Genomic DNA, 144,179 nt, shown 5'->3' with positions numbered 1-144,179 from the left:
ATAGGGAAAAATGGCTGCAAAGACACATATCAAACTCAAGTGCATTCTCTACAACTAATATATATTACTTTTAAATTAAATTAGTGGACTAAATCAATGAAGTGCAAACCAATTGAGTTTAAAATCCTTATTTGATCAGCTAAACTGAATATGCTGTGGAAGTAAAAGAAAAATAAAAGTTTGTTTTAATTGTATTTCTAAATTTGTTCATATCAAAAAGAAAAAGAACTAAATAAAATAATCTGATAGTGAATTTGCACCTAATGGAACTAACTTTATTTCATTTAATCTTCATAATATGTTATGATAGGCATTATTACTCTCATTTTACATTTAAGAGGGTCGGAATTGTTAAAGCAAACAAATCTTATTAGCAGATGTACACAGGAGTAGTAAGTGGTAGACTGAAATTCAACTTGGGGTTATTTTATATTACTTACTCTATGTTTATATTAGTTTGTTTCCAGGTGATCTTATTCAACTGTGTTATTAGCTTTTCCAAGTAAACATAGTCTGGTTTAAGTAGGATAACATTTTTCCTGCTGTTTTTAAAGTTATTGATTTAACTGAAACAGTTCCACTGAATGAGGCAATAAAATTCCAATAGCAGCAAGCATTTTTACATATTTTTCCTGAAACTCTCCTTGTATTTCTGCTATCAAGATAAATATTTTATTTAACTTACATTGTTCACTTGAGTATTCCAGTAAAATTTATTCTTTCTGGACAGTTCTCTTCCATTTTCTTGCATTCTTGTCTGAGACTTCTGAACCACTACCCACTAAAATTGATGAAAATATTGTCTAAATGCTGATAAATAACACTCATATCATTATTTTCAGCTGTGAATTTTCTTCTGAATTAGAAGCTTATATATACAATGGAATGTCCTTCAAGTAAATAAAATCTAGTATAGTCAGAATATAACACATTATCTCTCATAACTCTCCTAAACAGTTAGGTCCATCAGCCAAATGTATCAAGATAATGCAGATGAATCTAGAATGGAGTTATTGGCAGGGGTATAAATAATGCCTGAGCAGCTTCAGCCCTGGACAGTGACATACATGTAAAAAAAAAAAAAAAAAAAAAAAACTTCTGTAATGTGGGTTTGGATGCATAGAATTTTTTCTATCTTTTTTATATCATTATGAAATTTTAAGGTTTATAGCATAATAATTTGATTTAAGTACATCATGAAAGGTTTACCACAACAACTTTAGTGAACATCCATAATCTCATATAGGTATAACATTAAGTAAATAGAAAATAATGTATTTTTCTTTGTGATGAGAACTATTATTTATTCTGTTAACAACTTTAAGTGTATAACATATAGCAATGTTAATTCTATTTCTCATCCCTAGTATTATTTCTCTTATAACTGGAAGTTTGTATATTTTGACTGCCTTCATCCAATTCTCCCTCTCCTGCTTTCCTATCTTTGATAACCACAAATCTGATCTATTTTTCTATAAGTTTGTTTCTTTCTTTGTTTTTGAAGTATAATTGACCTGCAACACTATGTTAATTCCTGGTACACAACATAATTTTTAATTTTGGGGAGGAAATAATTAGGTTTATTTATTTTTTTAATGGAGGTACTGGGGATTGAATCCAGGACCTCACAATTGCTAAGCAAGCTTGTTACCACTGAGCTACACCATCCTACCCATTGCATGATTCAATATTTCTATACATTTCAAAATGAGCACAATAATCTGTCTAATTACCATCTGTCACCATACAAAGATATTGGAAACCTAGAATTTGAATTGTCCAACTATACCGGGTATATTTTGAATGTGTATCACACAAACAAAATAATCAGAATACTACTGCTAATAATAATAAATGATTAAGTGAGTAATTTGCACTTCTAAAGTTTTACAGGAAAGCCGGTATTTTATGCTTAGAAAGCCATTAAATGGAATAGAGATAAGAAATGGGCAATTTACATAGGATGAAATCCCTATATTATTGTCTAAAAAATCTTACTTTTAATCAGATCACTTTATTTCCCAAAATATATTTTATATGAAAAATATAATGAGACATTTATAAATATATACATTTTTTCTATATGCATATAAAATAATTTTTATTCAATTCAGAGCTACCACTTTCAAGAGATTAAAAATAAAGTACTAAGTATCATTTTACATGCTCATATTTAATATTGTTTTGTTTAAATTGCACTTTGAAAATTACTTACCACAGTATAAAATCTTATATCTAATCTAAAATCTCATCAAGTGAAAACTACTATTACACCAATATGATAAACTAGTACAATAATCTGATTTTTTAGAAAAGGTGGGAATCAACTTACAGCTACAAAAAACAACTCTACACCTTCCTTTAAGACCCACAAAGTCAAAATATCATGCTGTGTTTATCTAAAGCATTTCTGTCCTTAGGTTATAGGATTCTCTATAGTGATTTCATTACAATACTTTCTTCCTCATATTATCTGTAAGAATTTCAGGTCTTTATAACACATCATATAATTCAAATAATTATATCATGGAACTTGCTTTAATGGCTAATCAAGAGTTTCAAACAATATAAATGTACAAGTGATTATGGAAGAATAAAGTATTAAGAAAAAACAGTCTTGGAAATTAACTGAAAACAACTTTAATCTCTATTATTCTCTATTTTCCTTATTTTGGATAGACTCTCTTGCAAAATAAGCCTCTCTATGGAAAGAAGAATGCCTTTGAGTATTAATGCTGCAACATAGCATTGGGCATACCATCAATACTTAATTAAATGTAAACTGGTAGTGAAGCAATCTAGTAAAATGTAAGTCAAAATCCACTTTTTTAACAGTTATGAGACTACTCAATATATTTTTAAACATTTTTTATTGAGTTATAGTCATTTTAGAATGTTGTGTCAAAGTCCAGTGTAGAGCAAAATTTTTCAGTAATACATGAACATATATACATATTCATTGTCACATTTGTTTTGCTGTGAGCTACCATAAGATCTTGTATATATTTCCCTGTGCTATACAGTATAATCTTGTTTTCTATTCTACATTTTGAAATACCAGTCTGTCCCTTCCCACCCCTACTCCGTTGGCAACCACAAGATTGTATTCTGAGTCTGTTTCTATTTTGTATTTATGATTTGTTTTTTCAGATTCTATGTATGAGCGATCTCATATGGTACTTTTCTTTCTCTTTCTGGTTTACTTCACTTAGAATGACATTCTCCAGCAATATCCATGTTGCTGCAAATAACATTATGTTGTCAGTTTTTATGGCTGAATAGGATTCCATTGTATAAATATACCACCTCTTCTTTATCCAGTCATCTGTTGACAGACATTTAGGCTGTTTCTATGTCTTGGCTATTGTAAATATAGCTGCTATGTATACTGTGGTGCAGGTGTCTTTTTGAAGTATGGTTCTTTCTGGATCATATATTTATTTTCATATTCTTTTTTACCATGTTACTACAAGATATTGAATATAATTCCCTGTTTTATACAGTGTGAACTTGTTTTTCTATTTTTTATATATATATTAGTATCTGCAAATATCAAACTCTCAATTTATTCCTTCCTACCCCCTTCCCTCTCTGGTAACCATAAGTTTTTTTTTTTCTATGTTTGTGAGTCTGTTTCTTTTTCTGTCCTTTAAATAAGTTCATTTGTGTGTGGTTTTGCTTTTTGTAAGATTACACATGTAAGTGATACCATACTGTATTTTTCTTTCTCTTTCTGGCTTACTTCACTTAGAATGGCAATCTCCAGGTCCATCTATGTTGCTGCAAATAGCATTACTTTATTATTTTTTATGGTTGAACAACACTCCATTATATAAATATGTCACACCTTCTTTATCCAGTCAGCTGTCAATGGATATTTATGATGTTCTTATGTCTTAGTTATTGTAAATAATGCTGCTGTGAACATTGGGGTGCATGCATTTTTTGAATTAAGGTTTCCTCTGGATATATGCCCAGAAGTGGGATTGTTGGATTATATGGTAAGTCTAGTTTTAGTTTGTTGACCAATCTTCATACTGCTTTCCATAACAGCTGCACAAAACTCCATTTTCACCAAGAGTGTGGGAGGGTTCCTTTATATCCACACCCTCTCCAGCATTTACTGTTCGTGGACTTTTGAATAAGGGCCATTCTGACTGATATGAAATGATAGCTCATTGTAGTTTTGATTTGCATTTCTCTGATAATTAGCAATATTGATCATTTTTTATGTGCCTATTGGTCATTTGTATGTTTCCACTGAAGAATTGCTTATTAGTTCTTCTTCCAGTTTTGCAGCGGGTTGTTTGGGTTTTTTATTATTAAACTGAATGAACTCTCTATATATCCTGGACATTAAACCCCTGTCATTTTTTCAAGTATTTTCTCCCATTCTGTAGATTGCCATTTTGTTTTGCTTATGGCCTCCTTTGCTGTCAAAATCTTATGCTTAATTAGGTCACAATTGCTTATCTTTGCTCTCATTTCTATTGCCTGCATAGACTGCCTTAGGAGAACATCACTAAGATTTATCTCAGAGAATGTTTTGCCTGTTTTCCTTTGGGATGTTTATACTGTCCTGTCTTATGTTTAAGTCTCTAAGCCATTTTGAGTTTATTTTTGTAAATGATGTGAGACAGTGTTCTAAATTCATTGATTTACATGCTGCTGTCCATACTTAAGTGGGAGAGAATTATATTTATTGTAGACACAATTTCTTTGTACAAATTGAGGACCCAGTGAAATATAGGGTTCAGAGAAGGAAGTTCAGGGATTGGTGGTTTTTCAGAGAGGAGTGTCAGTTAATGCCAACTGTTTTTGTTCAGATGTGACTGCGGATTGGCTCGCAGTGAGATTTTAACTGATCCACTCACATTCAAAATTGTGTGTCTATCACTGAAAAGTTAACTTTAGAAGTTCTTTTGTTCAAAGCACCCACTAATTAAAATACATTAAACAAAGTTTAATTAAAACAAAATATTAAGCTTACTAGTTACATAACTACAAAATAATCAGTCTTTTCCTTGGAGTATGGGATTTTAAAAAAAATATTTAATGTGACTTAACAAAATGTACTTAGTTAATGTGTACAACTTGACAATTTAGGGGAAAAGTATATACCATGAAGCCACCTCTACCATCAAAGCCAGGAGTTGTATACATAAATAATTACAAGTTTTTATATGTCAAAAAATAAGGTTTAATATGAGAATTTAAAAAATAAATTCTAATAATAAAATAAAAGATGAGGAGACTGAGGCTTAGTGGCTTAGAAGGCCACTGGACACAGAGGTTCTCTGAGGTCATTAACTAGAAAGTGACAGAACCAAGATTCACACCCAGTCCCCTCCAGCTTCATGTGTAAAGTTTACTAGATGTCACCTGAGTCTCAGAATTATGCCCAGCACATGCTGGGAGATTGATATGCCCAGATGAACAAGACACAGTTCCTGGCTTCCTGTAGCTTATGCTGGACTGGACTTGTTGTCCAATGATGTTCAGACTCCTCCTACTCCAAATGGGGGAAATTCTAAAATTTAGGCTATTGCAATATTGTAGACTCATGAAAAGGATCATTTATATGATAATGCTCTCCTCTTGAATGCTGAGTCAGAGAGAGCACATGCCATGAAGAAAAGTGAGATTGGGTATTTCAAATGACTCTGTCACTGTTTTTGTTTGCTTGTTTGTTTTAAGAAGAAGGAAGTGTCTACAATCTTTGCAAAAGAAACTCACTTAACCTTGCAATCTGGAAGTTTTCCCGTCCATTCCTTTGAAGTACACTTAGTCCACATTAGCATTATATAGAAAGTAGGAAGCACTAGACCTACAAGTTTATCAAAGAAATAAGTACATGAACAAACCTGGTTAAGTTTCTCTTACTGAAAGAAGAGTGTCAATAAAATTCCTTACAGGGAGCTTTCTAAAAAGATCTTTTGAATGCTATGGTAAATTTTTTGTTCTATGCAGTTTGAAAATTCTTTGCTTCTATTCACAGTTAAGTAACTGTATTGTGGAAAGACAGAAAGAAGGCTATAGAAATACTTGTGTTCCTGTCTGATAAATAATACCTTAGCTGCTTCTGCAACTTGAAGTAAGTATCATATACTGAAAGAACACTCTGCAACAGATTTTTCATCTAGCTTGTAGAAAACACACATATTTACTCTATGGAAGAGAAGACCTGTGCCTTATGTGCAGCTTTCACTGTTATCCACATTGAGAGCACAGATCTTAGTGCATCTTTAAAGAACGTCTTAGAAATAGTGGATGTACACATCTCTGAAACATTTCAGTTGGTGCTCCAAATTTTGGGAACAAATTCCATATCCCAAAGAGCTCTCTATAAATTTTCTCTTATCCACATTGTGTAAAATACATACTATGACACTATGGGAAAGAAGACTTTCCAGACAGTATAAAAAGGATATACTCATATTCTCCTTTAGAACATAGTGCTTAGAGCAGCTTCACATACCACTGGAAACAGCAGAATTACAGCTCTCTTAACTTACCCACTAGGTATATTCCATTTCAATTATATCTTCCACTCAATGAAAGAACACAGTGCAGATATTTCTATCACTTAGCATGAACCAATCCTCTACATTCCTTATAAGAGAAACCTATTTAACCTTGCTATCTTAAATGCTCCCCTTTGATTTGCCTGAAGTACACTTATTTTCCATCAAAATCATATATGGAGTATAAAATTCTAGACAACATTTTATTTTAAAAAATAGTACTTAATTAAAACCTGGTTAAAATTTGCTTTAACTGAAAGAACAGTGCCTATAAAAGTACTTACAGGTAAATCTGTGTAAAGGTATTTTGAACAAAATGGGAAACTCTTAGTTCTGTGCAGGTTAAAAGCCCTTCATTTCTATTTTCATTTAGGTTACAGTATTTCAGGAAGACATAGGTAGCCAATAGAAACACTAGTGTTCCAAGTATGAATAATAATAGCGCAACTGCTTCTTTCACTTGGAAAAAGTGTCATATCCTGAAAAAACTGCACATCAAAGTACATTCATCTAGCTGGTAGAAATCACTTACATTTACTTTATGGGAAACAAGTCCTTCCATGCCTTCTGAGTACCTTTATCTGACATTTACCTTGAGAACATAGAACTTATTGCACTTTTAAAAGAAATCTTAGAAACAATAGGTGTACAGGTCTCTGAAACATTTCTGTAGGTGCTCCAAATTGAGGATATAAGTTTCATATTGTGAAAGAACAATCAGTATAAAGTTTCTTACATCCAGCTTGTGTAAAACAAATACATTGACACTATGGGAAAGAAACCTTTCCAGATAGTCTGAAAGACTCTGACTCACACTCACCTATAAAATATAGAGCTTAGTGCAGCTCCAAGCACTTCTGGAAAAAAAGCAGAATCACAGGTCTCTTAAATTATGCACTACATATGTAACATTCATATTATATATTCCACTCAGTGAAAAGAACATAGGACATAGTATTCCTTTTGGAATTAATAGTAGGAAACGGTTTCACCATGCTAACTCAAAGACTTCACCTTTATTCTCTTGAAAGACACATAGTTTACCCCGGCATCCTACAGAAAATAAGAAATGCTAGTCTTCAAAGTTTATGAAATTAATCAGTACACAAATCAAAGACAAATAATAATTTCCTGTATTGACAGAATAGTGCCAATAAGATATTTTACAGATTGCACTGTGAAAAGTTCTGCTGAACACTATGGAAAATTCTTCCACCACTGAGTTGAAAAGGTTTTTCTTCTATTCTCAGTTGGGTAACACTATTGAGGAAAAAAATCAAAAGAAGCCCTTTGAACCAATGATATTACAAGTCTGATAAACACTACCTGCTTCTGTCACTTGAAAGTATGTTTCATATAATGAAAAAAACCTGTGCATCAGACATATTTTATCTAACTTATAGAAACATACAGTTACTGTATGGAAAACAAGTACTTCATGCCTTTGACAGACTTTCACTGACATTCAGCTTGAAAACATTGTTTATTGCAAGTTTAAGTAAAACTTAGAAAAGTGCATTTGAATATCTCTGAAGCAGTTTAATATGTGCTCCAAATTTTTAAGGCAAGTTCTATATCCTGAAAGGAAACCCTGTATAAAGTTTCTTTGTCCAAACTTGTGTAAAACACAAACATGAAGACTATGGGGAAAAAGACTCCCCAGACAGTCTGAAATGATGGGACTCATATTTGCCTTTAGAAAATTGAGCTTAGCACAGCTTAAGCACCTCTGGAAATAATACAATTATGCAACAGTAACCACCTATAGAATACAGAGAAATTACGGCAGCTTTTAGCACCTTTACAAAGAGCAGAATTACACTTCTCTTAAGCTGTACACTACACATATTACAATTCTAGGTCCCCTTCCACTCAAAGAAAGGACACTGTGCATAGGATTTCTTTCCCATAGAATGAAGCAATCTTCTATATTCCTTAAGGAAGAAACATCTCTTACCTTCCCTTTGAAGGATACTCCCTCCATTCTTCAAAAACACACTTGGTTCATTTCAACATTATAGAGGGATAGGAAACACTAGAGTTATAAGTTTACAAATGAACTCAGTACATGAATCAAAGCTGATGAACATTTTCTTGCATTGAAAGAAGAGTGCCAATAAAACTTCTTACTAGTAGATTTGGGAAAAGATCTTCTCAATAGTATGGGGAACTCTTCTTTATATGCAAGTGGGAAGGGCTTTGCTTCTATGCTTGGACAGCTAACTCTCTTGATGAAAGATGCAAAAAAAAAAAAAAGAAAAAAGGAACTCTACTATTCAAGTAGACTTGACACTTCTAAACAATACTGTATCTGCTTCTGCCTATCAAGAAAGAAAACCTGGAGGAAAGTTTCCTATCAGGAAAGAAGATTGTACATCAGATGTCTTTCATCTAGCTTGTAGAAAACACATACATTCACTCTAGGGGAAACCAATCCTTCCATAACTTCTGAGAAGTATTCATTGATATTTACCTTGAAAGCAAAGAGCTCAATTCCACTTTTGAGAAAAACTTGGGAAGAGGGGGTGCTGTGCATGTATCTGAAACATTACAGTAGGTGCCCCAAATTTGGGGGACAGTGTTTTTCTATCCTGAAAGAAAACTATGTATAAAGTTTCTAGCTTGTGGGATATACAATCATCAGCACTAAGGGAAAGAAGCCTTTGCAGATAGCCTGAAAACCTCTGACTTGTACACACTTTTAGAACTTAAGGCTGAGTGTGGTTTCAAGTACCCTTAGAAAGTGAAGCATGACTCTTCTTTAAACCCATGCCCTCTGTCTATTGCATTTTGAGAACATTTGGCTTTCAGTGAAAGAACACAGTGCATGAGATTTCTTCTCATAAAATAAAGCAGTCTGTTACATTTCCTGGAGGAGAAATCCCTTTTACCTTGCCTTCTGCAAGGCTCCCACTCTTTCTGCCTTAAATAAATGCAGATTTTAACAATATCATATAAGGAGTAAGAACCTCTAGACTTAAAATCATACAAAAGAAATCAGTACCTGAGTCAAACCTGGGGAAAATTTATTTGCAATGAAAGAACAGTTCTAATATAATTTCTTAAGGATGATTTTGCAGGAAGATCTGAACCTAATGGGTGACACTTTGTTCTATGTGGATTCCAATGGGGTTTTTTCTAGTCTCAGTTTGGGAAATGTAGTCAGAGAAGCCTCAAGAAGCCTAAAGAAACACGAGTATTCCAAGTCTGATTAAAGAAAATACATCCCATACTAGCTTTTTCCACTTGGAATAACATTCATATAATGAAAGAACACTGTGCTCAAATTTCTTTCCTCTGGCTTGTGGAAAACACATACATTTCTGCTATGGGAAACACATACTTCTTTGCCTTCAAAGCAACTTTCATGGCTATCCGCCATGATTGAGAGTGCAGAGATAAATTCAATTTTGAAGTAAACTTGAGAATGAGAAGATGTGCAGAGCTCTAAAACATCCAATTTATCATCTACTGAATGTATGTACAGGATCCACACCATGAAAAAGCAAACACTCTCCATAAAATTTCTTTCACTAAACTTGTGTAAAACACATACATTGACACAATGGGAAACACTCTGAAATACTCTGACTAGTATTGGCATATAGAGCAAAGGTTAGGGTAGCTTTTATTACCCCTGGGAAAAGCAGAATTTATGTTCTTTTAAGATATCCACAACACTAATTGCTTTTCTAGGCCTTCTTGTACTCAAAGAGCGAGCATAGTGCATATAATTTCTTTCTCATAGCATGAAGCAATCCTCCACATCCCTAATGGGTGAAACCTCTCTATCTTTCCTTCTGATGGGAGTTTCCTCCATTCATCTGAAGCATGCTTAGTTCACATCAACATCATAGAGGGAACAGAAAATGCAAGAATTACAAGTTTGGGAATGAACTCAGTACCTGAATCATACCTGGTGAACATTTTCTTGCAGTGAATGAACAGTGCCAATAAAACCTTTTACCAGTAGCTTTAGGAAAAGATCTCAACATTATGAGAAATTCTTCATGTGAGTGGGAAAGGCCTTTGTCTCTATGCTCAGACAGCTAAATCTCTTGAGGAAAGACAAAAAGAATCTGAGGAAACTCTATTGTTCCAAGACTAAACATTACCTTATTTATTTCTACCACTTGGGTGTATGTACAGGGTCCATACCATGAAAAAACAAACACTTTCTTATCAAAAAAAAAAAATACTCTGCATTGAATGTCTTTCATCTAGTTCATAGAAAACACATGCATTCACTCTAAGGAAAACTCATCAATACATGCCTTCTAAGTGGTTTTCACTGATATTAGTCTTGAGAATTCAGAACTCAGTGCTGCCTTTGAGAAAATTTGGGAAAGAGGGGACTGTGTATTTTTCTGATACATTTCAGTAGATGTTCCAAATTTGGGGGTAAAAGTCCCTATCCTAAAAGAACACTCTTTATAAAGTTTCTTTCATTTAACTTGTGGAATACACAAGTATTGGCACTAAGGGAAAGAAGCCCTTGCAGATAGTCTGAAAACCTTCAGAACTTAAGGCTAAGCTCATCTGCAATTACCCCTAAGAATCTTAGCATTTCTCATTTCTGAACCTATGCACCCTGTTTATTATATTTCAAGGACATTTGTCTTTCAGTGAAAGACCAAAGTGCATGGGATTTCCTCTCATAGGATGAGGAAGTGTACTACATTCCTTAGTGGGGAAAACTCCTCTACATTGTTTTCTACAAGGCTCCCATTCTTTCTGTCTGAAGCAACCATAGTTCTCCACAATATCTTAGAGGGAATTGGAAATGCTAGAGTAACAAATTTAGGAATGTAGTCAGTACCTGAATGAAACCTGGTGAAAAAGTTTTTGTATTGAAAAAAGAGTGCCAAGAAAATTTCTGCCAGTAGCTTTGGGAAAAGATATTCTCAACACACAATTATAAACTACATTTTTTGTGGATGGGAAATTCTTTTTATTCTATGCTGAAACAATTAAGTCTCCTGAGGAAAGATACAAAGAAACCAATAAAATTCTACTGTTCCAAGTCTCCTAAATACTTCCAGGACTGCTTCTGCCAATTGGAGTTAAATTTCTCATCAGGAGATTACACTGTTCATCAACTCTTTGACATAGAGGGCACAGCCATGATGGTGGAGTAGAAGGACACCTTCTCCCACAAGTACACCAAGACTGACATCCACAGACCCACACAGCCAATCAGAGCACCTGCTGAACTTTGACAGAACATTGCCTTCTTCAAAAGACAAAATAGACCATGAATTTGGTAGGAAAAAAGGAAAAAAGAAGGAAGAAAAAGCAAAATAGTGCAGGACTGGTCCTGTGGGAGGAAGCAGCAAAGGAGGAATAGCATTCAATTGTTGGGTTTCCCCCTCTACAACAGAGAGGTCAGAAGGACTAATGGGGAATCTCTGAGGCTCAGATCTGTATGGAATAGCCCTTGACCAACAGAACTAAGATAAATGGGCATAAAGGGTCTCCATGACCCCAAGCCCCAGAGGAAAACTGACAGGTGGGGGATGGGATAGGCTGCCCAAGACAGGCAGAGGACTCAGGCTGGCTGTACAGAGGCAACCTCGGAGGACTGTACTGTACTGTGTGCCATTACTGGAAGGGAATATGGAGCTGAACAACCTGGGCCCCATAAAATATGAAAAAAAAAAGCAAAACAACACTGCTGATGTGCACTGGGGTGAGGGTTGTCACAAACTTTGTCTCCAATGACCCATGGAACCATTACTGGCACATTCTCCAGAGGAGAGGCATTGCTCAGCCACAGCCACCATATCCTCAGGTGCTTATTGCCCAGGTAGGGCTGGGATTGGAAACTGAATTTGTACCTAGTGGCTTAGAAACCTCATAGAAAAGACTGAGACTTGTTTACAGTCCCTGGCAAATAAGATCATTCTGTCCCAGTGCCTCCGTGAACTTGCCCCTCTAAGACAAATGAACAAGGAGCAAAGTTCTGGTACAGAGCAGGGTGGACTGCTGTTCTGTCAGTAACTCTGAGCCTGCCTGTGGAGCACAGACCTGTGGTGGAACAGGGAGATACATGGAGCAGGGGAGCAACCTAACAGTATACATGTACAGAAATGCGATGTCTGGACCACAGTGTGGGGAGGGGTGACAACTTACTTGCCAACCAGCACCAGGAGCAGCACAGACCAGGGGTGCAACTGGAGGGCTTCTGGAACCAGAGAGCTGAGTTCATGCAGGAGGGTGAAGGCAGGAACAGTGACAACTACAAAACAAAAAGGAAGTCCCATTCAATAACAAGGGCAGGCTCTGACTATCAGGTCAATGGCCACACCCCAACCAAAGGGATAACAGGCAAAAGACATGGAAGTAAGACTTGGCAACCACCCATAATTAAGAAGGAGATCTTGACAAAATCATTAAGAGTGCAGGTCTCCACAGGAACACATTCACTTTTTTTTCTGTTCTATTTTCTTTTAGTTTTAAAATTTTTACCCTTTAAATTTCTTTATGTTTCTATTTTTAATCCCTTAAATTTTCCTTTTAAAATACGTTTATTATTATTATTCTTAAATTTGCTTCAATTTCATTTTTATTTCTTTTTGTTTTGTTCTTCCATTAATGATTATATTCATTTTCAGTTTTTTTCTGCTTTAAAGGTTTTTAAAATACCTCTAAACTCAATTTTTATTTTCCTTCAATTTGTTCTTCTGTTATTGATTATACTGTTTTCAAACCTTTTTTTGTTTTTCTCAATTTCTTTTTTTAAATTTATTTCCACACATCCGCTATAGATAAATGAATAAATAAACTCCTAAAGGACCACAGTAGATAACTAATTCTCCCTAAGCCATACTGCCAGAAAGATACAAGCAAAATGAAGAAGATGAGGAACAATTCCCAATGGAAAAACAAGAGAAATCCCCTGAAAGAATGACCAATGAAATAGACACTGATAGCCTACTAGATCATTATTTCAAAAAAGCAGTTATTAAAGTATAGAAGGAACTAAAAGAGATTGTGTTTAGAGACAGATAATATGTCAGAAAAGAAACTGAAACTACAAAGAGGAGTCAATTAAAATTGGAAAACTCATTTACTGAGATGAGAGCTGAGCTAAGGCAGTAAAATGTAGGCTAGATAATGCAGAGGAATGAATAAGTGACTTAGAATACAGGATAACAGAAATCACCCAATAATAACAGCTGAGAGGAAAGCACATAAAAAAACAATTAAAACAATATAAAGGACCTATGGGATAATATAAAGCATGCCAACCTATGCATAATAGTGGTCCCAGAAGGTAAGGAAAGAGCAAAGGGGATTAAAAAGGTTTTTGAAGAAATTATGACTGACAATTTCCCAAACCTAAAGAAGGAATCAGAGATCCAAGTATAAGAAGCACAGAGGGTCCCAAACAGGAATAATCCAAACAGATCCACACCAAAACATATTATAATGAGGATGGTTGGGGTGAATGATAAAGAAATTATTGTAAAAGCAGCAAGAGAAGGACAAAGAGTGAGTTACAAGAGAACCCACATAAGGCTTTCAGCTGATTTCTCTACACAGATACCACAGGTTAGAACGTAGTGGCAAGATACATTCAAATTCTGGAATGAAAAAAAGATGCAACCTGGGATAATTTATCCAGCAAGGCTATCCTTTAGAATAAAAGAAGAGATAAAAATCTTCAGAGACAAGCAGAAACTAAAATAATTTAAGAACAGTAAACCTATGCTAAAAGAAATATTGAAAGGTCTACTCTAAACAGAAAAGAAGCAGGATGCTATAAAAAGGAGAAAATTGTAACTGGAAAACCATTAACTACCATGAATTACAAAAGAATAAACATGAAATTGTAAAAGAAGACATCTAATTCATTAAGAGTGGGAGAAGGGAGCAAGTAATTTTTTTTCTTTTTGAAATTTTTGTTCTGTATAGAATGGGTTTGAGCTTATATTACTATCTCTTTAAAACAAATAGTTATAGTAATGGGTTAATATATGTGTAAAAGAAGGTAACCACAATCCATACACTTACAATACATTCACAAAAACTAAAACAAAATTCAAGAAAATACAAAGGAAAATTATCAAACCACAAAAGGTAAAAGAAAGGAACAAAGAGAAAAGACCAAATCATCTACAAAATTAAACTCAAAATGGCAATAAACACACATCTATCATAAATTACTGTAAATGTCATTTGACTAAATGCTCCAGTCAAAAGAAATAGAGTGGTAGAATGGAAAATAAACAAGAACGTCCAAATGTTGTATACAAGAGACCCACTTTACAGAGAAGGACACACATGGATTGAAAGTAAGTGGAATGAAAAAGATATTCCATGCAAACAGAAATGACAAGAAAGCAGAAGTAGCAAACCTGATTTCAGACAAAATAGACTTTAAAATAAAGGTCACAAAGAAAGATTAAAAAATGACATTTAATAATGATTAAAGGAGTAATACAAGATGAGGATATTATACTCAATAACATATATACACCCAATATAGGAACAGCTAAACACATAAAGAAAATAATAACAGATATAAAGGGTGAAATTGATGGAAATACAATCATTGTAGGAGACTTTAACACCCCATTAATATCACTGCACAGATCTTCCAGACAGAAAATAAATAAGGCAACACAGAAATAAAATGATACAATTACTAGACTTGGTTGATATTTTCAGAACATTACATCCTTCCAAAATGGAATATATATTATTTTCAAGTCCACATGGAACATTTTCTATGATTGATCATATACTTGGCACAAAAGAAGCCTCAAAAATTTTAATAAAATAGAAATTATTTCAAGTATTTTTTATCACAATACCATGAAACCACAAATAAACTACAGAAAAACAAAGAGAAAAAATGACAGCAAGTTTATTAAACAATATGCTACTTAAAAATCAGTGATGAAATCAAAGATGAAATTAAAAAATACTTTGAGATAAATGACATTGAAAACGCAACCACACATAATGTATGGGATGTAGCAAAGGCAGTACTAAAAGGGAAGTTTACAGCAATACAGGCCTTCCTCAAAAATTAAAAACAATTCCAAATAAATAATTTAAACTACCAGGTAAAAGAATTAAAAAATTTAAACTACCAGATAAAGAATTAAAAAAAGAAGAGCAAAATAACCCAAAAGTCTTCAGAAAGAAAGAAATAATAAAGATTGAGGAGGAAAGGAATAAAATAGAGATTTAAAAAAAATAGAAAAAAATCAATTAAATCTAAAGCTGGTTTTTTGGAAGAGTAAACAAAATTGACAAACCTCTGGCCAAGGTCATGAAAGAGAGAAAAGAGAACACAAATGAACAAAATAAGAAAGGAAAATGGAGAAATTACCAACAATACCACAGAAATACCACAGAAATACAAACTATCATATGAGAATACTATGAACAACTATATGGAAACAGAAAGGATAACCTAGAAGAAATGGACAACTTTCTGGAAACATACAGTCCACCAAGACTGACTCAATAAGAAAATGACCACTTGAAGAAACAAATCACTAGAAATGAAATTGAATTAGCAATAAAAAACCTCCCTAAAAATGAAAGTGCAGAATCAGATGGCTTCACTGGGGAATTCTACCAAACACAAAGAAGAACTCATACTGATCCTTCTTGAACTCTGCCGGAAGATTGAAACAGAGGGAATACTCCCAAACTGATTTTATGAAGCTACCATGATCCTGACACCAAAATGAGACAAAGACACTACCAAAAAAAAAAAAAAAAAAAAAATTAGAGGCCAATATCACTGATGAAAATAGATGCAAAAATTCTCAATGAAATATTAGCAAACAGAATCCAGCAAAATATCAAAAAGATCATGCAGCTTGATCAAGTTGGATTCATCAAAGGGACACAAGGATGGTTCAACATATGCAAATTAATCAATGTAATACATTACATCAACAAGAGAAATGACATAAGCCACATGATCATCTCAATAGATGCAGAAAAAGCATTTGATAAAATTCAACACCCATTTATGATGAAAACTCTTATCAGAAGGTATAGAGGAAACATATCTCAACATAATAAAAGTGATTTATGAAAAATCTACAGACAGCATAGTACTAAATGCTGAAAAACTGAATCTTCCCACTAAAATCTGGGACAAGACAATGTTGCCAACTCTCACCACTCCTAATTCAACATAGTCTTGGAAGTCCTAGCCACAGCAATCAGGCAAGTGAGAGAAACAAAAGGGGCCCAAATTGGAAAAGAAGAGGTAAAATTGTTAATTGATGCAGATGACATAAAACTATATACATATAAAACCCTAAAAGTTCCACAAAAACTCTACTAGAACTAATAAAAGAATTCAGCAAGTTAGCAGGTTAAAAGATTAACATACAAAACCAGTTGCATTTCTTTATGCTAATGATGAATTAACAGGAAAAGAAAGTAAAGAAACAATCCCTTTTAAAATAGCACCCAAAGTAATAAAATACTTAGGAATAAATCTAAACAAGGAGGTGAAAGATTTATACATGGGGGGCTATAAAACATTGATTAAAGAAATTAAAGAAGACTTAGAAAAATGGAAAGATATCCCATGATCCTGGAATGGAAGAATCAATGTTGTTTAAATGCTCATACTGCCCAAGGCAATCTACAGATTGAATACAATTGCTATCAAATTACGCCGGACATATTTCACAGAACTGGAAAAAATCACAATAAAATTTATATGGAATCACAAAATATCCATAATTGCCAAAGCATTACTGAAGAAAAAGAAAGAGGCTGGAGGAATAACCCTCCTAAGCTTCAGACAATACTACAGAGTTACTGTTATTAAAACAACATGGTATTGGTACAAAAATAGACATATGGATCAATGGAACAGAATAGAGAGCCCAAAAATAGACCCACAAACTTTTGGTCAATTAATCTTTAACAAAGTTGGCAAGAATATATAATGGAATAAAGATAATCTCTTCAGCATATGGTGTTTGGAATACTGGACAACAGCATGTAAATCAATGAAGCTAGAACACTCCCTTACACCATAAACAAAAGTAAACTTTAACTGGATCATAGACTTCAACATAAGACAAAAATACAATAAAACTCCTAGAAGAAAACATAGGGAAAACAATATCTCACATACATCTCAGCAATGTTCTCCTATGGCAGACTACCCAAGCAACAGAAATCAAAGCAAAAGTAAACAAATGGGACTTAGTTAAACTCACAAGCATTTTCACAGCAAAGGAAATCATAAGTAAAACAAAACAACAACCTAAGGAACGGGAGAAAATATTTGCAAAACATGAAACTGACAAAGGCTTGATCCCCAGAATATATAAAAAAGCTCATAGGACTTAAAATGAAAAACAAAACAAAACAAACAGTAAAACCAATCCAAACATGGGCAGAAGAACTAAACAAGCAATTTTCCAATGAAGGCATATGAATGTCCAATAGGCACATGAAAAAATGTTCAATATTACCAATTATCAGAGAAATTCAAATCAAAACTACAATTAGGTATCACCTCACACCATTCAGAATGACTATCATTCAAGTGTCCACATATGATAAATGCTAGAGAGGGTGTGGAGAAAAGGGAACCCTCCTAAACTGTTGGTGGGAATGCAGTTTGGTGCAACCACCATGGAAAACAGTATGGAGATTCCTCAAAAGACTAAAAATGGACTTACCATATGGCCCAGTAATCCCACTTTTGGGCATATATCCAGAAGGAACTCTAATTCAAAAAAGACACCTACACCCCAATGTTCATAGCAGCACCATTTAGAATAACCAAGACATGGAAAGAGCCTAAATGTCCATCAACAGGTGACTGGATAAAGAAGCTGTGGTATATTTATAGAATGGAATACTATTCAGCCATAAAAAGACAACATAATGCCATTTGCAGCAACATGGATGTCCCTGTAGTATGTCATTCTAAGTGAAGTAAGACAGAAAAACAAAAAGAAAAAAATACCATGTTATACCACTCACTTATGGAAACTAAAAAAAATAAATAAATAAAAAAAAATAAAGACAAATGAACTTAAATATAAAACATAAATAGACTCACAGACATAGAATGTAAAGTTGTGGTTTCAAAGGTAGGAATCAAAAGATTGAGAGTTTGAGATTTGTAGATACTGACAGGTCTATATAGAATAGATAAACAAGTCTATATGGTAAAGCCCAGGGAAATATATACAAGATCTTGTGGTAGCTCATGGGGAAAAATATGAAAATAAATATATACATATATTCATGTATGACTGAAAAATTGTGCTGTACATCAGAAATTGACATGACATTGTAAACTAACTATAATTCAATAAAATTAAAGAAAAATCTTTGCCATAGAGAACACATAAATTCACTTTAGGGAAAATGTGTCTTTCCATGCCTTCTGAGCAGTTTACACAGATATTATTCCTTACAGTATAAAGATCAGTGCATTTTTAAGTAAACCTTGGAATGGGAACAATGTGAAAGTTTCTGATACATTTTAGTAGTGCTACAAATTTTGGTGACGAAGTCTCCATCCTGAAAGAACACTTTGTGTAAACTTTCTTTCATCTAGCCTAGCTTATGTAATACACATGCATTGATACTAAAGGAAAGAAGCCTTTCCTGATACTCTGAAAGGCACTGACTTGTAAACACCTTCAGTGATTAAGCCCAAGCTCACCTGCAAGTACCTTCTAAGAAGATCAGCATTTCTCCTCTCTGAACCTAAGCACTCTGTATATCACATTTTAAGAACATTTGCCTCTCAGTGAAAAAGCACAGTGCATGGAATTTCTTTTCATAACATGAAGCAGCTACATTCTTTAGAAGAAAATTCTCTATGTTTCCTTCTGTAACATTCCCACTCTTTCTGTGTGAAACAAGCATAGTTCCCCTTAACAACTATTTAAAGGAATAGGAAATGCTAGGCTTATTAACATAGGAATGATATTAGTACCTGAATCAAATATGGGGAAAATATTCTTAAATTGAAAGAATAGTTAGATAAGTGGGGACAGCAGTAAGATAAGTGGGGACAGCAGTAAGATAGTTTGAAGAGAGGGAGAATTGTCTGGAAGATGGTGGTATGCCCACCTTCAGCATGAAGGGATTTTACTTCCTCTAAATGAGTGCCAGCAAGAAACCAGTTAGAGCCTAACAGCTGCAACTGTTTGCTAGTGACAAGGACCTAACCAGTCATGATCCAATGCTCATTATAATATAATTAGTATTGTGATTTACACCCCTCCCATGGGTTTTCTGGTGTATCATGGGTAAGGACATGTGTAAAAGGGACAAGATCCATCAATTCATCAAGAGACCAGCTTTAAGAGAAGGCGCAAGAAAAGACCATTGCTATTCATCCTTGGATCAGCCCACCTCCCATTCTTGCAGGTGTACTTTTCCTTTACAGACAAATCCTTTAAAATCTTTCATGACACAATGCTTAATCTTCCATTTGAATTCATATCTTTCTGATATGACAAGAACAGGGGTCTTTTCCCTTCTCCTTTTGGGGTAACAGTCTCAAAACAATTTCTTAAAGGTATCTTTGTGGAATGATCTGAACAGTATGGGAAACTCCATGTTCTATCTGGGTTGGAGAGAGCTTTTACTATTCTCAGTTCAGGAAATGTAGTGAGGGTAGACTCAAGTAGCCTAGAGAAACACTAGTGTTCCAAATCTGATTATAGAAAATAAATATTAAGCCATCTTTGGCCACTTGTAATAAGTTTCATACAGTGAAAGAACACTGTGCTCATATATTTTTTTCTGGATTGTAGAAAACATGTACATTTACTTTAGGGGAAAGCCATCCTTCCTTGCTTTCTGAGTGGTTTGCATTGATATTTGCCTTAAGAACACAGATTCAGTGCAAAAAAAAAAAAATAGAAAGTTAAAATGTCAATAAAACTATGCAAAAATTTTTTTTAGATTCAACTGAATTGATGCTATGAAACTGACAGTGTTTATTTTTTAATTTAAAATTGCAATGTTCTTGATTTTTTGCAGGTTGTGATATGCAACAGAGCAGCCTGGGTACAATTGAAATTTATTAAGTGCATTATAAATAAGAAAGATTATTAAGAGTGGTTTTTGAATCAATTGTTATGGTTGTCAACTGTAAAATATAATTGTGATTTAGTGTTTATCAGTAATTCTAATTTAATTTTACATTTAGAGAAAATGTGTTAAAGGATTTCACATTTAAGAAGAAATATCAATGGCTGTCATTTACATTAATTTTGTGAAAATATTCATGAAAATATAGAAGTTAAATTATAATTATATTGGGGGGGCGGACAAGATGGTGGAGTAGAAGGAAACTTTTAACTCACCCTCTCCCACAAAAGTACCAAGAGAGACATCTACAGACCTACTCATTCACTCAGAACACCTGCTGAACTTTGACAGAAAATCACCTTCTTCAAAAGACAAAATTTGTCACAAATATGGTAGAAGGAGAAAAAAAGAAGAAAAAGGAAACTAGTGTGGGGCCAACCCAATGGGGAAGGAGTGGCAAAGGAGGAATAATGCTCTTATGCTGGGACTCCCTCTCTCCAATGGAGAGGTCAGCGGGTTTGGAGGGGGAACCTCCAAGGCTCTGATCTGTGTAGAGCAGCCCTTTACTGACAGAACTAAATGAAAAGGGCAAAAAGTGACCATGGAACCCCCAGCCCTAGATGCAAACTGCTGCAGGTGAGATGGGACAGGCTGCCCAAGCTGGGTGGAAGACTGAGACTGGCTGCACAGAGGCAACCTCAGAGGACTGGAGTGTGCTATGTTCCATGCCTGGAAGTGTATACAGAACATAAAAGCCCAGGTCCAAGCATAAAATAATAATAATATAAAAAGAAAGCAACATTGCTGGTGTACACTGGGAGGTGGGGTTCCAAAGCCTTTGTCTCCACAGACCTGCAGGGCCATTGCTTGTGTGATCTTGGGAGAAGAGAGGTTGGGGCTTTGCTACAGCCATCATGTTCACTGGTGCACAGCTCCCAGGCAGAGAAGGGGTTAAAATCTGAATCCATACCTAGGGGCTCTGCAACCTCTAGGCAGGACTGAGATTTGTTTACAGCCCCAGGCAGTGGGAATGCCCTGCTCTATGGGTGTCTTTGTGGGATTGCACCCATAAGACAAACAATAAGGGGCAGAATTCTGGCACACAGCAGGGGGTGAGGGCTGGTGCTGCCCTTTTCTGCAAGCCCACCTACAGTGGGAGCAGCACTGACCCAGTGGCACAATTTATGGGCCTCTGGAATAAGCGAGCAGAGTTCATGCAGCAGGGCAAGTGCAGAAGTAGCATTTGGTGCTGGAAGCTACACTGTTCTGGTGGTGATACCTGCAGGCCTCTTAAACAAATGAGTAGAATTTGCACAGCAGGGCGAGAGCAGAAGCAGCATTTGGTGCTGGGAAAGGTGTTGATCCAATAGTGTGCCACAATCCACGTGTGCAACCCAGAGATCAACATAACTACACTGGTAGCCCTGAGGGCAGAGAAACTGGAAGACACCAGAGTAGCACACTGAGATTCCCACAGCTAAAGCAGGGACAGGGGAAGAATCAACAATGAGTACTTAAAACACTTCAACCCTGCCTACTACACAGCACAGCTCAGAAGTGGGTTTTGAAGCCACCATTCCAACATAAGCAGAATAGACCCGGCTCCTGTCAGGAATCTAGCAACCACAGAACAAAAAGAGGCTTTGTTCAACAGCCAGGGCAGGCTTGTCTCTGGTCACCACAACACTGGCCACACCCTAAATCAAATGGATAAGAGCCAATAATAAGAAAATTAATACATGTATATTCATGTATGACTGAATAACTGCACTGTAAACTGTGCTGTAAAGAATTGACACAACATTGTAAACTGACTATATTTCAATATTTTGTTTAACTTAGAAATAAAAGGATAAGAGCCAACAAAAATGGAAGAAAGTCTTGGCAACCATCCATACTAATAACATACCTCACAACAAAATCATTTGTGGCACACAATCTACACAGGAATGCATTCTTTCTCTCTTTTTTAGTATTATTTTAATTTTATTTTTATGTCATTTTATTTTTGTCATGTTATTTTTATGTTTTTTTGGAATTTTTCTTTTAAAAATTTTTAATTTTTTTTTTAATTTTAAAAAAATTAAAAACTTTTGTTTTTATTTTATTTTATTTTATTTTGGTTCTTTTTTTTAATTAATAAATTTGTCTTTTATTTGCTTTGTTTTGTTTTTTTGTGTGTTATTTCCACAAACTCTTAAAAAAGAAAAACCTTCAAGACACAGTAGATAACTGATACTCCATAATTCATAGTGCCAGAAGGATATAAGTAAAATTAAGAAGCAGAGAAATCCTCTGAAAGAACGAGTAATGAAATAGATCTCAATAGTCTACTAGATCTCATTGCTTCAAAAAGGGAGTGATCAAAGAATTGAAGGAACTAAAAATTATGAATAGAGACAGATAATACTTTAAAAAGGAAATAAAACTAAAAAGAGGAGTTAATTAAAAATACTAAACTCAATGACAAATATAAGGCTGTCAAAAGATGACTAGACATGCAGAGGAACGAGTAAGCTTCTTAGAAAACAGGATAACAGAAGTCACCAAATCAGAACAGCAGACAGAAAAGCAAATGAAAACCAATAAAGGAAATATAAGAGATCTATGGGATAATGTAAAGTGTGCCAAATTATGCATAATAGGGGTCCCATAAGGAGAAAAAAGAGCAAATGCAATTGAAAAGGTATTTAAAGAAATCATGAATAAAAATTATCCAAACATAAGAGGGAATAAGATCCAAAAACGGGAAGCACAGAGGGCCCCAAACGAAAAGAACCCAAATATACCTACAGTAAGACATATCATAGTCAAGATGACCAATGTTAAATATAAAGAAATGATTCTAAAGGCAGCTAGAGAAAAACAAAGTGTTAATTACTTACAAGGGAAACCCTTTAAGGCTTTCAGCTGATGTCTCTACACAAAAGCTGCATGCTAGAAAAGAGTGGCAAGATATATTTAAAATCCTGAATGAGAAATAGCTACATGAAATCTGGGATACTTTATCCAACAAGGTTATCCTTTAGAATAGAAGGAGAGATAAAGTATTTCACAGACAAGCAAAAACTAAAAGAATTCAGCAATACTAAACCTATGCTAAAAGAAATATTGAAAAGTCTACTCTAAATAGAGAAGAAGTAGGATGCTAAAGAAAAGAGAAAACTATATTGGAAAGGCAATAACTACAATAAGCTGCAACAGAATAAGCATGAAGTTGTGGAAGAGAATGTCAAAATCATTAAAGGTGGGAGAGTGGAGCAAGAAAATAGATTTTTTTTTTCTTTTTCCATTATTTTTAGGATTTGTTGGAGCTTAAATGACCGTTTATAGCAAACAGAATAACAATCAGTTAATATACCTGAAAAACAGGATAGCCACATGTCAAAAGCATACAGTGGAGTCATACACACACACACACACACAAAGAAATCAAGATAATGCAAAATAAAATTTTCAAATCACACAAACAAAAAAGAAAAAAGGGACAAAGAATAAATGCCAAATCAATGGGAAAACTTAAGTTCAAAATGGCAATAAACACATCTATCAATAATTATTGTAAATATCAATTAACAAACTGTTCCAATCAAAATACACAGAGTGGCAGACCGGCTAATAAAACAAGAACCTACAGTGTGCTGCCTAAAAGAGACCCACATTAGGGAGAAAGATACACATAGATTGAAATTGAGAGAATGGAAAAATATATTTCATGCAAATGGAAATGACAAGAAAGCAAGACTAGCAATACTGATTTCAGACACAATAGATTTTTTTTAAAAAAGCCATAAAGAAAGATAAAGAAGGACACTATATAATGATTAAAGGGGCAGTATAATATGAGGAAATTACACTCATTAACATATATATGCCCAATATAGGAGCACCTAAATACATAAAGCAAATGCTAACAGATATAAAAGGAGAAACTGATGGGTACTGAATCATAGTAGGAGATTTTAACACCCCATTAACATCACTAGACAGTTCTTTCAGTTAAAAACTCAATAAGGCAACAGAGAAACTAAATGACACAACAGAATCATTTTACTTGGTTGATATTTTTAGAACACTACATTACCCAAATAGAGAATATACAAGTGTGCATGGAACATTCTGTAGGATAGATCATGTACTTGGACACAAAAGAAGCCTCAATGAATTTAAAAGGGAATATTTATTTTAAGCATTTCTTTTGACCACAATACCATGAAAACAGAAGTCAATCAAAGAAAAACAAAGGAGGAAAAAATGACAGCATGAAGATTAAACTTATTGCTACTAAAAAAAAAAAAAAAACAACGGGTTAATTATGAAATCAAAATTGAAATTAAAAAAAAAATACTTTGAGACAAACAACAATGAAAACACAACAACAAAATATCTATGAGATGATGCAAAAACAGTCCTAAGAGGGAAGTTTATAGCAATACAGATCTTTCTCAAAAAATAAAAATAAAAATAAAATCTCAAATAAATGAACTAAATACCACCTAAAATACTTTGGAAAAGAAGAGCAAACAAAACCAAAAGTCAGCAAAAGGAAGGAAATAATAAAGATCAGGGAGGAAATAAATTAAATAGAGATAAAACAAACAATAGAAAAAAAATCAAATGAAGAGCTGGTATTTTGAAAGAGTAAACAAAATTGATAAACCTCTGCCAGGCTTAACAAAAAGAAAAGAGAATACAAATAAACAAAATGAGAAAGGAAAATGGAGAAATACAACCAATACAAGAGACATGCAAAATATCATTAAGAGAATACTATGAACAACTATATGGAAACAAATTAGACAATCTAGAAGAAATGGACAAGTTTCTGGAAACATACAGTCCACCAAGACTGAATCAAGAAAAAAATAGACCACTTGAACAGATCAGTCATTAGAAATGAAATAGAATCAGCAGCAAAAACCTCCCTGCCAACAACAGTCCAGGACCAGATGGCTTCACTGGGGAATTCTACCAATAATACAAAAAAGAATCAATACCAGTCCCTTTGAATCTGTTCCAAAAGAATGAGAAGGAGGGAGTACTCTGAAACTCATTCTATGAAACCCCACTATCTTGATACCAAAGCCAAAGACACTACCAAAAAGAAAAGAACAGGTCAATATCACTGATGAACACAGATGCAAAAATCCTAAATAAAATATTAGCAAACAGAATCCAACAACACATCAAAAAGATCACACACCATGATCAAGTTAGATTCATCCCAGGGACACAAGGATGATTCAACATTCACAAATCAATGAATGTGATACACCACATACACAAAAGAAAGGATAAAAATCATGTAATCATCTCAATAGATGCAGAAAAAGCATTTGATAAAATTCAACACAAATTTATGATGAAAACTCTTACCAAAGTGAGTAAAAAGGGAACATATCTCAACATAATAAAAGCTATTTTTGACAAACTTACAACCAGCGTAGTACTTAAATGTGAAAAGCTGAAAGCCTTCCCACTAAAATCTGGAGCAAGACAAGGATGACCACTCTCACCACTTCTATTCAACATAGTATTGGAAGTCCTAAACACACCAATCAGGCAAGAAACAGAAATAAAATAAATCCATATTGGAAGAGAAGAGGTAAAATTGTTACTATATGCAGACAACATGATACTATATACAGAAATTCCTAAAATCTTCATGCAAAAACTACTAGAACTAATAAAAGAATTCAGTAAGGTATCAGGATACAAGATTAACATACAAAAATCAGTTGCATTTATTTATGCTAACAATGAATTAACAGGAAAAGAAAGTAAAGAAAGAATCCCTTTTAAAACTGCATCCAAAACAATCAAATACTTAAGAATAAATGTGACCAAGATGGTGAAAGACTCATATATGGAGAACTAAAAACACTAATTAAGAAATTTAAAGAAATGGAAAGATGTCCTATGCTCTTGTGTTGGAAGAATCAATATCATTACAATGACCATACTGCCTAAGGTTTTTTACACATTTACTATGATCCCTATCAAATTACCCAGGATATTTCTTACAGAACTAGAAGAAACAATTTTAAAATATATATACATTCACAAAAGACCCAAAATTACCAAAGCAATATTGAAGAAAAGAAATCTAAAGGAATAACCCTCCCATACTTCAGACAATTCTACAGAGCTACTGTAATCAAAACAGCATGGTACTGTTACAAAAACAGACATATGGATCAACAGAACAGAATAGAGGACCCAAAAATAAATTCACAGACCTATGGTCAATTAATTTTTGACAAAGGTGGCAAGAACATGTAATGGAGAAAAGAGAGACTCTTTAGCAAATGATGTTGTGAAAACTGGATAGCAGCATGAAAACCAATGAAGTTAGAATACTTCCTCACATCATACAAAAAAATAAACTCAAAATGGCTTAAAGACTTAAATATAAGACAAGACATTATAAACCTCCTGGAGGAAAACAGACAAAACATTCTCTGACATAAATATTAGCAATGCTATCCTAGGATAATCTACTTAGGCAATAGAAATAAGAGTAAAAATAAACAAATGAGACCTAATTAAACTTGGAAGTTTGCACAGTAAAGAAGACCATAAACCAAACCAAACAACAACCTACAGAATGGGAGAAAGTATTTGCAAATTATAGAATTGACAAAGGCTTATTTTCTAGCATATATAAAGAGCTCACACAAATTAATAACAAAAAAAACTAACAACCCCATCCAAAAATGAACACAGGATCTAAACAAGCAATTCTTCAATGAAGACATACAAATGGCCAATAGGCACATGAAAAAATGTTCAATATCACTAATTATCAGAGAAATGCAAATAAAACCTAAAATGAGTTATCCCCTCACACCAGTAAGAATGGCCATCACTCAAATGTCCACAAATGATAAATGCTGGAGAGGGTCTGGAGAGAAGGGAACTCTCCTACACTACTGCCAGGAATTTAGTTTGGTGCAGTCATCATGGAAAACAGTATGGAGATTCTTCAAAATACTAAAAATAGACAACATATTATCCAGCAATCCCACTTTTGGATATATATCCAGAGGGAACTCTAATTCAAAAATCTACATGCACCCCAATGTTCATAGTTGCACTGTATATAATATCCAAGACATAGAAACAACTTAAGTGTCCATTAACAGATGACTGGGTAAAAAGTTGTGATACATTTATGCGATGGAATACTACTCAGCCATAAAAAGGAATAAAATAATGCCATTTGCAGCAACATACATGTAGCTACAGTTCTTCATTCTAAGTAAAGTAAGCCAGAAAGAGAAAGAAAAATACCTGTAATCTGGCCTTGAGATGAGTTAAGGCCGTGGGACACAATGTTTGTAGTATGCAGTAAATAATTTTTGTACTCATGTGTCAGTTATATAAGATTTAGAACAAAGAAAATAGAAGTACACATGTGCTAGAGATATTCTGTAAGCCTAATGAACAAAGAAACTCACATTATTCATGTGCTGGCAGAGAACAGATGAAAAGCAGGACAGGCATCATAGGCACACACTTCCCTGTGGCAATAAAGTGTTGTTAACTCCGTGGTGTCTCCTGCTAAAGTCTGTCTGGCTGTATGGCTACTCCTCATGCATTTTTTCATTTGGGCCACTCACCTTCTAGAACTCACATCAGTCTCCCTCAGCTGACACTTGGTGTTGTGAGCAGGATGAGGTGAGTGCCCCCTCTGAACACCTTGCCCCTGATGGGGATGCTCTGATGGAAGCAAAGTGGCCCCCTACCTCTCTATGGTACCCGGTGGTAGCCTATTTGCTATATGGCCTCAGCCTGAGGATTGGGACACAGTGCTGCCCCGGCCAGATGACGTCCGGAGCTGCATTGGAGCTGTTAGAAAATAATGTCCCACTAGCACACTGAAAGGCAGCCAGGAGGGTGGCCTGGATGTTCTTATCTGTTTTATGGCATGCTAGCCAAGACATGAGAGATTTACAGATGCAAGTGAAGGAGTTGTAGTGTAGAGAAGAGGAGCTCAACCAGAGACCCAGAATTCAGAAAGGTGTTCACATGGTCCTAGCTCCACCGCCTCTGAGAGCAACTATGCCTGCGTAGCTCCAGGCCAACCATCTCCTAGAGCGGCAAACCTGGCCTCTAGCCCAATTTCACTGCATCTATGGCCCATGGTGAGGCAATAGGTGGAACTAGAGAAGCCCATGGCTCAGAGGGGAACTCCTTCGGGACCACAGCAAGTGACATGTGAGTAAATGGACCACGTATTTGGACTTAGCACAAGTTGTATGAGAAAAGGGCATTCACTGGATGATGTTTTCTTTGAATTTCCATAGTCCAGATGATAAGCTACTCACAGCTCTAATGAAAGATTTGATTTTGGCTAATGGCCCAATGGGAATATTTGGGACTATGGCAGCGCTACTAGCACCTAATGTAGACCACCTCATACATGAAGTAACTGAAGCTCTAGCTCATCTGGGGGACATAGAAATGCACTGAAAGGGGGTGCGTACTGCCAAGACTCAAGGTGAGTCCAAGACCCCCTCCTCCCATGCAGTGACTCAGAAAGGGAAGTTCACACAGAGGAGGAATAATGGGAATGCTCCAATTTTAGGAAGGCCCCAAAAACTAGATTGCCAGCAGATATGGTGTGATTTACTGGCAACTGGCTTGGACAGTGTAAAATTAGATGGCCATCCACTGGAGGTGCTGATGGTCTTATGGAAAAAATTATGGTCTGAGCAACAAGATACTCCATTGCCAACCTCCCAGGCCTGAGAGGTGGCCTTTGCTGATTTCTTCCCAGACTAGGAGGAAGGCCAAGGCATTTGGGACATGGGGCACCCTGACGACTGGAGGCCACATGTTGAACTGATTATCCACTGGTCCCTGATGAATCAACAGCGAGTACTGGCACTAGTAGACACAGGAGCTGAAATTACATTGGTGCATGGAAATCCGGAGCATTTTTGGGGACCATGGGTTGATATAGAATGATATGGAAACAAGCAAATATGTGTTAAATGAGTCACTCTGATTCTGGGCATTGGCCTTCTGCTCCCTGCTGCATATGAAGTGCATATATTCCCAGTAGCTGAGTATATTCTGGGAATAGACATTTTGCAAAGATTACAAATACAGATGACTCAAGGGGAATTTTGCCTGAGAGTTAGTGTGGTGAAAACAGTTATATGGGTAATCCTCATCATACACCTTTGATTTTGCCACAGGCCACACGAGTGGTGAATATCTGGCAATATCAGTTTCCCAGAGGCCATGAGGAAATAGGACAGACTATTCTGAAGCTTGAAAAACCCAGTATAATTTGGGCTACGCATAGCCTATATAACTCTCCAGTGTGGCCAGTGTGGAAGCCAGATGGCTCCTGGAGGATGACAGTGGACTGTCGGGAACTGACCAAAGTCACTCCCCCTATGCACACAGTTGTGCCAAATATAACAGACTTGATGGACCAGCTGTCCCATGAACTGGGTACTTGTGACTGTGTGGTTGACCTGGCTGATGCATTCTTCTCTATAGATATAGCCCCTGAGAGCCAAGAGTAGTTTGCCTTCACCTGGGAAGACAGACAATGGACATTTGTTGTGTTGCCACAGGGATATCTGCACAGCTCCACACTGTGCCATGGCCTGGTGGCCCAGGACCTGGCTCCATGGAGCAAACCAGATACTGTTCATTTGTTCCATTATATACATGACATAATGCTAACCTCTCATTCTCTCAGATTTGGAAACCAGTGCCACAGCACTATGAGAAGCTCTGGTGGGCTGGGGGTGGGCTGTGAATGAGGGCAAAGTGCAAGGACCTGGATATTCTGTCAAATTGTTGGGTGTTGTCTGGTCAGATAAGACAAAAGTGCTGCCTGAAGCAGTAATAGACAAAATCCAGACATATTCCTGCACTGAAACAGTTAAACAATTACAGACTTACTTAGGTCTTCTGGGATACTGGTATTTATTCCTCAATTTGCCCAAATAGCCAAAACCCTGTATAAACTGATTAAAAGTGGAGAAGTCTGGAATTGGTCTGATGAGACTGGATGTGCAGTTGTTGAAACTAAGAGGGTGGTGGCCCAAGTGCAAGCACTGAGCACTATAAATCCAGACCTCCCTTTCTGGTTAGCAGTCCATGTGGACAATGATGGATATGATTAGGGCTTATGGCAAAAACATGGGCAATAGAAAGTTCCCATAGGATTCTGGTCTCAGTTGTGGAAAGGGGCTGAATATCATTATTCTTTAATTAAGAAACAATTGCTAGCAACTTATGCATCCTTGATTGCCACTGAACCCCTGACAGGGAGGCAAGAGGTCCAAGTGGAGACCACATACCCTATTGTAGGATAGGTACAGACATGGGCAAATCAACTCCAATCAGGAACTGCCCAAACCCCAACTATGACGAAGTGGGGTGCTTATTTGGAACAGAGAGCCCAGTACACCATTAGCCCCTTGGCTGCAGAGTTGCAGCAGGTGTTAGGGACTGTGAGATTTGCTGCACCTTCCATACAGACACTCCCACAAGGGGTGGCCCCTGTGCCCAATCCCTTTCATGAAGGGAAAGGGCGACCCCCAGGAACTGCTTGGTATACAGATGGATCTTGTAAGGGCAGTCCACCAACTTGGGTTGCAGTAGCACTGCACCCTGCCATTGGAGCCTTCTTGTATGAGACAGGAGACCAGTCCAGCCAATGCGCTGAGTTATGGGCAGTATGGATGGTGTTGATGAATGAACCTAGCCCCTTGCAGATTTGCACAGATAGTTGGGCCGTGTATGGACGTCTCACAATGTGGATACCCCTATGGGACCTGCAAGACTGGGTGATTGGGAGCCAGCCTCTATGGGGACAACAGATGTGGAAACAGTTATGGGATAAAGACCAAGAAAGTCAGTATACTGTTTACTATGTACTAGGGCACTGCCCAGCCTTGGCACTGGGCAATGATGCTGCTAGCCCAAATTTGTCCTGTACAGGCCATGATCCCAGGACCTGACATAAGTCCCTAGCTCCATAAGAAACTTGGTCATGTAGGCTCATACATAATGAGGCAGGTAGCATACAGATGGGGCCTGCACCTGGGCCACAGTGAAACCAAAGATGCCATGAGGCAGTGCCCATGTTGTGCTAAGCACTACCCACACCAGTGGTGATGGCCCCAACAGATGGGGAAGATTGTACAGGGAATTCAGTCATTGCAGGTATGGCAAATAGATTAGGTAGGTCTCTTTGCTCCTAGTACAGGCTTGTTGTGCCTGCTGACACAGGTAGACACCGCTACTGGCCTAGGTTTTGCTTACCATGTGCCCTGAGCTATACAAGATGCTACTGTTAGAGCATTGGAAGTTTTATGGGCCTTTTATGGGACTACCTTAGAAATACAAAGTGACAGAGGGACACCTTTTACTGCCAACTGTGCAATGGCGTGTTAAAGGACAAACTGAGGGCTTTCAAACCACAAGGGTGAGGCTGGAACAGTGACTTGCCACAGGCAGTACGTCTTTTGAATGAACAACCTCGCCATACAGGTATGAGCCCACTGGAAAAGTTATTACAAGGGACCATTTGGAGACTCAGAGTTGGGCCCATGCAGGATGCCCGCGATGTCTCAATAGTGGGGCACATGTTAATATCACGTGCCCCAACGGTGTTGAATTTGGGACAACAGGACATCTGGACATGAAAGAATCAGGTCCAGACTGAAAGCCCCTGGCTAGCCCTTTTGGAACCATGGGGCGATGGGCTAAATAAAGCTCTGCAGGTAACCCCATGAGTGGGAGAATGGCCCTTTGACGCACAGTTTACCCTAGGGAAAACAGGAGTGTCCTTATTTAAAGGAGCAGAAGCGTTATGGCTTTGGGCAATTCCACTGATAGCTTCTGAAGCACTCCCAGAGTGTAATCAAACTAGTGTGAGCAGATTGGTGTGGTACCACCATCCAGGGCGAAGAGCCCTTCCTGCCCCTGTCCTCTCACAGGATGAGAAAGTGGTTTGCATCCTCCAAGAAGGGAGGGATTTGCCAATAATGATGTCTACCTCTGCTCTGTCCTTCCATCCAGGGTAACAGCAAATACCATGTTCTCCTGGGCACACACATTTGCATGAGTCCACAATGTCTCTCACTGTTGGGTCTGTACTGAACTTCCCATAGACGCAGGAGATGGACTGCTGTGTCACCTCAATCCTGCATCCAGAGCTAATTGGAGCACCTTGGTTTGATGGAATGCCAACAGGACAGCGAGATCGCCCTCGGACTTGCAGTGGCAGAATATTGAAGATATACTCCGACATGAGCAGGGCAATGCCCCCCCCCCCAGTTGGAAGGAATGTATGGAATGGGTGTGGATGGATGAATAGTGTTCATGTAAAAGTGAGAAATTTTAGCCCTCTCTGTATTGAGCAGCGGTTTGAACATGAGGCTCCAAACTGCATAGTGGGGTAACTCCCAAAAGAGCTATGTGCCAAAATTACTTATAATGTAAGTGCCTCCACCTGGTTGGATGGACAACCTTTAATTGGCACAAAACCCACCAATTTCTTGCCACCAGGTTACCTGTGGGTATGTGGAACCCACAGATGGTCTATCTCCCGACTAAATGGACAGGATGCTGTACTTGGGGTAGCGCTTATTTGCCTGGACATATCCGGCCCACTTTAACAGAGTGCCCCACAAACTGGTACCCACTGCACACCCAGTGGCACCGGGGGAAGCATGCAGCTTGGTGGTTTTATCCCATGGCCCTGTTCCTGCCTGGTGCTGGGACCATCAGTGTTGAATTGAAGGTAGAAGATTTGGCTCAGCACATATCAACTGTACTTAATGTTACTAGAAGAGCTATAGAGGAATTGTTGAGAGAATTGATGAGATTACTCAGATGTGAAAGGTGGTCTTACAAAATAGAATGGCATTAGATATTCTCACTGCAAGCCAGGGTGGCACATGTGCTATGTTATATACTGAATGTTGTATCTATATACCAGATCACCAGAAGGAAGTAGCTAAGCCATTGCATGAAATAGATCAGGAATTGGATAACATATATCATGTAACTCAAGACCCCCTTAAGAATTGGTGATCATCCTTGACTTCCTCCTGGAGATTGAGCCTAACTGTCCTGGCTATTGTAGCTGCTTGTGTATTGGTAGGATGATGTACTCTGTATTGTTGTTGTGGTCTTTGGACACAATACTCCACCTGTGGGCCAAGGTCCCCATGACCTAGAGGGTGGAATGCGAGCTGGCCTTGAGATGAGTTAAGGCCATGGGACACAAGGCCATGATCAGAGCATGTTTGTAGGATGCAGTAAATAATTGCTGTACTCATGCGTCAGTTATATAAGATTTAGAACAAAGGAAATAGAAGTACATATGTGCTAGAGATATTTTGTAAGCCTAATGAACAAAGAAACTCACATTGTGGGTGTGTTGACAGAGAACAGATAAAAAGCAGGACAGGTGCATCATAGGCGCACACCTCCCTGTAGCAATAAAGTGTTGTTAACCCCATGGTGTCTCCTGTTGAAGTCTGTCTGGCAATATAGCAACTCCTCATGTATTGCTTCATTTGGGCCACTCACCTCCTAGAACCCCACATCAGCCTCCTTCAGCTGACAATACCATATGATATCATTCATGTGTGGAATTTAAAAAAAAGAAAGCAAAAAGAGAACACTAGTGAACTTGTCTACAAAACAGAAGTCAACTCATAGAGTAAACAATCTATGGTTTCCAGGGAAGGGGGTAGAAAGGGATAAATTTTGGAATTAGGGATTTACAAACCACTCTATATGAAAATTGATTAATTTTTTATTTCTATATATCACAAGGAGCTATGTTCTATATCTTGTAATAACCTATAATGTAAAATAATATTAAAACAATATAATAATTTATATGCATGCCTGGGACATTAGGGTGTATATCAGAAACTGTATTTGAAACTGAAGTTGACTGTACTTCTGTAAAAAATAAAATAAATAGTAAGTAAAAACCCTGAAAAATAAATTACAATTATGCCATTAAGGATAATTCCATCTTCAGAGGTCTTTGAAAATAAATGCACCCAGAGACTTACTATGAGATTTTTGAGTACAAGAAAAGTGGTGTATTATTTATTGCTGTATTCTAGAACCTATAGAGTTTCTGGAACACTATAGTCATTCGATAAATATTTCAGAGTTTGTTTATAAGTATATCTCATATCTGTGAAAGAAAATATTTATTAATACTACCCAAATTAAACTTGCTATAAAACTGTGAATACATGTTTTACTATTGGATGAATGAATAAGTAATGTTTTAAAAAGCACATGAAAGGCAAATTAATTTAATATTTGAAATTGATATTATTAAAATTTTGTGAAATCTTTGTCCTCTTCATTTTGTTTGTTTCCACATATATAAAATGCTGTTAATTCACCTTAAGAGAAAGTTGTGCATTACAAGGTTAAATCAAAACCTGCTATCTAATGTTATAAATCCATCATCTAAAGAATTTATATTTGTAAATGCAGATGAGTGAAATTCACTGTACTAATTTTGAACTTCAGACATCTGATTATTGAATTATAGACTACATAGTGTTCATCTTCATACTGTCACTATAATCCAGCTTAAGTGGATGACAATCTATTTTAAAAATTCTTTAGAGAAACACATCCTTGTTATCCACACCTCAAATAAAAACCTATGAAAATATTTGAATAAACAAGAAACTCTCCTGTTTTTTTTATCATTGTCCCCATCTTCTCTGCTTGAAGGGTGCCGGTGAGAAGCATTATCCTTCATAACCACTTTGATGCATGACCAATTTTATTCTTAGCTATTGATAACAAACAATAGAGCTTTAACCTTTCTTTGAATAAAATATTTCTAATTGTGACTGATTTTCTTCTTTGTAATGAAGCTTATTTTCCTCTTTATTTGTGTGTGTGTGTGCGTTTAGGTAGTATTCATGGGCAAATTTCAGACTTCTGAATCTCTTGACAGTTTTGTTGAATTGTAAGAATATTGAGAGTTGACCTTAGTCCAACTCAATTTGGGAAATTTACATGGCATGTATTAAAATTTATTAAGTAAACAGGAAGAGAATCAAATTAACTGTTTCTAATAGACCCAAACAGTTTTTATAGTTTATCTGACAAAGTTAAAAGTCTATTTCATTAATACTGATCATTAGGCTGTGTCTTGACATTATCCAAAGCAAGACTCTTCATTTTAAATCCCAGGAAGCAGTCACATTACCATCAGTGATAATTGCCATCATTAAAACAATACCTTAGAAAAACATTAATTTGGAGGCCCTTGCAGTTCTTTCATAGATAGTGCTACATAATGAATAGTTGTTAATTTTACTTTAACAGGAACACCCAAAAATAAATAAAACACTGGAGAGCCTCCCATTGGGAAATACCTCACTAAACACCACAGAATTCCACACAAAGTACTTTTAGTGCACATATAAATATAAACGCAGCAATTTCTACTTGTTTTTTTATTTGTCATTTTCCCAACTTTTTTATTAAAATATTGTCAGTTTACATTGTTGTGTTAATTTATGTTGTACAGCATAGTAGTTCAGTCATATATTATACATATATGTATATTTTCATTTTCTTTTTCATAATACATTACTACAGGGTATTGAATATAGTTCCCTGTGTGATACAGTATAAACATATTTATCTATTTTATATACAGTAATTAGTATCTGCAAATCTGAAACTCCCAATTTATTCCTTCCTACCCTCTTACCCCACCCCCCAGTAGGGATAAGTTTATTTACTATGTGAGTCTGTTTCTGTTTTGTAAGTATACTTGTCCTTTTTTTTTTTTCATATATAAGTGATATCATATGATTTTTTTTCTTTCTTTTCCTGACTTACATCACTTAGAATGAAAATCTCCAGGCCCATCCATGTTGCCACAGACAGCAATATTTTATTCTTTTTTATGGTCAAGTAGTATTCTGTTGTATAAACATAGCACTTCTTTATCCAGTGATCTGTCAAGAGACATTTAGTTAATTTTCATGTCTTGGTTATTATAAATGTTGCTGCTATGAACATTGGGGTGCATGTATCTTTTTGAATTAAAGTTCACTCTGAATATATTCTCAGGAGTAAGATTCCTGGATCACAAGGCAAATCTATTTTTTTTAGTTTTTGAGACACCTCCATACTGTTTTCCATAATGGTTGCAACAAACTGCATTCCCACAAACAGTGTAGGAGGGTTTCCTTTCCTCCACACTCTCTCCAGCATTTATCATTAGTGGACATTTTAATGATGGTCATTTGTGTTTTAATAAAGAACAAAGAAGTTATAATTATATTATATTTTGAGTTGGGATAGGGACTTCATCATCAACTGTTTTGTTTTAAATTATAGTAATACTCCTTTACCAGGGATATAGTGAGATAAATATGTATATCTCACCTGGTAAACTTGAAGTTACTGGCTAATTAGTTTTAAAATATTGATGTAGCTGTGTGAGAATGGTGGTGATAAAATTATAGTAAGTTTGTAGGTTTAAAACATCTTCAATATGCTTAATATTTGCACGAAATATTCCCTTAGATCAGTAATTGTCTCTCTTGGCTGCCCTTTAGTATCACTTGGGAACTTTTAAAAACCCTGATACTCTGGATAAAGCTCAGCCCAATTAAATCATATCTCTAGGAGAGGAACCCAGGCATTTGTTTATTTCACACAGCATTCTGTACACAAGGATGAAAAGCACTGAGGAAATTCTGAATACACAATGAGCTTTCAAGCTATCTTGGAAATTTTCTCAACAAAAAACCAAAAATGAGTTAAGTCAAAACATGAATTTTATTATTTAAGAGTAATAAAATTGTTTCTATTTAAGCAAACACTTGTTATTTGAATTATCATCACAACTCACCGCTAATTTTAAAGAAATATAACCATTTCTCTCGTTTTTATGTATGCTTTTCCATTAAAGTTGAATGCCAATTAATTTTGTTTCATGTATCCCTTAATTCAGGAAAATGGTCAGTTTATTGGTATAGAAATATATTTGACTACTTTTCCTCAACATATAGGGCATACTGGAGATTTATATATGTATATATCACTATATGACATATTAAATCATATCATAGACTTTATATATCAACATATCATTATTTTCCAGTGAGGGGAAAATTATAGTTTTATTAAAATGTAAGAAATGTCAGTTTAGAGGCTTACCCAAAGAACCATCATGATAAACTAATTTTTGGGGGGACATATAAATATATTTTGAGAGAAGATAATGATATTTACTCCACGGTGTATTATCTCAGTAAATAATTTTATTTAATATTATTTAAGATTCTCTTATTTTTACTTTCATATAAAGTAACTGAGGCTAAATATTATCTTGTCCAATATTTCACATTTATTAAATGTCCAGGTTAGAATTTGAGCTAAGATTTTTCTAATGTAAAAGACTGGGTTATTTTTTTTTAAATTCTTTATTGATTTATAATTATTTTACAATGTTGGTCAAATTCCAATGTAGAGCACAATTTTTCAATTATACATGAACATATATATATTCATTGTCACATTCCATTCTCTGTGAGCTACCATAAGATCTTGTATCTATTTCTATGTACTATAAAGTATAATCTTGTTTTTCTATTCTACAATTTTGAAATCCCAGTCTATCTCTTCCCACCCCTACTCCCTTGGCAACCACAAGTCTGTATTCAGTCTCTATGAGTCTACTTCTGTTCTGTATTTATGCTTTGTTTGTTTGTTTGTTTATTTATTTTTTAGATCCCACAAATGAGCAATCTCATATGGTATTTTTTTTCTCTGTCTGGCTTACTTCACTTAGAATGACATTAACCACGAGCATCCATGTTGCTGCAAATGGCATTGTGTTGTCAGTTTTTATGACTGAGTAGTATTCCATTATATAAATATATCACATCTTCTTTATCCAGTTATCTGTTGATGGACATTTAGGCTGTTTCCATGTCTTGGCTATTGTAAATAAAGCTGCTATGAACATTGGGGTGCAGGTGTCATCCTGAAGTAGGGTTCCTTCTGGATATAAGCCCAGGAGCAGGATTCCTGGGTCGTATGGTAAATTTATTCCTAGTCTTTTGAGGAATCTCCATACTGTTTTCCACAGTGGCTGCACCAAACTGCATTACAACCAGCAGTGTAGGAGGGGTCCCTTTTCTCCATAGCCTCTCCAGCATTTGTTATTTGTGGATTTTTGAATGATGGCCATTCTGACTGGTGTGAGGTGATACCTCATTGTAGTTTTGATTTGCATATCTCTGATAATTAGTGATATTCAGCATTTTTTCATGTGTCTATTGATCATTTGTATGTCTTCCTTGGAGAATTGTTTGTTTAGGTCTTCTGCTCATTTTTGGATTGGGTTGTTCATTTTCTTCTTATTGAGTCATATGAGCTGCCTATTTATTCTGGAGTTCAAGCCTTTGTTGGTTTCCTTTGCAAAATTTTTTCCCATTCTGTAGGTTGTCTTTTTGTTTTCCTTATGGTTTCCTTTGCTGTGTAGAAGCTTGTAAGTTTCATTAGGTCCCATTTGATTATTCTTGCTTTTATTTCTTTTAGGAGAAAATTTTTGAGATGTATGTCAGATACTTTTTTGCCTATATTTTCTTCTAGCAGGTTTATTGTATCTTTTATGATTAAGTCTTTGATACACTTTGAGTTTATTTTTGTGTATGGTGTAAGGGAGTGTTCTAGCTTCATTGATTTACATGCTGCTGTCCAGGTTCCCCAACACCATTTGCTGAAGAGACTGTCTTTATTCTATTGTACATTCTTGCCTCCTTTGTTGAAGATGAGTTGACCAAAAGATTGTGGGTTCATTTCTGGGTTCTCTATTCTGTTCCATTGGTCTATATGTCTGTTTTTGTACCAATACCATGCTGTCTTGATGACTGTAGCTCTGTAGTATTGTCTGAAGTCTGGGAGAGTTATTCTTCCAACCTTTCTTTCTCTTCAGTAATTCATTGGCAATCCTAGTTCTTTGATGGTTCCATATAAATTTTATTATGATTTGTTCTAGTTCTGTGAAATATGTCCTGGGTAATTTGATAGGGATTGCATTAAATCTGTAGATTGCCTTGGGCAGTGTGACCATTTTAACAATATCAATTCTTCCAATCCAAGAGCATGGGATATCTTTCCATTTTTTAAAGTCTTCTTTAATTTCCTTCATCAAAGATTTATAGTTTTCTGTGTATAATTCTTTCACTTCCTTGGTTAGATTTATTCCTAGGTAATTTATTACTTTGGGTACTATTTTAAAGGGGATTGTTTCTTTACCTTCTTTTTCTGTTGATTCCTCATTAGTGTAAAGAAATGCAACTGATTTTTGAACGTTAATCTTGTAACCTGATACCTTGCTGAATTCTTCAATCTGCCCTACTAGTTTTTGTGTGCACCTTTAAGGGTTTAATATATAGAGTAACATGTCGTCAGCATATAGTGACACTTTTACCTCTTCTTTTCCAACTTGCATCCCTTTTATTTCTCTCTCTTGCCTGCTTGCTGTGGCTAGGACTTCCAGGACTATGTTGAATAGGGGTGGTGATAGTGGGCATCCTTGTCTTGTCCCAGATTTTAGTGGGAAACTTTGAGTTTTCCACCATTGAGTGCTATGCTGGCTGTAGGTTTGTCATATATAGCTTTTACTATATTGAGATATGTTCCCTCTATACCCACTTTGGTAAGAGTTTTTGTCATAAATGGGGGTAGAGTTTTATCAAATGCTTTTTCTGCATCTATTGAGATGATCATATGGTTTTTGTCCTTTCTCTGGTTGATGTGATATGTTACATTGATTGATTTGTGTATGTTGAAACACTCTTGTGTCCCTGGGATGAACCCTGCTTTGTCATGATGTATAATCACTTTTATGAGTTGTTGTATTCTATTTGCTAATATTTTGGTGAGGATTTTGGCATCTATGTTCCTCAATGTTATTGGTCTATAATTCCTTTTTTTGGTAGTGTGTTTGCCTGGTTTTGGTATCAGGCTGATGGTGGCTTCATAGAATGTGTTTGGGAGTATTACCTCCTTTTCAATCGTCTGGAGGAGTTTGAGGACTGGTATGAGTTCTTCTTTGTATGTTTGGTAGAATTCCCCAGTGAAGCCATCCGGTCCTGGAAGTTTGTTATTGCTATTTCAATTTCATTTCTAGTGATCGGTTTGTTCAAGTGGTCAGTTTCTTCTTGATTCAGTCTTGGTGGACTTTATGTTTCCCCAAACTGTCCATCTCTTCTAGGTTGTCCAGTTTGGTTCCATATAGTTTTTCATAATATTCTCATATGATATTCTGTATTTCTATTTTATTTGTTGTAATTTCTCCATTATCCTATCTTATTTTGTAATTTGTGCTCTCTCTTTTTTCTTCTTTGTGAGTTTGGCCAGAGGTTTGTCGATTTTATTTACTTAAAAAAAAAAAACAACAGATTTTGGTTTTGTTGTTTCTTTCTGTGATCCTTTTAACCTGTATTTTATTTATTTCCTCCCTAAACTTTATAATTTCCTTCCTTCTGCTTCCTTTTGGGGATTTTTGTTCTACTTTTTCTAATTCATTCAGCTGGCTGGTTAAATTGTATATTTGAGATTGTTCTTCGTTTTTGAGGAAGGCCTGTATCGCTATAAACTTCCCTCTTAGTACTGCCTTTGCTGTGTCTCATAGATTTTGAGTGGTTGTGCTTTCATTGTCATTTGTCTCAAGGTATTTTTTTTTTTAATTTCAGCTTTGATTTCCTCATTGACCCATTTTTTTAATAACATATTGTTTAATCTCCATACTTTCCTTTTGTTCTCCTTTGTTTCTCTGTTGTTGATTTCTAGTTTCATGACATTGTGGTCAGTATAGATGCTTCAGATAATTTCTATCTTCTTAAAATTGTTGAGATTTCTTTTGTGCCCAAGTATATGATCAATCCTGGAAAATGTTCCATGTGCACTTGAAAAGAATGTATATCCTATTTTGGGGGGAGTAATGGTCTGAAAATATCCACCAAATCTAATTTTTCTATTGAATCATTTCATTTCTTTGTTGCCTTATTTATTTTCTGTCTGGAAGATCTGTCTAGTGATGTTAATGCAGTGTTAAAATCTCCAACTATGATTGTATTCCCATCAGTATCCCCCTTTATTTCTGTTAGGAATTGTTCTATGTACTTAGGTGCTCCTCTATTGGGTGCATATATATTAACATGTGTAATATCTTCATATTGTATCACTCCTTTAATCATTATAAAATGTCCTTCTTTGTCTTTCTTTGTGGCCTTTGCTTTAAAGTCTATTTTGTCTGAAATTATATCTGCAACACCTGCTTTTCTGGCTTTTCCATTTGCATGGAATATCCTTTTCCATCCTTTCACTCTCAATCTATATGTTTCCTTCTCTCTAAATTGGGTCTGTTTTATGCAGCATATTGAAGGTTCTTGCTTTATTATCCAGTCTGCCACTCTATGTCTTTTGACTGTAGCATTTAGTCCATTAACATTTACAGTAATTAATGATAGATGTGTGTTGATTGCCATTTTGAACTTCTCTTTGCAGTTGATTTGGCATAGTCTCTTTGTTCCTTTCTTCTTCCTTTTGTGGTTTGGTAATTTTCCTTTTTGTTACCACGGATTTTATTTAGTTTTTGTGACTCCCTTGTAAGTTTTTGGCTTGTAGTTACCCTTTTTCATAGATCTATTAGCCCATTACTGTAACTGTTTTTATTAAGTTGATAGTAACATGATCTAAAACACATCCTACCGAGAGCAAAAAATTTAAAAAAGAATGAAAAAAGAAATTCTATATTTCCCTGCCTCCCTCTCCCACTCTCAATGATTTGTATGTCTTCTTTTATAATTCCGTGTTTATTTGATTTGTAATTCATGAGTTATCACCTTTCCAGTTGTGAGTTTCTCATTTCTGTAGCATCCTGCTGCTTTTCTATTTAGAATAGACCTTTCATATTTTTTTAACATGGGTTTAGTGTTGCTATACTTCTGCAGCTTTTTCTTATCTGTGAAATTCTTTATGTCTCCTTCTATCCTAAAAGATAGTTTTGCTGAATAAAGTATCCTATGCTGCATGTTTTTTTATTCAGGACTTTGAGTATATCTTGCCACTCCCTTCTGGCCTGTAGTGCTTGTGTAGAGAAATCAGCTGAGAGCTTTATGGGGGTTCCCTTGTAAATTACTCTTTGCTTTTCTCTTGCTGCTTTTAGAATCATTTCTTTATCCTTGACGCTGGCCATCTTAATTATAATATGTCTTTGTGTGGGTCTATTTGCTTTCTTCCTATTTGGGACCCTCTGAGCCTCCTGTACATTGATGTCTGATTCCTTCTTTAAGCTTGGGAAGTTTTCAGTCATGATTTCTTCAAAAACCTTTTCAATCCCCTTTGATCTTTCTTCGACTTCTGGAACCCCTATTATGTGAAGATTGGCATGCTTTATATTATCTCATAGGTCCCTTATGCTATTTTCATTATTTTTTATTTGTTTCTCTTGTAGCTCTTCCGATTGGGTGCTTTCTATTGTCCTGTCTTCTAGGTCACTAATTCGTTCCTCTGCATTATCTAGTCGGCTTTGCACAGCTTTTAGATCATTCCTCATCTCAGTCAACTAGCTTACCCATTCTACTTGGTTCTTCAATTTCATTTTTGACATGTTTTATATCTCTAAACACTATCTCTTTTAGTTCCTTCAGCAATTTGATCACTCCTTTTTTGAAATCTTGATCTAGTAGGCTATCGATGTCTATTTCATTGATCATTCTTTCAGGGGATTTATTTTGTTCTTTTAGTTGGGAATGGTTTCTCTGCTTCTTCATCTTGCTCATACCTCTCTGGCACTTGGTTTATGGAGTATCAGTTATTTATTGTGGTACCTAAGGAGTTTATCTATCTAATGACTATGTAGGAATAAGACTTCAGAAAAAAAGAATAAAAAAGAGAGAGAGAGAAAGAATTTTAAAAGAAGGGAGAAAAAAGTTTTGAAACCAGTGTATAATAGAAGATCGAGTTGAAGCAGAATAGCAATCGTTTTGAGACATCCTTTCAAAACCTTTAAAAAAAGGAAAAAAGATTTATTTGAAACCTGTGTCTAATCAATAAGAGGACATCAATCCCCAAGAGAAATAAAAATGAAATAAGAAGTAAAACTTAAGTGGGTAATAGAAAATAGAACAGGTAAAAACAGATTTAAAAAAAAGGGGAGGGGGTCGGTGTTCTCCTGGAGACTGTGTGCTTTTAATGTTAAATCTTTCAGTTTTTGTCCTGTTTTGGAAGCTCAGCTTGCTGTTTATAGAGGCCCTCCATTGGCCCCCTCATCTGTGCTGCTCCCAGCGCCTGTCGGCAAGCAGATCGTGCCTCTTTCCAACACTGGGTCAAGTGCAGCTCTCCTTTGTTGTGGGCAGGCAGGCCACTGCCCCTCCCAATGCCACAGTCAGGTGTTGCAGACTGGCCAGGTAGGAGGGCGGGTCACACCCCCTGCCAGCACCACAGTCAGGGGCTGCGTTCCTGCCCGCAAGGCCAGTGGCTGCCCGCCCTCTCCAGGTGCTGGTCACTCTGCTGCTCTCTGCCGCTGCATGCTCTGCCTCGGGTTGGTGCTCCACAGGCAGGATCGGGGAAGTCCGAGGAACAGCCTTGTCCCTGCTCTGGGCCAGAATCCAGCTCCTTGTTTGTCTTGGTGGAGCAAGTTCTCTGAGGGACCAGGATGGAAGGATCTTATCTGCCTCAGGCTGTAGACAAGTCTACGTCTGACCTTTGAGGCTGCTAAGCCATTAGGTGTGGATGCAGGCTTTGCCCATGCCCCCACCTGGATGCTAAGCACCATAGGAATGGCGGCTGTGCCTGAGCCCCACCTCTCCTCCCCCAGAAACTTTCCTTGGGTTTTCAGAGATGGGGAGTATGCACCCTTCCCCCAGGGCACATTAACTGTGTTTAATGGAGGGCTCAGGTTGTTCTGCCCTTTGCACCCACAGCCACAGCGCACAGCCCCCTGCAGTCCCCCAGGGCTGCCTCAGTGCAGCCGCCCCCATCTTCTGCCCTGCTTGGGCAGCCTGGCCTGGCCCAGACTGCTGGCCCATGTCTCAGGCTGGGTGTCGCAGGTACCCTCTGTGCCCGTTTAACTTAGTTCTGTCAGTCAAGGACTGACCTGTACAGATCTGAGCCTCAGAGGCTCATCCTCTGTCCCGCTGGCCTCTCAATTGGAGAGGGGAGACCCAGCAAATGAGCTCCTGTCCTCCTTTGCCACTCCCTCCCCGTGGTACCTGTCCGTCTCTGCTTTGCCTTTTCTTCTTTCTTTTTTCCTTTTCTCCTGCCAGATTTTTGGCATTTCTATCTTTTGAAGAGGACGATGTTCTGTTGGAGTTCTGCAGGTGCTCTGGTTGGCTGACTGGGTCTGTGCATGTGAGTCTTGGTGCATTTGTGGGAGAGGGTGGGCTACAAGTGTTCTTCTACTCCGCCATCTTCTCTCTTCCTCCTAGGGTTGTTTTTTAGGTTAGATTTATATTGGTTAAAATCCTTTAAGATAACTTCAGTTTTTCTCTAATGTTCCTTTTATTTAATACATCATTACATAAATTTGAGAAAAAAATATATTTACTTAAATATACCCCATTTGTTTATAATTCTTATTAAAATTCCCACTGACATTTGCATTTCATTTAAGCTTTTCAAGCATACTTCCTTCTATTTCTTATTCAGAAGACATTCTTCTTTTTAAAATTCCACAGTCTCCCTTGGCCACTAAATGTATTATACATGTTTTATGCAAATAATAAATTTAATGTTTTAATATAAATATTTTTAACAATTGAGATAAGTACTTTTATTAGTATACGTGTGTCTTTTGAACATTTTAGAAGTGGTTTTATGGTAATCTTTTCTGTGAAAATCTATTAAACCAAAGAATTTCTTTTACCTAGACAATATCTTCTATAGTTTTGGTTTATGAAAAGATCAATAAAGCCAATGTTATTGTAATTTAATTTATAAAACACATAGTAGTAGAAATTTTATTATTTTATAGCTTAAATGTAACATGTAATATATCGCACAATTAACACATACAATTAGATAGTATGCTGTGCATAGTGATGGGAAAGACTAATTTCATTATTCTCAATGTTTTTGCAGCTGTCTAATCAAATGATTTAGAATTAGAGAATTAACTAAATTCATAAAAGAATTAGTTGTATATCTCATCAATTGATTATAGCAGAAGGTTTTAACAACAATAAAATATATATCATTTTAAATATGCAATATGATATCTATTACTCTTTGATAAAACTATTATAGCTATGAACTATAACAAAAAATTTAATATGGTCATAATAAAATAATATATTTTTGGTTAATCTGAAGCCCTTTCAATGTTTAGTTATCTCTATTTTGGACATTGTATAAAAATAAACAAATAGTATTCAAATACAAAAGAAAACAGCAACTTTTAAAGCACAAGCGAAAAAATATTTGATATTGGAAATTTTCCTAGTCACTAGTTTATTTTGAATGTAAAAATAATACTACTTAAATACATTTATAATCTGTTATCTCATTAATAATAATAATAATAATAATAATAATAATAATAATAATAATAATAATGTAGTCTTATTCCATCCATATTGTTAGAAATCTCTAAGAACAAATAAATTATAGTTATACTCTACTAAAACATAGTCCAACATGCTACATGGACAGCTTTACACAAGTAAAAAAGTAACAGATGACAGTTGAAAGGTACTATAACAGTTAGACATTTCATTGACAGTAAATAGTTGAGAAAGGAAGTTGTGCATAGCTTCTCACCCACTACATGGTTTCCAGAGTGGTCATTACTAATTTTCTGGGAAATGGAAATAAAAATCAATAAAATATCATCTCTCACTTATGGGAATACCTATTATCAAAAAAGACAAGGAACAATAACTACAGGCTAAGATAAGGTGAAAAGGGAACGCTTGTACACTGTGGTGGGAATGGAAATTGGTACCCTCATTATCAAACAAAAGTATGGAGTTTCCTTAAAAAAATTAAAATGTTTCAATCTTATATTCCAGTAATCTTATTCCTGGGTATACTTCAAAAGAAAATGAAATAATGATCATGAAGAGATATTTGCACCTGCATATTTATTGAAGCATTATTTACAATACCAAGACAATGTAAACAATTTACATGGCCACCAACAGATGAAGGAATAAAGAAAAGTGATACTGAATATAATTCAGCCATGAAAAAGGAATTCATATTATTTGCAATAACAAGGGTGGATCTTGAAGGCATTATGCTCAGTGAAATAACTAAGACAAAGACAAATATTTCAGGAACTTACTTATATGTAAAATCTAAAAAAAGAAAAAAAAACACACACACAACAACAACAACAAAACCTGAATTCATAGAAACAGAGAATAGATTGGTAGTTGCCAGGGATGGAGGGCATGTGACAGAAATCAGTGAAGGCGATCAAAGCATAAAAAGTTCCAGAGGCTGTTGAGAAAAGGGAATCCTCCTACACTGCTGGTGGGAATGCAGTTTGGTGCAGCCACTGTGGAATACAGTATGGAGAGTCCTCAAAAGACTAGGAATAGACTTACCATATGACCCAGCAATCCCACTCCTGGGCATAAATCTAGAAGGAACACTAATTCAAAAAGTCACCTGCACCCCAATGTTCTTAGCAGTATTATTTAGAATAGGCAAGACATGGAAGAAGCCTAAATGTCCATCAACAGATGACTGGATAAAGAACGTGTGGTATATTTACACAATGGAATACTATTCAGCCATAAAAATGACAATATAATGCCATTTGCATCAATAGGGATATCCCTGGAGAATGTCATTCTAAGTGAAGTAAGCCAGCAAGAGAAAGAAAAATACCATATGATATCACTCAGATGTGGAATCTAAATAAATAAATAAATAAATAAATAAATAAATAAATAAATAAATAAATAAATAAAGAGACAAATGAACTTATGTATAAAACAGAAACAGACTCAAAAACATACAATATAGATATGTGATTGTAGGGGGGAGTGGGGTGGGAAGGGACAAACTGGGAGTTTGAGATTTGCATATCCTGACTGGCATACATAAAATAGATAAACAAGTTGATACTGTATAGCACAGGGAAATATATTCAATATCTTTTATGTGCTCATTGTGAAAAATATATGAAAATGAATATATGTCTATTCAGGTATGACTGAAGAATTGTGCTCTACACCAGAAATTGACACATTGTGAACTGATTATACCTCAAAAAAAAATTCCAGTTATATGACAAATAAGTTCTGAGGATGTAATGTACAATATGGTGACTATAGTTAACAGTATTATATTACATACTTGAAAGTTGCTGAGAGTAGATCTTATGTATTCTCACCACATATACACACAAATTATAATTATTTGTAGTGATGAATGTTTTAGCTAACTTTATTATGGTAATCAGATATTACACAATATACATGCATATCAAATCATCAAATTGTACAAACACAAATTATTTACTGTGGAACATAACTTTATCTCAAACGCTAAAGAATTTCTCCAAATACACACTCAAATGAAGTGGTAATTCACTTTGAAAATAAAACAACACACAGTAAATCATAATAATTTATTATGAGAACAAGCGAGCAAAACAAAGAAACAAGTGGATAAATAAGCAATTGTATACATGCACTAATTACTAAAAACTTATGTATCTCAACAAATGCTTAGAAAGAGGGCTGAACAATATAGAGATCGATGTGAGTTGAAGAAGTTACAAAACTACCAGAGATTCAAAATAATTTGCACATTGAGACTGATAATACAACAACACATCAAGAAGTCATGAAAATATTTATTATTCACATAATAAGAATTTCTGGTTTGGTGGTTAAGATGGGAAATTGGGGTGGGGAATCTGGGAAGGAATCTAGGTTTGAGTCATTGATATTCCCTATCTGCATTGTGGCAAGTGGCCTGCAATTTTTATTTGCTTTCCCAGATATAGAAAAACAACAGGGGAAAGTGGTATCTGAAAGTTGACAGTGGTCAAATATGAAAAACAGTTATTTAAAATTGATTGTATTCTACAAAGAGCATTCCATGACCACAATGCAATTAAGCAATAGCAATTAAATTCCAGGAAATTAATGTGTTAAAAATTCAAAATCATATTTCCATCTTTGTTGGAGAATTGCTTGTTTAGGTCTTCTGCTCATTTTTGGATGGGTTATTTGTGGTTTTTGTTGTTGTTGTTGTTGTTGTTTGTTATTAAGCTGTATGTGTTGCTTCCATATTCTGGAAATTAAACTTTGGCAGTCACATTATTTTCAAATATTTTCTCCCATTCTATAGGTTGTCATTTTGTTTTGCTTATGTTTTCCTTTGCTGTGCAAAAGCTTATAAGTTTAATTAGGTCCCATTTGTTAATTTTTGCTTTTATTTCTATTGCCTGAGTAGACTGCCCTAAGAGAACATTGCTAAGATTTACGTCAGAGAATGTTTTGCCTTTTTTTTCTTCTAGAAAGTTTATCATTTCTTGTCTTATATTTAAGTTTTTAAGCCATTTTGAGTTCATATTTGTGTATAGTGTGAAGGAATATTCTAACTTCAGTGATTTATATTCTGTTATTGAGTTTTCCCAACACCACTTGCTGAAGAGACTGTCTTTTCTCCATTGTATATTCTTGCCTCCTTTGTTGAAGATTAATTGACCATAGGTCTGTGTGTTTATTTGTAGGTTCTCTATTCTGTTCCATTGATCTATATGCTTGTATTTATGACAATACCATGCTGTTTTTATTACTGTAGCTCTGTAGTATTGTCTGAAGTCTGGGAGGGTTATTTCTCCAGTTTCCTTCTTTTTCTTCAATATTGCTTTGGCAGTTCTAGGTCTTTTGTAATTCCATATAAATTTTAGGATTATTTGTTACTGTTCTAAGAAAAATGTCCTGGGTAAATTGATAAGGATCTCATTAAATCTGTAGATTGCCTTGGGCAGTATGGCCACTTTAACAATATTGATTCTTCCAATCCAAAGGGATGGGATATATTTCCATTTCTTTAAGTAATCTTTAATTTCCTTAATCAATGTTTTCTAGTTCTCCATGTATAAGTCTTTTACCTCCTTGGTCAGATTAATTCATAAATATTTTATTGTTTTGAATGCAATTTTAAAAGGGATAGTTTCTTTACTTTCTTTTTTTTTCTATTTCATTGTTAGTGTAAAAATATCTTCAATTAAGACATCCAAATGGCCAATGGACACATGAAAAAATGTTCACTATCATTAATTATCAGAAGAATGAAAATCAAAACTACAATGAGGTATCATCTTATACCAGTCAGAATTGCTACCATTAAAATGTCCACAAATGATAAATGCTGGAGAGGGTGTGGAGTAAAGGGGACCCTCCTACACTGCTGCCGGGAATGTAGTTTGTCTCAGCCATTATGGAAAACAGTATGAGGTTCCTCAAAAAACTAAATATAGACTTAACATACGATCCAGGAATCCCACTTCTGGGCATATATCTGGAGGGAACTCTAATTCAAAAAGATACATGCACCCCAATATTCATAAATGCATAGATGCACTGTATACAATAGCAAAGTCATCAAAATCACCTAAGTGTCCAATAACAGATGATGATATAGAAGTTTTCATATATTTATGCAATGGAATATTAGTCATCCATAAAAAAGGAATAAAAATGTCATTTGCAGCAACATAGATGGATCTACACTTCTTCATTCTAAGTGAAGGAAGCCAGAAAGAGAAAGAAAAATACTATATGATATCACTAATATGAGGAACCTAAAAAAAAAAAAAAGGAGGATGCTAATGAACTTATCTACAAATCAGAAGCAGACTAAAAGATAGTAAAGAATCTTATGGTTACCAGGGGGAAAGAGGTGGGAAGGGATAAATTTGGGAGTTTGAGATTTATAAATGTTAGCCACTACATATTAAAATTGATTTAAAAAGTTTCTTCTATATAGCACAACTATATTCCATATCTTGTAATAACTTTTAACAGAAAAAGAATAGGAAAACATACATGCATGACTGGGAAATTTTGTTGGACAATGGAAATTGAAACGTTGTAATTGCCTCTACCTCAACTTAAAAAATCAATTAACAACTCAAAATTCAAAAAATAATTCCAAAATTTCTGAATAAACCAATATAAAAAAGAAAATACAAGAGGAGGAAATTTTACTATCAGATATCATGTTTTAAAATAGCTTTAATGTATATCTATAATAATTAAGACTGTGGTATTGGTTTAGAGACAAATGAATTGACAAGTGGCATGTTGTTTTAAAAAATGATGTGAGGACACAACCAGAAGATGACCATCTGCAAGCCAGGAAGAGACTCCAAACCAGGAACCAAAACTGATGGAACCTTGATTTTTAAATTCTTGCCCCAAACTGTAAGTAAATACACTTCTGTTGTTTAAATTACGCAATCTGTGGTATTTTGTTATGGCAGTCCAAGCAAACTAAAACACTGCATAACAAAATAGCATAAAATAGTGGCAAAAATTATTATTTTTATCTCTTGATTCTGTGGATTACAAACCTGGTCCTTATTCTGTGTGTTACAAGGAGTCAATTATGTTACCATAGTCATTTGACATCTAGACTGGAAGTAATAGTTATTTCAGAGTTTCAGCCTAGTCTGCTTCACCATACAGCACCCCCACAATGCTCCCTCACACTAGTAGTAGAGAATTGTCAATGAACCCTGGTGCCAATCCCAACTTCACCTCAAATGCCCAGAGAATATCTTGTCTGATCTCAACATTTAACTTGGCTGGAAAGGTGTCCTTATATTCCCCCTGACACAAGCATCAGCAACAAACATTGTCTTCACTTCTTCAGACACTTCCCTGTGCTAGACTGACTCTTCATTTAGTTTCTTTCTTATTTGTTATTTACAGTATAAACTTCATGGCATGATTTATTTGTTTTTTCAAACTCTCTAATGGACTTTTCACTGTTTAAAAAAGGACTGATTTAATGAGTTTATACTGTATAGCACAGGGAACTATATTCAATATCTTGTAGTCATTTATGGTTAAAAGGTCTGAAAATGAAAATATGTACATTCCTATATGACTGAAGTGTTGTGCTGCACACCAGAAATTGACACAACATTGTAAGTTGACTATATGTCAATAAAAATATATTAAAACATTTAGATAAATAAATAAGGCCTGATTTAAAAATTGAATTTCTTGACTTTCTAGACTTCTTTACTTTTACTGAAGTATAATTGAATTACAAAATTATGTTAGTTTCAAGTGTAAGACATAGTGATTGAATATTTTATACATTATACTTCTTTTAAAGTTGTAAAATTTTGCCTATCTTCCCTGCACTCTACAATAGATATAGACTATGTTGCTTATTGATTTTATACATGGTAGTTTGTACTTCTTAATCCCATATCCATAAGTTGCCCTTCTCTCTTCCCTTTCCTCACTGGTGACAACTGATTATTTCTCTTTATCTAAAAATCTGTTTCTTTTGCGTTATATAAATTCCTTTGTTTTATTTTGTAGTTTTCACATATAAATGGCAATTTACACTATTTGGCTTTCCATAACTGACTTAATTTTACTAATTATAATAATTTCCAGGTCCACCCATGTTGTTGCAAGTGGCAAAACTTGACTGTTTCTTATGACTGAGTAAAATTATATATATACACACACATATATATATATATATACATCTCATAATTTCTTTATTTATTCATCTGTTAATGGATATTTATGTTGCTTCCATATCTTGGCTATTGTATATAATGCTCCTATGAACATTGAGGTGCACAAGTCTATTCAAACTATAGTTTTTTTGAATATATGCCCAAGAGTGAAACTGGTAGATCATATAATAGTTAGATTTTTCATCTTTTGAAAAACCTCTGTACTGTTTTCCATAGTGGCTGCACCAATTTCCATTCCCATCAAGAATGTAAAACATTCCCTTTTCTGCACATCCTATTCAACATTTGTTATTTGAGACTTTTTGATGATAACAACTGTGACAGGTGTGAAGTTTTATCTCTTTTTTTTTATTTAGGTGTAATCAGTTTACAATACTGTGTCAATTTCTGGTGTAGAGCACAATTCTTCAGTCATACCTGAATATACATATATTCATTTTCATATTATTTTTTCACCATAAGCTATTATAAGATATTGAATATATTTCCCTGTGCTATACAGTATTAACTTGTTTATGTATTTTATATATATTAGTCAGTATCTAAAAATCTCAAACTCCCCGTTTATCCCTCCCTTCCCATCCCCTTCCTCCTTGGTAACCATAAGTATGTTTTCTATGTCTGTGAAATGGTTTCCATTTTGTAAATAAGTTAATTTGTCTATTTAGAGTCCATGTATAAGTGTTGTCATATAGTATTTCTCTTTCTCTTTCTGGCTTACTTCACTTAGAATGACATTCTCCAAGGACATCCATGTTGCTGCAAATAGCATTATGTTATCATTTTTAATGGATGAGTAGTATTTCATTGTATAAATATACCACAACTTCTTTATCCAGTCATCTGTCAATGGGTATTTAGGTTGTTTCCATGTCTTGGCTATTGCTTCTATGAACATTGGGGTACAGCTGTCTTTCTGAATTAAGATTCTCTCTGGATATATGTCCAGGAGTGGAATTGTTGCATCATATGATAAGTTTATTTTTAAACTTTTGAGGAATCTCTGCATTGTTTTCCACAATGGTGGCACCAAACTGCATTGCCACCAACAGTTTAGGAGGATTCCATTTCTCCACACTCCCTTCAGCATTTATCATTTGTAGAGTTTTGAATGATGGCTATTCTGACTGGTTTGATGTGATACCACGTTGTAGTTTTGATTTCAGTTCTCTGAAAATTAGTGATATCGAGCATCTTTTCATGTGCCTATTAGTCATTCATATGTCTTCATTGGACAATTGCTTGTTTAGGTCTTCTGCATATTTTTTTGGATTGGCTTGTTTGTTACTTTTTTGTTTTATTAAGTCATTTTTTAAATTTTTTTATTGAGTAATAGTCATTTTACAATATTGTGTCAAATTCCAGTGTAGAGCACAATTTTACAGTCATGCATGAACATGTATATATTCATTGTCACATATTTTTTCTCTATAAGCTGCCACAAAATCTTGTATATATTCCCCTGAGCTATAAATTATAATCTTGGCTATCTATTCTGCATTTTTAAATCCCAGTCTGTCCCTTCCCACCCCCTGCTCACTTGGCAACCACAAGTTTGTATTCTATGTCTATGAGTCTGATTCTGCTTTGTATTTATGTTTTCTTATTTGTTATTTTGTTTGTTTGTTTTAGATTCCTCATATAAGGGATCTCATATGGTATTTTTCTTTCTCTTTCTGGCTTACTGTACTTTGAATGACATTCTCCAGGAACAACCATGTTGCTGCAAATGACATTATGTTGTCAATTTTTGTGGCTGAATAGTATTCCATCATATAAATGTATCACATCTTCTTTATTCAGTCATCTGTTGATGGACATCTAGTCTGCTTCCATGTCTTGGCTATTGTAAATAATGCTGCTATGAACATTGGGGTGCAGGTGTCATTTTGAAGTAGGGTTCCTTCTGGACACATGCCCAGGAGTGGGATTCCTGGGTCACATGGTAAGTCTATTCCTAGTCTTTTGAGGAATCTCCATACTGTTTTCCTCAGTGGCTTTTCTTGCTTCCCTCTCCCAGTCTTAATGGTCTAGATGTCTTCTTTTACAATTATGTGTTTATTCTTTTTGTAATTCATGACAGTTATCTCCTTTCAAGTTATGTTTCTCATTTTTGTAGCATCCTGCTTCTTTTCTATTTAGACTAGACCTGTGAATATTTCTTTTAGCACAGGTTTAATGTTGCTAAACTCTTTTAGTTTTTGCTTGTCTGTGAAGTTCTTTATCTCTCCTTCTATTCTAAAGGATAGCCTTGCTGGATAGAGTATCCTAGGCTGCATCATTTTTTCATTCATGATTTTGAATATATCTTGCCACTCCCTTAAGCCTGTAGTGTTTGTGTAGAGAAATCATCTGAGAGCCTTATGGGGGTTCCCTTGTAACTCACTCTTTGTTTTTCTCTTGCTTCCTTTAGGATCATTTCTTTATCCTTGACTCTGGCCATCTTGATTATGATATGTCTTGGTATGGGCCTGTTTGGGTTCTTCCTGTTTGGAACCCTCTGAGCTTCATGTACTTGGATATCTGATTCTTTCTTTAGGTTTGGGAAGCTTTCAGTCATGATTTCTTCCAATACCTTTTCAATCCCCTTTGTTCTTTGTTCCCCTTCTGGAGCCCCTATTATGCATAGATTGGCACACATTATATTATCCCATAGGGCCCTTATATTGTTCTCATTGCTTTTTATTTGCTTTTCTCTCAGCTGTTCTGATTGGGTGTTTTCTGTTGTCCTGTCTTCTAGGTCACTTATTCGTTCCTTTGCATTATCTAGCCTGCTTTGTACAGCCTTTATGTCATCTCTCATCTCAGCAAATGAGTTCACTAATTCTACTTGATTCTTCCTTACAGCTTCAATTTCATTTTTGACATATTTTATATCTGTAAACACTATTTCTTTTAGTTCCTTCAGTGCTTTGATCAGACCTTTTTTGAAATCTTGATCTAGTAGGCTGTCAATGTATATTTCCTTGATCGTGATTTCAGGGGATTTCTCTTGATCTTTTAATTGGGAGTGGTTCCTCTGCTTCTTCATATTGCTCATACCTCTCTGGCACTGTGGCTTAAGGAAAATCAGTTATTTAGTTCTCTTGGAGATGGTGTGTTCTTAATGATTTTATCAAGAGGTCTTTATGTCTTTGCCCTGTTTCATGAACTCAGCTTGCTGTTTTCAGAGGCCTTCTGTTGGCATCCTCATCTGTGCTGCTCCCAGTGGCTGTCAGCTAGCAGATCATGCCCCTTCCTAATACTGGGTCAGGAGTTGAGCTCTTACCAGGTGGGAAGGTGGGTCACTGCCCCTCCCAAAGCCTCAGTTAGATGCTGCACTCAGAGGGGAGGCAGGTGGGCAGATCGCACCCCCTCCCTGCACTGTGGTCAGGTACTACATTCCTGCCAGGAAGAAGGGTGTCTGCCCTCCCTCTCCAGTTACTGGTCACTCTGCTGCTCTGTGCAGCTGCCCACTCCACCTCAGGTTGATGCTCTGAAAGTGAGCTCGAGGAAGACCATGGAACAGCCCTGCCCCTACTCCATGCCAAATCTCAGCTCTTTGTTTGTCTTGGTGGCACAAGTCCTCTGAGGTGCCAGGGTAGAAAGATCCTATCTGCTTCCACCTGTAAACAAGTCTCAGTCCTGCCTAGAAGGTGGCAGAGCCCCTGGGTGTATATTCAGGTCTCAACCATCACCCAGGTGCTGTGCACAGGAGGTTATGGTGGCTGTGGCTGAGCCCCACCTCTCTTCTCATGAGATGCACCAGTAATGGTGGTGCAGGTCTGAGGAGACAAAGGCTATGGCACCACTCCCCCCCCAGGGCACACAATCCATTTTGCTTTGCTTTTTTTGCAATTTATGGGAGACCGAGGTTGTTCTGCTATGTATCCCTCCCAGCCATGGCATGCTGCAAACTGCTGTCCCCTGGGGCTGCCTTAGTGCAGCCACCCTAGTCCTCTGCTTAGGTTGGGCAGCCTGTCCCGGCCCCAGCTGCTGGCTTGCACCTTCATCTGGGTGTCATGGGGATCCTTTGTGCCGATTTAACCCAGTTCTGTCAGTCAAGGGGTGCTCAGGGCAGATCTGAGCCTCAGAGGCTCCCCTTCCTTCCCACTGCCCCCTCCGTTGGAGAGGGGAAACCCAGCAAATGAGCGCCAGTCCTCCATTGCTGTTCCCTCCATGTGGGATTGGTCCCATACTATTTTGCTTTTTCTTCTTTCTTTTTTTCCTTTTCTCCTACCAGATTTTTGGTGTCTTTGTCTTTCGAAGAGGGCGATGTTGTGTCAGAGTCCGGCAGGTGCTCTGGTTGTCTGAGTAGGTCCATAGATCTGAGTTTTGGTATAGTTGTGGGAGGAGATGAGCTACAAGCATCCTTCTACTCCACCATCTTGCTTTTTTCCTCTTATTAATTTTTATGAGCTGTTTATATACTCTGGAAATCAACCCCCTGTCTGTCTCATCTTTTGCAAGAGTGTTCTCCCATTCCATAGTTTGTTGTTTTGTTTTGCTTATGGTATCCTTTGCTGTGCAAAAACTTCTAAATTTAATTAAATCCCATTTGTTTATTTCTTTTTTATTTCTATTGTTTGGGTAGACTGCTCTAGGAGAACATTGTTGAGATTTATGTGAGATAATGTTTTGCCTATGTTTTCTTCTAGGAGATTTATTGTGTCTCATCTTATGTTTAAGTCTTTAAGCCATTTTGAGTTTATTTTTGTGTTTAGTGTGAGAGAGTATTCTAACTTATTTGAGTTACATGCAACTGTTCAGTTTTACCAACACCATTTGTTGTAGAGACTGCCTTTATTACATTGTATGCTCTTGCCTTCCTTGTCAAAGATTAATTTACCAAAATTTGTGGGTCAACTTCTTGGCTCTCTATACTGTTCCATTGATCCATATGTCTGTTTTTGTACCAATACCATGCTGTTTTGATTACTTTAGCTCTGTAGTATTGTCTGATGTCTGGGTGGGTTATTCCTCCAGCTTCATTCTTTTTCTTCAGTAATGCTTTTGCAATTATGGGCCTTTTGTGATTCTATATAAATTTTATTATTATTTGTTCTGGCTCTGTGAATAATGATTTGCATTTCTCTGATGATTAGCCTTGTTGAGCATCTTTTCATGTGCCTGTTGGCCATATATATATCTTCTCCAGAAAAATGCCTATTCAGATCTGTTTATTTTTAATCAGATTTTTTATATTGAGTTTTATGAGCTGTTTGTTATCTTGGACATTAACTCATAGTCATATCATTTGCAAATAATTCTCCATTTCACTCAGATTGAAAGAGAGATTTAAAAAAATCTCCTCCCATAAGCAAAAAATAAGAGATTGTCAACACTAAACTGATCCTAAAAGAAATGTTAAAGTGGCTTCTCTCAGTGGAAAAGTTTACAACAAGAAGAAAGAATTCATAGGAAATGAAAAATCCCAGTAGGAAAGCCTAATATATAATGAATGCTGTGAATCAACCACTTATATGAGCTAGTACAAATATTAAAGGGCAAAAATTGTAAAATCAAATATAACTACAATAAACAGTTAAAGGATCAACATGCAGATGTAAGGTGTGACATCAAAGACACAAAACATGGAGGTGGGGAATAAAAATATAGATATTTTAGAATCTGTTGAACTGAAATGACTACCAGCTTAAAAAAGTAGATATAGATCAACATATATGAACTCCACGGTAACCACAATTAAAAACCTACAGAAGGTACACAAAAACAACAACCAAAATCAAATAATTTACACTGAAGAAAATGGTTAAACCACAAAGGAAGAAACTAAAAGAGGGAAAGAACAAAGAAGAACTACAAGAACAACCTGAAAACAATCAACAAAATGGCAATAGAACATACCTATCAACATTCATTTTAATTGCCAAGGGACTAATTTCACCAATCAAAACACATAGAGTGGTTGATTGGATTAAAAAATACAACAAGACTTATCTATATGTTGCTTAAGAGACTCACTTCAGAGCTACAGACATAAAGTGAGGGGGTTGGATAAGATATTCCAGCAAATAGAAATGACACAAAAGCTAGAGTAGCAATACTCATAGATGACAAAATAGACTTTAAAATAAAGTTTATGAAAAAAGACAGGGAATGACAGAAGAGGAAAATAATAAAGATGAGAGAGAAAATAAATTAATCAAGACCAAAAAAAAATAAATCAATGAAAGCTTGAGCTGTTTTTTCAAAAAGATAAACAAATTTGATAAGCTTTCTAGCCAGGCTCATAAAGAAAAAAAGAGAGAGGACCCAAATGAAATAAGCAATAAAAGAAAGTAAATAATAATCTGAATCACATAAAAATAGAAAGCTCATAGAAGAATACTACAAATAGCTATTATCAAAAAATTTGAAGCTTAGAAGAAATGGATACATTTATAGAAACATAAAATCTTCCAAGACTACATCAGGAAAGAATAGACCATCTGAACACAATAAACACTAGTGGTGAAATAAAATTAAAAATAATCAAAAAGCTCACAGCATACAAAATCCCAGTGCCAGGAGGAACAAAGTGGCAACATCTACCCTTCACAAACTATTTCAAATTATTAAAGAGGAAGGAACACTCTCACATGTATCCTACAAGCCCTCAATTACACTGCCACCAAAACCAAGGCACTGCAAAAGAAATAAAATTACAAGTCAGTAATGTTGATAAATATAGATGCAATAATTATCAACAAAATATTATCAAACTGAATCCAGAAATATATAAAAAAGATCATACAACATGATCAAGTTGGATTCATGTCATGGTCACAAAGATGTTCAATATCCACAAATCAATCAATGATATAAACCACATTAACAAAAGAAAGGATTAAGAAATCACATTATCATCTCAATAGATGCAGAAAAAGCATTTGTCAAAATTAAATCAATTCATGATAAAAACTCTCATCAAACTTGGTATGGATGGAACATATCTCAATATAATAAAGACCATTATGGTAAACCTGTAGCTGAAAACATAATCAATGTGGAAAACACAAAATATTTTCCCATAAAATCAGGAACAAGACAAAAATCCCCATTCTTACTACTTTTATTTAACATATTATTCGAAGTCTTGACCAAAGAAATCACAGAAGAAAAATAAATAAAAACAATCTAAGTTGGATGGGAAGGAGTAAAATTTGTCACTGTTTGCAAATGACATGGCACTTTATATAGAAATTACTGAAGTCTCCTCCAAAACATGATTAGAACTAAGAAATGTATTTAGTAAGGTTACAAGATTAATATACATAAATATGTTGCTTTTGTATACACTAATAATGAACTATCAGAGAAAGCAAGAACACAATTCTTTTAAAAATAGCATCAAAAAGAATAAAATACCCAAGAATAAACTTAGCCAAGGAGGTGAAAGACCCATACTTTGAAAACGATAAAACATTGAGGAAGAAATTAAAGATGGTACAAAGAAATGGAAAGTTATCCTGTGCTGATGGGCTGGAAGAATAAATATTGTTAAAGTGTAAGCTTGACCCAAAACAATCTAGAGGTTTATGCAATCTCTATCAAAGTAACCATGACATTTTTCATATAACTAGAACAAATAATCCTAAAATCCATGTGGAGCCACAAAAGACATCAAATATCCAAAGCATTCTTGAAGCAAAAAAAAAAAAAAAAAAAAAAAAGGCAGAAGTTACTATGCTACAAATGATAAATGCTAGAGAGAGTGTGAAGAAAAGGGAACCCTCTTTCACTGCTGGTGGGAAAGTAGATCTGTGCAGCCATTATGGAAAACAATACGGAAATTCCTCAAGAAAATAAAATAGATTTAACATATGATCCATCAATCCCACTCCTGGGTATATATCTGGAGAGAACTGTAATTTGAAAAGATACATGCATTCAATACTCATAGCATTACTATATACAATAAGCAAGACATAGAAACAATCTAAGGGTCTATTGACAGATGAGTGAATAAAGAAGATGTGGTATATTTATACAATGGAAAACTACTCAGCCATAAGAAGAAATAAACAATGCTATTTGCAGCAACATGGATGGAAATAGAAGTCATCATTTTTAGTGGAGTAAGCCAGAAAGAGAAAGAAAAATGCCATATGATATCACTCATATGTGGAATCTAAAAGAGAAAAGGGGGGGGGACACTATGAACTCATCTACAGAACAGAAACAAACTTGTAGGCATAGTAAACAATCTTATGCTTTCTGGAGAAAGGAGGTGGGAAGGGCTAAATTTGGAAGTTTGAGATTTGCAAATGTTAGCCATTATATATAAAAATAGATTAAAAAAACCCAAATTTCTTCTGTATAGCACAGGGACCTATATTCAATATCTTGTAGTAATCTTTAATGAAAAAAAATGAAAACAAATATACATATGTATATGCATTACTGGGACACTGTGCTGTATACCAGATATGGATGCATTGTAACCAACTGTACTGTAATTTAAAAAAATAAAATAAAGCATACAGAACAAAAAGAATATTTTGTTAGCCTTCATGGTAAGGAACAAAAGGAAAATTTTTTGAACGATTTACTTCTTTAAAGAAAGTTGAAGCAAATATAATAAAATAATAATAACTAACTTTAGATGTAAAAAAACTAAATGAATAATTAAATAAATAAAAATAAGATAATCACACAAAAATGAGTACATGATGTAAGAATCCACTTATATAAAATTTCAAAAAATGTAAACTAATCTATAATAGAAATTAGAAGAGCAATTGTGAGGAAGAGATTTGGGAGTAATCTCTATGAATTACAAAACAGCATACTCTGGGGGTTGGTTGATATATTCATTAATTTAATTGCAATATTCATTTCAGGAGTTTATGCTTATATCAATTTTGTTGAACTGTGCACTTCAAATATACACAATCAGTTGTCCATCAATTAGAGCTCCACATAAATATTTAAATGAGTCATAATCAACATATGAATTATTACTAAATGGAAGTATTATAAATGGAGTAGTAGAATGAATTATGAATAAGAATGATCATAATATTTATAAGTCAATATATCAATGGCAGCTATAAAACATCATAATAAATATGAATCTTCATCATTGTGTGTATATTTATTCTGCTACAGATTTTCTTTTTTTTTGTTTAATACTTTGGATTTTTTCCTCTGTTTAATGAACATTTTGTATAATATATATTGGGGACATACGTTTATTAGAATTCTGTGAGGGTTATTCCTTCAGGTGCATAATTTTTCTTCAACATTGTTTTGGCAATTCTGGGTCTCTTGTGATTCTATATAAATTTTAGGTTATTTTTTTTTCCTCTAGTTCTTTGAAAAATGTCCTGGGTAAACTGATACAGATTGCATTAAATCTGTAGATTGCCTTGACATAATGGTCATTTTAATGATATTGATACTTTTAAATCAAGAGTGTGGGGTATCTTTCCATTTCTTTAATTTCCTTAATCAGTGTTTTGTACTTCTCCAGATATAAATCTTTCAACTCCTTGGTCATATTTATTTCTAAGTATTTTATTTTATTAAATGTGGTTTTTATAAGGGATTATTTCTTTACTATCTTTTCCTGTTAATTCATTGTTAGTGTAAAAAATGCAACTGATTTCCTGTATTAATATTGTATCCTACTATCTTGCTGAATTATTTTATCAGCTCTGGTTTTTTTGCATGGAGATTTTAGGGTTTTCTATACATAGTATGATGTCATCCACATATAGTGACAATTTCACCTTTTATTTTCCAATTTTGATCCCTTTTATTTATTTTTCTTGCCTGATAGCTGTGGCTAGGACATCTAAAATTATGTTGAATAGAAGTGGTGAGAGATGGCTTCTTTGTCTTGCTCCAGATTTTAGAAGGAAAACTTTGAGTTTCTTACCATTTAGTATTATGTCATAAATAACTTTTGTTCTGTTGATATATGTTCCCTTTATACCCATTTTGGTTAGAATTTTTTTTCATCATAAATGCGTGTTGAATTTTATCACATGTTTCTTCTGCATCTATTGAAATGATCATGCGATGTTTTTCTTTTCTTTTGCTGAAGTGGTGTATTATATTCATTGATTTGCATATGTTGAACCATCCTTGTGTCCCTGGGGTAAATCCAACTTGATCATGGTGTATGATCTGTTTTATGTGCTGTTGGATTCTGTTTGCTAATATTTTGTAGACGATTTTTGCATGTATGTTCATCAGTGATATTGATCCGTAATTTTCTTTTTTGGTAGTGTCTTTGGTTTTGGTATCAGGATTATAGTGGCTTCATAGAATGGGTTTTGGAGTATTCCCCATTTTCATTTTATTTGGAAGAGTTTGAGAAAGACCAGTATGAGTTCTTCTTTATATGTTTGGTAGAATTTCCCAGTGAAGCTGTTTGTTCTTGGACTTTTGTTTGTAGGGAGGATTTTTATTGCTGATTCTATTTCATTCCTAGTGATCAGTCTGTTCAAGTGGTCTATTTCTTCTTGATTCAGTCTTGGTGGACTGTGTATTTCCTGAAACTTGTCCATTTGTTCTAGGTTTTCTATTTTGATTCCATATAGTTGTTCATAGTATTCTCTTATGATATTTTGTATTTCTGTGATATTGGTGGCAATTTATCCATTTTCCTTCCTTATTTTGTTTGTGTTCTCTCTCTTTTCTTCTTGGTAAACCTGGCCAAAGGTTTGTCAATTTTTTTACTCTTTCAAAAAAAAAACAGCTCTTGTTTTGATTGATTTTTTTCCTATTGTTTTTAACCTCAATTTTATTTACTTCTTCCCTGATCTTTATTATTTCCTTCCTACTGCTGACTTTAGGTTTCATTTGCTCTTCTTTTTCCAATCACTTTAGGTGGTAGTTTAGGTTGTTTATTTGAGATTGTTCTTCTTTTCTGAGGAAGGCCTGAATTGCTATCAAGCTCTCTCTTAGGACTCCTTTTGCTACATCCCATAGATTTTGTGTGGCTGCATTTTCATTTTAATTTGTCTAAAAATATTATTTAATTTCTTCTTTGACTACATAATTGACCCATTGGTTTTCTAGTAGCATATTATTTAATCTCTATACTGTCATTTTTTTTCTCTTTTGTTGTTCTGTTCTTGATTTCTAGTTTCATGCATTTTAGTCAGAAGAGATGCTTGAAATAATTTCTATCCTCTTAAATTTGTTGAGGCTTCTTTTGTGTCTAAGTATATGATCTATCCTTGTGAATGTCCTATTCACATTTGAAAAAATGTATATTTTGCTTTTTGGGGAATTAATGTCCTAAAACTCTCAACCAAGTTCATCTTTTTTATTGTGTCACTTAATTTTTCCTTGTCCTTATTGATTTTCACTCTGGAAGATCAGGCTAATGATGTTAATGTGATGTTAAAGTCTCCTATTGTGGTTGTGTTCCCATTATATTTTTTTCCTTTATATATGTTAGTGTTTTCTTTATTTACTTACTTTCTCCTATACTGGGTGCATATATGTTAACAGGTGTAATATTCTCATCTTTATTACTCCTTTAATCATTATATACAGTCCTTCTCACTCTTTGTGATCATTGTTTTAAAGTCTATTTTGTCTGAAATCAGTATTGCTACTCCTGCTTTCTTGTAATTTCCATTTGCATGAAGTATTTGTTTTCCACCTTCTTACTTTCAATCTATGTGTTTCCTTCATTCTAAAGTGGGTCTCTAGTATGCAGCATATTGTAGGTTCTTATTTTATTATCCAGTCTGTCACTCTATGTCTTTTGATTGGAACATTTAGTCAATTGACATTTAGTTATGATTGATACATGTGTGTTTATTGCCATTTTGAACTTAGTTTTCCAGTTGATTTGGTATTTCTTCTTTGTTTCTTTCTTTTTCTTTTTGTGGGTGGATAATTTTCTTTTGTATTATCTTGGTTTCTTTTAGATTTTTGTGACTCTATTGTTGCTTTTGATTTGTGGTTACTCTGTTTTTCAAGTATATCACTCTTTTAATTAGGTGACTTCCATTATCATGTTTTCTAAGTAACTTATTCATTCCTCTGCATTATTTTGTCTGTTTTTGACTGCCTTTAGTTGAACTCTTATCTCAGTCATTGAGTTTTCTGTTTTTAATTGGCTCTTTTTTATCATTTTAACTTCCTTTTTATAGTATTGTCTGTCTCTATTCATAGTCTCTCTTATTTCCTTCAGTGCTTTTATTACCCACTTCTTGAGGTCATGATCTAGTAGACTGTCAGTGTCCATCTCATCGTTTGTTCTTTTATTGGACTTCTTTTATTTGGGAGTGGTTTTTCTGCTTCTTCATTTTACTTATATTTCTCTGGCCCTATGAATTATGAAGTATCAATTATCTATCATGGTCTTGAGGGGCTATTTTATTGTTTTGTTTTGTTTTGTTTTGTTTTGTTTTAAAGTGGATGTGTTCCTTTGTGGACTGTGTGCCTCTAATAAGTTTGTCACATGTCTGTTTTTAGTTTTGATTGTTGTCACTTCTTTCTTCTGTGTTTATTGGCTGTTATCCTTTTAATTTGGGGTGTGGCCAGTGTTGTGATCAAATCCTGCCCTAGTTGTTGAGCAGAGCCACCTTTTTGCTCTGTGGTTGTCACAGGCTTGACAGGGGCAGGGTCTGTTCCCCTTTTGTTGGAATGTTGGCTTCCAGACTCATTTCTGAGCTGTGGTAAGTGGTAGCTGGAGTTGGGGACCTTTAACTACTCTTTGTTTACTCTGCCTTTGTCCTCACCTTAGTCTGTGGGAATGTCAGTGCTCTGGTCTGGTGTCTCCCATGTTCTGTGTCCTCAGAGCTATGACTGCAGTTTCACCAACTTCTGGGTTGCAAACCTGGATTGTGGTGTACTGCTGGGTCAGCACTTTCCCTAGCACCAAACACTTCTCTTGCCCTCACCCACTGTATCAACTCACTCATTCATCTTGGAAGCCTGCATTGGCAGAACCCCAGCCCTCCAGCAATTATTTGGTCCTATTAAAGGGTCAACACTGTCTTCCATGCTGCATCCTTGTATGGTTATGATAGGCAGGCCTGTTGAAAATGGTTTCACCAGCCCTAGCCCCTGTGATGTACCAGGACTCTGTTCCTTGTTCATTTCTCTTAGAGGTGCAGGTCCTCAAAGGCACACATGGCGCAAAAAGGTCCCCTCTGTCTGGGGCTGTAAACAAATCTCAGTCCTGCCTTTGATGTTGTGGAGCCCCTGGGTACAGATTCAGGTTTCAACCCCACCTTGGTCTGGTAGCTGTGCAACAGTTAATATGGTGGCTATGGCTGAGCCCCACCTGTCTCCTTCAGGGATGCTGCCACAGGCCTATAGAGACAAAGGCTAAGACACAGCTGCATTACACTTTTTCCCCTAATGTGCTCCACAAGCTTTGCTTTTTTTTTTTTTTTTTTTTAGTTTTTATGGGGGATCCAGCCTATTCTGTACACACTCCCAGTCACGATGATGAACAGATCTGAGCCTCAGAGGCCCCTTTACATCCCCACTGGCCTCTCTGTTGGACAGAGGTAGTTCCAGTGTAAGAGTGCTATTCTTTCTTTGCCACACCCTCCCAGTGAGATAGGCCCTGCACTAATTCCTTTGTTTTTTTTCTCCCACAGATTTATGAGGAAATTTGTCTTTAGAAGAAGGTGATGTTCAAATTATTGCCACAATGAAGTGATATCAAATAAAAATAGATACAGCTTGTTCTTCATCTTTTTTCTTTTTCATTTTTGTGTTCATTTTGAAGTGTTCAATTCAGCATAATTTTGCATGATATATGTTTTATGTAGAGATATAATTTGGTTTACTTTGAGTATGTATAACTTATTTACATGCTCTCTTGTTTATCTTTAATGGCCCTCTTGTTTAATCTTTGTACATTTCCAAAATATGCTAATATTTTGTGATTGTTCTTTAGGTATGAATGAAATGGATTTGACACTGATTCATACATTTTGCTGTATGGTATACACATGAATATTCTGAAATATTTACTATATACAAAATAGTATCTGCAAATGATTAAAGTAATATCATCCATACTATGTTTATCACAAAAATATTTATGGTTAATATTGTTTAAATTAAACCAAAATTTGATTAACCAATTTTGGAGAGCCATTAGTGAAGTTTTTCAGAGGTAAAAATGACTAATATTTTCTTAAAATGTACATATACAATTGAAAGATCAGCTTCATTTTAAATCAATTATTATTAAAATTAGTTTTTGTATTTTATTTTTATCAGTTTTATAATGCTGTGTCTCCAAATTTGAGGGGGGCACTATTTATTCTGATGGGGCTTTAATATTGTAGCTTTATGCTTCTTATGACTTTCATGAAAATTCTGAGCAATATCTCTTCTAATATTAATTGTTTTATTTTCCTTCTCCTCTCCTTCTGGTTCTCCAGTCATCAGTGTGTTTGTCCTTTTGATTATATCTCCCATGACTGCTAACACTCTTTTCTTGTTTCTAAATTTTTTTTCTATTTTTCCAGCTCACTAATTATGTACAATATTTTAATAAATGCATCTAGTATATTCTGTTTCATTTATTTGATTTTTCAATTTTATACATTTCTTTTCAATGCATTCTACTTTTCTGCCAAAATTTCTCATTTATGAAATCTATTCCAATTAATTAGCACTAATTAATTTCAATTTAATTTAATTGAGGCTTACACTGTTTGTGTATTATAACAGGGTCTGACACTAACACTTAAATAAATCTATTTCAAAATAATTTTTACACTTTTTTCTCAAATGAATATTTATACAAAAATGTTTTCTAACCATACCAGTTAAGTATTACTTTGTAATATACTACCAAATATTTCAGTATCTTAAAACAAGAGCATTTATTATTACTCACTAGTCTGCAGATCAGGTAGGTTTGTCAACATTCCAAGGCCAGGCTGTTGACCTCATCTGATCTCACTTTTGAAACTATCATTAGCTAATGTTTTAGCTGTCTGACTGCTCTAGAATACTCTTAGTTGGACAATTTATCTCTGATTCAACTGTACTTTCATTCTCTAAGTGACTAGCTCAGACTTATCATCATGATAGTTGCAAAAGAGAGTGGAAGTGTGTGAAAGCTTAAGGCCTAAGCTTGAAACTAAAAGAACATAAGTTTGGAACTCAGAAATCCATTGGCCAAGAAAAGTACAAAGCTAGCTTAGACTTAAAGAGTGAAGAAATTGATTTCATCTTTGGTAGGAGAATTTGCATTCAAGTTTCAAATAACATAGGAAAATATAGAGAATGTAATCATTTTTTCAGTCAACTTAATATATGAGCTTCTGTTTGAAATTTCTAAGCTTACTAAAGTTGAAATAGCAGGATGACATAAAAAATTTATTGCTTTTTTTTTTTTTAAATGAAGTATTTTTTAATTACTTTGTGATGTATAGAGACAAGGGGAAGGGCAATGAGCTATCTCAAGCATAACTCTAAACAATCAAATGCCTTTTCATCTTATTAAAAAAATAAATTCTTCTCCATGTTGCAATATTATCTCTGATCCCCTCCTGTTATATTTCTCTCCCATTATCATAGCAACTCCTGTCCTTTAAGGAACAGTAAGTCCTATTATTAAAAATAAATAGAGTGAATAAGCCTGAAATGTGATATTTCTCACAAGTCAAAAGTGCTTCATTTGATGTTTCTCTCTTCTGTGTGGCCTTGTAGACTTGGAATGTGTCAGCCAATCAGCATTAGAAAGACTACCTCCTGAGTCTGAACCTCTAAATTTCTTTTTTCTTTGTTTATTTTTAATTGAAGCATGATTGACATTCAATATTATATTACTTTCAGGTATACAACATATTTGTATATATTGCAAAATGAACACCATAATGAGTCTAGTTAATGTCCATCACCACATACAGTCACACAAATTATTTCCTGTGATGAGAACTTTTAAGATCTACCCTCTTAGCAACTTTAAAATATACAATTCTGTATCAACTATAGTTTTCATGCTGTATGTTACATTTTCATGATATTTATTTATAACTACTTATTTATTTAATATTTGGGTCTTTTGAGACCCTTTAACCATTATGCCCATCCCCCAACCCTGCTTCTGGCAACCACCAGTATTTTCTCTGTGTTATCTATAAGCTTGTATTTTTGGTGTGTGAGTGTGATTGTGTGTTTGTGTTTGTTTTGCTTTTATTAGATTCCATATATAAGTGATATTATAAAGTATTTGTATTTATTTTTCTGGCTTATTTCACTTGGCATAATGCTCTCTAGTTTCACTCATGTTGTCACAAATGGCAAGATTCCATTCTTCTCTTATAGTGAATAGTCAAATATATTTACATATCACAATTTTTATAAATTCACCCATTAATGAACACTACTTAAGTAGTTTCCATATCTTGGCTATTGCAAATAAGGTTACAATGAACATGAGAGTGCATATAGCTTTTTGAGTTAGTGTTATTATTCCCTTAAGGTAAATACCCAGAAGAGGAATTGCTAGATAAGAAAATTTATAGCCTTGTCTGAAGGATTGTATTAATAAAAGAAGATTTAGAAGAAATAGTTTAATTAATAACTATGTATAATAATAATAATAATAATAATAATAATAATAAAATTCTTATCAAATGGCATATTAGCACCTTAGTTTAACCCTAGTTTATAGTTTCAAAAATATTATGCATAACATAATTAAACACAAAGCAAAAGGCATGAAAATTGTCCATGCCTTCTCTAAAAACAAAAAAATTCAAATTAAATGATGACATTATATTAAGATAAATTACACATATATATTTATTAATTAGCCAAATGGTTAAAATGATGATAAGTAGTTATCAGAAGTTTACTCTTTCTTCAAATATTTGTCGTTTTATATTCAACTTTATGATTTGCATATTATTTGAAGTTATACATACAAATACAATATTCAAAGTCATTCAACAAATAGAAACGTATATTTTAAAAGAAATAAACTTTGGAGAACATTAATGTTATGGGAAGAAAAAAGAAAGTAAAGTTTTTCTTGTTAATTCACAGACTTTAATAATGCAAACTTTCTAAGGCATAAAGGACTTCAGATATTGTGTTACTGAATTAATTTTGACATTGTACATTACATAGGCTCAGTAATCTCAATTATGGAAAAAAAGAATGATTGAAAACACTCCTAATCCAAGGATCTGTGGTTATGTCTTAATTTCAGAAAAAAATCCAATACTTTAATAACTTTAAATCAAGATTATCCTAATTAAAAACTCACACATTATTCATTTTTGCCACTGTATTTTGTAAAGAAGTGGACTGCTTTCTTTCTGTAAAATATTAATTTCAGCATATTAAAAACAAAATAAAAATATATTCTCAATTTTCTTGAGGAAAAGATTATTCCTTTTTTCACTAACATTCACTAGGAAAAGAAGACTTTTACGTGGCTGCTTTAGTAATATTCAAATAACTTATGTTGAAAAGATAATATTTATTTCCTTAAAGTTAATACATGATTAAGATAATTAAGCCTTATTAATACTGTGTTCTTTATACTTGGCAAAATGTAGTTCTTTTACAAATATTTGTTTGATAAGTAATTATAAAAATCATAACTGAAGGTAAATATTAAACTGTCAACATATTTCAAGTTATTGGGCCATAGTTATTTAATTATCAAAGGCCTTTTAAAATCATCAACAATATGAACATATGGAAAGTGACAATAGTCCAAGGACAAATTCCAAAGCAAAAAGTTGTTTCCCCAAATTCTCAGTGATCTCCCTCTTCAAGAGATTAATTTCTCTTTTTGTTACACAACTGTATCCTTTTCCTCAACAGAAAGGAATCCAGAGCACAGTTACACAATGTAATGAATACATTTGCTGAGACCTGATATTCTTTAGCATGTACCCTGGGATTTCTGCTATTATGACTTGTCAATGCCAACTTCATTTCTACAATTTCTATATTTTTAGAAATAACTTGATATCTATAGGTCATGGGATGGCTGTTATCCAGGGTAAACACACTTGATAAGATAAATAACTCTGGGCAAAGCAGGGTTAAATATAGTTCATAGAAAAAGAACTTGAAAAATAGAAAAGAACAATTATTTCACTAAGTGTGAGACTGAGTACCTCTTACTCTCACATTTATTCCTTTCAGGGAGAATTTCTTTGGAAATTTTAAAAAAGAAAACTAAGAAAAAAAAAAAGCTTGTCTTGCTCTGAAGTTAAAAATTATGTTAAATATTAATATGATTTTCTAAATTCCTCTTAAATATTCTTTAAATGCTTTGCAGAACTTGAAGAAAGGAATTGTGGCTTATGATTTTTAAATAATGATTTATTGATTTGATATCACTAAAATCTTTGGATTCAGACACAGAGAGGAAGACAAATAACAAGCTTTCAGAGTCTCAGTGTCCTGTATTTTGTCCATCATCCCCAAGGTCAACTTCAGGTTTGGGATTTTTCTAGGAGAACTTAGAAGTTTCAGCATGTTTATGTTCATGACTACAGTAAATTGCAGAAAAAGATACAAAGCAGAAGTAAAGGGAAAAGGAACATGGGGCAAATTACAGAGGAAACTAGGCACAAGTCACATAGGATGTGTGCATTTCCTCTAGCAATGAATCGTGACAACACATATCACGTGTGATAATTCTTTAGAGCCTCAGTGCTCATGGTTTTAATTGGGGCTGATCACGTAAGTACTTTCTACTTTGTATACACCAAAATTCCAGGCCTCAGAAGTTTAAGTAGGTGTTCAATAGAAACTTTATTGATTGCACACAGTTTCGGTCTAATGAGACAACCATGAGTTGTGAGAACAATGACAACCTTCCTGAGGTCCAAGTTCCGAGATGCCAATTAACAGACTATCTTACAAGCAGTCTTTTCCAAGGATAGTCTCTATGTTAACCCTTTTCTGCACAATCTTCATTTTAAAAAGAGGAGTAAATGCTTATTTTGGAACAGAATACTGTAAATATATGACATGTTGCAGGGCTGATTACTATGTCCTGTTAATTTTTTTAGAAATTATTTGTTTTTATTACTAATATAAAGCATTCCCTTGTGTATTTTGACCAATAAGAACTGAAAAAAGCTAAGTTTTTTTTTTAACCTGTAAGTATAGATCTTTCTTTGCCTTTGGTAGTGTTCATTCTTTGGATTTCAAAAGATCAGGCCAATAAATCTTGCATTGGTATGTAAAAATTGTAGATTGCTGCACTAATTTATCCATCAAGGTGAATCTCTGCTGACATATTACTATATATTTTACCTGTTTTTATATTTAATTCTTGTTTGTCTTCACTAAAATGTAAAATATACAGAAGCAGATATCTTTATCTATTTTCTCCACTGATATATCCTCAGTGACTAAAATAGGATATTAAAAAATGATTGATAAATATGTAATCAATTAATAAATTAATCAGTTAATGATTACTGGTAATCATTCAGGTTTCAGGTCACTATTTATTCATTTCCTTCACTGCCTTCTTCTACTTTTTTTCTCCCTCCTTCAACTCTTCCATCATTATTTTCTTTTTCTCCTTCTCCTTAGCTCTTTTCCACTCCTCCTCATCACCCTCTTCCTTTCTCTTCTCTATCTTGCTTTCTGTGAACATCAGCAAAGAATTTAAACATGCATTTTTATATTATTATCCATCACCTGGCTATTGTAGCAGAAGAGCCTTTAAGAATATCAGGGCTGCATGAGGCAGATGGGATCATTCTGCCCTGATGACTCTGTGAATCCACGTCTCTAAGACAAATGAACAAGGAGCAGAGTTCTGGCACAGAACAGGGGTAAGTGTTGTTCTGCCATTTTCCCCAAGCTTGCCTATGGAGCATGGACCCAAGGAGGAGCGGGGAGATGCACAGAGCAGGGGAGCAACCATGGTGTTGGGTGGGGGAGTGACCCACTCTCCTACCATGCAGGAGTGCAGCACCAGACTGAGGTGTTGGGAGGGTGCATGACCTGCATACCAACCATCACTGGGAGCAGCACAGACCAGGGGTGTGAATGGACGGCCTATGAAACCAGCAAGCTAAGTTCATGCAGCAGGGTGAGGGCAGTAGCAGTGACAATCACAAAACCAAAAGGAGGCCCCATCCAGTAACAAGGGCAAGCTCTGACTAACAGTTGAATGGCCACACCCCTAACCAAAGTGAAGTAAGACTTGACAGACACCCATACTTAACAAGGACTTCTCCACAAAATCATTGAGCATAAATCTGTACAGGAAAATTTCCACTTTTTTAGCTGTTCCATTTTATATTACTTTATAATTTCTAATTTTTAAACAATTGTATATGACTCTATTTTTAGTCCCTTTAAATTTTTTTAAAAAATATTTTATTATTATTATTTTAAAATTCACATCAATTTTATTTCTCTCTGTTTTTTTCTCTTGTTATTGATTACAGTCAGTTTTCAAATATTTTTAATTCCTCTTTTAAGGTTTTTAAAATACATCTCAAACCTATTTTTATTGTGCTCCAGTTTGTTCTCCTTTTATTGATTATATTCTGTTTTCAAACTTTATGTTTCTTCTTTTACATTTCTATTTTTAAGTTTTATTTCTGCATCTGCTTTAGATAGATAAATAAATAAATTCCTTAAGGACAACAGTAGATAACTGATACCCCATAAGCCAGAGTGATATGAGCAAAATGAAGAAACAAGAGGAACCACTTCCAATTAAAATAACAAGAGAAAAGAACTGAAAGAACTAAATGAGATTAAGACTAAAAGAGACAGGGAACATGTCAAAAAGGAAATTGAAGCTAAAAAGAGGAGCCAATTAAAACTGAAAAACTCACTTGCTGAGATGAAAGCTGACCTAAAGACTGTAAAAAGTAGGCTAGATAATGAAGAGGAATGAATAAATGACTTAGAAGACAGAAAAACAGAAATCACATAATCAGAACAACTGAGGAAAAGACAAATACAAAACAATGAAAATAATATAAGGGACCTATGGGATAATATAAAATGTGTCAATCTATTCATATTAGGGGTCCCAGAAGGAGATGAAAGAGCAAACAGGATTGAAAAGGTATTTGAAGAAATCATGACTGAAAACTTCCCAAACCTGAAGGACTCTGAGATCCAAGTACAGGAAGCTCAGAAAGTCCCAAACATGAAGAACCCAAACAGACCCACACAAAACATATTATAATCAGGATGGCCAGGGTTAAGGATAAAGAAATGATCCTAAAGGCAGCAAGGGAAAAACAAAGAATGAGTTAAAAGGGAACCCCCATAAGGTTTTCAGCTGATTTCTCTATACAAACACTACAGGCCAGAAGGGAGAGGCAAGATATATGCAAAGTCCTGAATGAAAAGATGATACAGCCTTGGATAGTTTATCCAGCAAGGCTATCCCTTAGGATAGAAGGAGAGATAAAGGATTTCACAGACAAGTAAAAACTAGAAGAGTTCAGTAACACTAAACCCATGCTAAAAGAAATATTGAAAGGTCTACTCTTAATAGAAAAGAAGCAGGATGCTACAGAAATGAGAAACTCATAACTTGAAAGTTGACAACTACCATGAATTACAAAAAGAAAAAACACAAAATTGTAAAAGAATACATCTTAATCATTAAGAGTGGGAGAGGGGAGCAAGAAAATATAGAGGATTTTTTTTCCCTCTCTTTATAAATTTTTTTGGTTCTAGGTAGGATGGGTTTGAGTTAATATTACTATCAGTTTAATACAAACAGTTATGGTAATGGGCTAATATATGTAGAAAAAAGGGTAACCACAAGCCAAAAACTGACAATACATTCACAGGAAATAAAAAAAATAAATAAATAAATAAATAAATAAAAAAGATAATACAAAGAAAAATTATCAAACCACAAAAGGAAAATGAAAGAATAAAGAGGAAATACAAAATCAAATACAAAACTAGGTTGAAAATAGAAATATACACACATCTATCATTAATTACTGTAAATGTCAATGGACTAAATACTCTAATCAAAAGGCATAGACTGGTACTATGGATAATAAAAAAAGAACCTTCAATACACTGCATGTAAGAGACTCACTTTAGGGAGAAGGAAACATAGAGATTGAGAATGAGATGGAAAAGGATATTCAATGAAATGGAAATGACAAGAAAGAAGGAGTAGCAATACTGATTTCACACAAAATAGACTTTAAAACAAAGGCCATGAAGAAAGATATTTTATATTGATTAAAGTAGTAATACAAGATGAGGATATTACATTCATTATTATATATGTATCCAATAAAGGGACAACTGAATGCATAAAGAAAATGCTAACAAAGACAAAAGGGGAAATTGATTGGAATACAATCATTGTTGGAGACTTTAAAACCATATTAACATCATTGGACCGATATTCCAAACAGAAAATAAATAAGGCAACAGAGAAATTAAATGATACAACAGAACAACTAGTCTTGGTGGATATTTTCAGAACGTTACACCTCCCAAAATTATAAAATGCATTTTTTTTAAATGCATCTGGAACATTTTCTAGGATTGATCATGTACTTGGGCACAAGAGAAACATCAAATATTTTAAGAAGATAGAAATTATCTCAAACATCTTTTCTGACCACAATGCCATGAAACTAGAAATCAACTACAGAAAAACAAAGGAGGAAAAAAATGACAGTATGGAGATTAAATGACATGCTACTAAAAATTCAATCAGTCAATGATGAAATTAAAAAATAATTTGAGACAAATGACAATGAACACAAAATCACACAAAATCTATGGGACACAGCAAAGACAGTGGTAAGAAGGAACTTTATAGCAATATAGGCCTTCCTCAAAAAAGAGAAATCTCAAATAAAAAATCTAACCTACCATCTAGAAGAATTAGGAAAGAAGAGCAAAAAAAGAAGTCAGCTGATGGAAGGAAATAATAAAGATAAGGGAGGAAATATATTAAAAATATAGATTTAAAAGAAAAATAGAAAAAATTAACCAAACTAAGAGCTGTTGTTTTGAAAGAGTAAACAAAATTGACAAACCTTTGGCCAAGCTCACAGGGAAGAGAAAAGAGAGAGCAGAAATAAGCAAAAAAGCCAATGTCATAGAAATACAAAATGTCATATGAGAATACTGTGAACAAATCTATGGAAACAAAATGGATAACCTAAAAGAAATGTACAAGTTTCTGGAAACATACAGCCCATCAAGACTGAATCAAGAAGAATATGACCAGTTGAACAAACCAATTACTAGAAATGAAATTGAATTAGAAATAAAAAAAAAACCTCCCTACAAATAAATTCTGGACCAGATGGCTTCACTGGGGAATTCTACCAAACATACAAAGAAGAGCTCATACCAGTCCATTTCAAACTCTTCCATAAGATTGAAAGGGAAGAAATACTCCCAAACTCATTCTATTAAGCCACCATCACCCTGATACCAAAACCAGGCAAAGACACTACCAAAAAAAAGAATTGCAGGCCAATATCACTGATGAACATAGATGCCAAAATCCTCACCAAAATATTAGCAAATAGAATCCAACAGCACATAAAAAAGATTATATGATCAAGTTGGATTCATCTCAGTGACACAATGGTAGTTCAACGTATGCAAATCAATGTAATACATAACATCAACGAAAGAAAAAAAAAAAACCACATGATCATCTCAATAGATGCAGAAAAAGCATTCAATAAAATTCAACACCCATTTATGATAAAAACTCTCACCAAAGTGGGTATAGAGGGAGCATATCTCAACATAATAAAAACTATATGACAAACCTACAGCCAGCATAGTACTCAGTGGTGAAAAACTGAAAATCTTCCCATAAAATCTGGGACAATAAAAGGCTGTCCACTGTCACCACTCCTATTCAACATAGTCTTGGAAGTCCTAGCCACAGCAATCAAGCAAGAGAGAGAAATAAAAAGGATCCAAATTGGAAAAGAATAGGTAAAATTATATGCAGATGACCTGATGCTACATATATAAAACCTATAAAATTCCAAACAAAAACTGCTAGAAATAATAAAATAATTCAGTGAGGTAGCAGGTTACAAGATTAACATGCAAAAATCAGTTGAATTTCTTTACACTGACAATGAATCAACACAAAAAGAAAGTAAAGAAACAAACCCCTTTAAAATAGCACCCAAAGTAATAAACTACCTAGGAATAAATCTAACCAAGCAGTTGAAATACTTATACATGGATAACTATACAACACTGATTGAGGAAATAAATGAAGACTTTAAAAGATGGAAAGGTATCCTACAGTCCTTGATTGAAAAAATCAATATTGTTAAAATGGTCATATTGCCCAAGGCAATCTACTGATTTAATGCAATCCCTATCAAATTACCCAAGACATATTTCACAGAACTAGACCAGTCATAATAAAAGTTACATAGAATCGCAAAAGACCCAGAATTTCCAAAGCATTACTGTAGAAAAGGAAGGAGGCTGAATGAATATCACTCCCAGACTTCAGACAACACTATATAGCTACAGTTATCAAAGCAGCATGATATTGGTACAAAAACAGGCATATGGATCAATGGAACAGAATACAGAGCCCAAAAATGAACCCACAAATTGTTGGTTAATTAATCTTTGATAAAGTAGGCAAGAACACACAATGGAATAAAGACAATCTCTTCTGCAAATGGTGTTGGTAATACTGGACAGCAGCATGTACATCCATGAAGCTCAAATACTCCCTTACACTAAACACAAAAATAAACTCTAAATGGATGAAAGACTTAAACACAAGACAAGACAAAATAAATCTCCTAGAAGAAAACTTAGGCAAAATATTATCTCACATATATCTCAGCAATGTTCTACTAGGGCAGTCGTCCCCAGCAACAGAAATCAAAGCAATAATAAATAAATGGCACCTAATTAAACACACAAGCTTTTGCACAGCAAATGAAACCATGAACCAAACAAAATGACAACCTACAGAATGGGAGAAAATGTTTGCAAATGTTGAAGTTGACAAAGGCTTGATCTCCAGAAAAAATAAGCAGTTCATAAGAATTAATAAGAAGAAAAAACAAAGAACCCAATCCAAATATGGGCAGAAAACCTAAGCAACCAATTCTCCAATGAAGACATACAAATGATAAATAGGCACATGAAAAAATGCTCAATATCACTAATTATCAGAGAAATGCAAATCAAAACTAAAATGAAATATCACCTCACACTAGTCAGAATGGCAATCATTCAAAAGTCCACCAATGATTAATGCTGGAGAGGCTGTGGAGAAAAGGGAACTCTCCTGCACTGTTTGTGGGAATGCAGTCTGATGCTTTCATTGTGGAAAACATTATGGAGTTTCCTCAAACGACTAGGAATAAACTTACCATATAACACAGTAATCCCACTTCTGGGCGTATATCTAGAAGGAACCCAAATACAAAAAGACAACTTCACCCCAATAATCATAGCAACACTCTTTACAATAGCCAAGACATGGAAACAGCCTAAATGTCCATCAATAGATGACTGCATAAAGAAGAGGTGGTATATTTATACAATGGAATACTATTCAGCCACACAAAATGACAACATAATGCCGTTTGCAGTAACATGGATGTTCTTGGAGAATGTCATTCTAAGTGAAGTAAACCAGCAAGAGAAAGAAAAATATCATATGATATCGCTCATATGTGGAATTTAAAAAAAAAAATAGACAACAAATCAACTTAAATATAAAACAGAAATATACTCATAGTCATAGAATAAAAACTTGTGGTTGACAGTGAGGATGGGGGTGGGAAGGGACAGACTGAGAATTTGAAATTTATAGATACTGACAGCTTTATATAGAATAGATAAACAAGTTTATACTGTATAGCACAGGAAAGTATATATATATATATAAGATTTTTTGGTAGCTGATGGTGGAAAAGAATGTGGCAATTAATATATGCATCTTCATATATGACTGTAAAATTGTGCTTTACACTGGAAATTTACATAAGATTGTAAACTGACTATAACTCAATAAAACATAATTTTAAAAAGCCTGCTGAAATATTATAGGGAATTTCTAGGACACTATACAGGAATTTGGAATAATTAGTAAAAAAATTAATTTGTGAATGATTGAAGCTGAGGTTTCCAAAAACATGTATAAATTCTTAATTTTATAAATTGTTAATTATAAAAATATATATATACTAAGAAGTCTGATTTAATGCAAATAAAATGGTTTTTTTGGAAACTAAAAAAAAAAATCAGTACTGGCATACTACATAATCTTCAGAATCCAACTCTTTTCTTTAATTCATAAAATGAAAATAATATAATACAATACATAATTTTGAGGGCAATTTTATGAGCTAGTGGATAAGAAAATATTTCTTAAATTGAAAACATTAATCATTGATAATAGTTGATTTCTGGCAGTTTGGGAAATTCTGCACAGCTTTCACTCACTGAATTTTTATTTTACCTTTATAATATATCATATAATTTATTTAACACATTTAATAGCTTACTATTACTATGTGTTACTAGTAACACATAATATATTTTAATTTATATGTACTTTATAATATATATAAAACATACACAATTTAAATTTTCATATTTTTTCTGTATCAATTAGTATTTAAAAGCATTTTGTATAAGAGTTTTATTATTTTCATAGAAAATTATATTTGATATAGATTTTAAAGGTAACTAAAATTATTTATGTGGTTTATTTAGTGATCCCAAAGAATCTCAGGATAACGAGAATCACCAAGTGATATATATGATCGATTGATTCACTTTATAAGTCTACTGTCATTTCCAATGTGTCTGTGATCAGCTGTTACTTTAGTGACCCCCAATGTGTTACACATATTGATATTTATACCCCTTTGTAGATTTTTCTCATATGTACTCTGATCTTGATCTGTAATTTGCATTAACCAATAGAATTTTACTCAAGTGACACTGTTCAAGGTGAGACCTGAGTCTTAAGAAGCCCTGGAAGGTTCTGATTTTTTTGGTCTTAAAATGTATGAGCCACTATGTAGTTACTCTGGTTTTCTTGTGAGAGAGGGTATGTAGAAGAACTTTGTGAAGAGGGAGGCAAACTTACATAGAAAATATCATTCATCAAAAAGATCTAGCTGAACATAGCCTACACACCAGCTAAATGCAGCTGCACAGGTGGTCATCACTAGGTGAGAAGAAGAGCTGTTCATATGAATGCAACCTAATTTGAAAATTATGAGAAAGATTTGTAAAAACAATTAAATTTAGTGTGAATTATTTCATAGTGACTGATAACTAAAATAATGCCTCTGAGCAAATGGAACTACTTCTATACCTCTACTTTTTATTTTACTTTATTTTATATTTAATTCAGAAATTTCTAGCATTCTTATATTTTAGTAACATATGTTCTTATTACACTCTTATATTTAACTAAAGTGAGAAAAGACGTTGCCATGTAGTTATGTTATTCTTTTATTTCCCCCTATGTAAGCATTTATTTGGTTTTTACCACGTTAGTACAATTCAAATTGTGTATAAGATCTTATTAAGTCTTCATATAATAATGGTTTAAAAATAAATCTTAATTCATTCCGCATTTTATATAGGGGAAAATGGAGGTAAAAATCAATTTAGTGAATTTTCCACAGTCACTTAGCTAATAGTTTATAGTTAGTTTAACTCCGGAATCTGCAACTTTGATGATTATGATCTACTGGTTAAATTATTTTCTCATCAAAATATCTCCTCACACTTCCAATATAAAGTACCCACAGAATAATTTTCCAAGTTTCCCCTAGATTAAAATACAAATTATATGTAAACTTAAGTCAAATAAGATAAATAGAGTTTTGGTTGTAAGAGTATAAACATACTCACATAGTCTAGTTTTGGTGAGTGCTCTCTTCCCCACTTGCAGAGGGCAGCTACCTTCATTCTGTGCGGTGTCTGTTTTGCAGTGTGGAGAGTATAAGCCTTTGGTATCACTTCTTAAAAGAGCACTATTTCCATCATGAAATCTCCACTCTCATGAACTCATCTAACTCTAATTATCTCCCAATGGCCTTATCTCCAATGGATGTTAGGGTTTCAAAATATGAATTTGGAGAGAGATGCAAACATTCAGTACTTAGCAGTTTTATTGTCACCATTTTACAGATGAATAAAGTAATTATCATAATGATTAATTAAGTTTTCCAGGATCATGCAGATACTATCATTACTCTAAATTTCCTTTATCTTGCTTTGTTGATGCTATACTGTTAAAATCTTTAAGAAATATGTCATAACTGAACTCTAACAGAGAGTTAAGACTAGAAAGGGATGATAGTAGAGAATATATTGTGAGTAGACTGTTTAACTAAAATGAATAGAACTTGGCTATTGATAGAATGTGAGTTTTAAAGTAAAAATAGCTATAAGTTATGAACCTGAGTAAGAGCATGAGCTACATAATAATGAAAAAAATCACAAAAACCTATTAGAAGGAGAATGAATATTCAAGTTTGGTACATAATGTTGTGGAAAATGAAAAGCAGGCCTCGGATCTATCTAATCTATTTTAAGGTTTTCCCAGATAATTATTATATTTTACTATATTGAGAAATGGATCAAAAAAGTGCACAGTATTTTTTAATTTCAACTCATTTAATTTCTATGCAAGTAATAATGTCTTATATTTCAAATGATAAAATGGAAAACTATGATGTTTATTCAAAATGTTCATTGATTTCCATGATTCACTAATGTCAATTTTATTCTGTGTTTAACATTTTGTAAAATAGTGGCTGCAGGATTTTATCTAATTCAGAAAACATATTTTTAATTATATGTATATACTTTTTTTTTAATTGAAATATGGTTAGTTTACAATGTTGTGTTAATTTCTGGTGTACAGCATAAAGCTTCAGTCAAACATGAACATTCATATATTCCTTTTCATATACTTTTCCACCATGTTACTACAAGATATTGAATATAGTTCCCTGTGCTATACAATATGATTTTTTTTCTTATCTATTATATATATATTAGTATCTGCAAATCTCAAACACCAAATTTATCCCATCACACTTCCTCCCCACCCCCAGTAACCATAAATTTGTTTTCTATGTCTGTGAATCTATTTCTATTTCATAAATAAGTTCATAAGTTAATTTGTCTTTCCTTTTTAGATTCAATGTATAAGCGATGTAATATGTTATTATTGTTTCTCTTTCTAGTTTACTTAACTTAGAATGATAATCTCCAGGTCCATTGATGTTGCTGAAAATGGCATTATTTATTCTTTTTCATGGTTGAGCAGTATTCCATTGTATAAATATACCAAACTTCTTTATCCTGTCATCCGTTGATGGACATTTAGGTTGCTTTCATGTTTTGGCTATTGTGAATAGTGCTGCGATGAATATTGAGGTGAATGGGACTTTCTGAATTAAGGTTATCATTGAACATATGGCCAGGAGTGGGATTGCTGGATCATATGGTAAGTCTATTGTTGTACTTTTGAAAAATCTCCATACTGTTTCCCATAACAGCTTCATAAAACAACATTCCCACCAACAGTGTAGGAGATTTTCCTTTCCTCCACATCCAACTTCTTTATCCAGTCATCCATTGATGGACATTTAGGTTGCTTTCATGTTTTGGCTATTGTAAATAGTGCTGCTATGAATATTGAGGTGAATGAGTCTCTCTGAATTAAGGTTATCATTGAATATATGGCCAGGAGTGGGATTGCTGTATCATATGGTAAGTCTGTAGTTGTACTTTTGAAAAATCTCCATACTGTTTTCCATAATGGCTTCATTAAACAACATTCCCACCAACAGAGTAGGAGGTTTCCCTTTTCTCCACATCCTCTCCAGCATTTATTGTTTGTGGACATTTTAATAGTGGCATTCTGACTGATACAAGGTGATAACTCATTGTTCTTTTGATTTGCATTTCTCTGATAATTAGTGATATTTAGCATTTTTTCAGGTGTCTATTGACCATTTGTATGTATTTATTGGAGAATTACTTGTTTAGGTCTTCTGCCCATTTTTGGATGGGGTGGTTTGTTTTGTTCTTATCAAATTGTGTTAGCTGTTTATATATTCTAGAAATTAAACACTTGCCAATCTCATCTTTTGCATATATTTTCTCCCATTCTGTAGGTTGTCTTTTTGTTTTGTTTATGGTTTCTTTTTCTATGCAAAATTATGTTTAATTAGGTCTGATTTGTTTATTTCTGGGTGTTTTTTTTTTTTTCTGTTGCCTGGGTAGACTGCTCTAGGAGAACATTGCTAAGATTTAAGTCAGAAAATGTTTTACCTATATTTTCTTCCAAGAGGTTTACAGTGTCTTGTCTTATGTTTAAGTCTTTAAGTCATTTTGAGTTTATTTTTGTGTATGATATAGAGTATTCTAAATTCATTGATTTACGTTCAACTGATAAATTTTCCAACATCATTTGCTGAAGAGACTGTCTTTACTCTATCGTATGTTCTTGCCTCCTTTTTCAAAGATTAATCGACCAAAAATTTGTGGGTTTATTTCTGGTCTTCCTATTCTGTTCCATTGATCCATATGTCTGTATTTGTATCAATACCATGCTGTTTTGATTACTGTAGCTCTGCATTATTATCGGAAGACTGAGAGGGTTATTCCTCCAGCTTCATTCTTTTTATCCAGTAATGCTTTGGCATTTCTGGGTCTTTTTGTGATTCCATATACATTTTAGGATTATTTCTTCTGTGAAAAATGTTCTGGGTAATTTGACAGGTATTATATCAAATCTGTGGATTGCCTTGGACATTATAACCATTTTAACAATATTAATTATTCCAATCAAATAACATGGGATTTTTTCCATTTCTTTAAGTCAGCTTTAGTTTCCTTAATCAATGTTTTCTAGTTCCCCAAGTATAAGTCTTTCACTTCCTTGATTAAATTTATTAATAAGTTTTTTTGATGCCATTTTAAAGGGGATTGTTTGTTTACTTTCCTTTCCTAATATTTAGTTGTCATTGTAAAGAAATGCCACTAATTTCTTTGTGTTAATCTTGTATCCTGCTATCTTGCTCAATTCTTTTATCAGCCCTAGTTGTTTTTGTATGGAGTTTTTAGAGTTTTTTATATATAATATTATGTCATTTGCATATAGTGACAATTCTACCTCTTTTCCATTTGAATTTTTGTTTCTTTTTTCTTGCCTTATTGCTGTGGCTAGGACTTCCAATCCTATATTCAATAGAAGTGGCAAGAATCAACATCCTTGCCATGGTCCAGATTTTAGTGGGAAGGCTTTCAACATTTCACCATTGAGTATTATGAGTAGATTTGTCATAAATAACTTTTATTATGTTGAGATATGTTCCCTTTATACCCACTTTGGTTAGAGATTTTATCATAACTGTATGTTGCATTTTATCAAGTGATTTTTCTGCATGTATTGAGATGATCATGCGATTTTTGTCTTTTCCCTTGTTGATGTAGTATATCACGTTGATTGCTTTGCATATGTTGAACCATCCTTGAGTCACTGGGATGAACCGAACTTGATCATGGTGTATAGTATATTTTATGTGCTGTTGGATTCTGTTTGCTAATATTTTATTGAATATTTTGCATCTATTTTCATCAGCAATATTGGCTTATAGTTTTCTTTTTTGGTAGTATCTTTCTGTTTTTGGTATCAGGGTGATGGTGGTTTCATAGAATGAGTTTGGGAGTACTCCCTCCTTTTCAATCCTTTGGAAGAGGTTGAGAAATAATAGTATGAGCTCTTCTTTGTATGTTTGATAGAATTTCCCAGGGAAGCTATTTAATCCTGGAATTTTGCTCATAGGGAAGTTTTTTTAAATTGTTGGTTCTATTTCATTTCTAGTGATTAGGGTGTTCAAATGATCTATTTCTTCTGGGTTCACTTTGGTGGACTGTGTTTCCAGAATTTTTTCCATTTCTTCTGAGTTGTCCAATGTATTGCTGTATAGTTTTTCGTAGTATTTTCTTATGTTATATTTTTTGGGGGATTTCTGTCATGTTGGTTATAATTTGTACATTTTCATTTCTTATTTTATTTGTAACCTCTCTTTTCTTCTTGGTGAAGCTGGCCAGAGGTTTCACAATTTTCTTTACTCTTTCAAAAAACTAACTCTTGGTTTGATTGATTTTCTTTTTCATTTTTTAATCTGGATTTTATTCATTTCCTCCTTGACCTTTATTATTTCTTTCCTTCTGCTGATATTAGGTTTTGTTTGTTATTCTTTTTCTAATTCTTTTAGGTGGTAAGTTAGGTTGTTTAATTGAGATTGTTCTTATATTTTGAAGAAGGTTTGTAGCATTATGAACTTCCCTCTTAGGATTGCTTTTGCTGCATCCCGTAAAATTTGTGTGGTTGTGTTTTCATAGTCATTTGTCTCAAAGTATTTTTTAATTTCTTCTTTGATTTCATCATTGATTTTTTTTTTTTTTTTTTTTTAGTATCATATTGTTTAATCTCCATTCCATCCTTTTTTTCTCCTTTGTTGTTCTGTGGTTGATTTCTAGTTTCATGTCACTGTTTTCAGAGAAGATGCTTAAAAGAATTTCTATCTTTTTAAATTTGTTGAGGCTTAGTTTCTGCCTGAGATGTGGCCTATCATAGAGAATGTTCCATGAGCACTTGAAAAGATTGTATGTTTTGGGGGGGAAGTATTTTCCTAAAAATATCAGCCAAGTCCAACTGTTCAATTGTTTCATTTCATATCTCTGTTGTTTTATTGATTTCTATCTGGAAAACCTTGCCAGTGACAGTGGGGTGTTAAAGTCTCCTTCTATTATTGCATTACCATTAATTTCTCCCTTTATGTCTATAAGTATTTGTTTTACATATTTAGGTACTTCTATATTGGGTACATATATGTTAACAAGTGTAATATCTTCATCTTGTATCATTTTCTTGATCATTATATACTGTCCTTTACTCTTTCTTGTGCCTTTGCTTTAAAGTCTGTTTTGTCTGATATGAGAATTGATATGCCTGCTTTCTTGTTATTTCCTTTTGCATGAAATATCTTTTTCTATCCTCTCATTTTCAATCAATGTGTGTTTTTCACTTTAAGTTGGGTCTCTTGTAGGCAGCATATATTATGTTTTTATTTTATTATACAAACTGCACTCTATGTCTTTTGATTGGAGTATTTAGTCCATTGTCACTTATAGCAATTGTTGATAGATGTTTGTTTATTGAATTTTAACCATAGTTTTCCAGTTGGATTTGATATTTCTTTTTTATCCTTTCTTTTCCTTTTTTTTAATCTTTCTGTGGTTTGATAATTTTTTTTTTTGGATTAGCTTGGTTTCTTTTTGTTTTTTGTGACTCTGTTATATGCTTTTGATTTGTGATTTTTATACCCTTTTTTAAATATGTTAATCCATTACTATATCTTTTTGCTTTAGACTTGTAGTCATGTTTGCTGAAACACATCCTGGAAAAGAATGTAGAAAAGGAAAAAAAATGTTTAAAAAAAGAGAAAAAAATCTATATTTTCTTGCTCCCCTCTTCTATCTTTTATGATTTTGATGTCATTTTCTTTTACATCCTCATATTTATTTGTTTGCAACTTATTGTAGTTATCACATTTCCAATTATGGCTTCCTCATTTCTATAGCTTCCTTCTAGTTTTCTATTTATAATAGATCTTTCAATGTTTCTTTTAGGAAAAGTTTAGTATGGTTGAATTCTTTTAGATTTGCTTGTCTGTGAAATTCTTTATGCCTCCTTCTACTCTAAAGGGTAGTCTTACCTGACAGAGTATTCTAAGTTGCAGCTTTTTCTCATTCAGGACTTTGGATTTTGAATATATCTTGCTGCTCCATTCTGGCCAGTAGTGTTTGTGTAAGAAAGAAGCTGAAGGCCTTATAGGGGTTCCTTTGTAATTTATTCTTTGTTTTTCTCTTGGTGCTTTAGAATCATTTCTTTATCTTTAACTTTGGCCATCTTGATTATAATACATCTTGGTATACGTCTGTTTTGGTTCTTCTTGTTTGACAACCTCTCAGCTTCCTGTATGTGGCTATCTGTTTCCTTCTTTATGTTTGGAAAGTTTTCAGTCATGATTTCTTTAAATATCTTTTTGATCCCCTTTTCTCTTTCTTCTCCTTCTGAGACCCCTATTATGTGTAGGTTAGCAAGCTTTATATTATCCCATAGGTCCCTTATATTGTTTTCTACTTGCTTTTCTGTCTGCTGTTCTGATTGGGTGACTTCTGTTATCATGTCTTCTATATCACTTATTCATTTCTCTGCATTGTCTAGTCTGCTTTAGACTGCCTTTAGCTGGGCTCTTTTTTCAGCCATGAGTTTTCTGTTTTTAATTGGCTCCTCCTCATAGTTTTTCTTTATTTTTTATATCATTCTCTTTCTATATTCATATTTTCTCTTATTCCCTTCAGTGCTTTTATCAGCCCCTTTTGAAGTCATGATCTAGTAGATTGTCAATGTTTATTTCATTGTTTGTTATTTTAGGGGACTTCTCTTAATTTTTCATTGGGAATCATTCCTCTGCTTCTTTATTTTACCTGTATTTCTCCAGCTCTATGGATTTAGGAATATTTATTATCTACCATGGTCTTGAAGGGCAGTTTTATTTATTGTTTGTTTGTTTTTATTTAAAGTGGGAACATTCCTGGGTAGACATTGTGCATCTATTAATTTTGTTGCGAGGGTTGTTCTTAGAATGGATGATTACTAAATCTTTCTACCATGTGTGTTGGCTGTGATCCCTTTAATTGGGGGTGTAGTTGGTTTTGTGGTGATCAGAACCTGCCCTGATTGTTGTTGTTGAGTGGGGCCTCCTTTTGGTTCTGTGATTGACACAGGTTTGACAGGGGCTGAGTTTCCTCCCCTGTTGCTGGCATAGAGGCTTCTATACCTGTTTCTGAGCTGCAGTGTGTTGTAGCAGGATTTTAGTGCTCCTGCTAAGAAGGAGAGTCATTTAGTGTACCTTTGCACAAGATGTCCACTGGAAAATGCCCTCTGTGGTGTTGTCTGTCACTTCTTATGTGGGCTTAAAAAATACTCTTTGTTAATACTTCCTTTGTCCCTGCCTTAGCTGTAGGAATATCTACCACCTGCTCTGGTTTCCCCCAGATTCTGGGCCCCAGGAACCACCTGTGCAGATCTGCCAATGTCAGCCACTAGGACCTGCCATAGTGAGTGTGCAGTCACAACCTAAATCTGTGGTGTGGTACAGGGTCAGTGTAGACCCCAGCCCCATCTCTGTGTACAGTACAGTATGCCAGCCTATTGTAGATACCCATACTGGCCCTTGCTTTGTGTCAGAGCTCTGCTCACTGCCTATTAGTCCCTGAAGCCTGGATCCATAAGGGTCCAGAGAGAACAAATTCACCCTTTCTGCCTGTAACTGTAAACAAATATCAGTCCTACTTTTGCAGTTGCAGATCTGCTCTATATGGATTCAGCTTTTAGCCCTACCTCCATGCAGCAGTGATGCCTATGACTAAGGCCCCACCTCTCTTCTTACAAGAACACACCAGAAATAGAGCCAAGTGGAGAAAATGGCTATGGCCCAACTTTGTTACACCCCTCCCCCAACATGAGCCATGGGGCATTTTAAGGGGATCTCATGCTGTTCTGTTCCACACACAGCCCATCCAGAGCTCACATCACCCTCCAGTCTTCTGAGACTGCCTCTATGTAGTGGTACCAGCCCTCTCCTTGGGCTCATCATCAATCTCCTGCAGCCAGTTCTGGCTTGTCCCTGTTGGCTCATATCTAAGGCTGGGGATCCCAGGGACACTTTGTGCCAGTTTCTCTTAGTTCTATCTGCCAAGAGGCTGCCACTTTCTTCTCCAAGACTCAGAAGCTCCACATCTGTTCCCCACTGACCTCCCAGCTGGAGAGCAGGTGTCCCAGTGTAAAAGTGACTTTCTTCCTTTGCAGCTCCCTCCCTGCAGGACTGGTCTTGTACCAATTATCTTTTTCTCTTTTTCTTTTTTCTCTTATCTAATTTTGTGAGAATCCTCCTGTATTTCAAATCAAGAGACACTCTGCCAGAGTTCAGTAGATGTTCTGTGTGATTCAGTGGCTTTTTAGATGCAATTCTTGGTGTATTTGTGGGAGAGAGTGTGGTATGTTTCTCTCTACTGTCGTTGTGACAACATCCCCCCCATGGCTACAGTTATCATATGCTCCTTTCTTGTATCCAAGCCTTGTAAAATGTCTTTGCATTTCCTTCCAAGAAATGGAGTCTATTTAGCCAATCTTACATAAAAACTGGCCTTGTGACATGTTGTGGTATGTGATACTTCTGAGTGTGCAGAAACAACAATGTGTCAGTTTTGAGCTTATTCCTTAAGGTACCATGTGAATTTCTTTCTTTTTTTTTTTTTGATACCTCAAAAACCATGTGAGTAAGTCCAAATCAGCCTGCTGGAACATAAAGAACTATATGGAGAAGAGCTGAGTCAACTATTTCATCCATGTTGGGTTCCTAGCTATATCAAAAGCCCAGCCAGTGTAGCAAAATCAATCTGCAGTTGTCCTTCTTGTTGACCTCTAAAAACTGAGCAAAACTCTCTTAGAATAGCCATCTTCCAGCTGACCTAAATATTTCTGAACTAAAAAAATGCAGTTTATTTTAGCTACAAAGACTTGTCTAAATTACAGGCAGTGATGATATTATTTAAATCTAGGTCTGTCTGACATTATGGCTCAATCTACTCTTATTTTATAGAATCATTCAAGTAATCTGATGTTTAAAGTTTAACTTACAGAACTGATGCAGAGATTTCTTGAAATTTCAACATCTACCACATTTGTATCACTTCAGAGAAATACTGACAATGTAATAGTAGAGTTTTGACACATGAAAACTATTGTTTTAATGTTGATATCTTCTGTGTGTCTATCATTTGAAATTCATTGATATATAAGGTATAAATAATTTTACATTAATCAAATTTTCAGTAATTTAGAATAACTCTTACTCTGAGTATTATTATCTTGAATACACACTTAATTTAAGAATAGTTAAGTAAATAGCAAAGCATTTCTGCCTTATTAAATTTTTAGAAATACTATATTAATTGTTTGAAAGCTAATATGACAAAAATTATTGAATGAATAAGAAATGAATAAACAGAATTTTATATGGTTAATTTTGATATTTATTTTATGTATGTAATTTCTTTAAAAAGTTTAAGCAAGGAAACATATTCATATTGATAAAGTATCACTTTGTTAAAAATTTCTTAATAATAAATTTCTTCTAGCTGTAATCATAGCCATGTAATTTCATTTCTGAATATCATAAATGCTGCAACTTATAGGAAAGCCTGAAAACATAAAAAAGGGAAAAAAAAACAAGTTTATCTCTATCTATCATGTAATAATTTATGTTTATTTGAAAAATAAAATGTAAGTCTCTGTTCAGGAAAAAAATCTATATTCACTTAATTTTAACTGTATCCAAGACTATACAATTGAAAATAAAGATACTAAATTAAAAATATAAATGCACAATTTATTGTATGTAGGCCACCATTTAAAAACATTTCTTAGAGAGATACTGTATTGTAAACACACATATATTATTGTAGCTGCTAGTAAGTAATAACTACATATGTTTAAAATTATTATAAGGTAGTTGTCTAATGAGTAAGATATTGTTTCCTCTGACAGTTACATTTTGAAGAAGTACATGTTATTTATGTTCTACCATGACTTATAAAGTCTGAAAAGTTTAAATTATAAAGAATAATAACTTTATTTCTCTGCAACTGACAAATTTTTTAAAGACACTATTTTAATTACTTCTCTGAATGGAATATTATGCACATGTGAAAAAGATTAACATAGAAAAAAAAATTAATCCAGAAAGCAAAATGAAGTCAGAAATGTGTGCAAATTCTGTGATAAATTAAGTGGAATTTGATTTTGCTGTTGATTTAACCGCAATACATTAGCTGAATTAATATATTAATTATGAAATTATTCTGAGATCATGCATTCTGTTGTCTTTCAGAATAGGCTGGCTATGTTGTGGTAACAAACAGAACCAAACAAATAAAGTATATTTCTTTATTCTAAACATTTCCAATCTTTTAAGAGTTATTTTATGCTTTTTGATCTTGGGGACACTTCCTTATAAACATTTTCTTACATAATTACATGGGCTGCATGTAGTAATAAGAAATTAAATATTTTTACCCAGAAGTAAGAGAGCTGTTACTTTTGCTCAATGTATTCATTGTCAAAAACAAGCCATTTCATTATGGCCTAATTTAAAATCAGACAAGTTCATTTATTTCCTCTGCCAGGAAGGGGAAGAAAATCTTATACATGAATTAGATGCAGTGATATTTGCCATGTCATGTTTTAGGAATTACAGTTATATATTTAAGTTTGTTGGAAATAACATACTTCCTTGAGGAATACATTTTTAAGAGTCTCATGCTATAACTATTGAACTAGCCAGGCACCAAGAAATACATTTTTAAAGTTAAATTTTGGGATCCAATGATAACCAAAATTATGTACACTATCATATGATTTATTCAAAATGGCAATCTCTTGAAGATTTCATGACTTCAAAACAGAGAGCTTAAAACTGAGTAACAAAAATTTATAAATTTTCTGTGCAGATTTCATATTGATTTATGATGGTATTAATTTTCCATTTAGCTCTTAAAATTAGCTGTTAATAATCCTTGACATTAAAAAAGATAACTTGTTTCCTTTTCTACAATTAAAATAAATCTAAGATTTTTTTTTTCAAAACTCAGATATAAGTTATAATTATGAAAGGAAAAGCAGTTTACAAAATTTTCTTAGGAAAACATAATTGCAATAAAGTTAAGACAGCACTCTAAGAATATGTCCTTTTTAAAAAGAATGAATCAAAAATTTAATCCAAATGACTAATTAGTACTACAACCATGAACCTATCTCAAGTTTCCTGAATTAATTAATAAGATATCATTTAAGATTGCTCCTAAAAAGCTACAATTTTGAAATAAATAATTTATCATTACTATATATTAATTAAAAATAATTTTTACTTGTGACATACAATTAAGCACTTGATTTAATTTTTTAAAGGTGAAACTGTAATAATTTGCAATGTCCGGCATAATGATTTCATATTCATGTCACAGAAAGCTCACTACATATAATAGCCAACTAGGCATGAATAATATATTAAAGCCAGTCATCAAACTAACCTTTGTTTCTTTGTAGAGCAAAACCTCACTATTTGGGGTGGGGGTTGAAGAGTCCTACTCCTGCTAATTTCAAATTCCCAAATGCTGTCTTACAGACATTAGCAATTATCCTCTTTTACTATTACATTTTGGAACCTTTATCTATAAAATATTTTCTAGTTTACTGTGGATTACAAAGAGTAAACTTAAGAAAAAATAGGGGCAAGCTAGCTGTTTGAAGTAGTTTTCTAATAAATATGAATCCAAAATTTTGTAAACAGTAGATTATTCAAATGTTTCAAAACTGACAGACAAAATTTTCGTCTACATGTTTTTCATTGCTTGAATTTTAAACTGCTTATAAACAGAGAAGGGAAATAAGAAGGAAAGCAAATAATGGTGGGAAAGATGAAGGAAAAAGGTACTGTAAAAATTTAACTTACCAGTCAACAGTGACATAAATTTTTCTGTTCTATGAGTTAAGAAAATTATCTATACAGATTTTATTTAGATTTTATATTATTTACTATATTAATTCTATATATCTATTGTAATTTAAATGTTAATATGTACTTCACTATTACCTAAACATTTTAAAACATGAGTCTAGGATTAAAATATTGCTTATAATTTATTAATATGGAACTAAATATTTCCGTATAAATAACACATTTTCACTTTTTCTCTGTATATTTTACTAATATAACCAATTTGGGTTATTTCAATCAGAGGATCAACTCACAAAACACTGTATTGAATTTAGTACAATTTGTAGATGTTAGAACAAATGAAGAAACAACAGAAACTTAATTATTAATATTATTAATAGAATGATAGGTGGTAGGTAATAAGCTAAGGGTTATGAAGATCAATGTATAGATATCCCTCAGATTTCAGTATCCTTTTCATGTTGGGAACATAAAAATATTTAGGAAAATATATATTAAGGGACAAAAAAATTATATACAGTTTCTAGAATATACATTTTAGAGGAGTAAAATAGGCAATCCTATTAATATTTTCATATATATTGTTTATAGCTTGTATTTTAATTTTTTTCTATTTTATTTTATATTTTCCTCCATTTAAAAATGCACTAATAAAATATTTAACAATATATGTTAAGTATAAATGTCTATTTCAAAGATTTTGTACTTTCAAGTTTAAAAATATTAAAATCTCATATTGTCCTAGAATTTCTGGATCTGTACTTTTGCAACTCTAGAATGACTTCCTTCATCTGGTTAATCTAAAGTAGTTGATATATTTGTAGAAAATTTTCATTATAAAAAGTTCTAGAAACACAGCAACATCACTTGTTTCACATCCATAATGCTACTATTAGCTACTCAGTATGGTAGGTGTATTAGTAAAATTTGAGATCTGTATTCTTACCCATGATATGAGTATTCTAAAATATCATTCTTTTCATTCTTTTTAGATTACTCATAAGAAATATATATATCTTCTAAAGCTATTTTCATAAGTATGTATGAATATAATTTAGAAATCAGAATCTAACTAAGAAAGTCATCTTGGTTTCTGTTGAGAATTAAGCCCTTAAAACTTAATAATGGCACTTCAGTCAAGGCAGCTACACTTCTGCTTTTTCCACAGTAAGCAGTAATTGGTATTTCTGAGCAGCTGCTGTGATTTTATGTTCTACTCTAAAGATTTTACTATTTTCAGACTCTCACCTAATCAAGTCAAGATACCAATTTTGTCAAACTGTTTGGGTATTTAGAAACTCAGCATTTGGATTCACTGCTGAGTGAATAGTAACAAGGCTCCTAGGACACTTTCATTTTTCAATAGGTTTAGGTGAATCATCTGATTTAACTTGAACTCTTGTCACCCTGTACCAGCTAAGACAGGTTCCTAATTTTAAAAATACCTAGGAAGTTAAATCTTTAACATCTGGAGTGATGAGGGCTTTTGATCCCTATTTCCCAGTAGGTCTTTCTGACTTTGCAATTGCATATGAAGAACCTCTCTATTGAATAATAGCTCCGGTCAAAGTGATGTAATCAGAGACATAATAAAAAAAAAAAAAATGAAAGAAAGAACTTGAAATAGAGATGTTTCTTTCCCATATTATTGGTCTACAATAGAATAAATGCTATTCCTGGATTAAATCATTTCATTCAGTTTAGTTAGAGTGACTTGACTCTTATAGGGCACTTCACAGATAATCCTTTTCTGATATGTTTTTAAGTTTCATAACACTTGCAAGCATACTTTTATCTAATATGTGCAACTAAAATACTTTCCAGTAACATCATCAAGATTGTAGGGTGGCCATTCCTTAAATCCACATAATTGATAGACAAAAAAATTATGTAAATTATTTTTTTATTTTCACTGATAAGTAGCTAAGAACAAAAATAAAACAGGGAAAATTATGGGAAATACATAATGTCCCCAGAGTTGACCTTATTGAGAATAGAGCATATAAACAAAGACTTTCAGGATGAAGTAGTAAACCATGTGTATGTGTTGGAAAGAAACCATTGAGAGGAAAGGAAGAACAATTTCAAAGGACTTAAAGCAGAAATGTACCTGCTGTGTTTGAGAAACATTGAGACTAGAGTTGCTGAGCAAAGTGAGTAAGTGGGAGATAGGAGAAATTGAGATAGAGAAGAAACAGAAGCATCTATGCTCTAGGATCCTTCAAGGAGTTCGATTTTTAACATGAGAAGATGATAAGCAGAGGACGGACATTCTCTTACCAACATTTGATAAAATCACTTTCCCTGTCATGTTGAAAAGATATTAAATAAATATGATGGTAAAAAAGGAGGGAGACAGTTTTAGAGGCAATCACAGTGACTCAAGACAAAATGGAATAGCAGTTGAGGTATTTAGAGTACATAAATTGTTGATATAAATATGGCCTTAGTTATGACTGTATTTGAAAATGAATTGAATATGGGGACACATTCAGTAAATTGACATAGAGCAATAACAATGATTCAAAGGGTTTTGCTCTGGAACTGGAACTATGATGTTTCCACTTATGTTGAGATTTTCTTAAAATGCCTTATCTGTGGTGATGAAAATGACACCAAGAAAACTGTGCTCAAAATTATTTTCTTTCACAAGCCTGCAATGATCTCTAAAATTTTAACTATACTTTGAAAGTAAGTCATTTTCTCGAAAAGTCTTTTCTTAAAATATAAATGTATCTTGTGTAAGGAATTGATGCAATAAGATAAAAACAGCACTCATTTAACAAATTACAAGGGGAACAAATTGTCAAATCAATGAGCTGTGATCCATCCAAAGTCTGAAAATTTAAACTACAGGAAAATGCACAAAGGAGTTGATATTAATAAGTCTTTATGAATTATTAAAGGGTAGTAAATCCAGATGCTAGAGTGGTCTTTAAAGCAATTGGAATGGTGAATAAATGGATTAAGATATATTTTACCTACTAATTTTCTTGACCAACATGCTCTAAATCTTTGTTAATTAAAGACCAAAAGTAAAATAAGCAACAAAATAAAAACTTATACTTTATTCTCAAAGTGGATGTCAGGTTATTCTTTCATAGAATATTGTTAAACATTTAAATAATATAGAATACACAGGGTCAAATGTTGCTTTATGGATGGACATATTAGAATTAAAAGCTTATCTTGTTACTGTAAGACTTCTAAGCACCCAAGGTAATTAAGTTCAATATCTCAATGTGATAAAGTAGAAAATATATGAGTGTACCTGAACAACAATTAGTCGTAGAATCAGTCATACATCTAGTGTATGACTATATATTTATTTCTACTATATTGTTCATCTTTACAAAATTTTCTGAATTTTTCAAAAGTTACCATTATATTTGCATCATTTTTCTCTATACATCATGTTTACCATTATTCTCTTCAAGTATGATACATTTTTGTAGGGCATTTTTTGATGTCAACACTTGGGTTTGCTACTGGACTCTGTACTGTAAATGATTATTTGTTATGTATATTGTTTTACTTTTCTGCAATTCTATTGATTTAACTAAACATAAATATTATTATAAGTGTGTTTCACAATTAGTAATAAATATTATATCTTTGTGTAGGTGGAAACTAGAGACATGAATAATTTTTTTTTGCAGTAAAAAACAAAATATTTCCTACCTTGGAAAAATATAATATATAAATCCTCTGGTTGTCTTTTGTAGCTTTTCCTAAAGAGTTGTTTCAAAGAAACATTATGCCTGAGATAGATTTTTCCATTATAAATTACCTACTATTTTAGTCAATGAAAATAAAGTTCAATATGTATTTTTGAATTCCTAATATACTCAAGGCAGTTTTTAAGTATGATATAAGCTTTTGTTAAGGAAAACATTTGCTCAAAGTGCACATGATATGAGTAGGTGTCCCCAGCTAATTTCTCTCATTTCAGCCTTAAATGCTAGAAAAAATTAGTAAAATAATACATTTGAGATACACCTTTACATTTGATTAAATAAAATTATTTTTTGATAGGACAAGAAAAAAGTTAAACAAAATTATCTCTCTGTCCAATTGAGACACTATCCCCTCCCCTTTAGTGTGTATTTTACATCTGCATTATACATCAGATCCCCTTTGAAGACACAGGAATACCTACTTACACACACAAAAAAACAATTTCTTCATGACACCAGGAAGCTAAATCCTTAGGAATAGCATTCCTTTCTCAATCTTGTAAGAGGTCACAATAACCCACTACTCACCTTGTTAGACTATATAAACTGTTAATATGTTATTTTGATATATAACCCTTTGTCTCAAAAACTAAATTTACATAACTCTTTTGAATTCTAACAAGTGGAACAGTCCTCCGAGCTTTCTGTCTCCCAGGTTATATTCCTCAGGTTGGCTCAAATAAAATTTCTCATTTATTTATTTGATTAAATATTGATTATTTTTAATTGACACTGACATGGTATTACTGGCAGAATATGAGAGATACCCACCAGAGGAAACCTGGAGTCTACCACAAATTGTCATTCTGTACCAGCATGGGCCCATTGAGCCCCACTAGCTTCTCAGTGTGCCTCAGATGTTCCAATGAGTTTTTCTGATGTTCAGATAACATGTTTTTAAACGATGATTAAAATACATTATTTAAACTATTTTACTTAAGACTTAGGGCCTAAAGGGGCACCAGTGCATTTCCTTATCAGGAACCTGGGCAGGAAGTCTATGGAAGCATTGGATAGTTGATTTTTGTTAAATTTAGCCTAAATTGGAAAAAAAATAGAAAACAGGTTGATGTATGGCCTGAACAAATCATTTGCTAGTGAATGAGAGATTGAATTATTCAGCTTTAAAGAACAAGAGAATCCCTCTATAACAAGTAAGTAAATATTGCTAATCTAAGGGGTGCAATAGATGGTGATAAACTAATGCTCCAAGCACGCATGATGGTTTCAGATTCTTGGAGGGAGAAAGAACACGTAAAATAATAGAACTGACCCAAGGGTAACTCCCTGGTGAGATACAACCAGAAACAGCACACCTCTGATCCACCACACTTTCCTTAGAAAGTTGCTCAGATCATATCTCATATTTGAATTGGGATATCAAATTAATTGTGTCTTAAATGCCAAGTAGCTCCCTGAAGGACAGCAACCTATGGGGGTACCAGCCAGGTTTATGTATCACAATTATGGAAATGATACTTGCAAATGCTTACTTAGATGGGAAAAAAGGGAAATCTCACCTTGCGATGGCCAAGATGGAGTTCTTTTGACAATCCCAAATTTGTTTTGCATGAAGCTAGAGAAAACCAATTTGATAAAAATTTTCAAAATCCTGACCCTGAGGGAACAAGTCCTTCTAGGAGAACATACTTTCCTCTCCCTGTGTTTTGAGATGTAAATATTCTCCCAGAGCTTTCAGGAACTCCCACCTTACCTAGACCACCTCCAATTCCTGAGACTGAAAAAATAAATAAATAAAGATCAAATAGGTCTTTTTTAAGTCAAGTAGGAAAACAATTATATTTCTGTGTCTATACGGATGTATGTATGTCTGTGTACATTACAGATATGTCTTTACCTCTGACTGGAATTATCAAAAATAATTTATAAATGAACTTATTTAAATTGGCTTAAAGAGAATTAAGTGCTTGTATAAATTCTCAGAAATATAAATAAAATCATCCAAGTAAACTTTAGGTTCATATCATCTAGGAAATATTACTATATTAATATCTGGTAATACAGCTAGTTTAAGCTTGTTGGGTTAATTAACATAGATATGCCTTTAGAGTCATCAATATTTAGTATAATACTTTAATTATTCCTAGGTTTACTAAAAGTCAATTAGATATTGTTATATTTATTGAAGTTTGTGAGCAGTAAAAATGACATTGTGAATTAAAAATACTGCAAGCCATATCAGTAAACAAAAAATGCTGTGGCCATGAGCATAGGGAACTCAGGATACAGACAAGCAGGCAGCCTGGCCTCTGCAGCCACCCTCAATCATGTACCCTAGAGGAAACCAGGATGTGAAAGAACAAGATACTAGCCCTAGATAGCTAAGTGCATATCAAATGAACGATTTCAATGAGCCCAGAACTTTGCACCTTTTCATACATAGAAAAGTACTTAATTCCTTAACCTGAGATATCTGGTTTTCTTTAATTAACAACATGACAAATTCCTATGAGTAAATTAAATGTAAATGAGATGAGAGCTTTTAGGTAAACTTTTAAGGAGTAGGTGTATTTTAAGAATGTCTACTTAAAAATAGTCTCTCCATATATAGCTTTTATTATGTTGAGATATGTTCCCTCTACACCCACTTTGGTGAGAGTTTTTATCATAAATGGGTGTTGAATTTGATCAAAAGCTTTTTCTGCATCTATTGAGATGATCATATGGTTTTTGTCCTTACTTTTGTTGATGTTATGTATTACATTGAATGATTTGCATATGTTGAACCACCCTTGTGTCTCTGGGATGAACCCCACTAGATCATGCTGTATAATCTTTTCATTTTTAGTGATTGATTTGTTCAATTGGTCAGTTTCTTCTTGGTTCAGTCTTGGCAGACTGTATGTTTCCAGAAACTTGTCCATCTCCTCTAGGTTATCCATTTTGGTTCCATATAGTTTTTCATAATATTCTTATATGATGTTCTGTATTTCTATGTTATTTGTTGTAATTTCTCCATTTTCCTTTCTTATTTTCCTTATTTGTGCTCTCTCTTTTTTCTTCTTTGTGGGTATGTTTTCACAATTTGGTAGCTTGAAACTCTAGAGTTTTGCTAAATTATATTAATGATGGAAGTTTATTAAATATCTGAGTCATACTAAATAAAACACTATATTGAAATATGTATACTGAACATTAGCTTACTTTTTATACTAAAGATATTTTACAGAGAGACTGTTAATAAATATGTTTGTGGCCACACTGAGGAATTTTCTGTAATAAAGCACGTTTTTAAGAAATTAAAAATACATGTTTTTAAAATTATTTTGTCATTTATAGATATTTATTGTTTTACTGCAGTGATTTTGCAAACAATATTTCAAAAAGATTCATTTAAAGGACTTCTTCACAAGTACACGATTCTGGCAACATTCATATCACATTGCTGAACTGGGTAAGAAATTACAGAGTTCTAATAGAAATCCTAATGTTTTTGTAAAACTTTGTTAACAAAAGATTAAGATCAAGGATCAGTTACATAGGACTGAATGAACTGATAAATATGGTAATAATTTGTATGAATTTTTGTCTGAAATATTGCTGGTTTTTAATCTGCATTTTCCAGACATAAGGAAATTTTCCCCCTTAAGTTAAATATGACTTAAGCAACTTGGTAAATTTTACCTTTTTAAGTAAAATGAGAACATTTACTTTTCCTTCTGCCTGATCCCTCCAAAATTTGGAAACTCTTAGTGAATATTCTTATTTTGATGCCAATATAGTTATTTGCATAAGTTCAAGAAGAATCTGTTCTCCTTGTAACAGGACACAATTGGAAACATTGATTATATCAACATGGCTTTGACTGAAATGTCATATTTTGAAAATACATAAAACCAAATATAACCAAACAGATTTAAAGAACTGAGGTGTACTTAATGGAACTGTAAGCTCCTTGGAAAAACAACCTAGTACCTTACAGGGTTCATAACAACCATTCCAGGTAAAAAATAAATAAGAAAGGCCACCAACTGGCAGGTGTAGGGATTATATTTTGAGGACCTCAAGAAGAGAATTCACCTAAATCTATAGATATCACAGGTGGAATCTATAGCAAGTCCATGACATAGCATTCCTGGACTTTGAGAGGCCTTTTAAAAGTTCAATCTGATATTACTGATGAAAAGTTCTAGTACAGCCAATTTAAAAAAGGCTTTGTGGTCAATTAACCAGACTTATTTTGCAAATCAGCTAGTCTTAATTTGGCTATAGTTGGTAGAAATGAAGGTACTTATAGATACATATTTACATCTGATGAAATAGAATTATTTTATGACAGGACAAGAAAAAATTTAAACATAAAATTCTCTCTCAGTCCAACTGGGCCACATCCTCCTCTTCTTTAGTGTGCATTGTGCATCTGTATTATACATGAACTAGATTACCGTTGAATGCATAGGAATGCCTACTCACAAAAATAACAATCCCTATTTCCTACTGACTCCAGTAATGCAACTCCTTAAGAGATAACATTCCTTCCTCAGTTATGTAAGGGGTCACTAGAACCCACTACTTCCTTTGTTGGAGTGTGTTAACTGTCAATATGTTATTTGATATTTAACCCTTTGTTTCAAAAACTTATATAACTGTGCTTTGACCTCTAACAGGCAGAACAGTCCTCAGAACTTTTTTGAAAGTTTGTTTCTTGGGTTATAATCCTCAGGTTGGTTTGAATAAAATTTTTCATTTCTCTCTTAGATTGACTATTAATTTCTTTTTTTCGTTTACACATCTAAGACTACCTAAAATGGGCTAGTCTCAGCCACTCTGGATTGACACATACATATCCCCAAGCTTTCCTGGAGCTTGACAAGACTGTTGTACCAATATATTAAATAAAAAATAAATTACATTCTGTAACTGTGGCTTTGTAAGTTGTTTTAGGAGCAAGTCATACCACTCTGTCACCCAGCAGTGCACTTACACACACACAAAAAAAAAAACCGTGCCTGAGATCTCAGAACACTTTTCAGTGCCTCTGCTTCTCATGTTGCTAGTACACTAAGTCATTTGCCTATAGAGTAAAACTATCCCATGAGTATGAAGTTTTTTGAGTCTAGTGAGTCACTTTAAAGTAATAAGTGCTTACTTAATGAGAAAATTAAGTCAGGTAAATTCTAGGTACCAGAAATAAAAATGGAATCCAAGTGAGAAGGGTAGTTGAAGCTAAAATTTCTCTACTAATCATAGGGATTGGTCATAAATTTGGAGTTTAAATGTCTTTTGTCTGATGACAAAGGGTCTAGGAAATGAAATAGGTACACTTTATTTGAGAAGCCCCAGGCTGATATAACATCTGCTATCCCAAAATATTGTCTTTTCTAGGAAATTAGAGCTGGTAGAATTATTTCATTATTCTTGGATAAGTGAAAGAAGGATTGAAATATGCATCATTCTATGAATAGAAAGGGCTCACTTGCTGACATTGAAACTGACATCCTCAGAATTGACATATGCGTAAGGCTGGCTTCTCTTTATAGTCTCAGGAGATAATAACAATATTGAAAATCTATTTATTTCCTTGTCCATCTCCAAGGGAGAGAGAAAAGTTAATGCATAGAAGTTCTCCTAGAAAATTATTTTTAGAAATTCTTATTCAGAGACCTCTGGACCCTGAATTGTGACTGTGAAGTGAGATTATGTAGATTTAGGTTTACTTCTTTCAAAGAATGTGGGATACATCTGTAGACCAAATTATAACTATCAAAACAGAGGGAAAACAGTTAGAATTTACACTTCACTAGGAAGTTAACAACTAAAACTTAGAATGGGTATAATGAAAAACTTTTCCAGAGTGCTCAAGAGCTGATCCTGACTTCTTTACAAGGAGAAGTACTTTTTACATTTTTGATGGAGATACATCATAAGGAATATATTTTACATTGCAGCCTGATATGTACATGTCTTTGTCTATATATTTATGTATATATCTATTAAATAGTCATATCAAATCAATCCTCATGAAAAATACCCCATTTTCACGTATGAGTTTTATTTTTATTCTATTCCATACATTATTATAATTCTGACTGTATCTCAGTCACCTGAAGTTTAAAAAAAAACACGCATTACAGTACTGATTACATATATTATGTATATATAAATATATATGATACATACATACATTTATGCAAATATCAAGGACTCTCCACCTTGAAATTAGTTCCAAATTTCAATTTCTATGAGAGTTAATATGTCCGGAGTCACATATTATGCCTATTACTTTGAAAATCCATCCCAGGCTATGTTGGTTATTTACAGAGAAGGTGAAAACATATGGACTCAGAAGATAATCTGAGAATTGTCTGTTACAATATCATGTTTCCACAGGGAACAATTATTTAGTGCCCTGTAAGACCCTCTCATTGTGTCCCAACAAACGTTTACTTGACACTGAGCATTATAATAATATTTATTCTTTTTGAGAGTATCATTTCACTTTCCTTTAATATGCTACTTTAAATTAAAAAAGCAAGTTTAGAGGAGTGATTCTGAATTTGTTTGTTCTGTGATTGTTTATATGTGTGAGATTGTGCTTTCCTGGTTTTCATTGAGTTGGGCAGGGATTAATCTTCTGTGAGCACCAATTTCTATGTCATAACTTGGCATGTGTTATTCTATCTAATCCTTTCATGATATCCTGGTGAAGTTGGCATATCTGTATTTTACAGAGCAGTAAACAGAAGTGTAGATAGTTTAAGGGGCACATCACAGATCATGTAGCTGGTTAGTTATGAATCTATGTAGTTCCAAAATTTGTATTAGTTACTACTTAGGGATGAGGAATATTACTCAAATTTATGTAATGGTTCAGCAAATTTATTCATAAAAGAATTAATGGAGATTCTGTCTTAAAGAATTAAACAATTCAGGATGCAAAATCTGGCAAACACAACATAAAAGTACTACGGAGTACAGAAGTGTCATGCCTCACTTTAATTAAGGTTGTATTGCTATCAATTTTTGGTTTGAACTCAAAGGTCTTTGGTGGCTAGTTTTATTCTGTTAAGAATGTAACATGGAAGCAAAGGAGGAGAAAATATATAGAGTGCTACTATCTTGTTTACAATAATAGATTTTTAAATATTAGTGCAGAGAAAACAGGAGGCATAACCCTTTAGGTAAAAATCATTAAGAATTAGATCTCCTTCCTGTATAAGTGTGTAGATAGTGAAGTTAATAATTTCATATGAATCTTCCTGTTCATATTTTGCTCCTATACATGCTGAAGACTGTGTCTAGGACTATTCCAATCTTTTAATTAAACAAAATCATTATTTCACAGCAAGATGTCAGTGGAATGGGACTGATAACCTTCCTATTTTTCAACAGAATGATAACCCTCTAAAGTTGATTCAAGCTTTAGAATTCTTATTTAAAAGCTCTTGACAAATGATACTGTTTTGAAGCAATTATATTATTGAGGAGTAACAAGAATATTGGTTTAAAGTTATTGGCTCACTATTTTTAGAAATTCCTTACTAATGTATCCTTATTGATTCAAAGCGTCATTACTTTTATAATTTTGATGAAATTGTCTGCTCACAACTTTTTATACTATGAATAAAAATCTTTGATAGTTTAGTTTTTCATTTTATGTAACTGAAGGAAATTGCTCAAGTGGAATTTAAAGTGCTGAGCTAAGAAATAGTGTTGAAGATTTACTGTGTAGACACTACATTTATAGTTGACAATCTTTCTGTAGTTGCAAGTTAAATAGTTGGTTTTAAGTCCACCTAACTAGGAGTTAGCTATAAAGGGAGAGGGGGTGCATTTGTTTGTGCACATTAGCCAAAAATCAAAGTAAAGCATTAATATTTTAGTAAAAAGTGAACTGAAATAAAAATAGAACAACATAATTGAGAAAATACCATTATCACATTATAAATATTGTCTTTTGAACACATGATACAGGTAAGATGTAATTTCTGTAATAATTAGTCTAGCATGGACTTTCACTAGAAAAAGATATGCTTACCACATTGGATCAAACCAGTGCTCACTGGTGCATAATAGTTGGATATCAACTTTGTTCAGGCCAAGGGAAGAGGGAAGCAATGGTTACAGGAGTAATGCTGATTATACAAAGGAATAAATATGCAATGAAAAATATAAAGAACTCTAACATAAATTTTAAAACTGGCATGACACTATATTATTAGAAGTATAATGAAAAAAAAAAAAAAGAGATACTTGAGAGACTAAAAGGTTGGTGACAGCAGATGAGGAAGAAAGACCTGAGAAAAGAATACATTTATAAGGAGGATAGGTAAAAAGTAATGTGAATGTGTTTTCTAAAGTTCTTTTTTCTCAAGTTGGCAGCTTAATAGTTTTAGAAAAAATAGAAACTAGAGAAGTAAGGGATTATTTTAAGGTAATACAATTAAGATGTAAGGTAACAAAAACTTATTTTTTTTAATTTATTGCTTCGTTCAATACATACTAATTTCTAACTCATATAAAGAATGACTTTTAAACCTATCATTGAATTCATGTGTCTCACTGAATATAATACCTTAAGATCTCAAACCTTGAGTTATGTTTTAGGGAAGCTGACATCCCATTAGCAGGTATATTATAAACCAATTAGATTTAAGAATAGAAAAAAATGGAATTCAGCTGTACAGATTTGAATATTCACATATATTTCCTCTGAAGAAAGTATACTAATTTTTGGTGTAGTGTGGAGTGAAAATTAAGTTTTCTTATCATGGAAAAATATATCTGTTCATGGTATCCTGCATTTAGTCCTATGGTAAATGGGACTATATTCTGATCAGTCTGATGGGTAGCAGATTAAGAAACTATGGCTCCTTCTAGTCTCTGTGCCCTCTTTAACCTCTCACAATTTTGCCATTTCAGAAAGAGAGATGGTCCTTAAAGAATGATCACAATTTACTGTAACTTCACTTAGTAGTTAACTATAACTGCAGCTGCTACTACAGAGAGAGCTTCCTTACTACAGAAAGTCAAGAAAACCTCTGATATTTAGAGCTAAAAATTTAGAAATTAATTTTTCTACCCCAATACCCACACTTTACCACTACATCAGTCAGTACAGCAACAGGAGATTAGAGTTGAAAAAAATTGAAATGTTCAGACTCTTTTTAAGAAGACTCTATGGAAATTCAAAGACAACAAGGGAAACAAACACAAGGACAAAACAGAAAAATTTAGCTATAGCACATAGCCTCACAGCCAAAAAAACTAAAACCCCACACAAAATTCCTATGTACCTCAATTCCTTCTGTCCAGTACATCATGTTCAGCTTTCTACAAAAACATTCAAGAAGCTAAAAGGCAAAAAAATAAAAAATAAAAATAAAAATGAAAGAAAGAAAGGAAGGAAGGAAGGAAGGAAGGAAGGAAGGAAGGAAGGAAGGAAGGAAGGAAGGAAGAAAGAAAGAAAAAGAAAGAAAGAAAGAAAAAGAAAGAAAGAAAGAAAGAAAGAAAGAAAGAAAGAAAGAAAGAAAGAAAGAAAGAAAGAGAGAGAGAAAGAAAGAAGGAAAGAAAGAAAAGAGAGAAAGAAAGAAAGAGAGAAAGAAAGAAGGAATGAAAGAAGGAAAGAAAGAAAGAAAGAAGGAAAGAAAGAAAAAACAGAAAAAACAAAAACAAAAAACAAAACAAAATAAACGGGGAGGGTATAATAGACTAAGAGGACAATATGCAAAAACAGTTGTATAATGTAGGCAGAGAAATAAAATTTCTAAGAAACAATAAAAAAATACTAGAAATCAAAAACATAGTGACAGAAATGATGAATGCCTTTGTGGGGCTAATCAGTAGCCTGAATATAGACAAGGAAGGATCAATGAGTTTGAAGATATGTCATTACAAATTTCTGAAACTAAAAAAAGATAAATAAATAAATAAAAATTAAATAAAAAAACAGAACATGCACGAGATCTAGGACAAATGCAAAATATGTAAAATACATAATGGGAATATGGGAAGAAGAGTGACAAAAAGAGATAAGAAACATCTGAAGTTATAACAGCTCATTATTTTCCAAAATTAATGAGAAACACAAAACCATAGATTCACTAAGTTCATAAAACACCAAGCAGGATAAAAAAATAAATTCACTTAGGCATATTACATTCAAACATAGAAACTCAAATGTAGAGAGAAAATCTTGAAAGAAGCCAAGGGAAAATTATTCTATAGTTCTATCAGTGTTCTCTTTCTTGGTGTAGTTAGTAGTTAACTTTGCAATGTTCATTTTTGCCAACTCATCATTAAGCACATTTTGTGCATTGTTAATATTAACATGATTTTCCATACAAAATTTTATTAAAATAAATTCCAGCTGTGTTTACTATATAATTGTATGTTCATAGCACTACTTCTTTTTAGTATTAATTATTATATCTGCAATTTACATGAATATAATGAAAATAAAATTATTAGTTGGAAAATAATGTGTGCTAACCTCATAGATTATAACTTGAATCCTTAGATTTAGAAAATTACTTAGACTATATTAAACAATACTCTAATTCATTATCAACTGTAATTCCACAATTCCTAATGAAATTGTAAATATTTCCATTGATAGATATATCATCGCTATGTTCCTCCTATATTCTTTGTGTCAGATACTTCCCTCTCTGCTAAGAATATTGATGTGATTGATGTGTAGTCTTTTCTATCAAGGACCTTACAATGTCATGTAAACTAAAATTTTAATAACATCATCTTATAAATAACATAGTGAAAGCACATGCAATAAATATCAGTCAGAAAAATGGTTGATATTTCTATTCTCTTAAATTTGTTGAGATTTGTTTTGTGTCCTAATATGTGATCTCTCCTGGAGAACATTCAATGTGCACAGAAAACAATGTGTATTCTGCTGTTTTGGGACATAATGCTTTGTGGATATGTAGTCCAACTGGTCTACTATGTCATTTAAGACCACTATTGTCTGTTGATTTTCAATCTGGACAATCTGCCCATTGATGTCAGTGGAGTATGAAAGTAGTCCACTTTTAGAACTATTGTCAGTTTCTCCCTTAATGTCTGGTAGTATTTACTTCATATATTTAGGTGCTTTTGTATCAGAAGAGTATATTTTAACAAGTGTAATGTCCTCTTCTTGTAATGATCCCTTCATTATTAAATAATGCCCTTCTTTGTCTTTTGTTTTGCCTTTTAAAAAATTATATTTTTCTGATATGAGTATTGCCACTCTGTTTTCCAGATCTTTCTGTTTTCATGAAATATCTTTTTCTATCTACTCACTTTCAGTCTGTGTGCATCTTTATCATGAAGTGAGTCTCTTGTAGGAAGTTTATTGAAGGGTCTTTTCTAAAACATCCAATTATTCATCTTACATCTTTTGAGTGAAGCTTTTAGTCCATTGATACTTAAATTAATTGTTGATAAATATGGACTTATTGTCTTTTTATTACTTGTTTTGCAATTATTTTTGTAGTTCTTCTCTGTCCATTTCATCTTCTTTTTGTTTCATTATTGTTTGATGATGTTCTTTAGTAGTATTCTTGGGTTCTTTTCTAATTGATTTTTGTGTACTTATTATAGGTCTTGATTTGTGATTACATATACATTGACCCAAATTATATCTACTTGTTCTAAAGTAATAGTCATTCAAGTACAAACATATTCTAAATGATCTACATTTTTACTCTGCTCTACCACATTTTTTGTTTTTGATATCATATTTCACATTTTCATGCTTACCCCTTACATACTTATTGTAGTTATAAGTGTCCTGACAATTTTTTTTGACTTTTAATCTACATAGCTTATTTAAGTAGTCTTCATTCGTATATCTACCTTTCCTAGTGTGATTTTCCTTCTATGGATTCTTTTTTTTTTTCATTTAAAGAGGTTCCTTCAACAATTTTTCAAAGGTAAGTTTTGTATTAATTGAATTCTATTAATTATTGCTTCTCTGAGAACATCTTTCTCTCTCATTCCATTCATCTATTCAATGGAACCTTGCTGTGTTGTTTTGTATATTGCAGGTTTTCCCTTTCAGTACTTTTTTAAATTGAAGTACAGTCAATTACAATGTGCCAGTCTGTAGTGTACATCAAAATGTCTCAGGCTTATATACACATACATATATTACTTTTCATATTTTCTCATTAAAGATGATTACAAGATATCGAGCATAATTCCCTGTGTTATACAAAAGAAACTTTATTTTTTTAATCTATTTTTACACATAGTGGCTAAGATTTTTAAATATGAAACTCCCAAATTTATCTCTCCTACTTTTCCCAGTAGGCATAAGATTATTTACTAAGTCTAAGAGTCTGTTTCTGTTTTGTAGCTGAGTGCATAGTGTCCTTTTTTTCCTAGATTCCACATATGAGTGATATTATATCATATTTTTCTCTCTTTTTCTGGCTTACTTCACTTAGAATGATGATCTCTAGGCTCACTCATGTTGCTGCAAGTGGAATTATATTTTTTATGGCACAATAGTATTCCATTGTATAAATATACCACAACTTCTTTATCCAGTCATCTGTCGATGGATATTCAGGTTGCTTCCATGTCTTGATTATTGTGTATATTGCTGCTATGAGCATTGGGGTGCTTGTATCTTTTCACATTAGAGTTCTCTCACAATATATATCCAAAAGTGGGATTGCTGGATTATATGGTAAGTCTATTTTAAGTTTTTTTGAGAAATCTCCATACTGTTTTCCATAATGGTTGCACCAAACTACATTCCCAATAAGAGTGTAAGAAGATTTCCTTTTCTCCATACCTACTCCAGTATTTATCATGTCTGGACATTTGAAAGATGGTCTTGCTGACTGGTATGAGGTGATACCTCACTGTAGTTTTGATTTGCATTTCTCTGATATTCATTGCTATTGAGCACCTTTTTCATGTCTACTGGCCATTCATATATCTTCACTGGAGAAATGCTTGCTTAGGTCTTTGGCCCATTTTTGGATTGGGTTGTTTGTATTTTTGTTATTAAGTTTTATGAGCTGTTTATATATTCTGGAAATTAAGCCTTAGTCATTTGGATCATTTGCCAATATTTTCTTCCATTCCTTAGGTGGTGTTTTGTTTTGTTTTGTTTTGTTTTGTTTTGGCTTATGGTTTCCTTTGCTGTGCAAAATTTTATGAGTTTAATTAGATCCATTTGTTTATTTTTTCTCTTAATTCCATAGCCTGGGTAGACTTCTCTAGAAGAATGTTGGTAAGATTTAAGTCATAGAATCTTTTGCCTATGTTTTCTTCTGGGAGATTTATTGTGTCTTGTCTTATTTTTAAGTCTTTAAGCATTTTGAGTTTCTTTTTGTCTATAGAGTGAGGGAGTGTTCTAACTTCATTGATTTATATTCTACTATCCAATTTTACCAACAGCACCTGCTGAAGAAACTGTATTTTATCCATTGTATATAGTGCCTTCTTTGTTGATGATTAATTGACCATAGGTCTGTGGAATTATTTCTGGGCTCTCTATTCTGTTCCATTGATCCAACACAAACTTGGATGTCCTAGCCAATAAGCCTGTTTTTATGCCAATACCATGCTATTTTGATTACTGTCACTTTGAAATATTGCCTGAAATCTGGGAGAGTTCATCCTCCAGCTTCATTCTTTTTCTTCAATAAACCTTTGGCAATTCTGGATCTTCTGTGATTCCATAGAAATCTTGGGATCATTTATTTTTTCCCATTCTGTAAAAAATGTCCTAGGTAATTTGATAGGAATTGTATTAAATTTGTAGATTGTCTTGGGCAGTATGGCCATTTTAATGATGTTGATTCTTCCAATCCAAGGGAATGGGATATCTTTCCATTTCTTTAAGTTATATTTAATTTCCTTAATCAATGCTTTGTAGTTCTCCATGTATAAGATTTTCACCTCCTTTATCAAATTAATTCCTAAGTATTTTACTGTTTTGGGTGCAATAGTAAAAGGGATTATGTCTTTACTACCATTTCCTGTTGATTCATCATTACTGTAAAGAAATGCAATGATTTTTATACATTAATCTTATACCCGGCATACTTGCCAAATTCTCTTATTAGCTCTAGTATTCTTTTGTGTGTAGAGTTTTTTGGGTTTTCTACATATAGTGTCATGTATCTGCATATAGTAAACAAATTAATCTCTTCTCTTCCAATTTGGATCCCTTTTATTTCTTTTGAATGTCTGATTGCTGTGGCCATGACATCCAAGTTTATGTTGAATAGAAGTGGTGAGAATGGGTAACTTTGTCATATCCTGGATTTTAGTGGGAAGGTTTTCAGTTTTTCACCACTGAGAATTATGCTGGCTGTGAGTTTATTATAAATAGCTTTTATTATACTGAGCTATGCTCCTTTATACCAACTTTAGTAAGAGTTTTTATCATAAGTGGGTGTTGAATGTTATCAAATGCTTTTTCTGCATCTATTGAGATGAAAACGTTGTCTTTCCCATTCTTTTGTGGATGTGGTGTATCACATGATTGATTTGCATATGTTGAACAATTCTTGTGTTCCAGGGATGAATCAAACTTGATCATGGGGTATGATTTTTTTTTAACATTTTTTATTGATTTATAATCATTTTACAATGTTGTGTCAAATTCCAGTGTAGAGCAAAATTTTTCAGTTATACATGAAGATATATATATATATTCAATGTCACCTTTTTTCTCCATGAGCTACCATAAGATCATACAATCTTGTATGTATTTCCCTGTGCTATACAGTATAATCTTGTTTATCTATTCTACAATTTTGAAATCCCAGTTTATCCTTTCCCACCCTCCGCCTCCTTGGCAACCACAAGTTTGTATTCTATATCTATGATCTATTTCTGTTTTGTATTTATGCTTTGTTTGTGTGTGCTTTTTTTTTTTTTTTTGATACCACATATGAGTGATCTCATATGGTATTTTTCTTTCTCTTTCTGGCTTACTTCACTTAGAATGACATTCTCCAGGAGCATCCATGTTGCTGCAAATGGCCTTATGTTGTCGGTTTTTATGGCTGAGTAGTATTCCATTGAATAAATAAACAAACTCTTCTTTATCCAGTCATCTGTTGATGGACATTTAGGCTGTCTCCATGTCATGGCTATTATAAATAATGCTGTTATGAACATTGGGGTGCAGGTGTCATCCTGAAGTAGGGTTCCTTCTGGATATATTCCCAGGAGCAGAATTCCTGGGTCACACATTAAGTCTATTCCTAGTCTTTTGAGGAATCTCCATACTGTTTCCCATAGTGGCTGCACCAAATTCCGTTTCCACCAGCAGTGAAGGAGGGTTCCCTGTTCTCCACAGCCTCTCAAGCATTTGTCATTTGTGTATATTTGAAAGTTAGCCATTCTGACTGGTGTGAGGTGATATTTCATTGTAGTTTTGATTGCATTTCCCACATAATTAGTGATACTGAGCATTTTTTCTTGTGCCTATTAATCATTTGTATGTCTTCCTTGGAGAATTGCTTGTTTAGGTCTTCTGCCAATTTTTGGATTGGGTTGTTTGGTTGTTTCTTATTAAGTCATATGAGCTGCTTATATATTGTGGAAATCAAGCCGTTGTTGGTTTCATTTGCAAAAATTTTCTCCCAATCCATAGGTTGTCTTTTTGTTTTACTTATGATTTCCTTTGCTGTGCAGAAGCTTATAAGTTTCATTATGTCCCATTTATTTATTCTTGCTTTTATTTCTACTGCTTGAGTAGACTGTTCTAAGAGAATATTTTTGAGATGTATGTCAGATAATGTTTTGCTTATGTTTTCTTCTAGGAGGTTTATTGTATCTTGTCTTATGTTTAAGTCTTTGATCCATTTTGAATTGGTTTTTGTGTATGGTGTAAGGGAGTGTTCTAGCTTCATTGATTTACATGCTGCTGTCCGGTTTTCCCAACACCCTTTGCTGAAGAGACTGTCTTTATTCCATTCTATATTCTTGCCTCCTTTGTCAAAGATTAGTTGACCCAAAGTTTGTGGGTTCATTTCTGGGCTCTGTATTCTGTTCCATTGGTCTATATGCCTGTTTTTGTACCAATATAATGCTTTCTTGATGACTGTAGCTCTATAGTATTGTCTGAAGTATGGGAGAGTTATTCCCCCAGCCTCTTTCTTTCTCTTCAGTAATGCTTTGGCAATTGTAGGTGTTTGATGGTTCCATATAAGTTTTATTATGATTTGTACTAGTTCTGTGAAATATGTCCTGGGTAATTTGATAGGAATTGCATGAAATCTGCAGATTGCCTTGGGCAGTGTGACCATTTTAACAATATTGATTTTTCCTGTCCAAGACCATGGGATATCTTTCCATTTATTAAAGTCTTCTTTAAGTTCCTTCATCAATGGTTTATAGTTTTCTGTATATAATCCTTTCACTTCCTCGGTTAGATTTATTCCTAGGTTTTTATTACTTTGAGTGCTATTTTACAGGGGATTGTTTCTTTACTTTCTTTTTCTGTTGATTCCTAGTTAATGTAAAGAAATGCAACTGATTTTTGGACATTAATCTTGTAACTTGCTACCCTGCTGAATTCTCCAATTAGGTCTAGTATTTTTTGTGTGGCCCTTTTAGGGGTTTCTATATATATAGTAACATGTCATTGGCTTATAGTGACACTTTTACTTTTTCTTTTCCAATTTGGAACCCTTTTATTTCTCTCTCTTGCTTGATTGCTGTGGCTAAGATTTCCAGGACTGTGTTGAATAGGAGTGGTGATAGTGGGCATCCTTGTCTTGTCCCAGATTTTAGTGGGAAGATTTTGAGTTTTTCACCATTGAGTACTATGCTGGCTGTAGGTTTGACAAATATAGCTTTTATTATGTTGAGATATGTTCCCTCTATACCCACTTTGGCAAGAGTTTTTATCATAAATGGGTGTTGTATTTTATCAACTGCTTTTCCTGCATCTATCGAGATAATCATGTGGTTTTTATCCTTTTTCTTGTTGATGTGATGTATTACACTGATTGATTTGCGTATGTTGAACCAGCCTTGTGTCCCTGGGATGAACCCCACTTGATAATGATGTATAATCTTTTTTATTAGTTGTTGTATTCTATTTGCTAATATTTTGGTGAGGATTTTGGCATCTATTTTCATCAATGATATTGGCCTATAATTCTCTTTTTTGGTGGTGTCTTTGCCTGGTTATGGTATTAGGGTAATGATGGCTTCATAGAATGAGTTTGGGAGTATTCCCTCCTTTTCAATCTTCTGGAAGAGTTTGAGAAGAACTTGTATGAGATCTTCTTTGTATGTTTGGTAGAATTACCCAGTGAAGCAGTCCGGTCCTGGACTTTTATTTGTAGGGAAGTTTTTTACTGCTATTTTGATTTCATTTCTAGTGATCAGTTTGTTCAAGTGGTCAGTTTCTTCTCAATTCAGTCTTGGTGGACAGTATGTTCCCAGAAACTTGTCCATCCCCTCTAGATTATCCAGTTTGGTTCCATATAGTTTTTCATAATATTCTCATATGATATTCTGTATTTCTATTTTATTTGTTTTAATTTCTCCATTTTCCTTTCTTATTTTGCTAATTTATGCTCTCTCTTTTTTCTTATTTGTCAGTTTGGCCAGAATTTCTCAATTTTATTTACTTTTTCAAAAAAACAGCTTTTGGTTTCGTTGATATTTTTCTGTTTTTTTAATCTCCATTTTATTTATTTCCTCCCGGATCTTTATAATCGCCTTCCTTCTGCTGCCTTTTGGGTTTTTTTTCTTCTTTTTCTAGTTCTTTCAGCTGGTGGTTAAATTGTTTATTTGAGATTGTTCTTTTTTGAGCAAGGCCTGTATCACTATAAACTTCCCACTTAGCACTTCCTTTGTTGTGTCCCATAAATATTGTGTGATTGTGCTTTCATTTTCATTTGTCTCAAGGTATTTTTTAATTTCAGCTTTGATTTCCTCATTGACCCATTGGTTTTTTAATAACATATTGTTTAATCTCCAAGCTTTCCTTTTGTTGTCCTTTGTTTCTCTGTTGCTCATTTCTAGTTCCATGGCATTGTTGTCAGTAAAGATGCTTGAGATAATTTCCAACCTCTTAAAATTGTTGAGGTTTCTTTTGTGCTTAAGTATATGATCAATCATGGAAAATGTCCCATGTGCACTTCAAAAGAATGTATATCCTATTTTGGGGGGGTATAATGCTCTGAAAGTATCCACCAAGTCCAATTTTTCTTTTGTATTATTTAATTTCTCTGTTGCCTTATTTATTTTCTGTCTCAAAGATCTACCTAGTGATGTTAATGTGGTGTTAAAATCTCCAACTATGATTATATTGCCATCAGTATCCCCCTTTATCTCTGTTAGTAATTGTTTTATATACTTAGGTGCTCCTATATTGGGTGCATATATAATGAGTGTAATATTCTCATCTTCTGTCACTCCTTTAATCATTATAAAATGTCCTTCATTATCTTTCTTTATGACCTTTGTCTGAAATCAGTACTGCAACACCTGCTTTCTTGTCTTTTCCATTTACATTGAATATCCTTTTCTATTCTTTCACTCTCAATCTATATGTGTCCTTCTCCCTAAATTGTGTCTCTTGTATGCAGCATATTGAAAGTTCTTGCTTTATTATCCGGTCTGCCACTCTGTGTGTTTTGACTGGAGCATTTAGTCCATTAACATTTATAGTAATTAATGATAGATGTGTGTTTATTGTCATTTTGAACTTGTGTTTGCAATTGAATTGGTATATCCTCCTTGTTACTTTCTTCTTTCTTTTGTGACTTGGTAATTTTCCTTTGTATTATCATGGATTTTATTTAATTTTTGTGACTCCCTTGTAAGTGTTTGGCTTGTGGTTACCCTTTTCTGTAAGTCTACTAGCCCATTACTATAACTGTTTTTATTAAACTGATAGTAACATGATCTCAAACCCATCCTACTGTGAACAAAAACTTTTAAAAAGAAAGAAGAAAAATATTCTATTATTTTACTGACTCCCTCTCCCAATGATTTTGATGTCTTCCTTTACAATTTTGTGTTTATTTGTAATTCATGAGTTATCACCTCTCTAGTTGTAAGTTTCTCATTTCTGTAGCATCCTGCTGCTTTCCTATTTAGAGTAGACCTTTCAATATTTCTTTTATCATGTATTTAGTGTTGCTAAACTCTTGTACTTTTTTCTTGTCTGTGAAATTCTTTATATATCCTTCTATCCTAAAGGATAGCCTTGCTGGATCGAATACCCTAAGCTGCATCTTTTTCTCATTCAGGACTTTCAATATATCTTGCCACTCCCTTCTGGCCTGTAGTGTTTGTGTAGAGAAATCAGCTGAGAGCCTTACGGGGGTTCTCTTTGTTTTTCTTTTGCTGCCTTTAGTATCATTTCTTTATCCTTGACTCTGGCCATCTTGATTATGATATGTCTTGCTGTGGGTCTATTTGGGTTCTTCCTGTTTGGGAACCTCTGAGCTTCCTGTATTTGGATATCTGATTCCTTCTTTAAGTTTGGGAAGTTTTGAGTCATGATTTCTTCCAATACCTTTTCAAACCCATTTGATCATTCTCCCCCTTCTGGTATCCATATTTTCTGGAAATTGGCATGCTTTATATTATCCCAAAGGTCCCTTATGGTATTTTCATTTGTTTCTTTCTTTTTTTTTTTTTTAATCTTGTAGCTGTTCTGATTGAGTGCTTTCTGTTGTCCTGTCTTCTAGGTCACTAATTTGTTCCTCTACATTATCTAGTCTGCTTTCTACAGCCTTTAGATCATGTCTTATATCAGCCAATGAATTTTCCAATTCTACTTGGCTCTTCCTTATAGGTTCAATTTCATTTTTGTCATATTTTATGTCTCTAAACACTATCTCTTTTAGTTTCTTCAGTACTTTGCTCCTTTATTGAAATCTTGGTCTAGTAGGCTATCAATGTCTATTTCATTAATCATTCTTTCAGGTGATTTCTCTTGTTGTTTTAATTGGGAATGGTTTATCTGCTTCTTCATCTTGCTCATGTCTCTCTGGCACTGTGGTTTATGGAGTATCAGTTATCTATTGTGGTCCTTACAGAGTTTATTTATTTATCTATCTCACATGTATGTAGGAATAACGCTTAAAATAAAAACAAAAAGAGAGAGAGAGAAAGAAAGAAAATTTTAAAAAGAAAGGTGAATAAAAGGTTTGAAAACTGTGTATAATGAATAATAGAAGACCGAGTTGAACCCGAATAGCAATTGGGTTGAGACGTTTTTTAAAAACTTTTAAAGAGAGAAACAGGGAAAAAATGTATTTGAAACCTGTGTATAATCATTAACAGGACATCAAAACCAATAGAAAAATGAATTGCTGTGGATTTTTAAAAATAATAATAATAAAAATATTTTTTACAAATTTAAAAGTGTTTAGAACTGGGAGTATATATAATTGTTTAAGAAGTAAAAATTAAAAGGGTAATAGAAAATAGAACATGTTAAAACAGATTAAAAAAAAAATCAGGGGTGGTCTTCTCCTGGAGACTGTGTGCTTTTAATGCAAAGTCTTTCTGTCTTCATCCTGCTTTGGAAGCTCATCTTGCTGTTTCCATAGGCCCTCCATTGGCACCTTCTGTGCTGCTCCCAGTGCCTGTCGGCAAGCAGATCATCCCCCCTCCCAACACTGGGTCAGGTGCAGCTCTCCTTTGCTGTGGGCGGGCGGGTCACTACCCCTCCAGATGCCACTGTCAAATGTTGCAGACTGGCCAGGTAGGAAGGTGGGTCATGCCCCCTCCCAGCACTGTGGTCAGGGGCTGCTTTCCTGCCAGAAAGGTGGGGGGCCCCGTCCTCTCCCAGCGCTAGTCGCTCCACAGCTCTGTGCTGCTGCACCCTCTGTAGGCGGGCTCAGGGAAGACCAAGAAACAGCCCCATCCCTGCTCAGGGTCAAATCCCAGCTCCTTGTTTGTCTTGGTGGAGCAAGTTATCTGAGAGATCAGGGCAGAAGGATCCTATCTGCCTCACGCTGTAGACAAGTCTCCATCTGGCCTTTTAGGCTCCTAAGGTCTTAGGTGCAGATGCAGGTTTCACCCCTGCCCCAACCTAGGTGCTAAACACAGGAAGATATGGTGGCTGTGCCTGAGCCCCACCTCTCTTCACCTGAAAACTTTCTGCAGGTTTTCAGAGACTGGGGTATTCACCCTTCCCCCCAGGGCACATCAGCAGTGTTGTTTTATGGAGGGTCCAGGTTGTTCTGTCCTGTGCACCCACACCAATTGCACACAGCTCCCTACAGTCCCCTGGGGCTGCCTCAGTGCAGCCGTCCCCATCCTCTGCCCTGCTCGGGCAGCCTGGCCCAGCCCCCAGCTGCTGCCCACATCTCAGGCTGGGTGTCATGGCGACCCTCTGTGCCCATTTAACTTAGTTCTGTCAGTCAAGGGCTACTCTGTACAGATCCAAGCCTCGGAGGCTCCCCCTCCATCCCACTGGCCTCTCGGTTGGAGAGGGGAGTCCCAGCGAACGAGCGCCAGTCATCCTTTGCCGCTCCCTCCCCACAGGACCTGTCCCACACTGTTTAGCTTTTTTCTTTCTTTTTTCCTTTTCTCCTACCAGATTTTTGGCATCTCTGTCTTTTGAAGAGGACGATGTTCTGTTGGAGTTCCACAGGTGCTCTGGTTGTCTGAGTGGGTCTGTGGATGTGAGTCTTGGTGTATTTCTGGGACAGGGTGAATTACAAGCATCCTTCTCCTCCGCCATGTTGGCTGGAAGAGGGGTATGATTTTTTTTTTTTTTTATGTGCTGCTGGATCCAGTTTGCTAATATTTTGTTGAGGATTTTTGTATGTATTTTCATCAGTGATATTGGCTTATAACTTTGCTTTTTGGTAGTGTCTGTGTCTCATTTAGGTATCAGAGTTATAGTGGCTCATAGAATGAGTTTGGAAGTACTCCCTCCTTTTCAATCTTCTGGAAAATTCTGAGAAGTACTGGTATGAATTCTTCTTTTATGTTTTGTAGAATTCCCCAGTGAAGCCATCTGGTCCAGAACTTTTATATGCAGGAAGGTTTTTTCACTACTGATGTTATTTCATTTTTAGTGATCTTTCTGTTCAAATGGTCAGTTTATTCTTGACTCAGTCATGTGGATTGTATGTTTCCAGAAACTTTTCCATTGCTTCTAGATTATCTGACTTGTTTCCATATAGTTATTCATAGTATTCTCATATGATACTTTGTATTTCTGTGGCATTGGTTTTAATTTCTCCATTTGACTTTCTTATTTTGTTTGTTTGTTTTCTCTCTCATTTCTTCTCAGTGAGCCTGGCCAGAGGTTTGTTAATTTTGCTTATTCTTTCAAAAAATAAGCACTTGCTTTGATTAATTTTTTTTCATCATTTTGTAATCTCTATTTTATTTCCTCCCTAATCTTTATTATATCCTTCCTTCTGCTGACTTTTGATTTTGTTTGCTCTTCTTTTTCTAATTATTTAGGTAGTAGTTTAGATTGTTTATTTGAGATTGTTCTTGTTATTGAGGAAGATCTGTATCACTATGTACTTCCTTCTTAGGACTGCTTTTGCTGCATCCCATATATTTTGTGTATTTTTTTTTCATTGTTGCTCATTTCCAAATATTGTTTAATTTCTTCTTTGATTTCATCATTGACCCATTGATTTTTTAGTAGCATATTGTTTAATCTTTATGCTCTCTTTTTTTTTTTTCTCCTTTGTTTTTCTATGGTTGATTTTTATTTTCATAGCATTTTGGTTAGAAAATATGCTTAAAATGATTTCTATACCTTTAAATTTGTTGTGTCTGAGTACATGCCCCTATCCTACAAAATGTTCCATGTACATTCAAAAAGAATCTATGTTCTATTTTAGATGATGTAATGTTATGAATATATCAACCAATCAAATTATTTTATATAGTTTCTCCATTTCCTTATTTTCTGTCTGGAAGATCTGTCCAGTGATTTTAATGGGGCATTAAATTTTCCTACTGCGATTGTATTCCCATCAATTTCTCCCTTTATATCTGTTAGTATTTGATTTATGTATTTAGGTGTTCCTATATTGCATGCATATATGTTAATGAGTGTAATATCCTCATGTTGTATTGCTCTTTTAATCATTATATAGTGTCCTTCTTTATCTTTCTTTATGGCCTTTGTTTTAAAGTCCATTTTGTCTAAAATCAGTATTGCTACTTCTGCTTTCTTGTCACTTCCATTTGCATGGAATATCTTTTTCCATCCTCTCACTTTCAATCTATGTGTGTCCATTGCCCTAAAGTGGGCCTCATGTACGCAGCATATTGTAGGTTCCTGTTTGGTTACCCAATCTGACCCTCTATGTCTTTTGATTGAACCATTAAGTACATTATGATAATTGATAGATGAGTATTTATTGCCATTTTGATCTTAGTTTTGCAGTTGATTTGATATTTCCTCTTTGTTCCTTTCTTTTTTCTTTTCCTTTTTGTGGTTTGATAATTTTCCTTTGCATTATCTTGGTTTCTTTTTGGTTTTTGTAACTTTATTGTTAGCTTTTGTCTTGTGTTTACCTTATTTTTTTTATGTACATAACCCATTACAGTGTCTGTTTGTTTTAAACTGATAGTCATATAAGCTCAAACCCATCCTACAAATAATGAAGAAGAAAAGAAAAAAAATCTATATTTTCTTCCTCCCCCTCCCACTCTTAATGATTTTGATGTCCTCTTTTACATCTTCATGTTTATTCTGTTGATACTTATGGTAGTTTTTTTTTTCTTTCTTTCCAATTATGATTTTCTCCTTTCTGTTGCATCCAGCTTCTTTTTTATTTAGAGTAGACCTGTCAATATTTCTTTTAGCATAATTTTAGTATTGCTGAATTATTTTAGTTTTTGCTAGTCTGTGAAAGTTTTTTATGTCTTCTTCAATTCTAAAAGATAGCCTTGCTAGATAAAGTATACTAGGTTGCATGTTTTTCTCATTCACAACTTTGAATATATCTTGCCACTCCTTTCTGGCCTGCAGTGTTTGTATAGAGAAATTAGCTGAAAGCCTTATGTGGGTTCCCTTGTAACTAACTTTGTTTTTCTCTTGCTGCCTTTAGAATAGTTTCTTTATCTTTAACCTTGACCATGTTCATTTTAATTTGTCTTCACGTCGGTCTGTTTAGGTTCTTCTTGTTTGGGACCCTCTGTGCTTCCTGTACTTGGATCTCAGATTCCTTCTTTACGTTTGGGAAAATTTCAGTCATGATTTCTTCAAATACCTTTTCAATCCTCTTTGCTCTACTTTATCCTTCTGGGACGCTTATTATATGTAGGTTGGCAAGCTTTATATTGTCCTATAGGTCCCTTTTATTGCTTTCACTTATTTTATTTGCTTTTCTGTCTGATGTTCTGATTAGATGATTTATCTTGTCTTCTAAGTCACTTATTCATTCATCTGCATTGTCTAGGCAGCTTTTTACAGGCTTTAGCTTGGCTCTTATCTCTGCCATTGAGTTTTCTCTTTTTAACTATCTCTTCTTTATAGTTTCAGTTTCCACTTTGAAGTATTCTGTCTCTATTCACTCTTAGTCTCTCTTAGTTCCTTCAATGCTTTGATCACCCCCTTTTGAAAATCATGATTTAGTAGACTGTCAAGGTCTATTTCATTGACCATTTATTCAGAGGAGTTATCTTATTCTTTTATTTGGGAGTTGTTCTTCTGCAAAACAAAACAAATAAAGATTTTTTTGTTTAAAAAGAGGATAAATTAAAAAATAAACCCAGAAAAACAGAACAAAAAAAGTAAAAAGCAGTAAATTTTTAAATAAAATATTAAAAATGACAATTTTAAAAGAGATTAAAGGAAGACAAAGCATAAAAATTTGAAAAAATTAAATTAAAAATTAAAAAAGAAAAGAAAAAATAAGGAAAAAAAAGAGAGAATGTATTCCCGTGCAGACAGTGGACTTCTAATAATTTCATCGCAAGGTGTGTTTTAAGTATGGATGTTTGGCAAGGCTTCCTTCCATGCTGTTGGCTGTTATACCTTTGGTTGAGGGTGTGGAAAGTGTGGTGGCCAGATCCTGCCCTGTCTATTGAGCAGGGCCTCATTTTTTGTTCTGTGGTTGTCCCTGCTCCTGCCCATGCCCTGCTGCAGTTACTGGAACTCCACTTGCTTCTTGCAGAGGCCCTCAGCTCATGCCCTCAGGTCCTCTCCCTTTCAGTGCAGCACTGCATCCCAGTGCCAATGTAGGTGGGCTCAGAACAAGACTGCACCAGCCCTCACCCCTGCTCTGTGCCAAAACTCCACTCCTTGCTCCTTTTTCTTAGTGGCATGAGACCACAAAAGCACTGGACGAGAATGGTTCCCTCTGCCTGGGGCTGTAAATAAATCTCAGTCATGCTTACAAGGTTTGCAGACCCCCTGGGTATGGCTTCAGTTTTCAACTCCACCTCCTCCTGAGATCTGCACACAGGGAATATGGTGGCTGTGGCTGAGCCTCACCTCTCTTCTTCTGAGGTGCCAGCAATGTTGCTAGGAGTCTGTGGAGGGAAAGGCTACAGAGACTCTTCCTCCAATGCACAATGGCAGTGTTGTTTTGCTTTTTTTTTTAATGAGTCACAGGCTATTCTGTTCTGTATACCCTCCTAGCCATGCTGCACAGCACAGTCCAGTCTCCTGAGGTTGACTCTGTACATTTGGCCCCAGTCCTTCAACTGGTTTGAGCAGCCTTTCCCATCTAACTCCCTCTGGTTCACGTCTAGAGCTGGGGGTCATGAAGACCCTTTGTTCTCATTTCACTTAGTTCTGACAGTCAAGGGCTGTACAGATCTGAGACTTGAAGATTCCCCTTCCATCTCACTGGCCTCTCTGTTGGAAATGGGAAGACCCAGTGTTTAAGCACTATTCCTCATTTTCCTCTCCCTCCCCTCAGGACTGGTCCTGCACTGATTTCCTTTTTCTTCTTCCTTTTTTTTTTTTTTTCCATTTCTTCTACCAGATTGCTACAACTTTTGTCTTTTGAAGAAGGTGATGTTCTGTTAAATTTCAGCAAGTGTTCTGAACACATTGGTTCCGTGGATATCTCTCTAGGTGTATTCAGGGGACTGGTTGAGTTAGGAGCATCCTTCTACTCCACTATGTTGGCCATTCTCCCCTTTCAGCACTTTTAATATATCATATATATCATGCCATTCCCTTATGGGTTTGTAAAGTTTCTGCAGAGAAATCAGCTGATAGCCTTATGGGGATTCATTTATATATGGTTTTTAGTTTTTCCCTTGCTGCCTTTAGAGTAGTCTTTTTATCTTTAAATTTTCCTATTTTAATTATGACTTATCCTGATGTGGGTTAGTTTGGGTTTATTTTGTTTGAGACCTTCTGTGCTTCCTGTACCTAAATATCTGTTTCCACCTTTAGATTTGGGAATTTTTCAACCATAATATCTTGAAATCAATTTCTACCCCCTTCTCTCTTTCTTCTCCTTCTGGAAACCACACAGTGAGATTTTGGTATGTTTAATATTATCCCAAATATTGCTTTCTTTTTTTATTTGCCTTTTTTTCCTGCTTTTCTTTTTTGACAATATTCTTTATTCTATCCTCCAGATCCCTTATACATTTATCTCTATCACTTAGTGTGCTATTTATTCCTTCTAGAGTTTTTTTTTTTAAATTTCAGATATTGAAATATCTAATTTCAATTAGATATTTTAAAATATTTTTTAGTTCCTTGTTAAAATGTGTTTAGCTTGATCATTTTCCCATATTCAGTTAACATTTTTATTAGCAATGTTTTGAATTCTTTGTCTGCTAAATTGTTTATTTTTGTCCATGAGTTTTCCCTTACCATTTCAATTAAGAGTTTTTCCTCTGTCTTTTCATTTTACTTAACTTTCTCTGCCTCTATGAGTTTAAGTGAAACAGTTACCTATTTTGGTCTTGTAAGGGTGTTCTTATGTGGGAGTGTCTCTATGCAGCTGGGGTGCACTCAATGACTTTGGTGGAGACCTCGATTTGATGTAGATGCCAGTCACAAATTTATGTAGGGTATTCTGGCAGCTATTACTTGGTTGTGAATGGGACTGTGAATAGTGGAGCTAGAGACTGAGCAGGGTGTGAGACAGGATTTTTTCTCTGCTCAGTGGCTGTCACCTCCCTACCACAGGACAACTCTGAGCCCAAGTTGCTGAAGAATCCCTGAGGATTGAGCTTGAGCTGGCTCTTTTCCCTTTAAGTGTGTGTTTTTCTTTTTCCCACACTGGAAAATTGCTGCAAAGTGGGGGAGTGCTAAAGGAAGTGGGGCTCATGTACCTACAGAGCTCTAAAGTTCTCCCTGTGTAGGCATTTGTGAATCTGCATGACTATAGCCCACATTTGTGCATTTTCTTCAGTTATAGCTGCTCCAAATCTAGCTCTGAGCAGTGACATGGAGTGAGCAGGGCTGAATTGTTCCCAAAGATTGAGCTGGGGTACACAGTGAATTTGTCAGTGGTCCAGCGGTCACTAGTGTAGAACTCTTTCCACCTGGCATGGGGTAAGGGGCAAGCCAGCACCTGTGTGCTCTTCTCAAGTGGAGTCTAGACTTCCTCAGCTTTTCTGTCTGCCCCAGGAGTTACCAACTAGCCAAGAGGGCTTCTCTCCTATGCATAGGAACTCAGGCCTGGGACACCCAGTCTGTGTCTTTAACTGCTCACTCCCTAGGGATGATATTCACCTGTGTGATCTCCCTTTTCTTCTGAATCCCTTCCACAGGTCACAGGACCCAACTCAATGGCTTTTCTTCCCATCCTATCCAATTACATGTGTCTCCTCTCAGCCTTTGTTGTAAAGGTGCCCTTCTTCCAGTTTTCAGTTAGTTTTCAGTGAGAATTGTTCCACATGTAGATGTATTTTAGATATGTTCATGGAGAAGGTAAGTTCCATGTTCTCTCACTTAGCCATCTTTATCTCTCCCAAGATATTAAGTTAACTTCCACTAATTGTGATTAATCAAGCTTTAAAATATCCAAAATGGCAAATATATATATAAGTTTAAACAACAAAGTTGTCTTGATATAATCAATATGATAATTTTAATTATCAATTAGGTAATACTGAAAGTAAAAATTACATCAATACTATGCTGAGTGTTTGTTCTTGCTAACAGGGATATGAACTTCAAAGTTTTGACTTGTGTTATGTGAAATGCCACACAGCTATAAATTGAAACCTTTTTTCAGTCCATTCTGTATGTTTTTATTTTCAGAAAATGTAATTTGTTATGAATAACTTATGTTTCAGTAGTTAAATAAATTGATCACAAATATACATTAGTATCTATCTTGCTGCAAAATGGTAAAGTGGTAAGAAATGGTCTATAACTGACAAAAGAGTTTTTTCTCTTTGAAAATAAAATTGTACCATATTGGTAAACTGTTTTAAATCAACAATTTCAACAACAAAAGTCAATATAATGAAATTGAAAGTGACTTAGACTTCAGTTTATTTTACAGAGACAACCCTGACATACTTTTTGACTCCATTCTTGCTTATTTTCCATGTGTTTCCTGATATTCAGTCAAATAGATGTCTGATTTTACTACATAAATTTACACTTTTTTTTGACTTCTTATCTTTTTTTCCAAGCCATGCTTCACATTTAACTATGGCAATTTTTACCTTTTTATGATGTTTAGAGTAGAATAAGCATTTGAACTATGAGTCAGACAACTTTTGTTCCTAATACTGACCATTTCTATAAACCTGGGTATGTTGTCCAACACTCAAATCTAACTTTGCTCATTGACAAAATGGGAAAATAAGTTGTCATCTTGTCATAAAGAATAAATGTGAAAAATATATTTAAAAATCTAACATAGAATTAATTTCATGATGGATATTCTCCAAATGGCTAAGATTCTTATAGGATGTAGTATAGTGGATTATTTAAGATACATAGGTTAAATTCAGCAATAGTATACTTCAAATCTACATTCCTATGTGTTTTTGTTAATTATTTTGTTTATCTCCTAGGTTACTGATATGTAAAATGTGTTAATTACACTTACAAGTCTTAGAATAAAAAGTAAAATAATAAATTGAAAAACTTTTGTAGAATATCTTAAAAATAGTAATTTTTAAAGAATTATTTGCTTCCTCTAATTTCCAATTTCCCCCCCCATATTGATTTAAAAATAATATTTAAAAAATAGGTAAGTATGGCCAAGTCACTCTACAATAAAATTCTGTTATCTCCAAGATAATAAATAACCTCTACTAAGAATTTATTTCTAGGATTATCTCACTTTAATTTCTTCTCACTTTTTGGTAGCACTTATACACTTTTCTTGGCTCATTCACTATTTAATAATTTTATTTGTTATTCTTTTTACATGACTCTGTCTCTACCTGAATGTTTTATATCTTAATCTACCTGGAGAACATTTATTTCTCTATTTTTTTTTTCAAATAACAATTACTCTGCATGGCCTTTGTGCATTTTGGTAAATATATTACTGTATCCTTTTTGATGCCAAGTAATTCTTTGAACCTCATTATAGAAAATTGCATTGCATTTGTGATTTATTTTGTCATTTTTAATCCTTCTACTAAACTAATTAAAAAGCCATAATATAACTTTTTACACTTTTGATTCATGTCAGAGGGCTTCATAGATGGTGCATTCTCAATTGTTGAATTGAATTAAGTAGTCATTTGTTTGTGGAGGTGGCCTACATGGTGAAGTAGGAAGACTTTAAACTCACTTCCTCCCACAGGCACCCCAAAATTATAACTACTTAAAGAGCAATTATCTATGAGAATAACCTGAAGACCAAAAAAAAAAATGTTTTTTCCACAACAAAATACGTAAAGAAAGATACACAATAAAATAGGTAAGAAGTATGGAAACATGGTCTAGTTTGGAGTTACATCCTCAGGTAAGCAACTCACAAATGAGAGGAATATCAGAATCATAGAAATCCTCCCACCAGGAACAAGGGGTCCAAAACTCACTTTGGACCTTCCAGCCTGAAGGCCCTGCAATGAGAAGACAAAACCCCCAGAACATCTGGCTTTGAAAACCAGTGGAACATATATTAGGGAGAGCTGGAGGATTAAGGTTAAAAAAAAAAAAAAAAAGTTCTGCTCTTAAATGGTACACACAAAATCTCACTTGCTTTGAGTTCCAGCACAGAGACCATAGTTTGAAAGAACTCTGAGCCAGACTGATTTGCTGATTTTAAAGAAACTTCCAGAGAGGCAAGAGACAACTGAAACTTCCCTAGGGATGGAGATGCTGGTGGCAGCCACTTTGAGAGCTTATTCTGCTGAGATAATACAGGTGCTGGCAAGTACCATCTTGGAATCCCCCTCTCACCTATTTGTGCTGGGAGTTACACACAAATGGATAAGTGCCAGCTCCAAGCACCCTAGACCATTCAGACAGCTGTGTGGGATCCCAGTTCCATCCTTCAGCAGGCCCACAATCACCACATGATGTGTGGCCTTGTAGCCAACTGTACCAGGGCCCAAATCTACTGACCAGAATGCCCACAATAGTTGGCTTCAACAAAAGAGAAGGGCACGTGCAGCCCACATATGGAACACTCCTAGAGCATATATCTCAATGACCAGAGGGGAACATGCTAACATGCTGCTGGGCCCCATAGAATGTCTCCTTCACAAAGCCCCTTCTCCAAGATCAGGAAATTTAACTGACCTACTTAACATAGAAATAAACACAGAGAACTGGGCAAAACAAAGAGACAGAGGAATATGTTCCAAACAAAAGAACAAGGTAAAATCCCAGGAAAATAAATCTAAATTTAAGTGAAGATACCCAAACAACCCTATAAGGAGGTGAAGGTGATAATAATATAAATGCTCACTGAACTCAGGAGAAGAGCACATGGACACAAGAATTTCAACAGAGGTAGAAAATATAAAGAACCAAACACAGATAAAGAATACAAAACTGAGGTAAAAAAAATACACTAGAAGGAATTAACAATAGATCAGATGATACAGAGGAATGGATCAGTGATTTTTAAGGCAAAGTAGTGGAAATCACCCAAGATAACAGAAACAAGAAGAATATTTTTACAGGAGGATAGTTTAAAAGACAACTAGGAAAACATCAAGTACACTAACACTCACATTATAAGTGTCCCAGAAGGAGAAGAGAATAAGAAAGAGGCAGATAACTTAATTTAAAGAAAGAAATAATAGCTAAACAGTTTTCTTACCTGGGGAAGGAAACAGAAAACTCATTCTAGGAAGCACAGAAAGTCCCAAACAAGATAAACCCAAAAAGGTCCACACAATGACACATTATAATTAACAAGACAAAAATTAAAGTTAAAGAAATAATCTTAAGATCAGCAAGAAAAAAGCAATTAGTTAAGCACAAAACAACTCCCATAACACTCTCAGCTGACTTTTTAGCAGAAGTTTCACAGGCCTGAAAACAATGATCTGATATATCCAAAATGATGCAAGTAAAAATTGACAATTAGGAATGCTTTATCAACAGATTATTATTTAGACTGAAATAGAGATAAAGAGTTTTTCAGACAAGCAAAAGCTAAGAGTTCAGAGATCAGCAGTAATAAACTAGCTCTTCAAGAATAGTTAAAGAAAATTCTCTAAGAGGAAAAGGCCACAATAAGAAATATAAAAATTATTTTTTAAAAATCTTACTAGTAAATACAAGTATAGAGTAAATGTGGAAGATCAACAACATAGGAGCCTAGTAGAAAGATTAAAAGCCCAAAATAGTAAAATCATCACATCACCACAATAAAAAGGTAAGGGATATGCTAAACAAAAAAAGATGTAAATATGACATCAAAAACATTAAACATGAGTGAGAAGTAAAAATGTAAGATTTATGGAATTAATTCAAACGTAAGAGATTATCAATTTAAAACAATTTGCTAAATATAGGTTGTTAAATATGAACCTCATGGTAACCAGAAACCAATAACCTTTAATACATACACACACGCACACATACACCAAAAAAAAGGAATCTAAACATAACACTAAAATAGTCATCTAGTTACAAGGGAAGAAAGAAAAAGAAGAAAGGAACTAAAAAGAACTACAAAAACAGCCAAACAAATTAAACAAACAAATTAACAAAATGGCAATAAGTATATATAGATAACATTTCATCCCAAAGTAGAATACATTTTCAAGTGAACCTGGAACATTTTTCAGGATAAATCATGTACTATGCCAAAATAAATTTTAATAAATGTAATAAGATTGAAGTCATATCAAATATGTATTCTGACCACAAGTTTATAAGACTAGAAACTATCTACAGGACAAAAACTCCAAAAACACCAACAAATAGAAACTAAGCAACATGCTACTGAACAACCAATGAGTCACTGAAAAAATTAAAAAATAATTAAAAAAACTTGGAGACAAATGAAAATAGACAATCATCCACAGTCTATGTATCACTGCAAAAGCACTTCTAAGAGGAAAATTCATAGTGACACAATCCCCTCAGGAAACAAGAAAAATCTCAAATAAACACCTAACAATAAACCCAAAGGAACTAGAAAAATCAAAACCCCAGGTTAGTAGAAAGAAGGAAATAATAGAGAACAGAGAAGACATAAATCGAATAGAGACTAAAAATGATAGAAAAGATGAATGAAATTAAGCTTTTTTTAATAAACAGAAAAAATTGTTAAACCTTTAGATAAACTCATCAAGAAAATAGGAGAGCAGGTCCAAATAAATAAAATGAGAAATGAAATGAATAGTTACAAACAACACCATAAAAACATAATGAATCATAAGAGATTAATATCAATAATTATACACCAATAAAATGGACAACCTAAAGAAAATAGATGATTTTTCTAGAATGTACAATTTCCCAAGACTGAATCAAGAAGAAAGAGAAAATATAAAAGATCAATTACTTGTAATAAAATTGAATCAGTAATTTAAAAACTCCAAACAAAGTCTGGAGTAAGATGACTTCATGTGGAAATTCTGCATACATTTAAAGAGCGAACACCTATTCTTCTGAAACTATCCCAAAAAACTGAAGAGGAGGGAATGTTTCTGAACTCATTCTATGAGGCCAGTATCACTGTGATACCAAAACCAGACACAGACCAAAAAAAAAACAAAAAAAACAAAAAAAGCCAATATTACTGATGAAAACAGATGCAAAAATCCTTAACAAAATATAAGCAAAGTGAATTCAACAGTACATTAAAAGGATCATGCAACTTAATCAAGAAGGGTTTGTCCCAATTATGCAAAGATGGTTCAATATCTGCAGATCAAACAACATGATACCATCCATTAACAATTTGAAGAATAAAAAGCATATGATTATCTCAATAAATGCAGAAAAAGCTCTTGACAATATCCATTTATGATAAATTTTCAATGAAATAGGTATACAGGAAACATAACAAAATAAAAATTGACATCACATTTTATGGTAACAAGCTGAAAACATTTCCTCCAAGATTAAGAAAAAGACAAGGGTACCCATTGTTGCATATTTTATTCAATATAAGATTGGAAGTATTAGCTACTGTAGTCATAAAAATAAATAAAAGGAATTTAAATTGGAAAGGAAGAAATAAAACTGTCACTGTTTGCAGATGACATGATACTATACATAGAACAGCCTAGATAAAAAATTCATATATAAAAATCTGTTGAGAGTCTATACTCTAACAGACTTTCAAAAAGAGAAATTAAAGAAATAATCCCATTTACAATTATATCAAAAAGAATAAAATACTCATGAATAAATCTAAATAAGGGAGTAAAAGACTTTTAAGATACTAATAAAAAATTTGAACACAACACAGACGAGTGGAAATATATACTGTATGCATGGATTGGAATAATTAAATTGCAAAATGACCCAAGGCAATCTACAGTTTCAATGCAAACATAAACCCTATCAAAACACCAAAATAATTTTTCACAGAACCAGAACATTTAATTCTAAATTTGTTTGGAACCACAGAAGACCCTGAATAGCCAAAACACTCAAGAAAGAAGAATAAAACTTGAGGTATCATGCTCCCTGATTTCATGTTATACTAAAAAGCTACAGTACTCAGCATGGTACTGACACTAAAACAGACACATAGATCAATGGAACAGAATAGAGAACCCAGAAATAAACCCACACTTGTATGATCAATAGTCTCAAAAAAAAAAAAAAGAGGCAAGAATATGCAATGGAGAAAAAAGCCTTTTCAATAAATGGTGTCAGGAAAACTGGACAGGTACATTCAAAAAATACAAACTGTATTACTTTCTCATACCATACACAAACATAAATTTAAAATAGATTGAAGATTTAAATGTAAGATCTGAACCAATAAAACTCCTAGAAGAAAATATAGATATGTTCTTTGACATTGGCCTTGGCAATATTTTCTTCTTCTTTTTTTTTTTAATCTATCTCCTCAGGCAAGGAAAACAAAAGCAAAAATAAACAAACAGGACTATATCAAACTAAAAACATTTTGCACAGTGAATTGAACTATCAAATAAACTAAAAGGCAGCCTACTAAAAAGGAAAGAATTTGCAAATGATATATCTGATAAGAGGTTAATATTCAAAATAGAAAATAGCATATACAATTTCAACATCCATAAAACAAACAACTCAAGTATAGGAATAGAATCTGAATAGATATTTTTCCAAAGACATATGGATGGACAACAGACACATCAAAAAAATGTTCAACATTAGTAATCATTAAGTAAATGCAAACCAAACCAAAGTGAGATGCCAACTCACACCTGTCAGAATGGCTATTATAAAAAAAAGACAACAAATGAAAGTGTTGAAGAAGATGTGGAGAATGGAACACTTGTACACTGTTGGGATCGTAAATTCTGCAGTTACTATGGAAAACAGTATGGAGGTTCCTCAAAAAGAAAAAAAAAAAAGAATCATCATATGATCTAGCAATTTCACTTCTGGGTATTTACCTGAAGAAAACAACAAAAAATTCAAAAAGATATATGCACAAAAAAATACATTGCATGATTTTTCTGATAGCCAAGATTTGTGAGCAACTTAAGTTTCCATTGATAGATGAATGAATAATAAAGTTGTGAAATATGTATGGATAATAGAGTATTACTTAGCCATTACAAATAAAATCTTGCATATTGTGAAAACATGGATGTATCTAGAGGATATTATGCTAAGTGAAATAAGTGGGGCAGAGAAAGACAATTATGGTATGACCTAACTTATATGTGGAATCTAAAAACCAAAACAAATGAATAAAACAAAACAAAACCAGAGTCTTAGATACAGAGAAGAAAGGAATGTTTTCCAGAGTGGACTGGGGTGGGGATAAAATAAGTAAAGGAATTAAGAGGTACAAATTCTAGTTATAAATTAGCCATGAATATGTATTATACAGCATGAGAAATATCATCATCATTGTAATACATTTTTATGGAGAGAGATGGTTGCTAGACTTATCATGGTAATAATTTAATAATGTATGCAAAAGTCTAATCACTAGTAATATACCTGAGTGTAACATAATATTGTATGTCAACTATATTTCAGAAAAATAGTAAGTTGTAGACATCATGATACCTTACTCCTAAATCCTTTGCACTGTATCCAAGAATCAAGTCAGACTTCAATATAAAAAAGTAAACTTGTAGAGCCAACAGTTAGCCAATTAGCATTCATTTATTCATTAATTAATTCATTCAAGCATTCTGTCATCTGACCAATATTTATGGATCTCCCATTATATGCATATTCCAGGCTTAGTAGTGGGAACACTAAATTGGGCAAGTTAACTCCTCAATTAGGTTAAGGTCAAAACTACAGGGAAACAGGCATCTAGTACTTTGTGACTAAATTTAATATTGGTAGAAGGAAAGATTGCTATGAGAATATGATGATCAGTTTCATTCTTTTTTTTTTTTTTTCTGGAAAGTAGTCAATGTCAGTCAAGGCAATGGAGAAATATTAGTAGATAAGAAGGCTGAATTTGGGAATTTACCCTATTCTTTCCTGGAAAGTGGGTAAAGAGATGGAAAAAATACAGCTGGGAATGTTATTCAGGCAGGATTTATGAGGCTTATTTAAAATGAACAAAACTTGAAAAACACTTCTAAGTTTTTATTTGTTTGTTTTGTAATATAGTGTGAAATAGCATCTGGAAAGGAAAAGATAACGTGTGCTTATAAACACTGTGAAGAGACCATTCTTTCTGTAATAATAAAACAAAGACACTCAAAAGTAGATCAGAATATGCAGATGGCGTCAGTCCCGTGCTCAAACTTTGTCATAGTTGGGGGCTCGGCTGCGGAAATGCTCCAGCCTCAGCTTCAGCCCATGCACGGGATTGACCGGGACTGAGGTGGCTGTCTGTAAACGTGGAGACTGTGGTGATTGTTGCCATAGGTGTGCTAGCCACCATCTTTCTTACATGGTTTGCAGCCTTGGTGGTGGTTTGCAAGCAGTGCTGCTGTCGGCCTGGAAGACTTCTGCAGCCCTATGATTCCAAGCCCATTGTGGACTTCACTGGTGCCATGGAGGCCCAGCCCGAGCCTTCCAAGCCCTCTGGATGATGTTGTCATCATCAACCTCCACATCGAGGCCACTCTGGAGAACAAAGACTGGGTTGAAGATGCCTCAGATCTCATGTCCCAGCACACTGCCGTCTTGAAGATCTGTCACACTCTGACCAAATAACTTGTTGCCATGACCATGGGCTGTAGGGCCAAGATTAAGACCTCAGCCAGCATTAGTGACATCATCGTGGTGGCCAATCAGATCAGCCTGAGTGGGTGATGTTGTAAAATCAATGTACCCGCCGTTGGACCCAAAACTCCTGGATACACCAACTGCCCTGCTCCTGTCAGTCAGTCATCTGGTGCTGGTGACAAGGAACACCTGCCACCTGACAGGGTGCAGGCCAGAAGGCACTAAATTGGCCAGTTACCCCTGCAGAAATCTTCAGGTCTAGGGAGGCCTTTATCTGGCTCAGAAGCCAGGGCTGCTTTTCAAAGGACTTCATAGTGCTCCTTAGCAGCAGACAGCGACTGGTCAATCCAATCCAGGCCCCTCCAGCTTTAACTATGCACACACAGCTAGGCTGGGCTCCACTTTTCCCTATAGAGTTAGTTATTCTCCATGGTGAGGGGGCCCAACCCAGCCATGTGTGCGTAGTTAAAGCTGGAGGGTGCAGTCAGTTTATGCCTCAGTTGCAGTTACAAAAGGTGACTGATGAAGGGCAGTGTAATACCACAGTTCCGGGAGGGGACAGTCACCGACTGTGCAGTAGCACTTCGAAAACTGGAGGACCATAAGCTTTATTTAGGTCACCTAGTGTTTTCAAGAAAATTGGGCCACTATCTGAGAATCCAAAGGCTTCACATTAAAATCAGAATTTCTGGCTTCTCTCGAACAATCAGAAGAGGAGGCAACTCTGATCTGCATTTTCCAAAGAAGAAAATAAGTGGAAACTAAGTAGGAGTTGCCTCCCTTGATGATAGTTGTACTCTCTCACCTGGCCTGTTTCATTTATTTTTTATTATCTGAGGCATCTGAGTTCCTCCTTCCCAATTGTAAGTGGAGGAATTTCATACTTTCTGGGATGGTCTTCCATATCTAACAGAAGTAAATGACTCTAGTTTGTTTGACTTTTTGTCTTTCTCCTACTCTTCAGAATCAATCCGAGGAAAAGTTCATAATCAACATTACCTTGCACTCCCAGAGATTCTCTGAAAAGTCTATGGCATATGTTATCTGTGGTCAAGAGGCCACCCGTTATGCATGGCACCCTTTAGCATTGTGCAGGACATAACATAATTATCTGTACAATTGTATGTGACAATTCTAACAACAGGTCAATGTAGTGCTTTGTGCTGCTTCCAGTCACTTATCAAATACCCTCTCCTCTCAACTTTAGTGATTTTGACTTTAAATCCTCTTATGTGTTGTATTCATCAATACTTGTCTGTCCTTTCTTTTTCCTCTTTCATTAACTGTTGCTTAAGTTTAGTTAGTTAAAACACACACACACACACACACACAAAACTATTAATTGTTAAAGTAATATTCTAAACTTCAAAACTTTACAAAAGTTTACTCAAATGTTCTCTCCTTAGACAGGCCTTCAGTAAACATCATATATAAAAGTTTTCTCTGTACCTCCTTGTTAAAAACACACCACCTTTACTTTCTATCAACTGTTATACCTGACATAATTAATTTATTTTATAGCTCTCTCATTAAGATGTAAATTCTCAGAAACACTACTTTTCTCCTGTCTTTGCTGTACCTCTCTATAGTAGATATACAATAAATATTTGTTGAATAAATGACCATTTAGTTATTTTAAAAACTGATAGGGAAAAAAATATATGTCTGGATGACTAACAAACTTTGATCAGAAATGTCAGGCATTTTCTGCATCTTAAAAGCTATTTGCAATTCAACGTGATTACTTCTTTCTCCTTGAACTATGTTGGCCTGTACCTATAAAAAATAATTTGATATAAGCAAGGGGATAAAAATAAAGGCATAGTTGCAGATAGGCTTGCTAGTGAAAGAAGCATTTTTACCAGGATTTTTCAAACATTTGGAAGAAATTTTGCATAATCAGAAACCACACAATTCATTTGTTTCCAGCTGTGAAGGAGAGATAAAAGGTTTTACTTCAAGCCAGATGTGTTTCTCTTATCCTGCTCTAGATATCATGTCAGTGATGGAGAAATTATTGGTGTAAAATTATAGATAATAATACATATTCGTCTCTATGTATATAGGATGACTATTATTGAAAAATATTTTTATTAACAAAAATACCATAACTATGTTTTAAATACTAAAAACACTGACATTAATGTGTTTTCAGAAAAAAAGATTACAGCTGAACTATGAAACATAAAATATTGCTGTATTTTGAATTATTTCTACATAACTAGATTGTAATTTATTAACAAAATATAATAGTAATTTAACTATAAATAAAAATAAAGGACAGAGTAATGAAAATTACTAAACAATTGATAAATTGAATTTAATACAATTTATAAAAATATTGAGGATTTAATATATTGTTAAACATATGTTCAAGTGTTGCTTATTGTAACTTTTAAATTAAACAAAATTAAATATTTTGTTTTTTAATTTTATTTTAAGCATAAAAGTATGTTTATTTCAAATGATTGCTAGTTTGAAAAAATATGTCTTATTTTATAAATTAAATTTTATGGAAGCTGCCACTTTGGAAAAATATATATACATATATAAATTTAAAACAAAACAAACATACATGTGTACACACAAAATTTGCTGGAGAATATATATATAGATATATTTTTCCCCCCAAGGTAGATCTTTCCATCAAATTTCATACATATAATTATACTTTTTTCTGACATTTCATGCATTTGATATGAATGTGTGTGTATTCTATCAAATATATATATTGAACATATTAAATATGTGTCACTTGAGTTTCAACATTAATATACTACATGGGGTCATACTTTTAATCCAGAAATTCAATTGTAAATGAAAATATTTAATATATAACATTATTTTATTTAAATCCTTATCAATTTCAGTTTCACTAAACATCTCAATCATAATTTGACATATATATTTAACAGAAAATATATGAAAATATACAGGCTGCTGTAGTCATTGAAGAGAGCAATTTGGAAGTATTTGTACTTATACATACTCTAGTAACACTACTCTTGAATAATATATCAAAGAAATGTTCACATAGCTTCATAAGTTTACAGATGCAAAGATATTTGTAGCAGTTGTTCATAGTAGAGTGGGTGGCAATGTTGGTTTTTATTATGTACAACCATTGAGTTGTTTGAATCAATAAGCTGAAAGTTCATGAAACACTGTGGATATAATTTAAAACAAAAGACTGAATGAAAAAAGAAAAGAATCATGAATGAGCTTTATAGACCAATGTCATTGATTGTGATTTAAAATAGAAATTAATGAAACAACCTAAAGGGAAGGATATCTATTAGGGTAGTGAGAAAATAAGTGAGAAATGGAGACATGAATGATGTAGAAAATAGAAAAAAATCTTGCCTATTGCAATTGAACTAAAAATATATTTAACTAAACATTCTCTCTTAAATGCCTTGATGGAATGCTAAATTAATTCATTAATTCAGATTCAATAGAGAAAACCTACAATATTACATTACAGTGTCTTCAATGATTTACATTTTCTTTCAATTATTCTTTATCTGTGGAGAAATTATCTTATTTAATACAGTATTTCTAAAGACATCATTTTTCAAACATGTTTTGAGTGATGTCAAATAAAGAGGCTTTTGAGCTACAATCCCCCAAATTTTGAAGAGATTTCTCCCTGGACACCAAGAACTAGATTAAATTCCAGCAGACTCTGAGTTGTTGATTTCTTGTCCTCTGCCACCATCCATGCAACCTTAATCAGTTTAACCAAGGTGCTTCCTCAGTCTGTGGGGAAAAACTAGGATGGAGAATTGTATGGACAGTTTTCTTTCAAGTTTGTCCAGAGACACCTATTTTCTTAAAACTGTGTCTGTGGAGACAAACACTTTGCCTACTATAGTAGATTTGATAACAATGACAGTAATTGTGGTTGGCTTGCTAAAAAGGTCATTTGAGGGAGAACATCATCTTCATGTTCATTCAGCAGTAAACCAGCCAGTATCAATGGAAAATAAAATCTCATTAAAAGAATATTTGAAAATGCAGATGATTGGTTTTAATAAATTTGCCATGACTGGAGAGGAGAAAAATAATCAAGAGATACTGAATATAAAAGGAGAATGGTTTGTTAAAGTATATATATTATATAATGTATATATAACGTATATACATTATATATATATATAATGAAGTATTTTTCCTTGAGATAGCTAACGTCAAATTAATCAAAATGATAAGATCTAGAAACTTTGAGAAACATGATATCAGTTTCTCCCTTATTATTGTAATTCCCTTTTGGTGTTTCAAGGGGTAAAAAAATGACTTTGAAATTGTTTCCTTCCAGACTTACTACTTTGGATCTATATTATAATACTGTAATATAATTTTTGTATTAATTTAAAAGATAGCATATCTGAACCTTGGTAGTGGTTTTGAAATGTTTTTGCTCCAATGTCCCCTTATTACTTGGAAGCAAAAAAGTAGTATCTGTATTCCAGGACTAGATTATATCTCACACTTTAAGATAACTTTTTAGAAATTACCTGCATAAGAAGAGATGTAGCTACAGTGTAATCACAGCATAGCCTCTTAATCTATTTTATTCAGGTAAATAAGGTAATTCAATTTTTCATGATATTTTGACTTGTGCCAAAATGTCCATGAAATTTGAAAGTTACATCTAAAAAACTTAGTGTGCATTGCCTGACTGGGACCTATTTGTCACCTGGGAAGATAATATTTAGTTTACTCAGCAGGGAAAATAACAACAACAATGGCAGCAACCCCATGCTGCTAACCTCTAGACACACTTTATTCAAGATTACAGTTTACCAAGGAGGAAATTGTTAAAAAAAACCTGGGAGGGCAATGTAATCTTCCTCAGTTCATGCCCCAGAAAAGAATTGCCAGAGATCCTTGGCCTCTCTTCAGCAATAGGAATCTTTTGGAAAATGTATTTATGTTTATATTATCAGTTAGAGACCACTAACTAAGTAATACTCATTTCTAAAAGGGAGCATAGAAGATGTGTTAATTATTTTGCCCACTCAGTTTCCTGTAATGCATAAAAATGACTAATAAGTGATGCTGAAATACTGAGATAAACATAAAAACTGTGAGAAGAAATAACAGAATTTCTACCCTAAAATCCAGTGTTATTTTTCTGAAATATATTAAAACACAAAGTAAAGTCAATACATATGTTGTTAGAATTTAAAAAAAACACTTTCTAAAACTACTTCAAAGACAAGGTCTTATGATTTATTCTTTCCTCCTATTCTTCCCTCTTCTACACTCAACACAGATTCTCTATATTCATAAAGATTACATATGGAGAGCCATTAAAACATTTTAAAACAAACACATAAAACTATAATCAGATATCTGGAAAAAATATTCTCCTTTGCATACAAGGGCTTGACTAGGAGCATACCTTTTTCCCTATGAATCCAGCTTTTCTTCCTATGTTCCACATCTCTTTGAACTATACCACTATCTAGACAGTCACTTTCAACAGACACATCAGATTTTTAAAATCAAATATATCCCCTTAATGTGTCTCTATTTGTCATTTCTCCTTCTCCTTCTTCTTCTTCAATCAATTATAATTTGTCAATTTCTGGTGTACAGCACAATATCCCAGTTATGCATATATATACATATATTCATTTTCATACTCTTTCATTAAAGATTATAACAAGATTTTGAACATAGTCCCCTATGCTATACAAAAGAAACATTTTAAATATCTATTTTGCATTAGTATTCTCTCTGGATATATACCCACAGGTGGGATTGCTACATCATATGGTAAGTCTATTTTTAGTTTTTTGATGAATCTCCATACTGCTTTCCATAATGGCTGCACCAAGCTACATTTCCACCAACAGTGAAGGAAGGTTCCCTTTTCTCCACAGCCTCTCCAGCATATATCATTTGTGGACTTTTGAATGATGTCCATTCTGACTAGTGTGAGGTGATACCTTACTATAGTTTTGATTTACATTTCTTTGATAATTAATGATACTGAGCATTTTTTCATGTGCCTATTGTCCATTTGCATGTCTTCATTGGAGAATTGCTTGTTTAGGTCTTCTGCCCATTTTTGGGTTGGGTTGTTTTTTTCTTATTAAGTCATATGAGCTACTTATATATTCTGGAGATCAAGCCTTTGCCAGTTTCATTTGCAAAAATTCTCTCCCATTCCGTAGGTTGTCATTTTGTTTTATTTATGGTTTCCTTTGCTGTGCAGAAGTTTATGAGTTTAATTAGGTCTCATTTGTTTATTTTTACTTTTATTTCTATTGCTTGAGTAGACTACCCTAGGAGAACATTGCTAATATTTATGTCAGAAAATGTTTTGCCTATGTTTTATTCTAGGAGATTTATTGCGTCTCGCCTTATATTTAAGTCTTTAAGCCATTTTGAGATTATTTTTGTGTATGGTGTGAGTGTTCAAATTTCAATCATTTACTTGCTGATATCCAGTTTTTCCAACACCACTTGCTGAAGTGAAGAGACTCTCTTCCCTCCATTGTATATTTCTGCCTTTTTGTGTCAAAAAACAATTTCCCATAGGTGTATGTTTATTTCTGTGCTCTCTATTCTGTTCCATTAATCCATATGTCTGTTTTTATGCCAACACCATGCTGTTTTTATTACTGTAACCCTGTAGTATTGTCTGAAGTCTGGGAGGGTTATTCTTCCAGCTTCATTCCTTTTTTTCAACATTCTTTTGGCAATTCTGGGTCTTTTGTAATTGCATATAAATTTTAGGCTTGTTTATTCTAGTTCTGTGAAAAATGTCCTGGGTAATTTGATAGGGATCACATTTAATCTGTAGATTACCTTGGATAGTGTGGCCATTTTAACGATATTGAGTCTTCCAATCCAAGAGCATAGGATATCTTTCCATTTCTTTAAGTCATTTTTAAGTTCTTTAATCAGTGTTTTGTACTTCTCCATGTATAAGTCTTTCACCTCCTTGTCAGATTTATTCCTAAGTATTTTGTTGTTTTGGGTGTGATTTTAAAAAGGTTTCTTTCTTTACTTTTTTTGTTTTTCCTGCTAATTCAATGTTAGTGTGAAAAATAGAACTGATTTTTGTATGTTAATCTTGTATCCTGCTATCTTGCTTAATTCTTTTATCAGCTCTAGTAGTTTTTGCATGTAGCTTTTAGGGCTTTTTTATGTATAGTATCATGCCATTCACATATAGTGACAATTTTACCTTTTCTCTTCCTATTTAGATCCCTTTAATTTCTTTTTCTTGCCTGATTGCTGTGGCTAGAACTTCTAAGACTATGTTAAATAGAAGTGCTGAGAGTGGTCATCCTTTTATTTTTTCAGATTTTAGTGGGAAGGCTTTCAGTTTTTTGCCATTGAGTATTATGCTGACTGTGGCTTTGTCATAACTAGCTTTTAGTGTGTTGAGATATGTTCTCTCTATACCCACTTTAGTAAGTTTTTTTTTTAATCATAAATGGATGCTGAATTTTGAAAGAGTAAACAAAGTTGACAAACCCATGGCCATGTTCAACAAGAACTAAAAAGAGAGGATACAAATAAGCAAAATAAGGAAGGAAAATGGGGAAATTACAACCAATACCACAGAAATACAAAAATAAATAAGAAAATACTGTGAACAACTATATGCAAACAAATTGGACAATCTAGGAAAATGGACAAATTTCTGGAAACATACAGTCCACCAAGACTGAATCAAGAAAAATAGGCCGTTTGAACAGATTGATCACTAAAAATGAAATAGAATTAGCAATGAAAAGCCTCCTTGCAAACAAAAGTCCAGGACCAGATGGCTTCACTGGGGAATTGTACCAAAAATATATAGAAGAACTCATACTGGTCCTTCTCAAACTCTTCCAAAATATTCAAAGGGAGGGAGTACTCCCAAACTCATTCTATGAAGCCATCATCACCCTGATACCAAAACCAGACAAAGACAGTACCAAAAAAGAAAATCACACACCAGTATCACTGATGAACATGCAAAAATCCTCAACAAGATATTAGCATATAGAATCCAACAACACATGAAAAAGATCATACCCCACAATCAAGTTGGATTCATCCCAGGAACACAAGGATGATTCAACATACTATATTAACATGATACACCACATCTGCAAAAGAAAGAACAAAAGCCACATGATCATCCCAATAGATGCAGAAAAATCATTTGATAAAATTCATCATGTCTTTTTTATACCAACCCTCCTAATATGTAACTTACTCCATTAGTAGCTGCTTAAACCACTACAATCATCTCATAACTGGTCTGCATGTTGCCTTTTTCTCAATTTATGTTCCATGTTTCTCCTAAACTGATCTTACTAAAGTATATATCATATTAATCTTCTCTCCTCATTACAAATTAAGTAATTATATAATTTTGCTTGCAGCATAGTCTAAATCACTTACTGTGGTGTGTTTAGGTTTCTAGAAAACTCTTTTTATACTGATTTAAATAATATGGAAATTATTAAGTCACATACTTGGGAGGCAGAATGGACTCCATGATTTGCTCACTCCTGTGACTGAATAATGTCGTAAAAGCATAATTTCTTCATTTGCCTCTCATAGTTACAAATTTATTTTAATGCATGTTCTATTAATGAACTTACAATTATTTCAAATAGACATTAGAATATATAAACCTTGACTCATATTTGAGAAAAAAAGTGCATGTGATTTTTTTTAATTGAAATACATTCAGTTTATAATGTGTTAGTTTCTGGTGTACAGCATAATGATCCAAATATATATATGTATATATATTTATGTTCATATTATTTTCATTGCAAATTATTACAAAATATTAAATACAATGCCTTGTGTTATACAGCCACACAGTAGAAACCTGTTGTCTATTTATTTTATATATAGTAGTTAGTATCTGCAAATCCCAAACTCCCAGTTTATCCCTCCCCCACTTTCCATTCTGGTAACCATAAGTTTGTTTTCTATGTCTGTGAGTCCATTTTTGTTTTGTAAATATGTTCATTTGTGTCATTTTTTTAAGATTCCACATATAAGTGATATCATATAGTATTTGTCTTTTTCTGAATTACTTCGCATAGTATGATGATCTCTAGGTCCATCCGTGTTGCTGCAAATTGCATTGCTTCATTCTTTTCTATGGCTACGTGGTATTCCTTCTGTATATATACAACTTTTTTTTTTTTTTTGTATATCACAACTTTTTTATCCAAACTCTCTCAATGAACATTTAGGTTGTTTCCATGTCTTAACTATTGTAAAAAGTGCTGCTATGAACATTGAAGTGCATGTATCTGTGTGAATTAGATTTCCTCCAGATATATGCCCAGGATTGGGTTACTGGATCATTAAGTAAGTCTATTTTTTTTTTAGGAAATCTCCAGTGTTTTCCATAGTGGTTGCACCAAATCACATTCCCACCAACAGTGTGGAGGTCTCTCTTTTCTCCACACCCTATTTGACATTTATCATTTTTGTACTTTTTCCTTATGGCCATTCTGACTAGTATGAGTTTGATTAGACACCATAAATCTCTTAGAAGAGAACACAGGCAAAACATTCTCTAATACAAATTGTAGCAATGTTCTCCTATATCAATCTACAAAGGCAATATAAATAAAGTGAAAATAAACAAATGGGACCTAATTAAATTTATAAGAAGTGTTTGGTAATCATGAAAATGTCCTGAAGTTCCTCCATATGTGACAAATTGGAGCATGTACCCAGTCCTGAAGCAATTACTTTAGCCAGGGAAATCAGATTTTTTGATTGCTTCAGGTCAGCTAAGCTATACTCTGCCCTTGGAACCAGGATGGGAGGTAATAGAGAAAAGAGGTGATAAATAGTGAGAACAAAACACAGTATTTTCCACATGCTGCTAACTTGATAGAAAGATCTAGCTTCTTTTTCCTTTGTTTATTCATGCATTCAATAAAATGTGACAGATTGTATTTTCTAAACATTTTTGCAACAATATGTTTCATCCCACATATTCTTACATATACCTCACCTTAATCCTGGGCAGTCTTTTGTTATTGATATAACCAATGGAATACAGTGAAATAGTAGGTAGGTAACATGTGTGGCTAGATCTTACAAATGCCATAGATATTGACTTTGTTCCCTGGGAATGCTGACTCCTGGAACCAAGTAATCATAACGTGAGGAAAGATATACAATATTAAAAGGCCTTGTATAGGTTTTTGTTTTGGGGATTTTGTTTTGACTGAAAACCCCAGATGTGGTCTCAGTCATTCTGTATTCAACCAGCATCCACCTGAGTGAGGTAAAATTCAGTGTAACTCCAACCCCAGCCACCATCTGAATATAAACTCATGAGAGGCCCCAAAATAATATTGTCTAGCTGAAACCATCATCCTACAAAAGTGTGGTATAATAATATAATATTAATTACTTTAATACACTATGCATTGAGCAATTAATTGCAAGCAATAGACAATCAGAACATACTGGTACCAGCACATCTTTCAAGAGCCAATTCAAATAGCACTTCTGTATAAATTTGTTTAAATTTATTCCTTTATACTCTTATTCTTTCTGTTATTGCACTTCTTTTATATTCCTGGAGCATTCTAAACAATTTTTTTCAAAAAGTTTTCCTGACTTTAAAATATTGTTTATATATCTACATCTATATCCATATCTATGTCTAATCTACTCAACCAGACTGCAATCCTTGAGGGTATGAGTTATCTCATATGCATTATTTTCTTATTGTGGAATGTATAACATATAAAATAGTTTCTCTATAGAGGTTCATTGAATCAATCAAACAGCCAATTGATGTTAACCAACATTTAACTCAGAATTAATATAAATATTTGGACTGACCTTCACTTCTTTATATACATTTCTTTGTATATGTATATGTCATGATAACTTGACTCCAGTAGTTTTCTTCCATTACCATGAGTCTTAAAGTTTTAAAAATGTATGGCACCTCTGCCACTTATGTTATGAAGTTTATATTGAAGTTTATAATTATTTTTCAGGAAATTGGAAATATTCTTTATTGGCAAAATATTTCTTGAAATAAAATGATTAACTTTATTATCATGGCCTCATTTCTTATCTAGTTGCTTTGTTTAAAAACAAACAAACAAACAAAATGTAATTTATATTTACATGAAGATTTCCCTTTTATCTAGTCCCTTATGTGTCTGGAACTCCTACTGACATAAGAGTTTTACATGAGATAGATTAAAAACTTCCCTCAGGATTGTGTGGATTCAAATCATTGTAGGTAAGTCTTCCTTTCTAATAATCAATTCGTTATCATTTGTTAGTAGTTCATAAGTTTCAAGCACTTATTTATCTGAAATGATTGTTTCCTTTTCTTTTTTTAATCTAATTTACTTTCCTTCTTTCAATTTTTGAGATATAGTTGGCATGAATATTGAGATATAATTGCTTCTTTTTCATCAAAACTTCCTACCTGATGCACATCCCATGATTTAAGACCATTTTATTTTGTTTTGTAGTAAATAAAACCAGTAACTCTTCAAGATGTGGTATTCAGCATTTCCAATGACAATGTGATCTTTTATATTTGCTTACATTAGTGGTCAAAGCCAAAAATAAATTCAAATGTATATTTTTTTCCTCATACAATATTTATCTTTGTATGATGTTAAAATGATGGAGAAATATAATTTAAGAAATTTTTGCTAAAACTCCATTGTGAGACTTTTTCATGATGTTATAGTACACAGTTATGGTAAGGAAACATAGATGACAGCCTCTGCCTCCACACACACACACACAAAGTGATGATATAGAGTAAAATTATTCCCAAAGAAATAAGTATCAAAAGATATTTAGAATGGAGTGTTAAAATAGTAAAATGGAGGGAGAGATTACTTCATAATGAGACAATTAGAGGAGATTGGGAAGATTATAACATTTTAGCTG

The 144,179-nt window shown here is 33.9% G+C and overlaps 1 pseudogene; it reads left to right on the top strand.

Annotated features, from left to right (window-relative positions):
- The first annotated feature begins 31,729 nt into the window (after positions 1 to 31,729).
- Positions 31,730 to 132,516, top strand: LOC105083669 (transmembrane protein 98 pseudogene; annotated as a pseudogene).
- The last annotated feature ends 11,663 nt before the right edge of the window (positions 132,517 to 144,179 follow it).

The sequence above is a fragment of the Camelus bactrianus genome, chromosome 14 (genome assembly GCF_048773025.1).
Source record: "Camelus bactrianus isolate YW-2024 breed Bactrian camel chromosome 14, ASM4877302v1, whole genome shotgun sequence".
Taxonomy (NCBI): domain Eukaryota; kingdom Metazoa; phylum Chordata; class Mammalia; order Artiodactyla; family Camelidae; genus Camelus; species Camelus bactrianus.
This window is presented reverse-complemented; position numbering and strand designations above follow the sequence as displayed.